Source organism: Hippoglossus hippoglossus, chromosome 14, assembly GCF_009819705.1.
Source record: "Hippoglossus hippoglossus isolate fHipHip1 chromosome 14, fHipHip1.pri, whole genome shotgun sequence".
NCBI classification, from domain to species: domain Eukaryota; kingdom Metazoa; phylum Chordata; class Actinopteri; order Pleuronectiformes; family Pleuronectidae; genus Hippoglossus; species Hippoglossus hippoglossus.
This window is the reverse complement of record NC_047164.1, coordinates 9,398,799-9,542,651: the sequence shown is the minus strand read 5'-3', so window position 1 is coordinate 9,542,651 and position 143,853 is coordinate 9,398,799. Positions and strand designations below refer to the sequence as shown.

The following is a 143,853-nucleotide window of genomic DNA, read 5'->3' as shown; positions in this document are numbered from 1 at the left end:
ATAGAAGAGTCAGAACTGGTAGTGAATTTCCATGGTTTCGAGATGGTTTTGAGATTTAGGACGAAGAACAATAAAAGCACAGTTGCTTCATTATTTCGCAGAAAACGTATTTGTTTTATGACAGTTGAGCACATGACTCCGTGTCCTGCATGAACTAACGCGATGCGTAATTTTCTGCAGAAATTCAATTTAACAAGACTACAAAACAGAATAAAAAACGCTCAACCAACAGAGGTCAGTAAAACAGAGACAAACCTTTAAAGAAAACACACATTTAACAAAATGATATGAACAACAATATGAACAATATACTACGGACACCAAAATTACACTACAATATACAGGACACATACCATGAGGGCATGTATGTTAATTTAAACACTGGCAAGTTGTTCCATGGAAACAGGTCACACTTCACAGACATACACTCACACACACACACACATGCACACAATGTGTTTTCATGTGATGCTGTGTGTGTGTATTAGGCAGTATGTACAACTGATTGTATTTCCTCTGCAACAGCTGATATTGTAGCTCCTGTGACTGCCTGCACCTGTCGCTGTACGTCATGCCTCTTTCTCTCTCTCTCTCTCTCTCTCTCTCTCTCTCTCTCACACACACACACACACACACGTTTGAACTTCTATTTCATAGAATCATTGACATAATACATTCCCTAGCCCCTTATCCAACAAAATGCCTAACACTAACCCAAACTAAACCTAATTCTAACCCTAACCCTAAAACCAAGTCTTAACCCTCAAACAGCCCAATGAAAAAGTGAGGACCGGGCAAAATGTCCTCACTTTCCAAAAATGTCCTCACTCTGTAGGGTTTATGCTGGACCTCACAAAGATATAAGTACAGGAACACACACACACACACACACACACACACATACACATACACATACACGGGGATATCTCCCCCACTTCAGAGGACATTAGACAGACTTACATTCATTTCCTAGAGACTTAATTTTAACCATTACCATATGCTACTTGTCTAACCTTTAGTCTTACCTTTACCTAACCTTACAGCCTCTACTCAATTTAAATCTCCAGTGTGCAGGATGTATGGGAATCCATCAGCAATGAAACATATTATATTAAGTTCTCATTAAACAATTGTTATTTAGTTGTCTTAAAATGACCTCTTCGTATCCACAGTGGGAGCAGGTCCTCTTCCAAGGAGTCCACCATGTTATCCTACCATGTTTCTACTGTAACCCAGAACAAACCAAAGATTGGCTCTAGAGAAAGCCTTCTGTACTATTACGTTACTTGGCGACCACCGTAGCATCTCGTACACACGTGGAAGGGTTATTTAGCTCAGAGTTATGTTCAGTTATGCAACTTCACTGCTAGATGCCACTCAATCTTACACACTTAATATTTAGAATGTTCTAATTCAAGCCAGGTTGGTTAATAATTGGATCTACTGGTAATTTCTAACCAAAGTAATTGTATAATGTTAATATGTAACAAGTCTCAAAGTATGTGGCTTATTACACATCAATGATGTCTAGACAATGAGCATGTTTGTTTGGCCAAATAACAACACAGTTCCTTGAATCATTTGTTATAGAAAGTCAGCTATGAATCGTTTTCTAAGATAGGAGGCTAATTTGTTATGAAAACGTTCTTCTTTACGTTTATATCGTTTTCTCATCTCTTGTGATCACATGAGACATTATGATCTACATTATGGGAACTTGCTTTTTGTTAAGGTCCCCACAAGATGAGTAAAACGCACACACACACAAAGCAACACAATAGATTTGCCAACTTTTATTTTTTTATTTAAAACATGTTCAACAGCTTATGAATAAATATGTACAAAGGTGAGATGACATTCATGTGACTCTGTTGGAGGTAGAAACTGGAATCCTTTCCTTTGCTTCCGAAACGTTCAGTCTCAACAAAGCTTGTTTAAGATCTGTCTAAATGTCCCGAGATAGACCCACAAATCCCTGTCAAATAAACAATGACAAATTGTACGTGTTTCAGTGCTGCTTAAAGTCTAATCTGATGTGACATATATTAACAGACATAATACGAAGAGCAAAGTAAAACAACTCTTAGTTCAACCCTTGTTCTTCCTGTGGAACCAGGTATGTTAGGTTTTTTACACAGGACAGTGCCAGTAAATTCAGACAATCGTCGGAAAGCATTTAAAACTCACATATTCTGCTATTCTACAATCCAAAATCTAATTTAATTTTTCAGGTTATTTGATGATTCTAATATCTTTTACGTTACAGTAAACTACAAATATCCAATGGCATGTTTTCAAGTTTTAAAAGGTACAGTCAACAATCACACAAATCACTTGTTTTTGTGCACAAAACACACAGACAGACACATGCAAATCTTATTTACAGCACACAATCAGCAATAATTGATCCTCATCCCCTTTTTTTTCACAGATTTAATAATTATCTGTACATGTAGAGGCAGAGCTGGAAAGGACACATTTTCATCCCTGTTTGTTTGTTTGTTTTTAAGCAAGATCACGTAAAAACGTCGGAACGGATTCCTACGAAACTTGGTGGTAGGATGTGACATAGGCCGACATTTTTTTTTGACGGGTTCACCAATTTCCTATACCAAAAATAATTTATGGATCGTGAAGAAAAGAATCAGACATATTTAGGGGACTGATAAGTATGAGTAGGTGCAATTGAATGCAGCTTAATTGAATCTATGGCATCTGTCAGGCCTTGGTGGAGGTGTCCTCTCTATTGAGTTAGCCCTTAGTTTCCAAAATGTGTTTGGTCTTGGGCTATAATGTCTTTGGGGTATGATGTTCTTCTCATTACCAAATATTTAATACCAAATGTCCAAATACCTCAGCCTTCAACCAAGTTCCAGTTCCAAATGTAAAAGTAAACCAAAAGTATGTGTCATCTGATTATTATGTCTTTACAGAGAGTGTATCTGATGATGTTATGGAAACAGATACCACTACAAACAAATTATCTCCGGAGCACTGTCTGACAGATAATAAAGTTGTTACTAGAAAAGAGCTACAGCAGATAGGATTAATGAGTCGAAAGATAACGATGAGGTTTGGAGACAGAGAGAGAGACAAATAGACCCAACAGATACACAGAATACAGGGAGAGAAAGAACAGTTATGATAGAGACAGGTTTGGCTCTCAGATGTTTATCTGACACATAGATACACACCAGTAAATGATTTTGGACCGTGCAGCCATGAGGTTTATCAGGAAGGAATGAAAAACAGGCGGACCGTTTTTTGATAGTCAGAGGTTGGTTATTGTACAGTTGTAAGTGAGATTGAACGTGACCCTCTCTTTCAAATAAGACTTTTAGCCACAGGGCAAACACAATGTAGTAGTTTTTCTCCGCTCTGTGGAGGTTCTGTTTGGATGATCAGCTTGCACTTCAGTTGTTGGCCGAGAAAGTTATTAGCATTGTAAATGTTGGGCTGAATTTAAGCTTCCTGCCTTTTATGAGGAAAATAATAATTTTGTGAATTTGGCTTGATATGGCAACAGTGTGTTTGGACTTCAGCGAGGTGGCAGCTTGGCCGCAGGTAGTATATGTATGAGCCATTATACATTTATATAGATTTTTTAATTCATGAACATGTATATTTACTCAACTTAAAGGCCCTGAAACCTTTTTTCTCCATCAGGTTCTTACTGTGAATCATGTGATCCTAAGAAAACTCCATTATATGTGCTATACTAGTACTCTGTGTGTGTGTGTGTTTAATCGGATCAATCGATCGACACCTATTGAAGCAGATCAGCTGAGTTTCTATCTCATAGTAAATCAGTAGTTTAAAAAAAGTCTGTGCCACACTGCCAGGGGGAATAATTTTCCAGATTCCTAAAAATTACCATGATTTCTGTGTTGACATGGTGAAACTATTTTTAATACATGTCTAGTACTTTTCCAGGAAATTTCTCTTATGTTTTTCTTTCATATAAATATGTCAAATTATTCCAAGGGGAACCCCAGAATATGTTTTTTTTTGTAGGCCTTCCTTGGCTGAACAAATTGAGACTCTCTGTCGTAAACAATATATGGTTTCATTAGGATTGTTGCCTTTTTAGTCTATATTAAACTTTGAAGACAGGTTGTCAGGGGCTTTAAGAAAGTGCAGAATAAACATGTTTTCATATGAATCTCAGTTATCCAAACTGACAAAGACTGTTTTCAATAAATGAACATTGTGGAATGCAAGAGCATAAAATGTATTTTCATTCGGGATTTTTGTTATTTTATTATGCAGCAGTTATTAAAGGCTTTCTATTTATTTACCATAATACATGCAACAACTTATGTGTCCTGTATTTCAGGAGCATTTCATATGAAGTCCATTATAACACTGACTTTCTGTTCTCCATTTCCTATAAAGACGGGATGAACCATTTATTGGTGCTTTGACTCTGAACCACTCAGTAAACTACATGTCCTGATCTTTCTGTCTGTTGTCCACCAGTATGTAGGTGTTTTGTGTCTTGTGTGTGTGTGTGTGTGTGTGTGTGTGTGTGTGTGTGTGTGTGTGTCTCTGTGTTTTTACAGTTTGTACGATCCTGGCTGCAAATCAATTTCCCTGAATGGGACAATAAAGATACTCTGAACTTTGAACAAAACAACAGAAACATCTTCCAATGATAAACCTGTTTGGTGAAGCTCCTAATGTTTGGTTTCACATGCACTTTCTTTATGTAAGATGCCTTAAAAGTTTAAGTCTGAGCATTTTTCTGCGTTGTTTACCTGAGTAGTTGCCTTTGCCATCTCAGAGCCCATCATAATATTTTTGGGCTGCCAGTGTAGACAGCTGATATCCAGGCCAAGAGTCCATCCTCTGTTCATTGTACACTGATAACAGTCCAACTAGTTTCTTTCATCAAATGTTTCTCCACAGAAAACACTAACTGCGATAGCTTTTGTAGGTATTTTAGGACATTTTGCCTAATCTCTATTAGATATCGGCATATGAATTCAGATAAATTAAAAAAGTGACAGCGGAAGTGTTTCTGTTAGTTGCTCTTCACACCGACTGTTTACCTGCAGGCAACCAAAGCCGACTCAAACGTAGTTGGTCAAACTAGAAACAGAAACCAGAAGGCTTCCTGCCTCCAAATCTTGTCCCTCTGCATGTGAATATGCAGAATCTCCTTATAGAAATGATTGCCTCTGTAGTTGTGATCTACAATATAATTAGGAAAAGTGAAGCAGCAAAGATGAACACAAGTAAAACCCAGTAACATTGACACAAACAAACTCAACAGGGTATTTCCGAACACAGCTTCATTGACTTGGTGTTTAGTGCTCAATGTGAATTCTAAAATGCTATTTGGTCAAGCAATAGAAGCCAGGCTTTCCTTACAGCTCCCGTTAGCAGAGCCGTTAGCCTGTTGGTTCGTCAGAGAACCTGGAGCGACTTCTAAAACCTGCTCGCAGGAAGACGTCAGAGGAGGCAGAGTGAGCGGGCTGTCTCTGACAGAGCTCTCCAGACTGCCCTCCCATCCTGACCTCTGGTGAACGTCCAGCCCTCCAGCACCATTCAGGTCTGAATCCCCATTCCTCCTATCCGGGGCCTTCGAGAAGCAATCTCTGTCTCTGCTCCATCCCCATCCCCATCCTCTCCTCCCTCCCCTGCCTCCCCACTTGCCCCTTAAACAGAGTATTTCCTGAAAGGCGTATCGGAAGTCCGGGCTTCGGCAGTAGATGAGCGGGTTGAAGGCTGAGTTGGAGTATCCAAGCCAGTTGAGGAGTCTGAAGAGCAGCTTAATGTCGCCCAAGTTGAGGAAGGTCATGAGGATGTTGAGGATGAAGAAGGGTAGCCAACACAGAGTGAATGTTCCCATGATAATCCCAAGAGTTTTTACGGCTTTGTGCTCCTTAAGACAGAACTTTAGACGCTTTGTGGCAGAGTGCTTTGTTTCCATTTTTTCTGTCCGTGCTCTATTCTTTCCTCCCTTTTCTTCTTTCCCAGTGTCCACACCTCCTGGTTTCTGCATGTTTAGGCTGTCCTCTCTTGCTTGTTCCACCACCTCAGTTCCCACCCTGAGTTTATTCATTGCGGGACTGTTGTCGGGATCAGCCAGATGTGCGGTGTAATGCAAGTTGTAGAAGTGCCTTTCCCTCCCCCTGATCTTCTCCAGCTGTTTCTGGGCCTCCTGGAACACCCGGGCGTACAAGAAAATCATCACAACCAGTGGCAGGTAGAATGACACAATTGAGGAAGACACAGCATATGCCACATTGGTGTTGAAGTCACAGCAGTACATGTCGGCTAAGCACTTCCAAGCTTCCGTCTTCTCTGACACCCACAACTCCAGATGGATGGGCAGGAAGGAGATGAGGGAGGCCACTACCCACACCCCGAAGATCGCCGCCAAGGCCCGACCCCTGTCAGAAGGAGACAAGGAAGTCCAATATTACACATTTAGTAAGAAGCATATTGACTCTGTGCAACACAACCACAAAAATATGTCAACTTCTTGGTCATACCTGGTGAGCAGCATTGGGTAACGTAGTGGCAAGGTGATGGCGAGGTAGCGGTCCAGAGCGATCACACACAGTGTTTCGATACTGGCTGTCACGCACAGCACGTCCGTCGCTGTCCAAAACTCACACATGAAGTTTCCAAAGTGCCAGCGCTCCAGCAGGATGTAACTGGAACCAAAGGGCACCACAACCAAGCCCATGATGAGGTCAGCGACAGCCAGAGAGGCAATGAAGAGGTTGGTGACAGTCTGAAGCCGCTGGAACCGCAGGATGGCCGTAATCACCAGGACGTTACCTTAAGAGAAGAAAACAAACATTAAGAGAAATGTTAGTAAAAGAAAAATTTGAATATTGTCTAAATCAGTTGCAATAATAACATTTGTTAACTAACTGAAATGATGAAAGGTTTTGCGACTTACCAAAAACTATGGCCAGAACCAGAATGGCCATTGCAACACCGAGCAGCACGAGCTCTGGATCCGAGGCCAGTGAAGAGTTGTTGGACTGTGATTGGTTGACTGGTGCTGACATAGTGCTCACAGACTCCATGATCTACGTTCACAACACAGAGAACAACATAGCTTCATGCATTCTGCTTAAAACAAAGAAAAAGTAGTGTCACAGCCTCGTACTTGGGCCGTGACAAAGATGGAAGACACACTATGTCTTGTGTTAGAAGTGTTTGCACTATTGAATTGGACTTATACCTTTATAAGGAATATTGGAGGATCACCTTTGAGATGGATGGCTTGTGTTTGTAAATATGTTTAGGCTGTAGTGCATTTAGTACTTTGCACTGTTTGTGGGATTTGCAGTGCTCAGTATCGACTGTGCTGAAGAGCGTTTATACACATTTATACACATACGTAGCACAATCTGAATCTCCTCCATGTTTACTGTTGTTGTTGTGTTGTTCGGTTTTTATGGTCCAGAAGAGACTTTGAGTCTTACCTTCCTCCCTCAGTGTTAATCATTCAAGTGTGATCAGACAGGACAACATTCTCTGTGGAAGGTGTCTGACAGGTAGATTTTTAATTAGTCCTTACACTTACCTACTTTGCACCTTTTGCACTTAAAGTTTAAAGTTGTTCTGCTGTCCTGTTGAATGAAATTAGAAGTCAGCCTTGGATCTGTTCTGCATGTTTCCTATGTAGTCTCACAAACTAAAATCGGCTGCAGTTACATGCAATCTAAAACATATATTTTCATGTTTTCTTAGACCTGGAAATACATCTATATATATTTCTCCCTGAGAAATTAAGCCGCCAATGGGTGGATCCTTCTCGGGCCAATCTATACCAGGATTTATTGCGCTTCGGTGATTAAGAAGTTATACTGCTAGCAAGTGACAAGACTTCCGATTCTTGAATATCACGCTTTAAACAGCTAATTCTACCCATGTTAAAAAACCAAGGGTCTTTTAAGGTTTCTCATCGTGTCCAACTGCATCTCTGTTGCTAGACGACAGCAGTAAGGGTTGGACAAGTAATGTTTGTATGCCAGCTGTAAAGGTAGTTGTAACCCAGCAGCTGAAATAAACTTTGTGACCTGTCTGGACTGGATCACACAAATCAATGCATGAAATAGAAATGTTGACACATGACATTTTTATTACTTTAAATTATTTTCATAATCATGCTTTTTTACAGTGTGCAGAAGAAAAGTAAGTTGAAAGCCATTTGCTTTTATTTAAACAGGGTGTGTTGGTTGAGCATAAAAGGCTTTGACACCTGATGATCCCTGTTCACTGTTCACTGTTCTTTCTGATTGTCTTGTCTTGTGCGGTCGGGGGATGGTAATGTTCGGTGAGTAATGGTCTTACAATGTTACTGTTTGAGCTGCGTCTTACCGGTTCATTCATTTTTGTGTTGTTCTTGTACACGTAGTTAGAGGTGAACAGAGTGTTACAGTTTGTTTTTTTAATGCACCTCCAGAGGTTGTTTGGTTAATTGGCTCTTCTGTGTACACGCACACTTGGCTTTATATGTATCCAGACTTTACGCAATCCCAGCCCTCACAACACATTAATGCCAGTTGTAAATAGACCCATTGATTCACCCATGTTTACCCAGTTCTCCTGTGGTAAATGAGCAGAGTGTTGAATTTTGGGATGCATTTCAAAACGCCAGGGTGGAACATGATGGGATTATTTTTCTATGAAAAATCATCTCACAAGCGGAGCAGTACAGTGTCATAACAGAGCTTTTCCAAGCCAACATATATTAATATTAGTATGTTGTCAGTCATTTTTTCTACAGTCACAACAACAGCGCGTTTGTGTTAAAATGTGTCATCATTAAGTGTCTGGAACATTTGCGTCTAGAGAGAACGTGGATGAGCCAGCGTGCGGAGCAAATGATGGACCTGCTGAAAAATTTTAATCAATTTTTCATTACTGCTTTTAATCATCTGTTTCAATTTGAATGGACGAGGCCCAGCACATGCTACTCCTCAAACATAATGATACCAGGCAATAATTACTTTATTGTATTTTTGAAAAGGTCAGTGAACCTGTTGCTTTCAATCGTGCATCCCAAAGATGAACCACCCTCTACTGTGACAGACCTTTTGTGGTGCCTTATGTCCATTCACTGACCCGAGTGATCAGATCAATAATCTGGGCGTCTACCTGCACCATGACAAATAGTCCTGCTTGCAAATGAGGTTCTGCTCTACTCCCTGTCTGTTTAAACAGCTACACACACAAACACACACCCGCACACACATAAAACTTGGCCATTTCTCTAAAGCCAAGACGTAAACACAAACGGTTCACTGAGACATAAATACCATGATCTTTAAGCAGGGGAAGCTGGGTGGTGGCAGCTACACTGAGCACTTTAACACACACAAAATGCCCACAATAGTACCTGCACAAACACAAATGCACAGGCAAAAGTGAATGCACAAACACAATGATTACACATGCACGCAGAGCAGCTTTTGTAGTGATTAGTAAAATAAACTGACGACAGTAGACAAAACTGTGACGGAGGAGAGACGTCTTTGAGAAAAACACAAATGTTCTGGTTACATCGTCCTGATAAAACAAATGATCCTGGAAAACAGAGCAATCAGTGAACATCTTGTTTATTGACGCTCGCTGATGGTATTACACCCCCCACCCCACCCCCGATCCATATTGATTTCCATTTGTCCTGAAACTGGTCACAACCATCTAATTTGATATTACCCAAGCAGGATGGTATATATTCCAGAAAGAAATACCAAACAACTGCTGCACCTTGAGGTCTGTTGAAAATCTTCTCTAAATTCTGCACTATGTCACATCTACGTTGGCTGTAAAAGAAGAAGTAGCTGATGTTATGTCCCAAGTGCTATCGCAGCTCTGCAGTGTGTTGTGTGCTGCACAAGTTCCAGATACTGAGGGAAGGAGCCTCTTTAAAGTTGTTGGTCACTGCCAAACTGTCACTTCCTGCCAATGCATATGCAAATGTGATGCCACTGCCTTTATTGACAATATTAGCATAACGCAACATCATCATATAGTTTGGCTTTGAACCCAAAGTCAGAGCCAAACTATCAAAATTCACACATTTTATTTTTGCCGTGATTATGAGTAGGACATCAATCAAATTTCATATCTGTAGCCCAGATCCACAAAAAACAATTTCCCTCATAACAATCTGTATAAGGTGCAACACATACATTCAAATTTCATGTCACAAATTTCACATTAACAAGTCACATGCATGAAATCTTAATTATTATCCACCATAAATACTTTGATTGACTAACCAGCTGCTTGACATTAGACATTTTTGCAAATGCAAATTGGTGTGGTGATTCCAGGCTAAAGATAAACCATGTATTGTATGTTAAATAAAAACGTAGTGTAGATTCTGTAAAGGTGAAAAGTTGCTCCTGCCATCACAATAAGTAAAAGAGAATCAAATTAATAATTTCTAAATATTTGAGACATTAGTTTTAACATGTGCAGTGAATGTGTTTTTAAAAGCTTTAACTTTATCATTATGTATATCATATCAAAATATTTAAATAACTGTAATAAACTGATTAAATGAATGAAATCATTTTTACTCACTTTCCTTACTGTGTACAAAAGGTATAATATTAAATATTTATATATATATTGTATGCATGCAGCATATGTCAATCCAGTCACTTTTCCTACCTCCAGGCTCCGTCCTCTTCTTCACAGTCCGGTGATTTTTTAATCCTGAGGCCTTTAAATCCACACAAAGTATCATCATAATGTGATTGTTGGCAGCTTTTAGTCTCCTTCCTGTTTTGCTGTGTTATGAATGTCTGGTTTTGTGTGTGACACTCACACCCACACCCACACACACACTCTGCGTCGCTTTCTCTCTCCCGTACACTCTCATGTATCGACACGCTCCTCAGCTCTAGACCACACTTGCCCTTTGGAAGCAGCTGAGCCTGTCACCCTATATATAAGCAAACCCCCGATGACATCACAGCAGGGCAGCAGCCTATCAGAGGACAAGGACTGGCTTTAGTGTATATCGCATGTCTGCAGTGTAGTTGCAGCTGAACAGCTCTTTCTTAGCACCACACTACTTCAAATTCATACTTCTGAGCTGCCAAAGAAAAACCACAGCCTCTTCTTTTTGCTGGGTAGCTGCATTTTGCATTCAGCTCAGAGGAGTTGTTGTGTAATAAATAGAGTATAATAAGAATGGCTTTGCATTACATTAATTAATTTGCACTTAATACCATACTAGCTTCAGTCAAGAAGAAACCGCTAAACAGAAACTTACCCATTAATGTTGTTTTAATTCACTTAGCTTTAACCAGTTAAACTTTTCCACCTCTTCACTGTTGGTTTCCCATTTGTCAGAAGGTGAAGTGGAGAGAAGCTGGGTTTTAATTTGATTACATTTTCAAAATTGCCAATTTCCCCTGTGGTCTTGTTGGTAATTAAAACCACTGCCTTAGACTACTGCTTGGAGAGAGTTGAAGGGGGTTGAAGAAACACACAGACAGCTTTTCTAACTTCTAATGACAGAATGTGGCCATTAGAATGATTTATAAGATATTCTAAAACAGAACAAGTGCTAGAATGAACTCTTTCTTCTGACCTTTACTCCTGGGCCTGTCTGCTGCATTCAACATGGTGAATCACAGACTGGGGGAGTCCCACAGGGATTAATTCTTGGCCTCCTGCTGACAACCCTGTTATTCTTAAACCTTAATCTTCCGAGCACAAAGTCATCAGTATACGATAAACTCTGGCCTGCACATTTTATTGTACTGCCTCTGCAGCTGACAACCTGAATGCACACAACAAAAGCCTCCCACACACAGAAGATTTCATTCTTCACATTTCCTCCTCCTTTAATCAATGCCCTCCTCTTTTCATGTCCTCTCTCAGAGCCCAGAGCAACATCCATTTGGCCAAAAGGACTTATTAGTGATGATGTGAGTGTGATCATTAAAACACTGTGATCCATCTTGAGAGCCTCTGAGCATCATTATTCTGGCCAGGAAGCATCACAGATGCGCAGATGCAACCTGCCGTCATCAGTGGAACCTGCTGTTCTGTTATAACTCGGAGCTCTGAGCTCGGCCCTCGGACTGATGTCACACCCCAATATCCCGGGTTGATAGCGTTCCAGTTGCACAGGAATAATGCTTACATTAGCCAGCAAGCCATTGTTAGCAAAAACAGTTCATAATAATGCATTACGCGTCATTGGACAGTACTATGTGTGCGACAAATTTAATGACAGAAGTGCTAATAAACAGTAAAACCTTCAGCGTTCACGACTGTTGATATACGGAGAGGCCATTTTGGTTTTCGAAGTCTGGTGTGGTGAGGTTCCTCCGATCTTCCGGCTCGAAATTCCGACTGAGGGGGCGTTAAAGTTGCAACTTCCGGCATTTACTTGAAGGGTCTCACACGCCTGCAGAGTAAAACCACTGCAGATACCACGAAGAGCAAAAACCAAGTGGTGGAGTAACTCGTGACATAATACAAGCAAAAAATCCCATGCATCTCTTTACCTTATATACTCTCAGACGATGTTTGTCTCATTTACACTTTTATATGTTTTTCTTTGGGGAAAGGCTGCGTGGCCGTATCGTCCTGTCAGCCCCAACACATTCCACACCTCTTCCTCTCCATGTCCCATCCCTTCCTCTCTCCCTCCCTCGCTCCACATTCTCCGCTCCAGACCTATGTTCTAACTGTTAAAGTATCCATCCCTTGATACCACAGCTCCTCTCATGGTTCTATAATCTGCGCCTGAGTACATAATCATTTCCTTCCAAGTCATTCCTTCTAGGTGCTTTTTACTTCAGCCAAGGAGGTTATGTGTTCACCCCGGTCTGTTTCTTTGTTTGTTGGTTTGCCAGCAGGATTACGCGGAAACTACTCAACAGATTTCCACGAAACCTGGTGGAGGGATGACGCGTGGGCTAAAATATAACTTTTTTTATCTAAGGGCAGTTACAGGAGTTTCTCTTAATCACTTACCTTATCTTCAGCGATTTCCCAGAATGGGATGGAGCCTAATAAAAAGATATCAGGCCTATTTAGTTGACTGAGTTTGTGAAGCTTAGTGTGACTTGATTGAATTTAACAGGACTTTTAGGCCTTGGCAGAGGTACGCCCTCCACTGAGAGCCATTCTTAAATAGGTAACAGTTCCCTCAAGAGTTGATTTAAAGGGCCCCTAGAAATTACGTTTGCTCTGCCAGCCTGATGACGAACACCTACAGAAATCCCAATGCAGCCTGATTATGTTCACACTTTTTTTTTAATGAATGAAGCTCAGTTTTTGTGTTCTTCACCAGAGCAGCAGAGGCGTGGTCGAAGAGGATGTTGGGTGTGTAATGAAAGTGCTGGACTTAGCCTCCAGAGATCAGAGTTCATCAGAGTTCATTGTGATTTGGATTAATTCTAATAAACACATTTTGTCTCCTGTGACTGCAGATATTTATATAGTACTAATATGCACTAAGTACAAAAATGCCAATTGTAAAATGATTAAATGCATTTGCAAAATCAAATGATGTCCTTAATTGTTTGTTTGTATAATATCACTTATGGTTGTGCACAACATGATCATGGTAGATAATAGTTTTATTTCAGCAAAGGTTAAGGTTAGAGGAGGATTGTAGGTTTGATCAAACATTTCCGTTAAATTCCACTAAACATTATCTATACAGCAAATATGTGTTTGTCAAAACATGACTGGAAAAACTAATTAAGAGTAAATCCAAATACATGAGGACAGAGTTGTTTATGTGTCAGGGGGCCATGGAGATTAACAAAACTGTTTTCTTTTCTTTTCTCTTTTGCTCAAGTCAAGTCCATGTTGTCTTTTGTTGTCAGTCATCTATGGCAACAGCGTTTCTACCTTGGACCTAAACACAATGACTTCAACCACTTAAAATACGACCTTGTGAAGGGGTCATATGACGCAACCCAAGCTACAATATGTTTCCAAGCAATGTGTTTGATTTCCAGTCAGGTATAATTACTCCAAATTGACTGTGAAGAAAAAGAGAGAATGTTTGAGTGGTGTGAGTGACTTGTATCATACTCTCAACTTGCCTGTTTTTGTTATTCTTAAGGCCTTTTTTGGTAGATTTTCTCCTCTAATCTTCTGTGCTACTTTACACCGAGTCCAATAATACACAGGAAAACTGAAAAGCTTTGTTCTCAGAAACAACATAATGGCCGTCTCTGCATTGAGTGGAGGTTCCAATCTATTGTGCGTTTGTGTTGCTGTAGACTGTGTTGAGAGTTTCACCAATAAAGACATATTTTAACATTTTTTTTAATGTTTCTATCACCACACGTTACAGTGAGCAGGATAAACTGTCTGCGAAGCCACGTCTGTGTGTGTTTGAATGCGTCTGACACCACCTCAGTCGAAAACATCTCACACAGACAGTGCATGCATCTGTAGAGCAGTAATCAATCCCTCTTGCAGAGGACGAGTATCCTCACGGGAAAAAAAGAAAACACATTCCCGTCCTCAGCTGGGTTTTTTGTTGGAGCATATTTGTTCAGTATATCCTGTACTTTAATGTGCATGTGGACCACTGAGACACTGTACTGCTTCCTGCTGCTCGTCCGGCTTTTAACACCTCATCCTTCCTGTGCCAAGAAGGGACGGTGGCTATGGACCTCACACAAAAACATTTAAGTTTTTCAAGTAATAATAATCTAATTATATAATATAGTACTCATGTTGTTTTAATACTGTGTATACATTTTCTTGTTTGTATACATATGTTAGTAACATTTCCAGAGCAGGTCTTTTACTTGTAACGGAGTATTATTACAGAGTTCTTTTAGTACTTTTACTGAAGTAAAATGGATCTGAATACTTTGGGAGTGGTCTTGCCATTGAGGCTTGTAGATTGAGTGACTTCTCTAAATCACTTCTTCAAACTCATTTTACAGACTTTCCTTTACTGTATGCAATATTGTATTTTTATCTTTTTATCTTTTATTGCTTATATTCTTTCAATTTATTTACTTTTATGTAATGTTGTCTTCTTATTTTTCATGTTCCTATTCTTTTATTTGTATTAAAGTAGTAAAAAATATTATTTGTAACTCTTATTTATTTGTTATTATTATTATTATTATTATTATTATTAGTAGTAGTAGTAGTAGTAGTATTAGTAGTAGTAGTAGTAGTAGTAGTAGTAATAGTAGTAGTAGTAGTAATCAAGCTAAGCTTTGTCATACATAAAGATGAACTTAGGTGCAACAGTTTTAAAAGTAATGATTTTTTTTACAATCCTGAATACGGTTTTCCTCCCTCTCTTTTCATACACCTCTCTCCTCCTGTACCATGTTTATGTGCTTTCCAGCCACAGCGTCACCTCTGTGTGGCTGAGACAGCTGTTTTGACAGATGTGATGAGGGGTCAAACGAAGAGGCGAGAAATGTTCAGGGTCATGGACACAGATTAGTTTATGTTTTTTTAGAGAAAATTAACCCTTTTCAGCTTTAATGCAAGTACACATGCACCGTTATATCTGCCTGTGTGTGTGTACTCTACTTCTTACAGATCAGGATTGAGGTACAGGAGCGGAAAGATGAACAGTCAGTCAGTCAGCTCTTTCTCTGTCCTTCTCCGTTTTGATCTCTCTCATCATCGTTGCTGTCAGTCTTCCTCTCTTTCCATCACTCACTCCCTCTCGTTTTTTCTGACACTCTGTCTTCTTTCCCTCATCACTCTCTCCTCTCCCTTCTCATTAATGCCTCCTCCTTCATCACTTTCTCTTTTTCCTTTCTTTCACCCCTTACGTGACTCTTGTACCCGTGCACTTATCTTTCATCTATACTCATTTTCCTCTCTCTCTCTCTCTGCACCTTTAACCCTGCCCTTTTACCCCACTTGTCTCATTTGTCACCCACTTTTAAGCACCACTTACAAACAATCTTCTAAAGAAATGCATTAGGTTTTCTTAAATTACACCATTCAGCTTTGGAAGTAGTTATTTTATCCCGATTCTGAAGATGACACCTGATGACAGCGTGGTTGAAGTTTCAAATGAGTTTGATTATGTGTAAAAAATATTGACCATCAGCTTTTAACAGCTTTTGTCCTGACATACATTTTTTCAAATGACTGATGTTGCTGTTTTTCTTAGTGGCCCTTTGACTGAGAAGACACATCTTAACATACAGTTAAGAGAATTACAGTTCAATCAAGAGAGACTTATAAAGAAATGAAGTGACATTTATTGTGACACCAGCGGAAAGTAAACGCTGAAGCAGTTCTATGAGTTAACTACTTCGGATACAAGGACACTTGCCCTGGGAGTCAGTCTGAGTTCATCGCAAAGGGAATTCCATAATGTAGTCGCTCTGTTAGCTAAGGCTCGATCACCCTTTGAAACGACAATGGAGAAGGTGGAACCCGGAGATTTGCTTTTTAAATGACTTAATTACCACAATTTATCAATTACCAAATCAAGTGTAGGATGAAAAACGCATTTAAGATTTACATTAATTGTTTTAAGGCGTATAGTCAAGGGTCAGACATTATTTAATTTGACTTTACCCAACTCAGTTACGGGGTTTGTCTCTCCTGTGGTGGCGAGAGAGAGAAACACACAGAGACGGAGGATAAGAGAGACATCATTTTCAGAACTGTTCTGCTGTTCACTGCAGCCAGAGAATTCCTTGTCCAAACACAGCTGCTCCAGACACATTGGATAAGCACCAAAGCTGAGAAAAGCTGCCTCCACAGAGCGGGAAGTGACACAGATCCAAAAGAGATGTTGAGGATTTTTTCTGTCTAATCTACCGCAACAGTGAACTTCAATGCCACGGAGCCGATATGCTCCAAAAGGGGGATTTTAAGTTGTAAGAAATGTGGCTCTCAGATATTGTACATTGAACAATGTGTCTACGGTGCCTTCAATCCTCTTCACAATGTTATCACAGTTAATAAAAGCTGTTTGAGGTTATCTTTGGTATCTTCCATGTGAAAAATGACCAAATCATGTGGCTGAGAGAAAGGTTGTGAGGAGATTTTGCTATGATGCATTGTGGGTGAGACGGAACTACAAATCTATACTGTAGACACGTCTTGTCATTGTCTATTTGAAAATCTGTAGACGTGATGTGTGGTTTATTTTTACTTCAAGAAAGGGTAAGAATGTGTTTTGATTTATCTGTCGTGCTGTCGTCTCCTGCCCATATAAATCTGAAGATTTAGGGTGTGTAGTGTGACCTTTGAACTCTAAATTCTGAATTATCCAGGGACTGTCAAGAACAGGACCCTGACCTTTTTATCACAGGGGGAGTGGGTCAGTAATTTTATACACAGACACACGCATGCACACACACACACGCTCGCACACACACACACACACACACACACACACACACACACACACACACACACACACACCCATACAAATGCACACACGCACGCGTATCAAACAAACAAACAAACTAACAAACTGGAAACATGTACAGTATCCAGTATTTCATGTCTTTTATCAGTAATCACATGAAAGGGCTTTAATGAAATGGCTTTAATGAAATGGCTTTAATGAAATGGCTTTGATATTGAACATTTTACACAGTTTGTGCTGTTCTCTGAAGGGAGTAGTACACACCGTTGTAGGAAATTTTCAGTTTCTTCGCAATTTCTCGCATGCAATAGCCTTCATTTCTAAGAACAAGAATAGACTGGCGAGTTTCACATGAAAGTTCTCTTTTTCTGGCCATTTTGAGAGTATAATCGAACCCACAAATGTGATGCTCCAGATACTCAACTAGCTCAAAGGAAGGCCAGTTTTATAGCTTCTCTCACCAGCAAAACAGTTTTCAGCTGTGCTAACATAATTGCACAAGGGTTTTCAAGGGTTTTCTAATCATCCATTAGTCTTCTAAGGCGATTAGCAAACACAATGTACCATTAGAACACTGGAGTGATAGTTGCTGGAAATGGGCCTCTATACACCTATGGAGATATTTCATTAAAAACCAGACGTTTCCACCTAGAATAGTCATTTACCACATTAACAATGTATAGAGTGTATTTCTGATTAATTTAATGTTATCTTCATTGAAAAAAACAGTGCTTTTCTTTGAAAAATAAGGACATTTCTAAGTGACCCCAAACTTTTGAATGGTAGTGTATATATGACTGCAGTTTCTTACTCACATCATTTCCTACTGATCATCTTGTGGCTTACCATTGTGAGGAGGAGAAGACTTCAACCAGCAACAAACAGCTGAACAATAACATTGCTCCTGATTCAACCTGATCACCATGGCCTACAACAGAAGAACCACTAGACATGTCAAAGCTCAGGACAACTGCAGGGGTTGCCGGGCACTTCAACGAGATGTCAATTATCTTGAACATTTGTTGGGCAAGGAGAGGGCCCGCGGTCACCAACTTCGAGACTGTGAACACCTGCTTAGCCAAGTGCTGGATGACCTCAACAAACTGTTGGTCGAACTGCAATCCCCGGAAGTACGCTACTGCGTTGGGGCAAAAATGACATGGCAGCCTGAGAACTGGGAGAAGAAGGGTGACTGGAATGAAGAAACCCAGCAGCCTGAGGATTGTGAGGAGGAGAAGCCTCTGGACAAACCTGCAGATAATACTGTACTAAACAACCAGCAGGACTCCCTCTCTGATGCTCTCCCTGCTTCAGAATCTGTGGAAACTGAGGCGTCTGAGGAGACGCCCAAAAATAAGAAGACATTTTCAATCTGAAAAAAGAAATCTGACAGTGTCTGGGACTGAGGAGGAGGAACAAGCAAAAGGACACTGCACCTAACAACTGATTCACACCTTAAAGTTGTTCACCTGTGCTCCTCCTGCATGAAACTATGTCTCAGAGGAACAATTTGAATTGTTATATAATGTTTATATGTGTAAACCTACATTAAAAATGACAATTATCTCATGCATACATTGCTTTATTTAGTAATAGTTCATTAGATTTCAGTAAAGTTTTTAACCTAACCTTACCTTAACATAAACCTGAACCTCAACCCAACCTCAGCTATTACATACCTAAACCTAAAGCTAAATATAACCCTAACTACTAACTACTACTACTTGCTCAATGCTAACCTTTAACTTAACCTTATATAACCCTTAGCCTTAAGCTAACGCCCAACCTTAAAACACATCTTCACATTCAAATATAATGACTCATGTTATATAGGGATTTGCTCTTCTCCCTCATATTGAAGACCCGGTAATGCTGCTGTATAAACAGATCTAGGTCCTCACAAAAGCAGCAATACATGGACTACACACACACACACATACACACACACACACACACACACACACACACACACACACACACACACACACACACACACACACACACACGCACGCACACACACAGGTGACCTTACCTTCAACTTTCTCATTTCCTGACATGCAACTTGCACCAGGACCTTTGACACTTGGACTGAGTCTTTGTCTTCCGATGGGAGGAGGGTCTCCACAGAGTGACTGTTTATAGAGACTTACAAACAATCTAGGTCAGAATTGCAGGTCTGTAATTGTGTAATCGTGCCCACATGATCGATGTCTGCGGATCGTCTTTTTCGGCATCTTATTTTCCTCATTCCTGAAACACCAACCTCTGCACAGAAACCCTTTGTGTTCAGGAGGTATTTTAGGTTCATACTATCTTTAGTAATATCTATGTCAACTTCCCCATTAAGTGTATATCTGGTCTGACCAGCACCGATATCACTTCATCTTTCACAGATGAACAACATCCTCTTCCTCTTTTAGAATACGACCACGATACTTAAACACAAAGACTCGTTCCCGTCCTCTGCTCTGCAAACTTCAAATCCTAATTTAAAACCTCCCTTCATAATAAAATAGTGCTCTAAATGTTCATAGAAATGCAACGGTCACAATACAGTTAAAACAACAGTGCAGTTGCCAGACTTTTAAATAGAGTCTGACTTGACAATGGGTCATTAATCACACCTGATGTCCCCACAGACACACAAAGTGGATTTGTTACTGCAGGTGACCAGGTGACGTTTTGTTTTTCTGACCCGTCGACTTCTGATCGAAGGCAACAGCCAAGACTCACAGCTTCGATGGTGTAATTCAACATAGACAGAAAGGCAGCAAAAAATGATGGGCATTAAAAATAGAGTATCTGAGTGGAAGAAAATATGAAGTGTTTTTCATTAAACGTTTCCTTTCTTGTGCAGAAACATCAGCAGGAGGCTGCAGGAAGTGTTAGCCGTTGGTGTGCTGCCAATTCCAAGAAGTATCCTGCACATTGTTTTTGAAATCACAGGGAAGTGAGACAGGACAGACCGAATGCTAACTGTATAAACATATGTACGGCTGGAAGGAATGTGTCCCATCTAAAACTGCTCAACATCTTAACTGTGAAAATGATGTGAAAGCTAGAACAAAAACCTCATGCATCATATTTTTGATCATCTAAAATATATTGTGACTAAAATGTGTGTAATTTTTCAAATGTATTGTAACAACCTCATATTAAATATGGATATTTTATTATAGTGGTGGTGCATCTAACGCCCTAATTTATAACATTCTGACTTTTCTTATCTAGTTAACATTTTGACGTTTAATTTAAGGGACACAGTATAAAACTTTCACAGCCGGCACAACTATACACTGCTTCCAGGAATATTCTGAACATACACTGCCACCTATTGCTGTTCATTTGTAACCACAGCTGAAGTAGCCATTGTGGCTGTTTTCACCTATTCAATCATTTACATCTATTTATCCATCACATCTACAACTCCAGGATCAATTAGATGAAAATATCTATTAACAAGTGTTTTTCTCAGAATGTGTGTCAATGTCATCATAATAATGTGTGATAATGAAACAAAACAGATTAAAATGGACAACTTTTAAAAGAGCATTGTGTCCATTAAAAGAAATACATTGCAAGGGTGGCTGTGCATCAGGGGGTGAAGCGAGTCGTCCACTAATCAGATGTTTAGGGTTCGATCTCCAGCTCTTCCAGTCAGCAGGTCCAAGTGCCCTTGGGCAAGATACTGAACCCTAAAAGTGGACCATCTAAAAAGTAAAAAAAATCTGTCAATGAAGTGCTGTTTGAATATGTATGTGACTCTTAGTGCAAATTGCTTTGAGTATATAAATTCTATAAACTATATAAATACAGTCCTTACTCCAGTTTGGTTGCAAAGTAAAAACAAGAAACGAAAGCAACGTTTTGAAATCAGTGATGAGTTAACAATGAGTTAATCTCTGCTTTGACTCTTGATAACAGGCTTTTTTCACATTGGATATTTTGAAATGCCACAGTTAGAAAAACACGGTGTAAATAAGAATCTGTTAATCACTCTTTACCCAAAATGTCAAAATCGTGAAAAATGCCGTGAAAGAGCCAAGTTATGAGAATTATTTTACCTACGCACCTCACAATAAAGGCAAAGGAAACATGGTGCCAGGTCTAACACAAAACCACTGTTTGTTTTTTACTGGTTGATGTGACCCATGAAGCAACAAGTTACATACACAATGCACAGAGAGTGGGAGGCAGGTCAACAGGGGCCAGGGAACTAATATTTGACCCCTCAACAGTTTAAATCTGGAATGGAATTTGAGTAATGAAAGAACTGATAAATGACACTTTAATATTAGAGACGACTGGTGTTTGTGTTTTATTTGAAACACCCAAACAATGGAAATAGCACAGTATAAATATAGTTGTAAGGACAGACCTTGCCTCTGTTAACCTCTCTGTGGGATTATAATACGATTATTAAATTGAAATGCTGTGAGATTAAAACAAAAGATAGGATTAAAGTGTCTATTGAGAGCAATTGACAGACTTTTATTTTAATCAAACCACAAAGGACTGAAAAAAATCACAAACAGCCAAAATCACAATGAGCCGTACACATGGCCGTATGATAGTGAGCCAGCTATATCAAGACCCTGCAGCTGAAGCAGCTAAATGGAATTCAGCCATTATTCATTTGATCAGGTTTGTGCTTTTCCCACTGAGACATTTCAACATGTCTGCTGTGAAAGTGGCCCCTGAAGAACCACAGCAATTAACAATCCAGCTTTACATCGAGGTTTATGGAGGCTCATTCCGCCAACAGTCAAAGTTATCAAAATTATGAGATTATATGAGTTAGTCATGTAGTAACTTGAAATTATGGGATAGTATATCGAAATATAAGATAATTAATTGAAATTATGATAAGTCATTAATTTGAGTTAGTAGGTCGTTACTTTGATAAACTCACTCATTATTTACGAGATTGTCAGTCATTGTTTTAAGATTGTAAATCATTATCTTTACATTTGAACTCATTATTGTGAGTTAATACATTATTTTTAGATTTTTAGTAATTATGTTTAGATTTTAATGCCATTATTTTAAGTTATTAGGTCGTCATTTTAAGATTTTAAGGAATTATTTCGAGATTATAAATTGTTGTTTTTACATTTTAATTCATTATTTTGAGAAAGTTACAATGACTGACAGGATTAAACAAAGTGGCGCTAATCGGCTTCCATAGACAGAGGCTTGGACAGTGTTTTTTTTTTTTTTTTAATTGGACACTTCAGAGTTCAGTCGCTAGTCGGCGCACTCGCACCTTGACAAACTTCCGCCCTGGCCGGTGAGAGACGCTCGGGCAGCTTTGACTCTGAAACTCTCCATCCAGCGGCTCAGTCTCCTCACCGGCGCGCACTGGCACGCACGGATCCACCGGAGCGCACAGCCAGAGAACAGCGGAGGAATGGACTCCTCTGCACCCGGACCACAGGACCGCACCGCTGGGGGCATGATGGGATGACAGAAGCAGGAGCTGAGGGCTTGGTGGTGAAGAGGAGGATGCTGAAGGTGGCGGTTTGATTCCTGCCTTTACGCAGGGTGGAGAGGTGGTCCACCGCCTGGCAGCAGCATTTAATCCGCTTGTCGGGAGGAGCAGGGAAAGCCCTGCCCAGACACGGAGAGAGAGAGAGAGGGAGAGAGGGAGGGAGAGAGAGGGAGAGTTAAAGTGGAGAGAGTTGACTGGAGGACTCAGTGACTGCTGCTCCACTTCCCACCATGAGTGGACCGACTAATGGTAAGAAATGGGTGTGTGTGCATGTGTGTGTCTGTGTCTATACATGTGTAGTATGTGTGTGTGTGTGTAGATGATGGTGGGGAATGTGTGAGTGTTTCATATATGTGTGTGTGTGTGTGTGTGTGTGTGTACTTCTGCCTAATCAATACCACAGTGTCCTGGGAGGGTTTAAACTGAAGTAGACATAAACAGCCCTTCACTGAGGTTATTGATCACTGGCTCACTTATTGACACTGTATTTCATCATGTCATTAGCGAGCTCCCTGTCAATGAAGGTTAGAGACACAGGTCGGTTTTGTGTATTGCTCGATGTCAACGTCTGTCAGTTTTGTCGTGCAAGATCTGATGTGTGTAACTAAGCATTGATCGATAAAGATTTCTTTAACGAGGGATTCCTCCCCTCCCCCCCCCGTTACACAAACTGGTCAATCTCATTCTGTTAAAGTAACCAGATATGCAACATTCAGATAAATCAGTTATTGTCATCAATACAAGTCAGAAAAGTGAGAGAGCTGCTCAGATATGTTGGATGAAAGGGAAGAAGCCTGCTGCTCTTTGATAGCCGGACGACAAAGGAGCACATCCTTTGGTTTGACGCTGTGCAGGGGAGATTTTAAAATACTCCAACATCCAATCAGAGAAGGTTTTTATTGATGTGAAACCACTAAATCCCAAAATGTATTTCCCCCAAATCAGAAACCAAGTGGCTGAGCAGACCATGCTTCCATCAAGCTTCTCATCCAAGCAGCCGTTTAGTTTCATACATCCCAACAAAGCAAGATATGTAGGACATTAATATTCATGTGTCAGTGTCGCTGTTCAATCCCAAGCATGTAAAGCGCAGCAGAGGGGCCCCCGCTGAGCCACTGTAACCCCGAGAATCTGCCAGAGAAAAGAAGGGGATTATCGTTCGGCCGACTGGCTTGGGTGACACCAGGGGACAGAGCTTATTGGTTTTTATCCAGGCTGTTTATCCACGAGGTCAAAGGTCAGAATGAATATGCGATGCTGTCAAACGCTGCAGAATAAATGGCTCATTTGACTTTGAGGCTGTTTGAGAGACAAGAGGCGAGATTTAATTAAAAAAAATGTTTCTGTGAAAATCAAATTAGTTGGGTCTGCGACGTGCTCTTCTGCACTCGACAACACAAAGATGTTGATGATGATGATGATGATGATGATGATGATGATGATGATGATGATGATGATGATGATGATGATGATGAAAGGTACATTTCAAAAGTTGGAAGAAAGCAGCAGAGAAAGAAACAATCTCGGAAGAAAAGTAATACAAATATGTGAAAAAAGGACATGACACACACTTCATGCTAATGCTGCATGTTTTTCATCAATTCCATGAACACCAACATAAAACATTTAAGATGACTATTAATAACACCCACTCACATGCGAGCAGCCACACACACACACACACACACAGGTGGCTCAGATTTTTCTCTGTCTGTGGTTCCAGTCTTTGTGCAGCCATCTGGCTACAGGACCAATGCCAGCTTCTGTGGCACGTGTGTGCTTAGACCTAGACACACACACACACATACACACACACACACACACACACACACACACACACACACACACACACACACACACACACACACACACACACACACACACACACACACACACACAGAGATGATACGATCTGTTAGGAAACATCTAAGTCCTAGTTTTACCTTTTTTTTTCTGCTGACGTTTATAGATCCACAACTCTCTGTGTCTCTCCTGCTGCTCTCCCGCAGCTTAACCTCCTGACATGTTAAGTTTGCTATATGATTGAATAATACTCTGGGAAGCTGCAGCATTAAGTGTAAATGTCTTTGAACTGAGCAGAATGCGGCAGAATCATTGCTCAGATTTTTGTGCGTGTAGGGTACAGCCAACTGTTGCAGTAAATCAAATCCATCAGTCAGACAGCGTAAAGAAGTACTTGTTTCACTAAGAGGGATTTGACCAGTTTCACAAGTGAGGATGGAAGAGGTGTAATCCCTGAACGGCCTCGCTGTGCCCTTCTCTGCCCCGTTAGTGTGACTCTGTCTGTCATGTATGAGTCGGTTTCAGGATGCAAAGCTTTATTGACATATACACAGTAAAAAACAGATGTTGCAGCATAAAATAAGCAAACTTAATAATAGAGCACCATCCACCACAATGATGAAACACAACAATATCAAAAACCAATACACATAACCAACACACACACACACACACACACACACACACACACACACACACACACACACACACACACACACACGTATCAAACAAACAAACAAACTAACAAGCTGGAAACATGTACAGTATCCAGTATTTCATGTCTTTTATCAGTAATGACATGAAATGGCTTTAATGAAATGGCTTTAATGAAATGGCTTTAATGAAATGGCTTTAATGAAATGGCTTTAATGAAATGGCTTTGATATTGAACATTTTACACATATATATATATATATGTGCAGTTTCTTACTCACATCATTTCCTACTGATCATCTTGTGGCTTACCATTGTGAGGAGGAGAAGACTTCAACCAGCAACAAACAGCTGAACAATAACATTGCTCCTGATTCAAACTGATCACCATGGCCTACAACAGAAGAACCACTAGACATGTCAAAGCTCAGGACAACTGCAGGGGTTGCCGGGCACTTCAACGAGATGTCAATTATCTTGAACATTTGTTGGGCAAGGCGAGGGCCCGTGGTCACCAACTTCGAGACTGTGAACACCTGCTTAGCCAAGTGCTGGCTCAACAAAGTGCTGGCTCAACAAACTGTTGGTCAAACTGCAATCCCCAGAAGTACGCTACTGCGTTGGTGTGTATGAATATGTAAAGTGTAGTAGTTATAACAGAAGAACTGTGTTACAATGATTCATTGAATACATTTAGATGTGTAATAAAGTACAGGCCTGTATTTCCTACACTGACGGCCGTGAGCAGTTTGATCTGTTACTTGTTTGTCTTTGTGTTTCAATCCGTCGCTCTGGAAACACTTTGCTGTAAGACCTGCTCTCTCCTCGCTGGCACAGTGACAGACTGTCCACGAGCCTCTACTATTCACAAAGTCAATTACTGAGCCGTCTTCATCTCCTCTAAACCTTCAGCAGACAGCGAATGTGATTATTGTGTTTGTGTGTCTTCACCATCATGTTACTTTGTATTTCTTTTCAGTTGTTTCTTGAGGATTAGGAAAACTCATTCAAGTAAAATAATATTTAGTTAACTTGTGGATGTGATTCGTTTCTACTTAATATCTAAGACAAACAAGCAGCTTCTTTTCCACATTCATTATACATTAAAGCGTGTGCGTGGCTGTCACATTTATGTAGCACATGAGGGAAAAGATGCGTCTGATCTCTTTCTCTTTCTGAAGCAGTCGTTCCATGTTTTCCTTTTCATCAGGCTTTGATCAGTTGTTAGGGGAAAGGCCTGAAAAAGACAGCACCTGACATGTTTTTCATCCTCCGCTCCCAACAGTTCAGTACCAGTCTGGTCTTTATGGAGGAAACAACAACAGCAGCTCTCCGCTCTCCAGTCGTGGAAATTCGCCCATTGTGTGTGAGCGCTGCAGGGAGGTGTGTCGCGGGGAGGTCGTGCGCGTCAAGAACACACACTTCCATGTTCAGTGCTTCACGTGCCAAGGTAAAAAGAAAAACTCTCCACACACCTACACACAAAAATACGCTTCCTTATTCACACATATTTCCATCCTCACACACAACGTCAGTCTTGGTCTAATACGCAGGTTTTCATGTGTGGATTCCACCCACTCAATTGTACATGATTGACTATTAAATAATAATCAGTAGTCAAACAAGAAAGAGCCAGCACAACGGGATCAGTGACGATTTCTGTGTTCGCTGAAATAGAAACTGAGTGATGACTTTACCAGGTTCAAAGCCAAGCACAAAGTACAAGAAGAAAAGACTTTCAGTGGCACAGAAGTATCAGTAATTGCTGTCACCAGAAGCACGAGGTGACGTGAAATCTCCACAGTGAAGAGAAGCTGGGAAGATCTTTGATCCTTCAAACATTAGAGGAATTATAGTTTTGTTTAAATATTCCAGCATAAGCAGCATGTATTCACTGGCAACTGGATTTGGACCTTGTACCATTGATACTCGTCAAGTGTCTGCTGCTGTGGTGAAGTGATTTTGGTGGCATCTGATCGACAGGCCAGGCTTATTGCAGCTATCATCTATCATCTTGTTTGGGTAAAGTCACATGTTTAGAAAGGTCTTCAGCGTCCAAGCTGTCGGAGGTGAAGCTAGTTTGATGAACAGTTTAATATCCAGGGACACAAGATATATCTGAAGGGTCGTGAGGTGATTAGAGGAAAGATTTAGGAAGTTGTGATACACAAATCAGTTTTCAGTTTCTGGACTTTTTCTCTAATCTTTGATTCTCTGACGTCTGAAATGTGGCCTCAACTACTCACTGCTTTTTGTAAGATGTCATAAGCCTTCAAGATCGGAAACCACTAGTTTGACATTTAACAATGTTTTGTGTTTTAAAAGCTAATCACATCATCCATTGTGTAAAATCTACGTCGTAAAAGTAACTACACTGAAGTTGTCAAATGTGTCGGAGTAGAAAGTAGAGCCCAACTGAGATGTTTTTTTGGAGTAAGATGCAATTACTGATGTTAGGCTGTAAAAAGCTCATATAAACATATATTTAAAAAGCCCTTATGACAAAGAAAACATATTTTACAGTGTTACCATAATCTTTATTCTAAATAATTCTAAATAAAAGGAAAACACAACCAAATATATACAACTTGAAATAAGTAAACAGAATCAAAGTTTTCATATTGGCAAACATAAACCCAGTGGATGTATAATGTGGCATAATATGGAAAAATTTAAGTTAAGCACAAGTATGTCCAAATTGTACCTAAGTATAGTACTTGAGTACTTTCCACCACTGCTTAAAGTAAAGCAGCCGAATGGAACCTTAGCATTATTGATCTGATTACATTTAACTGATACATGTGGAGATGATATTCAGAGAGAAATGAGTTCCACAGTAACACAAAAATAAAACAACAGCTAAAACATGGGATTTGAAGATCTTTTATTTTCATGCATGTCCATCTGGTTGCATGTGCAAACACAAACACACACACACACACCCACAGTGAGTATTTGTGTCCACCAGTGAGCAGGTGGGACAGAACGCACCAGTCGAGGTCTGGAGTCAGCAGCTAGCGTAGCAGTGCAGTCAGCAGGTTTTTTCTCAGCTCGTAGTCAGACTCCAACCAGCGAATCTCCTTTCACAGGCCGAGACCCCCACAGTCCCAAAGCGCTGCAGGACAACACAGTTTGATCTGCAGGTAACCACGCCTGAATGCGCTCAGCCACATAGCCACAGAGAGAGGAGGGGGATCTGTTTTTCTCTTTTTTCTCTCTGCAGAACTCAAACATAACCTGAGCTGAAACGACTGCTGCCGCTGAATGAGTGACTTTAACCGTTGGCTGAATGGAGTCCCTCCTTCCCTCAGACGGGACACGAGCCAGATTTATTGATGGAAGCGTTCTCTCTTTGATATTAAAGTATTTATTATTATGGACAATTGATCTTGCAGAGTAAGCTTAATGACTTTTAGCTAATGGACTGCAGGGCTGAGTAGACGTCAGCTGATGAAGTGGACAAGAATCAAATCGTCAGCTTTTAGTACACGGGCATCTGTGTGTGTGTGTGTGTGTGTGTGTGTGTGTGTGTGTGTGTGTGTGTGTGTGTGTGTGTGTGTGTGTGTGTGTGTGTGTGTGTGTGTTTTCTCATCTGCTCATTATCATTATCTTTTCCTCTCCCGTTCCTCTCCCTCTTTGTCGTTTCCTTCTCTCACATTTTTCTACTTTGTTTGTGGCTGCGAATGTCAGAGAGTTACAGTGCATCGTTGTTTGGTAAACAGTGTAATCTCCTGCGAAAATGTGGCCATTTTGAAGTAAACATTTTTTGGGGGGATAAGGAGAGAAGAGAGAAGGGAGAAAGAGTAGAAGAGGGTAGATTTGTGATAAATGATGGTGTGGAGCCGCGGTATCAAGGTCCCACCGATACAAGCCAATTAGTCACTCTCATCAGTCAATCGTGATGTTACACCCTGTTGTTGGTGTCAAATAACTAATTAAAACTAAATTTACTGGAAAAATGTAACATTTCATAATGAATTAGTGCTATAAGAACGACCTGAAATGACAGAAACCATCTTTACTGTTTACGTTGACTTTTTAGTTTGGTCCATGTCCCATCCACTAACATGGATGAGGCATGGTTTAGGACCTACACTGCAGCCAGCCAACAGGGGGCGATGTAGATCATTTGGCTTCACTTTTGTGTGACTGTCAGGTCGTCCATCTTTATGTACAGTCTGTGAGGTCGATAAGATGGCAGCTCGACCCGAGCCCATCAGGTCGGGTTTGGATCGGGCTTGATCATGTTGGCTTGGCTGTCTACTTTTACACTGCACATGACTGTAGTTGGGAATTTGGGCACAAAATACAGGATTCCTGTCGGGTTTGGTCTCAGTTTGTTTTTTCTCAGGCTAGGGTTGGGTTCAGAAAAAATGCCTCTCGGTTTCAGGTCAGCCTTGGTTAATTTTCTCTCATGCGCAGAAGCTTCAGACTTCAGACCATGCACTGGACAGAATATTAAGATTAACTTACATATAATGAACATCCTGGGTAGGGTTATGCTTGATACATGAACTTTTCCTCACGATTTTAACGAATTTTGATTCAAAGATATCAGCTTCAGTCCCCAGAGGATGAACCGCACTGACTTTTTAAACTATAGCGTCACCATAAGTTTGACTGTTGTGGTTTTTCATGGAACGTCTCAACAAGTTTGTTTCCTGTCAGAGCAATAAGAATAAAATGCAGAAAAGTGTGGCAATTAAATTTTCAACAAGGCTGATCACTCAGAAGACAAAGAAAAAAGCAACTCTGTAAATAATATCTTTCTGCTCTCATACAAATCTCATAAAAGATGGAAGATCTTTTCTAAATTCGACCTCATTCCAAAGTGAATAATGCCAGTTTTTGGATTATTATTATCTTCATGTATCTGCTCGTACGTAGTCGTTTCTCATCAGTTTGATGGACAAACACTAATGCCTCACAATTAAAAACCCAATTTTCTATCCGTGTTAACATTGTAGCCAAAAATCCATAACGTGTCACAGAATTGTACCAGTGTAATCCCTCAGTTAGAATATTGGCTGGTTACACTTCCCATTCTATCCTCCCCCCCCCCCTCCTCCGCCCTTGATGCCTGCGTCCATCCTGTTCACACTCATGCAAATGCCGAGAAGCTACAGCGCGGAAATCCATCCCATGTTGATGATGCGAATAGATGAGGGAAGACAGTGACAGGACGGCAGACGTGTGCTGGACGGACAGATCGATAGCCTCATTGATACCTCCCCCGGGTCCCCCTGTCTCTCCTTCTCTTCCTCCACATCCTCATCCCCTCACTTTGCTGTCTGCTTCCCTTTCTCCTCACACATGATGCTTTCTCTCTATTCAGCTTCCTCTAATCTGTCCCCTGACTCCCATCTTGCTTTTCTTCTCTTTTCTCCCTGTCTCCACTCAGCCTCGTGTCTAACATAATCCTTCCCCTCTTCTCTCCTCTCCCCTCTTTTTTTTTTTTTCACTCGGAAATTGAGCCATGTACATCATCTATGACCTTACAGTGTCTCTTCTGCAAAATAACCACTTCAGTCACGCCTGGAAAAATAGGACAAACGCTTCAAAACGTCTGATTCGCACCGTGCATCAAAACATTTCACGAGCCATCTTGCAATAAAGTGCTGTGAGTCTATTGTTTTATTTAAAACCTAATTTTTAAGACTGTTTTGGGATAATTTTCTCTCTTAAAGTTAAGTGCACACTAATAAATTTGGATGTATTGTACAACTGATGCTTCACCTTCACCTAAGATAAGATGACTTCGAGGCCTGACCCATTAGGGCCTTAATCGAGGAACATACCTCCACCAAAGCCCAACAGTCCCCTTATGGAACCACATTTAAATTCACTAGATCCCGATATTTATTTGGATATGCACCAAATTTGCACACACTCATAACTATCAGCTTCCTAAACATGTCAGATCCAGATCCGCACCAAAATTGAATGGGTTCTTCCCTGGACCTTGCTCCACCCCTCCACAAACCTTCATGGAAATCGGTTGAGCAGTGTGTGTGTGTGTGTGTGTGTGTGTGTGTGTGTGTGTGTGTTTTATCAGCATTAGCCATACAGGCAGTCACGGATGAACTGGCATTTTCTTCTGAAGAGACTTCAAGGACAAACTGTGCAGCAGCAGCTTCTGCATCAGCTCGGCTGTGGAGCACTTTCCTTTTGTGTGCGTCTTTTCATGAGCATTTGCATCAGTGAGCTGGTGTTCTTCTATGTGCATGTTTGTTTTTCTGTGTCTCTGGAAGCTAAATCAGGAGGATGAGACGGAGACAGCCACCGTGTGTGTGTGTGTGTGTGTGTGTGTGTGTGTGTGTGTGTGTGTGTGTGTGTGTGTGTGTGTGTGTGTGTGTGTGTGTGTGTGTGTGTGTGTGTGTGTGTGTGTGTGTGTGTGTGTGTGTGTGTCAGGCCTCCAGGAGTTCTTGTTTCAACCATCTATCTTCATTTATATCACTCTTTCTTAAATCTGTTTTTCCTTCGCTTATGTCTTTCTTCACCCCCCCTGACCCTTTGCTTCAGCCGCTGGCAGTGAACAAAAGAATCACTAACTGCTGTCTTTCTGCCAACTGTGTGTGTGTTTACGCCTTTGTGTCCAGGCATCAAGCACTTCCATCAAATAGGCTACAAATCAATCTTAACAGTTGAAAAGTATTTAAATACTTCACTTCCTCCGGTGAACCGCGGCTGAACCTGCACCCTGACGTGCAGCAGGAAGGGAAAAGTAGAGAGTCTGGTGGAGAATTAAAGTGGTGGAGCAAAAAGTCAAGAAGAGAGAAAAGACTGGAAGGAAGGGGTTAGATTTGTACATCGAGCTTGGGCTGAAAAAATGCAAAATATCTCCCTGGGAAATTCCGTTGATGATGTGAAAGCTTGCATTGACTTGAAAAATATGAATGGCATGTAAATTATCCTACTAAAAAATCCATGTCTAATGTGCGAAGGCCTTAAATACAAAGAACAAGAAAAGCTCCATCTTATCTTGGATTTGCCTGATGTGTCTTTCTTTTCTTCTCTGTAAAAGCACCACAGCTCTCTTATTTGTTATCGTTTATCAGATTTACAGACTTTATTACAGACATTTTGAGGGCAGGAGCAGCACAGATGGGACTAATAACATTATCAGTGGCTTCTGTAGACTCCAGTTTCCGACTGAGCAGTTTCTCCGTCCTTAAACTTCATATGTGAATGTGAAGTGGCTTGAACTAATTCCCGGGAAATTTTCTTTGAGGTTTCTTATTCTGTCTGGTGAGAATAATAAGTCGTAGAAGTCGGAGGTCCCCTTCAGTTGCCCTGAGGATCCCTGTGTGGTCACTGCAGCCGTCTCGCTGGTGTCTGGCTGAACTGCACAGAAAGACAGCGTGGAGCCTGACTCTCTGAAAGGTCGCACATGGTCATAAAAACAATGTCCACCACCGGATCTACTGTCGACAAGAGGAAATCACCTGTGATTTACATACAGGAGGCTGAATTCACTTTAATACAAGAACATTAAACACATCTTGATAATCGGTAATCACTGTTGATCTTGTTGTGACTGGTTAGACTGTATCTGCTGTGTCTGCACAGGAGCCGTCTGGGTTTCTGCCGTACCAGCAGACAGAGCAGAGACCAAATGTAGAAATTCCTCCGAGTTTGGGACAACAGATGGGGCCAGGGAAGGTCAGGGGGAGGTCACGTGAGGGTGAGAAGGTCACGCTTGAGGTCACAGAAAGTGACAATTCTTTCCTATTTTAACATTAAGCTTAAGACGGTGAGTTCAAGTGGCTGCGGGAAGATTTGTCCCAAGAGGGACCGAGCTGTCATGGGACAGGGAGGAGTAATGGATGTTGGCAGGAGGGCAACTCCTCATTTATATTCTGAGATTCTCTGCGCTGACATTTTCTGCTCCTTCTATTGTAATTACATTGTAAATCCGTGACATGAAATCTTCAGTTTAATGAAATTAATTTAGGGTTGGAGACAAATCTTGTTGACTTTGCATTTAGTGAAGTTCTTGACAGGTCAAATGGTTTTAAGAGCAGTTTTGATCGGATCGTATGACTTCATGTTCTTACATATATTACGGGCAGGTCTATCATTTGTGGAAGTGGATGTGGGAATAACCCCCGACATTTGGGGATAAATCACACTCCATTTACTTCTTGTCCTAAAGAAAAAGACTCTGTACAGTTCTTGATGAGAACTTTATAAGTTTTAAGTTATTATCAATGTCATATAAATGCACTTGTTAATGGACTACATTTATCTAGAGCTTTACTAGTCCACTCAAAATGCTTTACAGTACAAGTCACATTCACCCGCTCACACACACAACGCAATTAAAGTGTTTTTTTATTCACACATTGCCGGCACAGTGGTCACGGGCAATTTCGGGGCTCAGTGTCTTGCTCAAGGACACTTCGACATGCTAACTGGGAATCGTACCACCGACCATCTGGTTGGTGGATGACCTGCTGTACCCCCTGAGCCACAGTCGCCCCCTCATCAGACTCTAAAACCATGCTGTTTGAAGCTGCACTCCAGCATGTTAGTATGCTGTCTAATTTATTTAGATTGTGAGAATGCTTACATGCTAAATTAGATAATTAGAACGTCCTTACTTGTGCAGATGTTTAACCCAAAGCTTTGGACTGTTGATGTCCTTACATCCATCATACCATCCACCCATCCATCCTTCCATCCATCCATCATACCATCCTTCCACCCATCCTTCCATCCTTCCATCCTTCCATCCATCCATCATACCATCCACCCATCCATCCTTCCATCAACGATCACCCATTTATCCTGAGGATCCTGATTGTCTCTATCAAATGTAATAGCCGTCCATTCATCAGTTGAGACATTTCACTTCAAACCACAAATGTGAACTTCATGGTGGCGCCCAACAATTAAAGCTTCATCCTCTGTGGACCATGAATTTCATGGCAATCAAACTGAGATATTTTAATCTGGATGAAAGTGATGGATCAAAAGAACAGCTGACATTGACATCCCTAGAGCCAAGCAGCCATCATGGCTAATAAGACTAGACCAACAAAAAAACACCAGTTTTAAGTACAGAAGCTCACCAGGGAGAAGCAAAGTATAGCAAAACTATATTAAAGATTAGCCGACTTTATGGTCTGTATTATTAAAATCCAAACATTGAAAATGACTCAGACGAAAATTAAAGCATGTAAATACCCATACAAGGATCGTAAGGTCTCTAAGGGACAGTTATTTTAAATTTGGCCTGTGAATTTAAGTCCACATATCCCAGAGGTCCCTCTAGAGAGGCTCCCTCTCTTTCCTGTTCTCCTCCACATCTTAATAGTTTCCCACTCAGAGATGAACGTGTGAACGTTTTCAGCAGGGTGTGAACGTGTTAGTGTGAGCGTGTTAGTTTGAGACAGAGCCACTTAAAAGGAGTTGGTCAACTGTTTGTGGGTTTGCATAGATGATGTCGTCATAGCTGGTTGAAAGACTCACAACACAGACACTGTTATTTGAATCACACTGTACTCAGTAGAGCGTATACCTCCGTTAAGGCCCCTATCAAACTATATTCAGATCCACTAAACCCAGATTTCTATTCAGATCAAACTCCACACAATTACAGATTTCAGTCCCCTAAATATGCCAATTTTTTCCACCAAGATCCAGGAATTACTCCATAGGAAATAAGTTATAATGTCAAAAATATATATTTTTTGGCAATGTTAAAGAAATTGATGAAAAATGTCCCTTGACCAAGTTTTGTGGAAATCTGTTCTGTAGATTTTGTGTATTCCTGCTGACAAACAGCTCAGGCGTGAAAACTTTATCTCCTTTGTAGAGGAAATGAATAGTTGATTTGTTGGATTTTTTTATACCCAAAAGAACATATGATACATGTCAAATATTTATTAGACCCCCTCTGTGGACAGCTTTAGTCTCAGACAGACTGACAATGATTCAAAGATGCACTTTGAAGATCAGAGACAGGAGACAAAAAACTAAAATACTGTCGGTATTTCTCATGTTTCAGATTTTGTCGTATGAACTACGATTAATCTTCTTAAAATCAACTAAATTATGGGAAGATCATTCAACTATAAATATAAGGATGGACATAAGCATTATGTCTGTGTTGGAAAATCACATCAAAACGACGTCTGATCTGAAAAACTACCAGTTCAATTAGGTCAGGATTCTGCAGGAGGTCCGTCCTGTTTGTGTAGTTTTCTGGGTTGAAAACAGAGTAAAATGAAGGTTAAGAGAAAACCAGACCGCCACTCAGGCTTACGTCTAAGCATGATACAGGAAACCTTTCTCATGGATTCATCTCAAGTAGGCTTGACAGCTGCAGCGCTGCCTTCACAGGTCTCTCCAAGAGTCAATCAGACAGTTACTGCTGATTCAGAGCAGCTGCCAGAGTCCTCACAAAGGCCGAGAACGTGAATCCACTCACACCAGTTCTCCGACCTTTACACCGGCTCCCTGGGCAGAGATGTTCTCCAGCTAAACTAAAACCTTTCTGTTTGTCGCTACCTTGTATTTATGTAAATGTAGGCCTGTTTATTCATATATTGCACATCACTGTAGCTCTTCTGTACTTTTTAAAACTTCTTTAATAACAAATTTTGGCTAATTTATTTATTCTTTCAAATCATATTTATGAGTCTTTTTATTTGGTCTTTGCCTTTTATGCCTCATGTAAAACATTTTGATTTGCCACTCTGTTGAAAGGTGCTGTACAAATTAAGTCACCTGGCCTTGGTTCTCTGCCTGTACTGTTAATCACGTACTGTTTATCATGGGGCTTTTGGCAATGGGGGCATTTGTATATTTATCGTTCATCATGTTAATATGGGATGTCGGCGTGCATGGGTACAGCAGCTCTTACTGTAGCTCTCCAGTGTGGTGCCTTATTGGTGTGTGTGTAAGCTACATTTATCTGTGCTGCTGTTTTAGCTTTGCACAATATTCCAGTCTAAGTGCAATAACGGTCTTCACTCTGGTGAAGTGACATCAACACCTTTGCCCTCTAGCATATATCTTAGTGTTATATATATATATTTTACGTTATTTATTGTATTTTCTATTGCTAGATAGCACCTGTGTATTTGTTCAGTTGTCGTATAGGACCTGTGTGTGTGTTTGTCTATTTTTTACTTCCAAATGCACCATCAGGAGCAGGCTTTCTAATATCCACGTAAAATTACAAGAAGATTCCATGGTTCAGATTATTCATGTTTGCCTCCTTGCCTATACCACAGGAGCTTTGAATAGAAATTATGGCTCCTATAGATAAATAAATTAGGCATTTCCACTGCTTGTCTTCTTCTACAGTATCTCTCGCTCTCTTTGTGTGTGTGTGTGTGTGTGTGTCTGAGACACTTAACACACGCACTCGGATCAGATCCATTCACTCCACTGGGTTTAGAGCCATTAGCTTAATTAGGGGCCAGACATTCGGTTCATTGTCAGATATCTTGATCCGTTGGCTGCCTTTCAGACGTCTAACCCACATCACACAAACACACACACACACACACACACACATAGGTTGTATCATGGTACCACTCTGCAGTTTATACCTGCACTGACTGGGCCTGTGCACCGCAGATCACATCCCAGTGCCAGTTATGTTTTGACTGGTGTGGAGCTGAGTGGGTAAAACATGGCACCGACAGCGTCAGTGATTCGATTCATTTCTGGGACTTAACGTGATAGAAATCGTTGCAGTGGTGGCATCATAAGAGGATTTCCCCTTAGTTGTGTTCACCACATGTCGCACGCTGTGGCACATTTTGGAAAACGCGACTGATGGGAGGTAAGAGGAAGCTCCTGCCACCCTGACAGCTGAAGCAAATCATCGCTCATCTCCTTTTAAAGTGCCTATAACCACCCAGCTCAGCAGAGGCCCCCTCACCCTCAGCTCAGCTGGGGCAGAAGCAATCATTTGCCTGAGAGACTTTGAATCTGCAAAATAAAAGCCATCCATCATGCGCTCAGTATATACAGTGTAGTTAACACAGTGTGTGCATCCGTGTGCACTCAGGACTCAGGAGTCTCTTCACCTGGACATGTATCAAACAACAGCCTCCACAGACACACATTAAATTGCATAGTGTGTGTAAACATGCTCAGAAAAAACAGCTGTAATCTATAATCCATATAATACTGTATATGTATATATATTTGTATGCATGGGAACCATAACATAATGTATAAATTAACAGATTAGATGGTTACTGGTCTAATCCCCAAAACCAGATTATAGTATTAACCCTTTAGAGGTCAGACGGGACAACAGATTGCGCTCTCCACAACCCCACAACCCCACCCCTTCCACACACACACACACACACACACACACACACACACACACACACACACACACACACACACGCACACACACGCACGCACGCACACACACACTAACCATGTTTTCTACCTACCCTCAATCCAGAAGGTGAAACCTCATGTTAAGTGGATTAATACTGGTGCTTGTGAGAGGACAGCAGACTGACAACTCAAGTTTTGCAATATATAGCAGAGACTTGAGTTGTAATCATATATATTAGTCAGGAGTGTTTCAGAGGACTTTGGGGGCCCCAGACAAAAGGGCCCCTCAAGTTTACCGGCCCACCCAAGAAACACCTGATACATGATAGTCTTCAACCAAACCTTTAAAATTACAAAGCTTTTTTGCAGAAAGATATATTTGCACAAGGTCTGGAAAGGGGGTTTCTGTCCATGGTTGTCCCAAGTAGTCGATCATAGAATTTAAGGGGATTCTCACGAAACTGTTGGGGCTCTGGATCAGCTGGGGCCCCAGTCAATTTCTTCCTTTCTTGACTACCCCTTTGCCACAGACTGTCAAGGTTTGTGGTAATCATATGTCTCTATTTTGTGCTTGCCACACAGTGACTATATTCTTTTAACTCTCATCATTTAATCTTCCTAGTTCTAAACAATGACATGAACCAACTCATATGTCTTTCTCTCCTTCCCTCCAGTGTGCAGCTGTGACTTGGTGCACTCAGGTTTCTTCCACCACTCCGGAGAGTACATCTGCACCGAGGACTACCAGCGGCTCTACGGGACCCAGTGTGACAGCTGTGACCAGTACATCACTGGAGAGGTGGTGTCTGCTCTGGGGAGGACGTACCACCCGCACTGCTTCGTCTGCAGCGTCTGCAGGTGAGGGATAAGTGTCTGAGTGTGTAGCTGCAACAATTTCACACTTAAAAAGTCATGAAAAAGAAGGGTGGACAAGTCAATTTGGCAGTTCATCACAAACTTACATAAGTGTCCAACCGAACCCATAATGTCATCTTGTAAATTTAAATTTTAAAGATAAATTGGTGAGGGCAATTATGATATTTCTTTCACCACACAGATAACATTTTACCACCATTTAGGTCAATGAAATGTCTGCAGGGATCCAAACAGTTTTCCATCTCTAACTTGTGACCATAAAAACAACAGCAGCATTTGAGATTCTTGTAGAATAACACATATTGTGGATTACAGACTTTGAAAGTCTGTTCACACACAGCACAGGTGGCTCTTTACAATTGAAACTAAATGATGCACGAGAGCTGTCGGCCACAAAATCCCTCTGTCAGTCAATGGAAGTTTATTGAATCTGTGCTTTTAGCGGGTTTATCACAGTGTTTTACTGATATTAAAAACTGAAGGATGGGGAGAAACAGGCAGCAAGTCAAGTCATTTGTTCAGGCCCAGACACCTACTTTAATTACACAGGAAAATACAGTGCTTTATATTGGAAACTTAATTCAGTCTTAACTTAATCAATATACCACTTAAACATCTCGGGGGCTGGTAGGAGACAGATTAAAAAAGAGGAGTAATCAAAAATGAAGCAGCCTTCCTCAGTCTTGTTGCCCTGGATTCTACCCATAATTCAACTTGCCTCTTTCAAACTCCACATCCTCAGACCACCAGTGTTAACTACATGAAGCATTTCCTGCTGAAAATGCAGTGTGAATGTAGAGCTGCTGAAATGCTTTCCTGAATCAAGCTCAAATGCATGTGATGATGTCACCAGGTCCTACTCTCGAAGCACCCGTTATAAAATCCAGGAATTACAGAAAAAGCTGAATATTGATAGTTGGAAAAAGTTAGTGATTGCAGACATGTGCTGAACGAGGGACCGAAACCCCAAAATTGATACCGAAAAACACACGGAAGAAGAAAGATAATAAAGAAACTGTAACTGCTGTGTCTGTATTCACACTAATTAAAATAAAGTAGTCGTTGCCCATTTAGTTACTCATAATGGTAAATGTCTCTGGACCAGGAAGAAGAGATTTAACAATATTTTTTATTGACACACTCAATATAGAAGATATACTTCTCTACTGTTGGCAGCTCCCTCTTTAATCATCATATATCACATAAATCTATATTGGCTTCAGTTCAGTTGACTGCAGCTGACTTGATAAACGTGATTTGTATAAGTCTGTGAAGTCAATCTGTAAACGGCTAACGATCGCTCCGTGTTTTAGATGTAAAGATCATTAGGTTTTCATTTGCTCCCCTCATTTGATCATTTGATCCCCTGTGTGTGCCCACTCCTATGATATCAACACACTCCACTGAGATTGCAAATTAGGCTCATGCATCTCGAAAAAATGGCGGAGTCAGCCCGGTGCAATAAAAATGTGTCCCACAAATGACTTATTGGCTGCATGATAGAGATTTTGGTCAACTGACCCTTTTAACTTGAATTTCTGCACTGCCGTATCTGCATGACCACGCTGAAATGTGCTCTTTGTTCTCAGGAGCCCGTTCCCAATTGGCGACAGGGTGACCTTCTGCGGGAAGAAGTGTGTGTGTCAGCAGTGCTCGCACTCTCTGAGCAGCGACAAGCCCGTCAAGGTCCACGGGCCCAGCTGTAAGAAAACAAACACCCCATCACTGCATGCCTCACAAACATATGCAAAAATGCTAACCGGATTATACTTAAAGGGACAGCCCACCCAGAAATGAATATTCACTCCTCACCACTGTGCCGATGGAGGGGGGGTGAAATGTTTGAGTCCACAAAAGACTTCTGGAGTTTCAGGGGTAAAACAGTGTTGCAGCCAAATCCAATACAATTGAAGTAAATGGTGATCGATTCTTCAAACGGGAAAAAAACTATGGAAAAAAACATAAAATGCCTCCAAACTGCTCCTGTGATGTCATCCAAGTGTCCACAAGCCCCGACATTCGAATTCAACTCGAAACAGCATCATTTACACCGTGTTTTTAGCCTAAATGTCCTCTGATATCCTCCTTTTTATACATTCAGGCTAAGATGAAACAAGAAAATCATTCCTTGATTCTTCTTCATCTGATTTACCCAATAATTAATAATCTGGCCAATTGGTTTCGATGCAGATATTGAAATGACTCACTTCTTTTTGATTCATCTGGCACATATTGATCTGTGCTGTTCCCCCACGGGCGAAACACAACAAAAGACTTGTGCCGTCCACCTGCTGAACTTTGCAAAAACACACCCACACAAACACACACGTATACACACACACCCAGGAGGTGGCCTCCTGCTCCAGGTATTTGTGTGGCCTGGTTCTGTTAGCTCCATCTGGTGAAGACAGTGTGACCATAATGTCAGGAGAGAGGGATTAGGAAGAGACGAAAAGGAGAATTGATGAGAGGAAAACACACAGGAAGGACGATGAATGAACATTTGTGGAAGCTGCTCTTTTCTCTCCTGTTTGTTTTCTCACAGCTGCATTTCTGTTTCTCCTCTCCTCTCCACACCTAACCTCTCCCTTTCGTCCAGACTGCGCCGGCTGTGGCGAGGAGATCAGACAGGGTCAGTCCCTGCTGGCTCTGGAGAGACAGTGGCACGTCAGTTGCTTTAAATGCCGGACATGTGGCTGTGCGCTCACTGGAGAGTACATCAGCAAGTAGGTGGCTTGATCCCCCATCTGTACAGTCTGTGTACAGGTGTTTCCACATGTCCACGTCCTCTGTTTGCATCCCAAAACAAACAAAAGTGGAACAAAGGCAGGAAGTCAGGGGGGAACATTTAACCTGAGAACTGTTTTCTCCGTGTAGGGATGGGATTCCTTACTGTGAGGCGGATTACCACTCACAGTTTGGGATCAGGTGCGAGGGCTGTAACAGGTACATCAGCGGCAGAGTGCTGGAGGTGAGTGTGTTTGTGCATATACTTTATGTACAAGTGTGTGTGTGACAGATGGGAGCATGAGGAAGAATGACTGACTTTTTATATTTGTGTGAAAGATTGTGTGTGTGTGTGTGTGTGTGTGTGTGTGTGTGTGTGTGTGTGTGTGTGTGTGTGTGTGTGTGTGTGTGTGTGTGTGTGTGTGTGTGTGTGTGTGTGTGTGTGTGTGTGTGTGTGTGTGTGTGTGTGTGTGTGTCCATAAAAAGCTACAGAAAACACAGCTGCCCCTCTTCAAATGACTCAAGTGTTGACTGGTGACGAGGCAGCTTTGGAAAACCAGCATGGCAACACTTCCATCTCCCCTCGTCTATTCATTCCATCATTTTCCATTTCTTATCGCCTCTCCCCACATTCTTCACTCCTCATTGTTTTCCTCCATGTCTTATCGCCACTCGGTTCCCACTCCCTCATTTGTGTCACCTGCTTTTGCTTCTCTCTGGCTTATTTATTTCTTCTTTCCTCCCCCTCTCTCTCCTCCAGGCTGGAGGGAAGCACTACCACCCCAGCTGTGCCAGGTGTGCGCGCTGTCACATGATGTTCTTGGAAGGAGAGGAAATGTACCTCACAGGTGAAATGAAACACTATGTGTAAAAGTGATAGGATGTGTTATTAGTTTTTCTGAATAAATATCTGTGCCCATACAAAAGTGCTTCTGCATCTCTACAGCCAACGGGCATAAAAATAGAATTGTAGCATCTATTGAATTAGCTGTTCCCTGCAAGTACCCAGATGGCCTGAGTGTGTGTGTGTGTGTGTGTGTGTGTGTGTGTGTGTGTGTGTGTGTGTGTGTGTGTGTGTGTGTGTGTGTGTGTGTGTGTGTGTGGGACCCAAAGAAAAGGCAAGTCAGACAGAAGTAGGATACAGCCACCTGATAAATGGCTGCTTTTAACAAAGTACCATTATGTAGGTTATTGATCGCACATATAACACTCGTTACTACATTTAGCGACAAAGACACACGTAACACACCACAGACACACACACACACACACACACACACACACACACACACACACACACACACACACACACACACACACACACACACACACACCTTCCCCCAGCCGATGTTTTCTTGAGACACACAAAGGTTGAAGTCAATTACCTCTCGAGCTTGGCCTCGGCTGCTGTGTCCATTATTTTTGCGCCGCCGCTGACAGAATTAATCTGAACGAATGGCCGACTGCCAGAGGTTTAAATTGTTTTCTCTTTTACAAATTAGATTCAAGTAATTAAAGTTAATAAGCTCACTCATGGATTCAAACGCCGGCCGATGTGAGGACACTGCTGAAGCTGCAGGACAAACTTGCGTTCTTATAGATTTTGATTTTGAATCACCCAAGCAAGTGATCATCATGTTCATCGTTATCGACTCTGTATGGTGGCCCTCAAGCGCAAAACACAACAACAACAATCAATAGCAGGCCCCTACTTTTCTGTTACAAGTTGATGCCGTTGTGTTTTCCTACTTTCCATTGCGTTTTGTGATTTAATATTTTTATTTGCATTTCAGGGCCACCTTCATTTTGTGAGAGGAATTTGGTTTCGGAGGAAATGTACTATGATTAAATGGTATTACTGAATCCAATAACGTAATGTGATGGGTAGTAAGATTGGGCGGATGGATGGTGCACAGACATGAAACTCCTATTATTACATCCTGTCTCATACCAAAGTTAAGCACTGAATTTATATTATTTACCCATCATCTTAACTTTACATTTAAATGTATATTTTCGGTATAACCCATAAACTGTATATAAAGTTGGACAGCGTGACAGCTCCCCAAAAGTGAGGCCAAAGAGATTTAATTGCCCCCTGGTGGCTGGCTACAATAGGGTCATAAATCCTGCCTCCTCCGTGTTAGCAGATGGGACATGGCCCAAACTAAAAATGAAAAAATTCCTTCAAAGTTTGGTTTTAATTGGTTATTTGATGATATGAAAACAGGATGTTACATCATGATTGACAGCTGAGACTGACTTATGATTGGTTGACTGTGTGTATCGGCAGGACCTCGCTACCTTCAACCCTTCATCCCCATTGCTACTCTTGCTCCAAAGGTGCAAGATGGCAGCGTTGGTATCCGGCATTACTTCCTCAACGGAATACTTTGAATGCAAATTAGAACATATGAAACACAAGATCATACCTTAGGAGATATGGTAGTGTAGATAGACCTCAACTGAAAGTATAAGCTGTATATTCCTTTAAAACAAAGGTAAAACTGAAGAATAAATTCATAAATTTACCACTAAAGAATTGAAAGTACCAGAAACTTTAGGTGTAAAAATGCATTTTGTTTAACACAGATAACTTGTCCTGACTGAGCTGAATTCAGGTTCAATGTGGAGCTACTGTACCGTTGTGTGTAATTGACACACACATCCTCCCACAGTCGCCACACAGGTCGACACCTCCTGATTCACTTCATTGACATTCTGCTGCTGTGCTCACGGCCACCACATTTGCATATTGTACTTGAAGGTCTCTGTATGTGTACACGCTTGTGTATGCGTTTCTAATCTACGCCTGTAAATACATGCAAGCGTCATTGTCTGTGTATTTGCTGGGATGCATGTTTTCGCATTTGTGTGTCTGCTTATGAATGAAGGTGTGTGTGTGTGTGTGTGTGTGTGTGTGTGTGTGTGTGTGTGTGTGTGTGTGTGTGTGTGTGTGTGTGTGTGTGTGTGTGTGCTGAGCTCCAGTGAGTTGCCCCAAGGTTACATTCCCTCCTTTTGATGACTTCAGACATGTAGGAGGGCTAAGCAATCACCCTCGTGAGACACACTCAATTACGGCTCACACGCACACACATACACACATGTACACAAACGACGCACGCACACACACTCTTGCAATCAATCTCATGATGCATGTCTGGAATACGAAGTGGCGTGCATGTGTGTGCATGTGTCGGTGACGTGAGCGGGAAACTATTTTATGAACTGTTCATGGACGCTTCATCTCAATATCTGTTCTTAAGATGAGCAGATCAATGAAAACGTATGTCTGGAAAGTCTGATAACTTCAGTGTGGAGGTAGTTCATCTCCAGTTCACTCATTTCAAATCAGTCATTTCTGTGGGCTAGCGTAATCAGCCGCTCTCGGGGGGGGGGGGCCCTCTCCACTCAATATATAACTGGCTTTCGTGCTAATGTGCCATGCTAGATATCAATACAGGAAATAGAATCCACAACCAGATGAACACACACCAGGTTCACCACTGCCTCCTCCTTTGCATTAACGTAATTTGATTGGCTTGAGTGTTTGTTTAAACACCATTTGATTGGCTGGTGCCTCTGCTGTCACATGCGTACATGAGTCCTATGTCAGGACTGCAACTTAGATTGTATGCTTTTTTTTGTATTAATCTCCTGTATCTCTTTTTTGCCCAGTACAAGTTACCAGAGCCCAAACTGAAAATCATTAAAAGAAATGAGTCTAGCAAATAAGCAAATATGTATTTTTCTTAAGACATAATTCATGAGGCTCGTTAAGTCTATTCACTCTTGTGTTTATGTAATGTTTTTTTAGATTGACTAATAGTTTAATTAACTGCTGATTTCAGGCATTTTCAGATTTACAAAATGTCTGTTTCATTATTCAGAAGAGCTTTTATTTGGCACTTAATTTGAATTTTTGTTTAATTTACTGGACTGAAAAACTCTCTGTCACGTTGCATTTCTGTCTAATTGCCAAATAGGGTTTTTGTTTTGGTCTGAATCAAATCTCCAAGTAGAAGCAGCATTGCGTTGCATTGACACACTCTTCAATGACTCACTCAACTTGACCTCAGCTCTTACACCCAATACTGAATTTAAAAATCAACAGACTCACTATATCTGAATTGTAAGAATTAAATTGACATTTCTGGTGTTTCACTTGGCAGCATAATTCTGCAAAGATGCCTGAGGCCATTTAAATATCTGCCTCTTTATAACATTAGAATTTCAAATAGCACGAGCACTAATTTCAAAAATTGCTTCGTGTAGATTTACACTGGCGGCCTTCATCCCCTCTTTTGAATATCGATGGTCAAGATAAGGCGTCCGGTTTGAGCAATCCATTAACCCCAGTTTGCACAAAGTGAAGACAAGGAGAAAAAATGAAAGTCTGCTCAGGCTTCTCTCCACAAACAAACTGTTTTTCCTCTGCATGTGCGACTTAAGTGAGATTTAAGTTTTATCACAACTAATCACAGCTCTGTGTTTTCCAACTGAATCCTTGGTTGCTGCACAATTTAGATTCTCCTCAGCCAGGAGATACCGGATCCCAAGTCCAAGGCCGTACATCTGTTCAGCAGCGGAGTGCAGCAGCGTGGGTGGGACGGGGGTGCACTGAATCACCACGCATGGTTTCTGTCCACAGTATCGATTTTGTGTGTGGGAGTGTGTGAGAGAGAGAGTGTGGTTGTTGGGTGGTGCGTGTCCTGCTTCCTTTTGCCTCTGTGCTCGTTTGCTTATGTAGTTTGTGCGTGTGTGCGTGTGGGTGTGTGTGTTTGTTTGTTTTTGTGCAGGTCAGATATATGATGTTGATAGTGGTTGTATATTAGAGTTGTGCTAACTATCAGCTAACTGAGTCCAGCAGTGCCCTGAGGCCGGAGAAAATGATACAGAGTCAGCGCACGTGTGTGTGTGTGTGTGTGTGTGTGTGTGTGTGTGTGTGTGTGTGTGTGTGTGTGTGTGTGTGTGTGTGTGTGTGTGTGTGTGTGTGTGTGTGTGTGTGTGTGTGTGTGTGTGTGTGTGTGTGTGTGTGTGTTGCTGTCATTATCACTATCACATCCACAACAAACATCCTGACATTAGTGCTTTATTGTCATGAATATGATCTACTGTAATAACCGTCATTCATCCCCTCTCCTCTTCTGCTTTATCGAGTACTTAGCTCCTTCCATCCTTCTTTCATTTCCTTTGCTTTGTTCTTTTTCTCTGTTCCTCCTCGTCTTTCTCTCCTCTCAGGACGACTTCTCCTTCATTTATCTTTTGGTCTCTTGCTCTTGTTCTCGTTCAGTTCACTTCAAGTCAGTGAAATTCAGAAATCCTTTTCTGCGGTCACTGTTAAAGTGCATTGTTGCTAAAGCATTGGTTCGGTTTTTCAGATGTTTGTGCACAGACTGTGGTAAAGATGTGCAAAATAGATCTGTAATATTGTACTTTAGAGCCCGACCAATATGGATCATAAACTTTATTATAAATAGCTATCAATAACAACAAAAAACAAATAAACCCAACATAATGATACGAACATAACATAATATAACAAACATAATTTTTGAAACATAAATATAAATGTACATATTTTCTGCATTATTTTACAGCAGAATAAAAGTTTTCGTATAAATGAATATTTCATATGACACTGACATCTGTGAAAATACAATTTCCTTGAATTTAATGGATTGATTTTAATTAAGAATATTGATATTTTCTCAGAAAATTGTACACGAATGCACATCTTTTCTGCATTGTTTATTCTGTACCTTTATTCTCATACCTTTTTGTCCTCCCTGTCTCTTTGTCTCTCTAAATCATGATGACCCATGATCTGGAGCAGATTTTTCATTTGAGTCATTATTATTATCATTTGGCATAAAAAGAGGAAGAAGTCATTAGTTCTCTTGGCACTGGATGAAAAGTTTGGGGATCATAAAAGTCAGTCGGATTTATTCTTCAGTGACCGTGAGTGTCTGAACAAAATGTCATGGCAATGTATCCAATAGTTGCTGGAGACATTTCAGTGTCGACTTTAATGCTGGACTCACCGATATTAACCTAAGCAGAGCCACGCTGCAGCTAAATATTCCTCCTTTTTTGTTTATGTGTGAGGAGACCAGGAGACTTTGATCCACTGTTCTCAGACCAGACAAACCTCCTCCACAGAGCTTCAGCTGTGTGTGTGTGTTTGTGTGTGTGAGTGGTGTTGATTGATGATGATGCACTGGAGAAAGGCCATTTTACTCTCCTAGGATCACATGAAACTGTATGGCTGCAGCCCACATACACAAAACAAATTTAACTGAGCTAAACTTGTGTATTTGTGTGTGTGTGTGTGTGTGTGTGTGTGTGTGTGTGTGTGTGTGTGTGTGTGTGTGTGTGTGTGTGTGTGTGTGTGTGTGTGTGTGTGTGTGTGTGTGTGTGTGTGTGTGTGTGTGTGTGTGTGTGTGTGTGTGCAGGTTCAGAGGTTTGGCACCCCATGTGTAAAGAAGCAGCTCGGCTGGAGAGAAAACTGAGGGTGAGCGATACTCAAAATACCTGCAGCCTCCTGCTCCCTCTCTCTGTTTCCTTCCTGTGTGATTCTCCTCTTCTCTCTCTCTGCCTCATATTTATCGTCCTCGTTTTACAACCTACACCACATTGTTCTTTATAAGAAACTAATTCCCAATAAATGTAGTAATGTTTTAAAAAATGTGTTTTCTATGAAGTGCTTTCGAGTTTAACAAAACCTTTCAATTTCTATCAAAAAAGGATTTTATTTGATTCCCTGACATTAAAATGCATGTGGGTTAAAAAAATGTACGCTCTTTGCTTTCATTATCAAAAGTGTTCACCTCAACTAATGCAAAACCTTATCTGAAGCCAGTTTGAGTTATCGAAATACCTGGAGAAGCATGTATAAGTAATAAGTATAATTAAAGCAAGTTGTGTTAGTCATTTATTTTTATTTAACACACGCATACTAGTAGAAGTGGTTTAACACCATAAATTCACAAGTCAACAGAACTTTCTGACTTTTTAATGAACAAAAACTAAATTGTATTAGTGTTCAGGCCTCAATCACATGTAATTTTATTTAATTAATACAGTGTAATATGTATAGATATGTGTAACATTGTGGATAATGATATTATTACCATTATCATTTCTGTACCTTTTAATTACATGTTGTAAATTTACCTGTTGTGTCTAATCTAACTTTACTTCGACCTCAGGCTCGTTTTGACTCTTGTTTTTGTCCGATAGCTGAGACGCACGTCTGAGACGGCCTCCATTTCTCCTACGGCCTCCTCCCCTCTGCTCGGATCTCCTCACCGCCTTATCTGCGTGAGTAACTGCAGCTGTGGTGATAAAAAAAATAAATAATACAAATTTATTTATACAGCACTTTTTCAAAAACAAGTGATGCCCTCCGCTGTCACTGTCAGGGCCGTCAGTCACATATGACCGACGGAGACAGACGCTCGGAGTCCCTGGAAGTTCCGTCTGTCTCTGAATAGACTTTCTTGATTGTCTGTCACTTCACACTGAGGTGTTTACTGCTCTTTAAAGCCGATGAAATGTTTTTTCATTGTGTACGACTTAAAGTAGATTGGTCTTGAATTGTATTTTCTAATTCTATACATCTGTACGCCTGCCTCTGTGTGATTCTTCATTCTTTTATTGTTCTTTCTGAATTGCTATTTATGTCCACTTTACTATTTATGACTCAGTTTCCATTTACTGCCTCTCTCTCTCTCTCTCTCTCTCTCTCTCTCTCTCTCTCTCTCTCTCTCTCTCTCTCTCTCTCTCTCACTCACACACACACACACACACACACACACACACACACACACACACAGTCAAAAGCTGACAGTGATGTTGTGGACTATAAGCAGCTGGCGGCTCTGCCCAGGGTCAAAGCCATGTATGACATCCAGCGGCCTGACATCATCCCTTATCAGTCCGACCAGACACACCTCTCTGACGACACTCTGGAGCGATATAGCTGTGGACAGGTACACACACACACACAGACACACACACACACACACACACACACACACACACACACACACACACACACACACACACACACACACACACACACACACACACACACATAACCTCACAATCAATACTGAAGTTGAGCATAACTCTCACCTACTCTTTTATTCTCCCTCTGATCCAGTCATTGGGCTCCTTGTCACCATACTCTCATGTAAGTATTCCCCCCAGTAGTTTTACTGCTTTGACTAATGACTCAGGTATATTTTACATGAATTAGAGCAGAAGGTAAATGTAGCTGCATGGAAAACATGGGACATGTCACATGTCACACAAAGAGCAGGTAAGGGTGTTGGTGTATCCTGGGAACGTGGGACTTCCAGATCAGTAATGTAACATGAAATTCTACAGTGAATCGATTATTTAATTGTTTGATTGATTTTACAGTTCTCTTCATTTACAAACAGAGACATTTATATAACCAAATGTATAGAACTGAAGAAAATAAGATGAATATTTCTGTGAAATACTCATGTCGGACAATTTTATTAGCCTATACATTTAGAAGGAATTGTGTGAATTGACTTTCTTTGTCAATGTCATTACAAAAATATAAAGTTTAACTTTTTTTAAATATAGTTTCGACTTTGTTCTTAATCAGTATTGCATGTTGAGATGACATCTGTGTAATTTAAGTGTTTAATGACATCTGTGCGGTCTGGTCGCAGTTAGGGAAATCAAAATTCTTCATCACGTTTTTTCGTTATCAAAAACTATACTGCATAATGCTGCTCTCAAAGAGATTACAGTTGTGTTTTTAATGGAGCTTTGTGTAGTTTAATTAACTCCATTGAGTAAATGGAAATACCCTGAGATGGCGTCGCTCTCTCCCTCTCTCTCCAGGATGTTTTGGACGGCGTGGACTTGAGAACGAGGCGTTCCTCCAGCTCTGCGTTCACTGACTCTCCTGCACACAGTCGCCAAGGAGGGTCCCCTCTGCATTATTATCTCCCCGGTAATGCGCCCACTCAACCGAAGATGCACACTTACACGTACATGAATAGAAAATATGAGGCCTGGCAAGAAGCACTCGCTCTACAAGGCTCAGCAGGGAGTTATGTCCATGTTTGGAGTCCCAGAACACTCAAACATACATGCTCACGTATATATGTACGTATTTCATCAGCTTACGAGTCGGTCTGTCTGTCGTTTCTGTTTGGGGGACGTGGGCCATTCTGTGCCTCATGCTTTGGTTTCTCTCACTGTGATTGGCTGCGATGACGGCAGGCAGTGAGAGTGGCAGGAGTTCACCATATTACTCTCAGCCAGAGCCCAGGTGTGCCACCCCCACCACCACCACCCTCCAAGCCCCCAAGCATTTCCATGTGCCAGGTAGGCCGTCATCCGTCACGCTGGTACTAACCTGAGTTTCCCCATTTAACAGCAAAACGAACCCACCCACCGAATACTTATATATACTTATATCATCCAAATCCTTTGTATTGCTATAATTTGACTTCCTGCCTAACCAAGAGCTGATCCCAGATCCACACTTGCTTCTTAAACCAAATAACCACAGTGAACCTGACCTGTTTGTCATTAATTGCAAGAAAAATAACTGACTAATAAGTTCATTGTCATTTTTCGGAATTTCAAAATTTTTTGTTGATTCCAGGTTATTAAATATGACGGTTTTCTGCTTCTCCTCGTATTATATCATTACAATTTGAATATCTTTACCTTTTTAAACTGAATATATATGTGGTATGTTACCTGTGAGATTCATATCAGCCTGATTGTGATAGATCTAAGGTTTTTGACTTATTTTAATGAGGTCTGAACATCTATAAAGTAGTTATCCTCTCTTCCTGAGTCTCTTCCTGGAGCTTTTGTAACATATGAGCTTTAATCTAATATCTAATTCTGTTTCGTGTTAACGTCCCAACAACCTTCCACCTCATCAGGTCGACGCTCCTCCGCTCCCTGAATGTTTCGCTCTGTCTCTGTTGCCTTCGCTTTACGTTTGCCTTCCCTCCTCATCATTCCTTCCTCTGGCCCTCGCTCCATTTCTCACTGCATGTTCCCTTCTTCCTCCTGACTGTTTTTTTTTTCTTTCCGAGGCTGTTAATCTTTGCCAGCCCTGCGACAGCACTCCCCTAACGTTTTTACAACGAGGAACAGAATGTATTTGGTGGAGGCTTTTATCCAGAGTGCCTCACGGTATCATGAGTGTGTTCAAATTTAGCGTGGTCGGCCCGCTGGGAGTCAAACCTCCAACGCTGGGAGGATTGGTGGCATGCTCTGCTGTGTTTGGAAGTATTTCAATGTCTTTGGCTTCATGTTGTTGCTGTTTTATTACGGGTTGTAACTTTTTTTAAATGTTATTTCACGTAATTTGGTGTTCTGACACCCAAAGCTGAATGATTATATAGAATATTCTTCCAAACGAGAGCTGCAAGGCGCCACATGCTCCTGTCGTTTCTATTTTTTTTTCTTTCCCGTCCCTTTATCTTTTCCTCTGCCTCTCCATCCAGTCCTCTCTCAACCCTTTAACTCCTCTCCTTCCTCTGCTTTGTTCCTGAGCCATCTGCTGCTCCTTCCAGCAATAAGCCAGTGAATGAGTATTAATCATCCGCTCTGCACGTCGATCAGGTTCTCTGGATGCACGGCACCGCCTCTGCTACAACAGTTTATTACCTGTGCTGTCAGCTTTATGGTCAAGAAGACTATAAATGTATGCAACTAATTTGTTGGGACGGGATGAATAAGGAAATCCAATTTACCTCTCCTCTCCTCTCCTCTCATCTCCTCTCCTCTCCTCTCCTCTCCTCTCCTCTCCTCTCCTCTCATCTCCCCTCCCCTCCCCTGCCCTCCTCTCCTCTCCTCTCCTCTACTCTCCTCTCCTCTCCTCTCGTTCCCTATTTCTTTTATCTTGATGCCACTAATGCTCTGTGTTTCTGTTTTCAGCTTCTGAAGAATCCAACATCTACAGGAAACCCCCCAACTATAAGAGACTAGGTTAGTCCATTCGGCACGTACAGCTGTTGACGGGCGTGCTGTGTACACCGTCAATGCATCATTAGTATGAAACATTCTTCTGCTTGTTTGACTGAACCAATCCGTTACAGAAAGATCTGAGTTGAAGCTGAATAAATTCTTTCTGTCCAACATCCGGCATTTCTGACGACATTCATTCATTCCTCTCCACCTTCTAAGCAGTCCGAGAATCAGAAGCAATTTTTCTCTATAAACCTGCAGAGGTTTGATTACAGGTTCTGTTGCAGAGTTTAAGGAGGGCCACAGATTAACTAATAACGTAAACTAGAATAGCGCAGAAGGGCGCTTACCTCCGCCAGTCCCCTTGAATTCAATGAAGCTGCACCAAATTGGACACACTCATAGATATCACACACTCACAGATTTTTTTTTTCATCGATATCCAGCAATTATTTTCCTAGAAATCTATGAAAATGTCAAAAAACGCTGTATCTCAAAATGTAAAAAAAAAAAATCCTGGATGTCCATACCAATATTTGATGGGTTCCTCCCACTACATCCTTTCGCTGTCATGGTAATCCACAGTGTCGTTTTTGTGCAATACTGCAAAGTAACACAAACAAACAGCAATGAAAACATGACCTCCTTTTCGGAGCTAGTTACTGTACATAACTTTTATCCCTAAACTCTTTTTACAATCGACTTCTCCCTTTAAAACTATTATATCTGGATCGTCTTAATCAATGCGTCAGGTAGCGGCCATAACCCGATTAATCCACATTAATACAGTTTCTTTGTCAGTGTCATAATAAAATCCAGTGTTTGTGCTCCTGAATCAGTTCTGTTCATTCAGTCACTGTGGGCCACCTACTCACTTTTCCACATGGAGATATTTAAAATTTGGTAAAACAAGTCATTGAATCACACAGGGGAGAAAAAAAGTAGACCCTCGTATCCCCAATTAAGATTATGACATTCACCAGGCACCACATTCCTCATGATGGGTTTCAAACGTGTGAATAATCAAGTTACTGTCAGCTGACTGGGCTGAAACTAAACTACAGAGGTACGGATGAGCCGCTTGATGGTTAGGGCCACATCAGAGGTGAGATTACAGACAGTTTGGTGATTCAAGAGGCGAAGTAAAACTGAGAGCAGCGGGGCCAAATACTGTGAATGTGTAGGCAATCCATCAGCGCTCAGACGGCAGGTCCGACAGAGTTACAGTTCCTCAGAAACACCTCTGGATGATTTAGCCCGTGCTGCAAAGTGCTGACAAACCTCTCTTTGTCAGCGTGAGGAGGCAATCTATGATCTGGACGGATTCAAATTCACAGCGGTAAATCACTTTCAGAGCAGTTTTCATTTTAAGGCAAAGTACCATATTAAGGCGTATTTATATTGTCTATTTATTGCCATAATGTATATCATAGTCAAACATGGCTGCCCCTTTAAAAAAACACCAGATTCTTACTGAAACTGCCAGAAGAAGTTAATAAGAAACAGAAAAAATGTACAAATGATTTGAAATTAATGGTCCCTGCTGTATTTTAACAGCCCCTCTTGTATGATTATCTGATGCTGGACTGAAGTATGTGTTTTGTGTTTCTCCTTCGTTGCATTTCTTCATTATGTGTATAACGTTGTCCTGGCGGGAAACATTTATGCATTGTGTCTTATCTTATCGTGTCGCACATGACGCAAAGATGATAAATGCGTTTTCTCCCTGTTCAATAAATATGCAGCTTTGTATTATATCCCCTCAAATAAATCACAGAGAGAGGATATATGTTACCTGGCATCTTGAAGATATATATTTTTTTACTTTTACATATTTCACACCACTATCTTCCTAGTTTTATTGCGGTCCACCCTTGATAACCTCATCCCTTTGTAGAAGCTGTGTATCATATCCCATCATATTTCCTCTGACCTCCTTTCTCCTCTTTGTTTCCCTGTGTTTGATGCATCTCCTCTCCTCCCATCCTCACCCCTGCTGTGTCCTACCCTCTCTGTAAGTAAACGCATTTCTTTGTCCACAAAAAACACACAAAACCTCACACTGTGATGTTGGTTGTACCATGAAATATTATAGTTTTTATTACCCTCCCCCTTTGTGGACGTTCCCCTTCTCCAAGCATGAAAACCAGCCGAAAAAACATTGGATACGCTTTTGTTTTCATTAATCAACTGTTCAAATGTGTGTTGAATAAAAGGCATTATATTTCTCTGTCTCTGATTGTCTTTCCGTCAGACGCCTCTGCCTCTCCGACAGCCAGTAAGAGCAAAACCAATGAGAATCTCAACAATTCCAGTTGCCTTTCTTCCTCCAACTGTAACAGCATGTATCACCCAGGCTCCAACTACTACCCATACACTGGCTCTCCTAAAGGTACCACTCCCTCTCTTTCTCGAACACACACGATGCTTAGAAACCTGCGCTCACACCAACAGAGCTTAACAGTGTCCAGAAGTACTTGCCGCAAACTACAGTTATGTGAAATGATGCGATGTGCTCCTATAGAAGCTACAAGTCAGAATTAAATCAACTAGGAAATTAGGAAAAACCTGTTATATTCTCATGTCAACGAGAAGTACACTACCCACAATCCTCAGGTGTGATCGTGATGCCTCTGATTGGCGGATCTCACTGTTACCATGGAATTGTTTTCCTTAACTGCTAAATTATGTCGGCTACGCTAGGATGGTTCAGCGTTGCGTTCACAACAGAGCAAAGGTGAAAATCCCTACAGGTTAAATTCAAGAAGAGGTGCTGGAAGTCATTGCTCAGGGATAATTTGCAATGGTTTATGGGATGCATAGTTTAGTCACTCACTCGCTTATTATGTACCTTTACCTTTTTTCAGTTTTCCTATATGGTTTTTTTGTTGCTCCAAATCAAATGTTTTTATTCATCTCTTCCTCTAGTCTCCAGAGTGAGGAGGTTTTCGTCCGGAGGGGAGGAAGACGGCTGGAATCACAATATCAACAGGGTAAGAAAGACGAAGTCCCCCTGCTTCCCACGTTTACATTTTGTCCATTCGTTAATATTTAATGTGCCACTTAATTAAACATGTTTTTTAACGATCTTGCACACTGCACAAAGGATGCTGCTATGCTCCTCTCTCCTCCTTTGTTCTCTACATATACATCCCTCTATTTCTGGTCAAACAACAACCATCACAAAGTTTTCATATCTCTTCGCCATCACCATATATTCACCTATGCATCCACGCCACTTCTACATCTATCCGTACATTGATACTTTAAACCATCCTTGTTTTCTTCCCCTCTGCTTCTCTTTCCTCTCCTCTTCCCTTCCTCTCTTCCTCTCTTCCTCTCTGCAGAGCATTGGCAGGATGATCCTGAAGGAGGAGATGAAGGCGCGGTCAGGTTGTCACGACAATGACCAGTGGGGGAGCAGACGCAGTTCCCGTTGCAGCAGCAAGGAGGCACTGAACAATCTGGGATATGGCTCCCTCAATGGCTGTAAGTGTGTGTGTGTGTGTGTGTGTGTGTGTGTGTGTGTGTGTGTGTGTGTGTGTGTGTGTGTGTGTGTGTGTGTGTGTGTGTGTGTGTGTGTGTGTGTGTGTGTGAACACTTGAACAGTGTGATAAGAACCAGCTATCTAAAATGACACTTGAGAAAATCATCTTTGAGGCAAAAATGTATTTGACGTGTACTTTTACTTTTTTGTTTAATCTGTGTTCCATTCTCTAACATGGAAGAGGTGGGCTTTTATGACCTATACTGCAGCCTGCCACCAGGGGGCAATCAAGACACTTTGGCTTCACTTTTGGAGTGCAGTCATGTCCTCCACCTTTATATACAGTCAATGGTGCAGACAATAAAAATAGTCTGTGGCTGATCTCTGAGAACTAGTTTTCAAACTTTACGGAAGTGAACTTAAATCAATGTTCTTGGAAAGTTAGAATTTGTTCACAGAACTACAGTTAATTCACCTTTGAAATGAGTCGTAGTAATGTCAAGTTCATGATTTATAAACACTAACACAGTCCTGGTTGTGTTCCGTTTGTGACTTGTACTTTAGATCCAAGGCTGAAAAGGGATTAGATTTCATTTTGGGTCGTGGTGATGAGTGGTCTGTGGTGGCGGAGGTTAGAGGTCAGGAGATTAATATAGTCACCTTTATGGGAAGAGGGCTGTGTGTGTGTGTGTGTGTGTGTGTGTGTGTGTGTGTGTGTGTGTGTGTGTGTGTGTGTGTGTGTGTGTGGTGTGTGTCTAGTTGCGATGCTGACCAAGCCTAAGCGTGAGAGTTTGCCACTTCTATATTAACTCTTCCATTGATCCCAGTCCTCATTGCATTCAGCACGGGTAAGGGGCGAGACAAAGATGGAGAGACTCGGAGATAGAGAAAGAGAGAGAGTGTGTTTAGGTGGAGGTCAAGCGGGAGGGTGTTCAAACAGAGAACGAGAGAGACCGAGATAAAAAGTGAATTGAAAATAAAAGAGAGAGAGGGAGTAAGAAGCTAAAGCAATTTGCAGCCGCTCAGAGAAGATGTATGACACGAAGTCGAGAGGTAAATCAGGGTCAGAGAGTGGAGGAGAGAGCGGGAGATGAGCTGTGTGAACAGGGCGCTCACACACACACAGTGTGTGTATGATGTGGGAATTCAGTGCTGCGTAATCACTGTGGGTTTATAGTGTCTGCTGTTATTATACTGATTAGAAAAGTCCTGAGTGGTGTGTCTGTATCGGTTCCTGTCCTGAGAGGCTCATTTCAAAATGGAATGTCCTCAACACACACAAAAAAAACTGACTATATGTATTTTTAATTACATATTAAAGTAACTTTATTACATAAGTTCAATGTAAAGGGTCACATTTATCAAAGTATTTTCTATTGTGTTGAGTCAGTGTGAATAAATCAATCAATCCTGACACAGGATGAACCCTCTGACGCCGCTATCAGACCAAAATTGTGGTTTGTTAGACATTGTGTTGACTGTAAATAAGCAAATGTTAAACGCTAAACTAATTTCTAAAGTAAGATGTAGAACACCATAGGCTGTATATAAAAATGGACGACCATACAGCTCCCAAAAGTGAAGCCAGCTATCTGTATCGCCCCCTGGAGGCTGGCTGCAGGATAGGTGATAAACCCTGCCTCCACCATGTTGGCAGATGGGACATGGGCCAAATTAAAAAGTTAAAAAAAACAACCCTATATGTCAAACAAAGTTTTTCCAAGATGGTTGCTGTCAATTTAGAACCCTAACCCTTATCATGCTAATGTTCAAGAGTTAATTTTCCCAGAATTTGTTGTTTTAGTTATTTAACGTGATAAACACGTGTGGGACACACAGTGGGAGGAAGCGGAGATGTGTCATCCATTTTTACATACAGTCTCTGGTGAACACAGTAAACAGTCAACCTGCTCAACACGAACAAGTTACGTTGCTGATGTTAGAATTTGAATTCAGTCGGCTGCAGCCTCATAGTGTTGCTAGCATCGCTGTAGATTTTTATTCTTGTTGTTCTTCATCTATGAAGACAATATAATGATACATATAAAATGTAATGTTTATATCCTTATCTTCTGTGCTGGATTTTAGCACCGACTAAGTGTGTGATTATGTTTCATCATATTATGTTGCCAAGAAAGAATAACCAAGGGAATTTCAAGATGCAGCACAGTCCATTAAAATTACACAGTGCAGTGGGTGGGTGCCATAAACATATACATTTTTAACATGGATGGCCCAAGTATAAACCCTGATGCTGTGTGGCTGTACCCGTGCTGCTTCATATTTTATACGATGTGTAAGTCTTGATAGTGATTATGTTTGCATATTGATGCTGTTAGGGGCACACCCCCACACAACTGATGTTTTATAGATGTCCCACAACAGCAGGCTTCCTTTATTTCCCTTCCAATGAAAACCGACTCTCTCCTGTCATTTCAGTTTACTGTTTGTTCTCTTACTTTTACCATATGGCAGGTTTATGGACTCTACTTAACACAGTTTTGCTTATTGTTCATGTTTGCACAACGAAACAGACATTGACCTGCTTGTATCAATTTGTACTCACAGATAAGGGGATCAAGAATCCAGGAGATTTAAAGTGGATTATGTATCTGAGGAAAAATGTTTGAACGGGTTTCTGGTAATAATAAACCTACAGAGAATTATCCCCTGACTCTGCAGCTCCATCACAGAGTTTTATAGCCAGTTGTAACTCAGTGAGTAGATGTCCAGCCGAACGCTGCCCTGGTTCATCTTCACTGCTTTCATATAGAGCCTGACTGATTTATTGTTTGGCCAGAAGAAATTTGCAAATATGAGCCTTTCGCAGACAAAAGATTAAGTATTTGTGTTTTCTTTTCATTTAGTTATCTACAATTAAGTTTATGATAACGGCATATTAGGAATCATTGCCAAATTATTATATTTTGTAATGTACATATAGGCTGATATATTGTATAGGAAATTTCTCCCTAATATCAGCATCGGCCCCCAAAATCCATATTGGTTGGGTTCTAATCGATAGCATTGTTTGTGACTGAGACAGTGAAAGACTGACTGGTGAACTTTGTTGAACATTTAGCAGCTGAGAGCCAGATGTTTCCCTCAGGAACTGGTAGAGACCAAAAATAGAGCTAAAAGCTAAAAGAGTGAAATGTGCCTCAGATCCACCAGGGGGCCTGATTGATGACTTGATTAACGAATGATTATGTTGCTCCGGAAATGCAGAATATGTATTAAAAATAAGCAACTGTTTGTTATCAGGTCTTTCATATATCAATTTAATTTAATGTGGATCTTGTTTCTGCTGCCCCCAAGTGGCCAGAAGAAATGATCAGTTGTTGTAGACCTTCCATCTTTAAAACAATATTCAAGAAAGGTTCATATCTGCTAATGATAAGTGACTTTTTAAGAAGTTGGATGACCTAATATTTTTTTAAGTCAGTTTCAAGTCATTTATGAATATTATCCAAGGATTAATGTCTTTTAGTTTGCTCAGGATGTAGAGTCTGATTAGGTTAAATGTAAAATGTGCAATTTAAATTGGCCCTTGTGAACAACATTTCAGCGTCAAAATACTTAATCTTAAATTTATATTCACTTGACGTATTCGGTTACATTTTTAAGACTTTTTTGGTTTTCTTCTCATGTTTTCCAGTAAATCAGATGGATGCTTATTTACAGACAGCTGTTCCTCTTGATGTTTTTCCACACATAATTTTCTTTTTAAAATTTAAAGGCGATTGGGGCTCATTTCATTCATTACAGAGTTTTTGCTCTTGAGACATAATGATATATTGTCCTGTCTGTCTTATTTCTGTCTCACCCCTCTCTGTCTGTCTCTCTCTCCTCAGCTCCCAGGTCTGTCTGCAGCGCTGACAGCGGTGAGTGGTTCATCAGTGTGTTTTGATCTGTGAGGTCACCTCGACACAGCGAGCCGCCGCCTTCACTCTGATCCTCCTCACTCTGCAGGTTCTGCTGTGACGGAGGCAGAGCTTTGAAACGGGAGATTGTTATCAGCTCATACACACACAGACGTGCGCACACACACACACCTACACACACATCTTTCTTTTTGGGTTACTTGTGGGAAAGATGAATAGCACTGGAGTTTCATCCAGGCCCCAGGTCTGTGTTTATCAGCTTTAGTTTTAGCAGCAGCACAGATCCAGGATCACCGACCTGAACCCCTCAGCCATCTGTTCCACAACCCACAGTAACACTTTTTAGATTGTAAAAATAGATAAATTTTATGCAGTGACATTATCCACACTTGGCCTTAAAATCCTTGTGGCTTACAAGTTCAAGCACCATGATCTCTTTATTGATCTTGAGAGTATTTCAGCCCAATGGCCTCCCAGCTTCCAAATGTGTTTTGAATGTCCTGAAATTACGTTCTTGTGCAAATAAAATAAAACCGATTAATATCTAGAATAGCACTCAGGCCGAATAGTCCCCTGAGATTCAAACAAGCTGCACTAAATTTCACTCACTCAAAAATATGAGTCCCTTAAATGCACCGGATTTTTTTTCATCCAGATCCAAGAATTATCCCTGAGAAATTGGTGAAAACGTCAACAAACTCCCTCTCTCACAATGTTGAAGAAATAGAAAAATAAATGTTGGATCGGCCCCCTGATCCGCATCCTCTGGGTTCATCCTTACGTCATGTACCACCCTCCATCAAAATTTAATGGAAATCTGGTTGGGTGTCTGCTATTTTTTGATGAAATAAAGCCGTAGTTGGTTGTGTATATTACTGTAATTGGAAGGAGGCTTCGCTTGTGTTTTGAGGACATGGTGTTTATTAGTTATTGATCCGTAAAGTCAAAATCTGTGAATATCTTTCCAACTCTTTCCAACTCTCCGTCAACTACCTCCTTTGCTGTCATTTCCACACAGACACATAACAAGTCGAAATGCCCTGTGGTCTGACAGATGTCACGTGTCCATGCAGAAACTTTCACGTGAAACAAAAACGTTTATTTTGCCCGTGTCACCTTGGGAGCTCCGTACATTGCTGTGTTTCTAACACACGCATTCCTAATCTACGGGGCCTGTATCTCATTTCTTGTTGGAAGACAAAGCGCTGCAAGATGACAAACTCATTATTGTTCAGCAGATTACAAACCGTGTGCCGTAGCTCACACCGGCCAATATTCTGCTGCATCATGCTGTTTGACTGTGTTATTTAAATCCTTTTAACACCACAGTGAACAAGAGAGAGACTGAATGAGAAGATAGACGGAGCGAGAAGGCAGAAGAAAGGGAGAGGAGGTGGAAAAAAAAGGAGAGGGAGGTGCAGAATGATTGATGAAGCGAAGGAATGAGAAGCAAGAAACAGATAATGAAGAGGAGGCAAGTTAAAGTAGAAGAGAGGAAGACAGGAGGGACAGTTGAATGACGGGAGGGAGTTGGTGTGACTCCACTGCCCTCTGCTGCTTCACTTGCAGCAGTGCACACCACAGATAAAGATGCTGCTGGTTGCCAATGGTTACAAGAGAGATGCAAACATGCAGAGTGATAACATCAGTTGAATGTAGTATGTTTCTGTGGGTACATGTGCTGGAGTTTGTGTTTGATCAGAGTGAAACTGTCAGCTTGAGGTTGATATAGCTTCAGGTTAAAAGTTGAAGTTGAAGTGTGGTGTTTTGTGGAGACAGCGATTCTATGATCCTAAATGTTTTGATATCGCAGCGTCCTCAGAGCCACGTTTCTGCCTGAGGAGCGTTTGGTCAGCAGTGATATTCTCTAGATTTAAAAAGGAGGTACAGTACTTGTAAGGAGAGCTGTTGCTGTGTATTCTTTTTGTACAATTCCCCCCAGGGCAATATTCTCAGAGACTGGATGACAAAGTATTAACATAGAATTTGAAAACCCTAAAAAATGTACCTAACTGTCAGTAGGAAGGAGTCGAACCCTTGAAAAAGATGTTGCTAAGAATATTCTAGATCTGCTTAACAGTGTGTTCAGTCACAGAATACATATGAAAACGCTTTACTTCATTTTATTTGTTTATTTTTGTGACCAAGTTTTTATTTCTCCGAAACAGCCAGTGGCCGGAGGATGTTTTTTGGGTCGTCCATCCGTCTGTACGTTGCATTTTGTGAACATGATATCTCAAGAACGCCTTGAGGGATTTTCCTCAAATTTGGTTCAAACATTCAGTTGGACTCAACGATGAACTGATTAGATTTTGGTTGTCAAAGGTTATGGTCACTGTGACCTCACAAAGAAGTTTTTTTTGGGCCTTTATGAACTCAATACCTCATGAACACCTTCAGGAAATGCTTCTAATATTTGCAGTTATGTTCACTTAGACTCACAGATGGACTGATTAGATTTTGATGGTGTAAGATCGTCAAATGCAAAAAATCTAAACTGTATCCTCCTACTTACAGACTGTGTGTGTGTTTGTATCAGTTTGCACAACCTCTGTTTGTTCATGTAAATGTGTTCATATTTGTCCCTGCAGATTCATTTGTTGCCAAATCTGCCTCGTTGCCAGGGTATGGCAAGAACGCACTGAACAGGGTGAGCAATCCTGATTTCTGTTGTGAAAGAGTGTGTGTGTCTGTGTCTGTGTGTCTGTGTGTCTGTGTGTCTGTGTGTCTGTGTGAGTGTGAGTGTGAGAGAGGGAGGCAGGGCCATTCACTACATTATAATAAGCCACAGCAATGTCCTTCATTTCCTACTGAACCTTCGAAACTCATTTTTATCAGTTTAGCTCCTGAGGTCAACTGAGACGCTAACTGACAACTGGAAAGATTTCAGTATTACATTTCCCAGTGTGATTGACAGTGAGACGCAACATTTAATAGATACATATAAGATTATTAGATTTCTGTCTTTTTCACGGGATACTTTCCCTCCATCATAATGATCAAATGCATCTTCCTGTCCCACGTTTGCTAAACTGGCCGCGTTGTGTTCCAGCAGCCTGGGAGTGCCGGTGCAGATTATTACCAGTATGACAGTGGTAATGCAGTTAATTGGCAGATCAGAGGTAAGTCTATTGTTCAGCTGAAATGTGCTTATCCCCAGTTGATTACTTCCCCTCATGATGCTATTCAGCCATAGACTGTGTACGGTGATGGAATCAACGCTGGTGAATGTAGCAGTTGACTCATCGCTGTGTCTGTCTTCTCTTTTCTTTCAGAATACAAGGTAAGATGCTCTTCTTGGCAAAGCTGGTGAACTGTTACTCAGCCAGGGATGAATGGTCTGGATGTGTGTATAAAAGATAAGGATGATGTGTTTCCCATTTAAAGTTCATACTGAGATGTGTATCCATCCAACTCAGTCGCGCCCACTTGGCTCAGGGAAATTGACTCATTTTATTGACACAAGACAAGAACAAGACAAAGGGTAATTGTACACACAGGGTTGGTGTGATGGGTCAGGGATATTCAATATCCTTTCACCGTTATGACAATAGAAAGTCTTATGTGTGTTATTCTTTTCGGGGAAACTTCAATATCTCCAGTTTCAAAATCTACTGTATAACTGTGCTCATTCAGGAATAATGATCATAAGAATAATATGCTTTTTTAAATCCAACTTTATTAGGCTTTATGTTTTGGCGTTGTCCGTCTGTCCGTCCCATTCATTCTCTTTCACACAATATTTCAAAAATGCCTTGAGAGAGTTAGTTCTGAACTGATAAGCTTTTGGTGGTCAAAGGTCAAAGGACAAGCTCGCTGTGACATCAAAAATAACATTTATGGCCTTATGAACGCGATGTATCAGAAACACCGACAGGGAATCTTTTCAGATTCTGTGCATACGTTTGGTTCGACTCAGGAATTAACTGACTAGAGTTTGGTGGTAAAGGTCAAAGGTCACAGTGGCCAAAACATGGTATCTCAAGTCTTCTGGAATTTTGAGCAGTCATCATTTGGTCTCAAAAAGAAACTGATTACATTACAGTGGTCGAAAGTCAAAGGTCAGGGTGACCTCTAATGAGTCTGGGAAACAAATGTTTTTGATTGAAATTACACCGGTTGGTGGAGGTATAAAACCACAGGGCAGTATTTGTAGTTTTTCTCATTTTAATTGTTTGGAAAGTTTTGGAAACAATTTTCAAGCCGACTCTTTATATGTAGTCGTATACGATCAAAGTCTTTATTAAAAAATAATAAGAAAACTGTTTTTTTTTAGTGGAATATTATTTGTATTTGTATTAACAATGAAAGACAGAGGCTTCGTCTGTTTTAGGTTTCTCTGCTGTTGTAATAAAAGCATTTTGCCACTAGAGGGTGACAAACAACTTCTGTCTATCATAATGTTGCAAAAATAGTTGAGCCCAAATTGATATTTAGAGATTTTTTAATGATGCAGTTTGAATCATGTTACAACATGAAGCAACACTTCCTCAGCAAAAAAATGATTGCCTTTAAATTTGATTCAATGTCTCAGTTATACTGTTTCTCCCTTTGTTAGATCTACCCCTATGAAGCCCTAGTGGTGTCAGTCAGAGGGCAGCAGCGTCTCCCCAGTGACGTCGACCGAGCCAGACTGGAGGTGAACTACTGAACACAACTGTTGTAAAAATCTGCTTCACTCACTGCTCGACCTGAACATATCAAGACCCTGGAATATAATGAAAACACAGATAGAAACAGCAAGAATAAAAGCAACATTCAGTGCAGTCAGTCCACAGTGTTAAAATATGAGACACCGTGAACATTCAGAGAGCCTCACCAGTACTGGAGCTTAAACAGGTGAAGAAATTGAACCAAAACATGGAGGAATCATACTGAGCAAAAGAATATTCAGAGTCAATTTTATCTCCAGTAGCTGATAAGATGTATGAATATAACAAATCAATATTTCCTGACTCTCTGCGTCTCTGTCTCCTCTGTCCTCACAGCGTCACCTCTCACCAGAGGAGTTCCACAGAGTCTTTGGCATGTCCATGTCGGCCTTTGACCACCTCGCTCAGTGGAAAAAGAAAGAACTTAAGAAACAGGTCAGACTCTTTTGAGAAAATGAAGTCATTGGGGACTGTCTGACTGAGTGCAGGTTTACTGCACTGACTGTGGGTCTCAGTGGAACAGGCTGAAATGAAAAGAACTGACTTTCCTTAAAGAGGCCAGAGCAGAACTTGGAGCAGAAGTATGAAGTCAGCCAAGCGGCAAAATTAGATGAAGAAGTGTGAGGAGAGAACAAAGACGTCCAGAGACACCAGAGAAACCACAACGGGACTATGATGAGAAGGAGGAATTGGCTGCTTTTCCTTGTTCTACCAGCAGATGTCAGTGGGTTAACATGATCTACAGGGAGGCATCTGATATCACCATGTTAACTGTAGACTCAGGTTCAGCCTCACTGAGCCAAACTGCCCAACAAGAAGGAGGCGATTTAGGGAATCGGCCGCCATGAAGACAGACAGGCATATTGTTTAAAAGATTCAGTTTAAGCCACAAACACAAACACTGTCCACTGTGGTTCATAAGCTGACACGCCAGGTAAATGAGCCCAGTGTGAAGGTTACTGAGCCTGATGTATACGTGGTGTTTTTATAATCTGCTAATACTGAAAACCAAAGGTTTTCTTTTTTTTTATTACTGGCATGTGTTTGATTTTAATATTTGAAGCCATATCAGTGTTTAGACTTAATTCCAATAACATGAGCGGACTGTACAGGACACGGAATTGTGTTTTCAGACATGATGTGATTGTAAAGTTCAATGAGAATAAGCTGAACTATGTCAATGCCATGAGCTCAGAGATGTTATTTAAGTTCCCAAATCAGGTTTAAGTACAATACACACTTTAAAATAAGATATTTGCCTTTAGTTTGATTTAAAGAAATAAATGTTTGCCGGTTCATACTTGCAGCTGGACTCATGGAACAGGTCAGAATTCTTTCTGCTGGGTTACGATTAAATCCTGTGTTGGGGGGTGGGGGTGGGGGGGTCAAGTTAGTTTTCATGTTTTGGGGGTTAAATCTGTTGACACAATCACAAAATGGGAATTTGTCTTCCTAAGGAGTCATTAGGCCATGTTTTAAGGTTAGGGTAAGGTGCAGGGTTGTGTGTGTGAGTGTGTGTTTGTGTGTGTGAGTGTTTGTATAGAGGACTTCTATGGATAGTGAGAAACCCCCTTAATAAAGAGAAAAAAATCAATTGTCAAGAGTCGGAAGGAAATAGGAAAAGGAGAATGTAGAAAGGAAGGATGGTGACAAGGAGAAACAAGAGGGGTAACAAAAAAGAGCGTTTGTGTGTGTTTAACATGTCTGACACTACCCATGTACCAAGGAACTTTAATTCTCAAGTCTAAAATTATTGGACTAGCAAGAATAATTTACAACATTGTGTCTGTCACTAAAACTTCTGAATAAATTATTCAAACATCACTATTGCATTATTCATTGTGCTTATTATTAAGGTGCGTGATGGTGGTTGTGATGGTGAACAGGCATCTCTTCTATCCCACAGTTTTTTTTCCTTTCCTGTTGATTATCTCATGCGACCTTATTAGGATCCTGACCTCTACGTTAGGATCCACATCCACTGTATATCTGACTGTATACCTATATCCACTTTTTAAATTGTACTTATTGTTGGTATAAGTATTCTATGTTTTACTCAAGTAAATGTACCACATTGTTATAAAAAAAACACCTCCATTAGAAGTACATTTCCCACACAACATCAGCAAAGGTACTTTAAGACACAAGTATTCAGGGCAGAATAATGGAATCCATTCATCCATCCAAGAATCTTAATTTGTAATAGATAAATAGTTTGTATTCATATTATTATTCATCAATGTCAAATAAGTTTAGTGGAATAAAACATATAATATTCCCCAGTGTTTGTAGTGGACAGGAAACAAAGTAACATGAAATGGAAATATTCCCAACCAATTCAAGTTTATTTTGTATATATACACTTGTGTGTGTTACCAAGTTGTTTTTTAGAGTTGGTCTAACCATTTTCTTTTTTCAGTCTATAATATATAATTATATTAACTGTGTGTAAATACAACAACACAAATAAACACGTTAGATCATCGCTCCTCAGATGGACTGGTATGCTTGGATGAAACTTGGACGAGCACTAGGACCCAGCGGCTCCTCCCCTGGACGAAGAACCGGGCGGTAGCCGAGTCCAACTCCTAAACTGAAGCGGCCACTCGGACCCGTTTCCCCGCAGAGAGTCTGACGGAGCCCCGCTGCGTCCGTGGTGGTTCCTCCTCACACGTTCACAACTTTTTTAAATGAAACCACCGAAGGAGCGTTAGTGGAAACTCGCTGGTGGAGCCGCGGTCGAGCATCGGACATGGAGCCCAAACCCCAGAGCGGTGAGTAGCAGCCGCTGCGTCTCATCATATACGTTCGTCTGTGGAATAAGTTTGAGGAGAAGCAGCACTTCCGCTTCTCGAATAAACAGGAGAAACACAACAATACGTCCGTTAATACACTTCACACCTGAAACTCAGTGAGAAACGAGAGCGTGTGACGGTTAAAAAACCAAACAGACACAGAAGTAAGTGTGTTTTATTTGAATTCTCAGTCAACTTAAAGCGTCATCACCGGGTTTATGCGACTCCACGTTTTTGGAACAAGTCAGGTTTGTTTGGAGGTAACGGGCGCGGTGACGTCACGCACCTACTACACGGGACGGTGCGCTGTGATTGGCTGCGAGGGGGAGGTGTCCTCGTTCAGGTGGTGATGCAACCGGATGCCAACCAAGGGAAAGTGGTGTGTTGGAAGTGGAGGTGCAGGAGGAGAAGCTGCAGGAGGAGGAGGAGAAGCTGCTGCTGCAGGAGGAGAGAAAGCTGTAGCAGCAGCAGCTGGTGAATGGACGCTCTGTTTCATCCGTCGCCCTCAGGCCACTCACTGCGAACAGGAAGCTGCGTTATGTGACACCAGGTGACACCAAGCAGAGGCTTAAAACTGCCACTGTGCATCACAAGGGATCATGTTGAGGTAAACAATGGCAGGAGGTTACAGCAGGACATCACTTTGCCCGCAGGTATTTGTGCTAAGAAATATCAGAATCTAGAATAGCAGCTGCCTAAAAGGTCCTATTGTCCCCTTATGAAACCACATGGTTGTATTTGGATGCACACACTCATAAACATTAGTCCCTTAAACATGACAGTTTTTTCCCCCATCGAGATCCATGAATTACTCAGATTTTTCAGTGTTGAAAAATGCAATGTTAAAGAAAGTTGAAAAAAATAAATACTGGATCCACCCCCTGATCTGGATCCCTACCAGAATTTAATGTCTTCTCCCTGGGGTAATGCCGCACCCCTCCACAAAATATCATGGTAATCGGTTGAGTCGTTTCTGCGTAATTGTGCTACCTTAACAAACAAACAATTACAGAAGAAAACTGAGGTTAGTAGAGTCCAAGGCCCAGCAGTTTTCTTAAATTCAATCAAATTGCATTACATTGCATATATATATAGATAGATAGATATATCTATCTATATATATATTCCTGGATTACTCCATATCTGGATCCGCCCAGAAATTTGTCCCATCCCTCCACCAAATTTCCTGGGAACTCAAAACGTGTGTGATCCTGCAGACAAACAAACCAACAAAAGGACAGGGGGGTAAAAACCTTTTCTCCTTGGCTGAAGTAACAAAGTTCACTTAAAATCAATGTCTTATCAAATCCTGAGTATAACTCCACTCCGAGGGCAGCTATGTGATGATAATCATAATGTCATGATGTTGAAAATAATAATACTTGTAGTATTTTAAGTGCTTACTACTAAGCGGCTGCACAGTGGGTGGACTGCCATATCATCACAAAATCACAGATGTTAGTAATACCATTAACAAGGGCTGTTTTATTCAAGTGTCCCAGGATGCATTGACAAAAGGAAACACAAGGAGCTCCTAGAGTTTAACTCAAGTGTTTTATGGTCAGACACTGTGCAGCTGTGTTGTGTAGAAGAAAAGGAGTAACTGATAATGGACGTCTGTGAGAAAACACAGTTTTCATTCAGTCTTCAGTGAAATTTTAATTCCTTATACTATAGCTGCATGCGGTTCATACAATTGATAATTCTACTGTTGGGTGATTTAATTAAGTGAATTCATACGTCTGCACACAGACACATAAGTCCTCTGTGTTTGACAACTGGGACAAGCTTTGACCTCGATCATGGTTCCCTCACATTTCCTCTTCCCTTTTCCTTCTCCTCTACCAGTGACTCCCCCCTTTTTCCTTTCTCTGTCAGTCACAAAGTTTATTTATTATCACGTTTTTTTATTTGATTTTAAGTAATAGGCCCATTTTACACATATAATCGTTTCCTAGAAGTCAGATTGAGTTGTTCTGCAGTGGAACTTTCTGGTGCAGAAATATCCGAAGCAGCAGGTCTGTGCATGCCACGCCTGTGGCTCTGCCGTATGTGGAAACAAAGCTGATGTGGTGATAACAGTTTTGTACAAAACAGGAAAAAGCAGTGCCTGTTGTTTTGTCCATAAGGTTTTATTATCATCGTCCCAACTATATCACTCTGGAATAGAATAATTATGTTTTTGTGCAGGGCATGTGTCAGTGACAGAGGCGCTGTGTCTGTGGTTCTCCAACTGGGCAACGGGACAAATTCATCTGTCAACAACGCACCTGAAATTTTATTGGTCGGGGACAAAAGAATCGAAGCGCAGGTGAAAAAATCTGAGAGCACAGGAGAAATCTGAGCAGCGCGAGCGTAAGGAGAAGAACTGAAGCTGGAGCGCAGTAAATCTGTCTAAGCAACAAAATATCTGAGTGCAAGCAACAGTTTGAGCACCAGCAGAGCAAATCAAAGCGCAAGCAGGGGCTGTTTGATTGTGAGTGCATGGTTTAGATTGAAAGCATTACAAAATCTGAATGTGAAATCAATAGGTCCTGCTCTCAAATTGAAAGACAGGAAAAAACACCCATAGGAAACATCATGAAGAGCAGCTGAGAGCAGGTGTATTGTCCCATAACATCCCCTGATCGCTACTCAGACTCCAAATGCCATAATCAGTGCAAGATGGCGCCGTTGGTATGCAGGATATTTTGGCTTCATTTCTGGATAGTGGGAGAAAGTGTAGACGTGATGTCTACCTCTGATTCCTGAATGGTGGCGTGCTACCTAAAATCACACACAGGCTTTTTTTTGGTTCAGTGTAAAACAAGTCGAGGCAGCATAATGAGGGGATTTCTTAACGGAAATATGACAGTGTCTCTCGTTTAATGGAGGCTTCTGTTTCCTCTGTCTCTTCACTATTTACTATCGGAGGAAAGTGAGAAGATATAGAAAGAATGTGAAGAAGAGAACTTTTTCCCCTCAGCTGTTTCTTTTTAAAGCCCTTGCCAGCCTGCTTAGCATGGAAGGGACTTTTTAAATTGTCTGACTGATGGCGACCACTGACACCATCTACTGTTGTCACGAAAAATATGAATCAGGGGATGGTGCATCTCTTGAAGCAGGCTTTTGTCTTAGAGGGAGCTGCTGGGGCCGCCAAGACTTGACCTCTGACCTTCTGTCTGAAGAGAATGGGTGTCTGGAGAGGGGATGGAGAGAAGCAGACTAGGGGAAAAGGAGTTAAAAGGAAAAGATCAGACAGGGAGAACGAGGGCGGGAGAGAGCGAGAGGAGTGGAGGGGAGAATGTGGGATCTGGAGGGACGTCAGCCTCTGGGAGTGTGGGGGAGGCAGGAAGACGATGCCTGCTGGAGTGCAAAATACTAGTTTAAACACTTTGGAGATCTTGGAATCATCTCAATTTGAAAAAAAGGCATGAAAAGCTTGTTTTTGTGTGAAAGGGAATCTTGTATGTTCCTCTGATGGATGAACAGAATTCATGGAAACAACAAGTATATGACTTCAATGCAGTCACACAGTCCTGGGAAAGATCATTACTGGGAGGGTTCTTCTGGATGGGTGAGGCAAGTCAAGGAGGAGGTTACCCTTGGATGTTTGTGAGTTACGGGTGAGATATATAATGGGTGGGAGTGACAGCCTCAGATGAGCAAGAGTTGACTGTCTTTTTCGGTGTCACCCTGAGCTGCCCATAAGCATGTGTTGAGATAAACAGCGGCGGCGGTGGCAGCAGTGAGCAGCAGTTGTTTTGCTGCAACCAAACACGATAAATCAGTACAAATGAGAGTCGCATGGCTCAGGTCTCATGACTGACCTTCTCCTGGAAGTCTGCCGGCAAAAACACACACAAATGTATGTAACAGCACAAACACACACACACACACACACACACACACACACACACACACACACACACACACACACACACACTTTCCGAAGTAGTCTTGTGAACGTACATCTGCAGTGTTGGAAAAGTGAGCATAAAGTCATAGTTTCTGTGTGTGAAGGAATGTCTGTGTCCATCATTGGAAAAAAAAAAGCATTCAAAGAGAAAATTTGTGCCCTGTGTGTGTGTGTGTGTGTTTGTGCATGTGTTTGTGCGTGTGTGTGTTTGTGTGGAATGGGGGTTACAAAGATCCCTCTGTGGGTGAGACCGACCACAAGCCTCCAGAACAGCTGATTCTCAGCCTCCGAACCCTCATGGTCCCCCGAGAGAATGAGAGAGAGTGAGAATGAAAGAGGGAGAGAGAGAGACGGCAAATACGTTGATGGCCTTGACTGTGTAAAGTTAAACCTCAAGAAACAGAAAATAGACCAAAGGCCCAGCTCTACCGTCTCATTACTGGCCTTGTTTACACTGATTGACAGAACTGAGTCTTTGTTGTTGGTTTCCATTGTGGGAAATGAGAAGTGAAGTACAACAGATCTTGTGATTTGAGCCTTTTCAAGAGATTGTGAAAAAACTGAGGATATAGTGCGGGGGGGGGAGTTTATAAGATGACAGAGGATGTTGGCACAAAGGGAGAAACAGCAGGATGGTGAAAGGTGGAAAACGAGAGAGGTCAAAGACGGAGGAAGAGGGAAAGCAGAGGTGGATGTGGGAGAGAGTTATGATCGGGAAGAAGTGGAGAGAAGCTTCTGTCGACAGCTAGGACAGGAAACCACAGCTGCTGCTGGCCGAGAAGTGGTGTGCTATCAAACACACACACACACACACACACACAGAATCACAGTGACACACACACACATCATCACACAGCTGCTGGAGATATCCTTTAACCCTGAATACCCACGGATGGAGACGTTGCAGCTGTGTTGCACCACGCCCCTCGCAGGCCGTACGTGTGTTGGTTCCTGTTTTGTTTTTCTGTTGGAGTCTCTGACATTGTGTTGTTTGCTCTGGTCTTGCAGGACCATTGTGGTCGTCTAATTTTGGCCTCGGTCGAGACAATGAAGTATTGTCGGGCAGGCAGGGCGGCGGAAGACGCTTAGAGTGAGGGCTTCTTTCTGTGTGAAAGAAAGCGAGACTGTGTTTGGTGCTTTTTAGTTTTTGAACTTAGCCCTTGTAACCAGTTCTTTGTCAGAAATTGTAATATATTATAATATATTCAATTATAATGTATTCATTCAGTCATATTCTTGCAACGTTGTTATTATAAACCTTTTGTATTGTATCAAAATCTAACTAGGTATGGTACGCTTTTTTTATCAGTATACAACAAAAATTTAAATTAAAGACAATGCGTCTACCGCAGCTGTGCCATGTTAGTTGTTATTCACACAGATCAACAAGTATGTTTTTTGTTAATCTAGTGTTGGTGTCAGGTCCAGTGGTTTTTTTAGTGGTCTGGAGCACTTTTTTTTTTATTTCACTCTTATTGTATTGCAGTATTTATAATGTTTTATTGTCATGTATTATTACATTTCATCCTGTCCTGTCTTTAAGACGTATGTCTTTCTTTGACTGAAAACCAAATCTACCTACAAATAAAGTTACCAGGACCCAAACTAATGTGTGAGATGAAAAGCTTTTTTAATTTATTCAGGATTATTAAAGAAGGGAAATGCATTACTCATTGGAAAAGCTCAACTTTGTGATGATTTGTAGGTTCCAGCCGTGTCCTTGAACTTCCAATCAACTTCAGTTTTTTTGTCTTTTGAATTTTAATGCCTGAAATGATGAGCACAAAGCCTCTTTGAGTGGAAACAGCCACTCAAAGAGGCTTTGTAAGGCATCATGGGATGATAGAATTTTCCACCGAAACTAAATTGAACTCAAACTGAAATGAAATCATTTTAGGGTCATTGAATATTTTCAATGGCCTCAATAAAACTGCACTTTACAGATGGTGATGGCCTATATTCAGTATTTAAGGTAATTATTAGAGAAAAGCTTGTTTATAACTACTTGTCTGTAGAAGACTCTAATGTCTCTCAAACTTCTCTTATGAATGAGCTGAACAATAGAATGAACCCACCCTGTGCTATAGGCAGTTTTGTTACCATATCCTTATATCTCTACTAGAAGATTTCCTACAGATTTCCTTCTTTACTTTGGCTCCACTTCCTTTAGAGAAGGAAGCGTGCTCCCCTCTCCTCCTCCTCCTCCACCTCCTCACCCTCTTTTCTCTCTTTTCTCTGCTTCCCCCCGTCCTGACTTTGTCATCTCTGAGCAGGCAGGATGTGCGAGAAGAGTGTGTCAGGGCATTTGGAACAATGTCAAGGTCAACAAAACACACACACTTTGACACACGCAGACTCACAGGATGTCAGCATCGGACATGGAAACCATTATTTCTCAAAGAAATCTTGAAATGTCCAAAGTGAGGGTAGGATTTGATTTGCGGTGATGCAGGAACAAAAGGACAGAAAACACGATCCACTAAAAGGCTGACTCTGAGGCGGACACGTTGAGTAGACCGATATGTTAACATGTTGAACATCTCTTTCCTCTCAGCTGTTGCGACAGCCGGACGCCCAAACTGACTCAAGCTGCCAGTTTTGGTCTCACATGCACGTGTTCAATTGATGCCGTTTTGTATGCAGTCTGTGTAATAGCATAGGCATTTTAAGCATGTTTACGAGTCTTCACTGTGCACGTTCCTATGATGACCGGGTGTTTCATTGTCGTTCTGCGGGAACAAATGGTAAATTATCTATTTGTCTTATTTTTTTACCCAGTGGTGGTGGAGCGACTCGTGAATGAGCTGGGTTCTCTGCTGAAGATGTTGGACCACGAGACGGTCAGTCCTGCCACTGCTGACAAGATGGCCTCCATACGCAACACCCTGGACTCACTGCAGCTTTCTGGTACCACAGTGTTAGGATTCATATTGTTACTTTATTTTGAATTTGTGTTTCTACAGTTGTCGTAGCCTCCGTTAATTCTCAACAGCCTCCTCATGAAACCACACCAAAATACACAATCTCATAAATATCAGTCTCCCAAACATGCCTGAGTTTTTTTCATCAAGATCCATGAATTATTCCAAACCGCATCCTTCCAACAAGTTTTGCGGGAATCCGTCCAGTAGTTTTTGTGCAATCCTGAAAACAAACAAACAAATGCAGACAAAAACAAAACCTCCTTTAATGTAATTTCATCAGACCCAAAACATTAAATTACTGACTTTTTTACAGTCGTTTTTTGGACATTCACTTTAATTGATAGGACAGTATTGAGAGATCGGGGAAGACATATAGCATTTTATTTTTATTCACCTGACTCTGACTTTGGATCTCCTAACATCCGTATTTAACATAATTTAACATAAATAAGAATAACTCATCTTATCAATACTGGGAAATACAAAATACTAATGGACTTTCATTCATCTGGGGGAATTTAACTGATCATCTTTACAGTTTTTCAGCTGCATCCCGCTTCACATCTATTCAGTTTGACTCTTGCAGCAGTTCCGTTAAAGCTATTTACGCTTGAGTCACTAAAATACAGATTATTTCCTTTTTTTTACTTGGTTCATATCTTTTTGCAGTGGAGCAACCTTCCTGTACTTAGCTGACCAGACGGCTGCTGCACAACACTGCATCACACACCACAAAGTAATTATAGTTAGGGACATGCAACAAAAGTACATGCAGTCTCCATGACATCAAATCTTCCTGAGGTCTTTACAGTAGGTCCTGGTTTATCCGAGAGAACACAGGATGTCACAGAGGATAAAGGGATTTATGTAAGAGGATAATGAAATGTAAAGTTTTAAGAGGATAATGAGAGGAGGTCAAAGAAAGGAGAAAAGCAAAACATCCTGATGGCTCACAGCAAATGTCGAAATGGACTTCAGGCTGCTCAGCCCATTTTACACAATGCAATAGTATAATCCACGTTAATACAGATAAAAACCTCAGCGACTGATTTCTCTCAACACTTCCAGAAAGTCTGGGAGTTTTGGAAAACATTCAAACGTACGTTACGACTTCCTTTGTCGTATTTCATCTGGTGCACAGATTTACAATCTGCACTCCCTTATTGTCTGGTGTTGGTTTCCTTACAATCTGTTGGCTTAAAAATGCAGATACATCAGTACTGACAATTAATGAGCAGTCACTTTCTTCCTGTTTGGTAATTCTATCTATAACTAACCTTTAATTTATCCCTTCCACAGTCAATGGATCAGATGTCTACATGAACAGCTGTCTCTATGGCAACGGCACAAGCTTTGTGGAGTCTCTGTTTGAGGATTTTGGTGAGTCGACCCCCAAAGTGCTCGCAAGCCAGTTCAGTGTCGTGTTATGTGGAGATGATGTTTATTAGTATACAGTATTTACAATCATCATAACCAAGATCTAGATATTGACACAATAAACATCTGTTATGAGATGGATATATAAGATATGTTTCACTGATAACCATGCTATAGGCGTGGCTCTAGGTTATGTCGGCACCATCCAGTCTAGTATTTAATCTGTCCATTTTTAATCTGTCAGGAGATTAAGATGGAATAGAAATTAAATATTTTCTGTGATGTGCACTTATCTCCACTGACATTGTGAAAGAATGAGGCCTATGGTGGAATAAAAAGCTCTACATTAAGGTACAATACATATTTTTGTAGGTGGGAAGCATCAAACTGCAAAAGGGACCTGCTCATTCAGTCAAGCCTAGGAAACTTTTATCAGCTTCATTTTCAACCACATTTACGCTACTTCGGTTGTACAATTTGTTCGATAATTCAGTTTTTGTTTTTAGATGTGAATCCTGAAATGTGTCAAAGCTACTCTTGGTAAACCAAAAAGAAAATCAAGAAAAACAAAAACCCCATACAGGACCTATTTTTTATAATAATGAACAATAATAATTCCTGCCTGAAAGAAAAATACAGTTTTTATTATATTTACACGTCTGATAACACAAATCCTTTGTCGTTCCACCAGACTGTGATTTGCACATGCTCAGTGTGTCTCCAGTGGAGCAGAAAGAGGAAGTGGAGAAGACTGATCCCAATAAATCTGTGAGTCACTGACAGCATCTACCTGACTGTCCACCTGCCTTCATTTACCTCCTCACTAAAAATGATGGTTTAACCTTCATTCCTAGGTTCCTCAGACACCCACCGACACGCCCCCTCCTGTGCCCACCACCCCACTTCCTGATGACTACTATGAGGAAGCTGTTCCCCTGGATCCTGGATCCACCCCTCAGTACTTCACCACCAATATGAACCGTCAGTGCTGTGCTCACACACTCACATGCACATACTCAAAAAAACACAATTGAATTATTAGAAGTTTCTCTTTCTCAAATCTTACTCTTTTCTCCTGCAGCTTCCAGGGACTCAGTGGAGGATGCTTATTATGAAGATGCGGACGATAACTACCCCATCACCTTGATCAACGGTCCTCCCAAAAACTCCTGTGAGTCCACCCTGATGGTGAAGCACACGTGGAATACACAAAACTGTCTGTGGATGTTTTGTGAATGTATCACGCATTATTTTTGTTGTTCAGACAATGACTCAGACGCTCTGAGCAGTTCCTATGAGTCTTACGAGGAAGAGGACGATGAGGCAAAGGGGCGGGACCGGCCTCAGAGATGGACGGCCGAGGAGAGCCCAGACGGACCAATTAGAGACTGCCGCATCTGCGCCTTCCTGCTACGGAAGAAGCGCTTCGGCCAATGGACTAAACAGCTTGTCGTCGTGCGAGACAATAAACTACAGGTAAATAGATTCGTTTTTTGATTTTAGTTGATTTAGTTTTCAAACATAATGAAAGCTATTGTTAGTCTGTACTGTTGGATATCTGCTTTTACATTAAGTGCAATTATTAGAAATGCTCCATCGAGGTTATCATGGCGCACCTTTCATTTAGTTTCAGGTAAACAGATGTCTCAGATAGGTTTGCAACCTCAAAACAATATTGCTCACTAGTACCCCTACATACTTTATATATACTTTACTATACCTCTGTATCACCTTCTCTCGTTTACAGTGTTATAAGAGCATCAAAGAGAGCACTCCCCACACAGAGCTCCCGCTGAATCTGTGCAACGTCATCTACGTCCCGAAGGAGGGCAAGAAAAAGAGACACGAGCTGCGCTTCTCGTTGCCTGGAGGCGAGGCTCTGGTCCTGGCTGTGCAGAGTAAGGAGCAGGCCCAGCGGTGGCTCAAGGTACCTGTGTTCACTGTACCTGAGGGGGATTGTGGCTGAGAGGAGAACGCAGGATTGTGTATGGAAGTGAAGGTTTTCCTTTTCTGTGTCCAGGTGGTGCAAGAAGTTGGCAGCCAATGTAGCAACACCGAAGGACCAGATGTTTCCACTTCTCCCATTATACAGAGGAAGCTGGAGCTTGACAAGGTGTGTGAGTGTTAGTCTACACTACTGTCTTTGCCCGTGTATGTCATAGGATTTGACCCTTAAACAATCTGTCACCTTTAGTTTACTTTAATGTCTAAGTCTTCATTTCTCAAAGTGTATTTCCAAATCCATGTAAATTTAGACACTGCTGACATCATTTTTTTTTCATCCCACGCATGACAAAACTGTTCCGTTGGCTTCTAGTTTACGAGCAGTGAATGTGGTGACATTATTGTGGTTGCTTTGCTGGCAGCTGCAGAGCCAACCAGCTGGGTGCACTGTGACACGGCCGTTACAGCCCCATGTTGGGAGAATAGTTATATATTATTATAACTGGTCAGTAGTAAAGACGCTGTTTTCTTTTCCTTCTCCAGGTGCTGCAGTCCGATCGGCCAGCATCAGACTCAGACAGCGGACCAACAGTGGACACTCAGTCCATTGCACATGTGCCAGGACGGGACACAACCGACTCACTAAGTAGGTTTAACTTCAATCAATAACCAGTGATTGATTGGGTCTTAATTATTTTCTCTTTCTTAATTAACTAACTTTACTCAACATATAAAGCCAATAATAAAACTCATTAAATTGAACAATAAAACAATAAATGCATTGATACAAACCCTCCCCACCAAGTTTAATATCAGTCATTAAAAATAATAAATATATAAAAAGATACTAAAAGATAGTAAAATATGTTTTGTACTTTTTATACATAAAATACAGGGATATTATCATAAAACTGTCATTTTCATTATTTCTTTTGGACACATTTTAGCATGCAACAATTAAAACAGATTATCAATTTAATTTTCCTTTCTTGGACACATCATTTGTTACATTAAAACATAGAATATATATATTTAACCACGAAAAATGTGTTTAAAAAGTCATTTAGTTGACCGTCACTGATGCTAGAAATTTCTTCAAAAAACAGAAGTGTCCTCACTTCTAAGCTTTTGAACTAAAATTAGTCAACACAAACATAGAAAGACGTGTATATATACAAACACACACGCACCCTTTCAAGAGTGCGATCAAACACTATTTTTGTTTATCTGGCCACAAAATCAGGAAGGATAAAGCAGTGGATCCATGTTGCTGGGTCAGAGTTCGGCTCACACACACACTCGTATTGTTTCAGTCGCGATACAAACTGTTTACAGACCGAGGGGCTCTGAACCTAAAGAGACATGAGAGAGAGGGAGAGACAGGAAATGAGGCTCAGAGCAGATATGACATCCTTCCCATCCTCTTCCTGCGATTGTCCCCCTCTGACATCATAGGAAGTACGCCGGGCCGAGCGCCGCAGCACCTGGTGCATTCAGCGCGAGCACGCAAGCACACTTTAGGGTTTGGCTAAATAAATAAAAGATATCTATGAAATAAAATAGAATGTATTATTTTTGAATCCCAAAAGTAAAGAGTCAGCTTTATTTTGACAAGAATGTTCCTCTGTGATAACCTCTTATTTTCCTCCAGTTTTCATTATATTTTTATTGTGTTTTTAAAATCAGAAAATGTTGAAATTATTATTATTATACACTTCAGTGATGACCCAGCATTATCACTCTTTATTGGTTGCACACCATGTACAGTAAGCCTCTCCTCACAGCTGATGTATATGAAGCGCTCCCCTGCTCTATGTCAGCTACGGCAGAAATCTGACCGAGGTGCGTTTGATTTCAGACCGAGGGAAGCGCGGAGCCTTCTCTGAGCTGACGGGGTCGATGAGCCGAGCAGCAGGGAAGAAAATCAATCGCATCATCACTTTCTCCAAACGGAAACCTCCTCTACCGGGAGAGGTCGCCTCCTCTGCTGGTCACCATGACAACCCGCGCTGTGGTGAGAACACATCAATCAGTTGATTATTAGAAGTTTTACGTTAATGTTAAGAAGTGAGGGAGTCTGATCTACATTTCAAAATGTTGAGGAAAGACACAAACTTATTACCATATAACGGATATATATCATGCTGTGAAATTAATCCTTGTGTCATGGTTAGTATATAGTAAGACATTTAACCAACTTTTTCTCTTTTCATCACTTTTATATTCCTCCTCTCTCTCGTCAGGTTACCTGAGTGTGTCTCTTAGTGGCTCATGGAAGGAGCGCTGGTGTGTGGTGCGAGAAGGAAGCCTGTACCTGCAGAAGGAACCTGGGGAGCAGCGGCCCCCAGTCACCGTGGTGCCGCTCAAAGGGGCAGAGGTGGTGCCAGGCGGCCCCGGCCCCAAACACCCCTTCTCCTTCCGCATCCTGCAGGGAAGCAATGAACTGGCAGTTCTAGAGGTAAAGTGTTGTCGTAACAATAAAGATCTCCAACAGTTTAAACTGCTAGAGAGAATTTAATGAAGGCAAGATAAAGTTAACACCCCCTTATTTTCTGGAAACCATGTAGCTGAACTGTCAGAGGTTTATGTGTGTGTCCGTCAGGCCAGCTGCTCGGAGGACCTTGGCCGCTGGCTCGGTGTGTTGTTTGCAGAGACCGGCAGCTCCACTCTCCCTGAAGAGCTGCACTACGACTACATCGACGTGGACACGCTCACCGACATACGGCACGCTGCCAGAAACTCCTTCATGTGAGTCACCTCCTCGAGTGTGTGTGTTTCTGCTTGTAGTCTTCTGTCTCTTGTTATTTTATCCTGAACTACATCTGCCTGTTCCTCCTGTCAGGTGGGCCACTACCACTGCTACTTCCTCCAGCAGCACCTCGACAGACTCCAGAACTTATGATGAGGTCTATGAAAGTGTTGAGGTGAGGAAACATCATGTGAAACTCACGACTTCCAAACACGGGGATGGTTTAGGTTTCATAGGGCCTCTCTATTCTTTCTTCTTCCTCTCTTTTCTATGTCCATAGAGAATTTCATTACATCTGGCACAAACATTCACTTGGACCTTGGATTAGAGTTTGGAGGTGAAAGATCAAGTTCATTGTTACCACACAGAGCTCTTTTGCCTTGTGAGCACATTTTAAGAACGCCTCAAGAGAATCCTTTTAAATTTGGTGCAAACATTCACTTAAATTCACAAATTAATTGATTACATTTCAGTTGTCAAAGGTCACAGTGACATCATATGAGTCTGGAGAAAACTGTATGTAGACTGAAACTGCATTGGTTAGCAGAGGCGCACAACCACAGAGCAGGATTTATAGTCTAAATATTTAACAACTCAACTATTTAGTTGCATGCTTTGTTGAGCTTCATCAGATATTGGAGGAAACAAAACAATTAAATCCCTGGAATAACAATTTTTTATAAAATGAACTTGCTGTGCCGGTTGTGTTGAAAAAAATAATAAATGTATAATTTGTAAATAATAAATATGTAATTGAATTGTCCATATCCTGTAGGACAGAGATGTTGAGAGCAGCAGGGCTGGCCAGGTGAGACGCCACGCCTCCTTCTCCAGCAGAGACTCTGAAAAGACTGAACAGCAGGCCGCCATCAAGAGACACGTCTCCAGTAGGTGTCATGTCCCAATTTATTAGAATGGTTAAATGAAGTTACATTCATCATCGTCTATCTGGCTCTCTCTCTCTCTCTCTATATATATATATATATATATATAAACTCTGTGTGTGTTTTCTGATAGATGTAAATCAGTATGGACGCTATGGAAAGACGCGAGCAGAGGAGGACGCCAGGCGGTACCTGACGCAGAAAGAGGAGCTGGAGAAGCAAAAAGAGGAGCTGAGAAATGCACTGATTTCCCTCCGCAGGGAGAAGAAGGAGTTGAAGGAGGAGATGAAGCGTGGCACAGGTCAGACACAAATCACACACACAGACACACACACACACACACACAGAAGTACTGTTAAGCCTTCAGCTTCACAGCAGTACTAACTATCAGTGTGTTTGTGTATGTGCAGGTCAAGCTCTGGAGCAGCGGTTAGCCGTGCTGGAGACGCTGTGTAAACAGAAAGAGGAGGAGCGGGTGGAGCTGGAGCTCCGTCTGACAGAAGTCAAAGAAAACCTGAAGAAATCATTGGCTAGAGGAGCACTGGGTCCGCCCACTGACACCAAGTTCAGTGTGAAGGTAGGAAACTGAAGCACAGACTGAAATTCTCACACAATTTCTACATCTGGAGGAGTTTATGAATTACATGGCAGAAATGTGTCAGAGAGATCACAGGATTTCATTTCCACATCATTACCTCCGCCAAGGAGGTTATGATTTCACCCCTGTCCGTGTGTTTGTTGTTCGTTTGAATGAATAAACTTGGCGGGAGGATGAAGTATGAGTCGGGGAAAAACCCAATCATTTTTGGTGCAGATCTGAAACATGGAGCAAATCCAGGAGAGTTTTTCAACATTTTCATTGATTTCTCAGACTATTTCATTGATCTTAATGAAAAAAAGACATGTTTAGGGAACTGATATTCCTAATTGTGTGCAACTTGGTGCAGATCCAAATAGATATCTGGATCTCGTGAATTTTAATGTGGTTGGGCCTTAGCGGATGCATGAGCTCTACTGAGTGCCATTTTAGTTTCAGCTGTAATTGCTTTACCTTAATGAAACCTTTTGTGTTTGTGTGTGTGTGTGTGTTGCTACGTGTGTATGTGTTTGTGTGTGTGTTGCCACGTGTGTATGTGTTTGTGTGTGTGTTGCTACGTGGGTATGTGTTTGTGTGTACAGGCACAGGGCAGTAAAGTTGAAAAGGTTTACAATGAGACTGTCCCAGTGAACTCAGCATCTGAGCTTCGTAAAAGGCCTCCATCTCTTTACGCCTCCTCCAAGGGGAATGTCATGCAGAGGAAGAAGGTAAAATGTGTGTGTGTGTGTGTGCATGTGTGTGTGACGAGCACATGGAGAAACATGTTCCTCAATTTTTGCTGTGTCGTGGTTTTCCAGGAGTGGGAGTCAAAGAAGACGACCTAGACTGAACATGAATGGATCGACAGGGGGAAAAAAGAACTGAGCCGTAACGTGAGGATGTGTAAAGGAAGGAAAGAGCAGATGAAGGAGAAGAACAAGTGGCATTGGAGAGGAAGAGGAAGAAGAGAACGAGGGGAGGACAGACTGACACATTCTTCCCTTCTCTTATCTAAAAACGTGCAGGAATCTTTGCAAGTACAGGCAGCGCGGTGCCGTCTCAACCACTGTAAATACGAGTGACTCGACGGATGCACCAGTTCAGTATTAGTGTGGATCACAAAGAACGTGAAGTGTTTATGTTTGTGTGAGTTTGCATGTGTGTACACATTTGCACAGAGAGTGACGATGTGATTGTTTCATAGACGTAACAGCAGAGGGAGAGTGTGGTTCATCAACGCTGTGAGGTTCAGAGTCACGGACAAGACTTCCTGTAAACATCCACTGATTTTATTCCTTTTTACATGATGTGTGTCATGGAAAATGAACAACTAAAGTAAAGAAATTCTTTAATTACCTTAAATTATCATTAGTGAGAGAAGTGTCTCACATGTTGTGAAGTTATATTGAGTATGACACTGTTCCTGAAACCAGTGAGTAAATGTTAATTATTACAATGTGAAACTATTGGGTTTTTTAACCAATATGTGTATATTTTTCATATTTGCCTTTTGCACTTTATCTTGTTGTATTCTGTGTTAACACAAATGTTTTGGAAATCCGCCTCCGTTTTCATCTCAGCAGAATCGTGACCAAGTGTCTGCTTTCCCTGCTCGTCACAGAGATATGAACAAACACACATGTTGGAGTAAATGGTAACTTTATCAAACAACTTCGTCTACTGTGCTGTTTGATTGGTGAATGGTCTGTGTTTGTGTTTGTTCGTCGAGCAGTACATGCTACTTTCACCCAGTCGCACACACAAAATCATCCAGTACTTCTATATGCTGTGTTTTTCCTATCACGCAGTTCAGTATCATGCACACAACATACAGACAGGAGAAGCCGGAGATCGAACCCCTGACCTTCTGGTCACAATTCTGAACCTTTGTCCCCCTCTAGTGGCGAAATTAATTCTAGCACTTGGTACAGTTGAAACAAAATGCCTAAGAAAGTAGTTTTAACAGGGAATTATTTATTTTTTCAAATCATGCATTGCACACTGGCTTTGTATAGTGTAAATACATTCTCATACTTCGTTGGATTATAAATAATAATGTAAAAAAGGAGATAAATACTATAGATTTCACATATGCATAATGATACATTGGCAAAGAGATAAAACACAGGAGTAAACGCATTTTCAATGGGACTCAATTTCCAATCCACCTGTTCTTGAAACAATGGTCCCTGCATACGATGAGTATTAACTTGTGTTTCTTGTCATTTGGATGATGTAACCCTTTTTATAATACTTTTATAGACACCAACATAACAAGATTAAACTAGTTAAATGCTGCACCAACCTTCAGGCTACATACATTTGCTCCCCAGACTCATATGAGGTCACCATGACCTTTGACCAATGAAATCTAATCAGTTCATCTTTGAGTCCAAGTGACAGCTGGTCAGAATTTGACGTAAGGCAGATTTGAGAAATCACGTTCAAGAGGCCAAATACAAGCTTTGTGAGGTCACCGTGACCTTTGACCCTCAGATTCAGTTGAGTCCAAACGAATGCTTGTGCTCCAAGAAATCAAATTTCCTATGGGTGTTCTTGATATATAACATTCCCAAGAACATGGTGTCACTGTCTCTTTGACCTTCTACAACCAAAATCTGATCAGTTCATCTCTGAATCAAACTGAATGTTTGCCCCAAATTTGAAAAAATCCCCCCCGAGGCGTTCTTGAGATATTGTGAATACAAACTAGGAATCAGGAAAAGATAACCTGTGAATAAAAAGAGATAAAAACATAAACAGAATAAGAAGAGACAGTGGCTTCACTTCTTTAGAAATAGTTTATTTAGTGCATTTCTAGTTTGTCCGAAGCAGGAACCAAAATATTACGTAAGTCTGTGCTCCTATTGGTTCACCAAAGTTCTGTTCCAACACCATTGGTCCAATCATGTTCTGGTGCAATACTATTGGTCCAGTAGTGTTCTAACACCCTCACATTGGTTCACTAGTGTTGTGGTATGACACTATTGGCTCACTAGTGTTCTCTCTTGGTCAGGAACACGTAAGACCAGAAAAAAAAGGACCTTCAGCATGCTGCTACTGAGCAGAGGTCAACAAGCTTCCATGCAACAACAAACAAACAAACAAACAAACAGCAAGGGACAACGACAACGAACGGAAAGATAAACAACAGCATTGCTTGTAAGAAGTAAGCATGGAAGCATATACAGTAAAACCTTATTTTAACCTGCTAAAGCCCTCAGGAGTTTTGTCTGATATACAACAGATCTTAAAAAGGTAAAATCCCACCCCCCCAGACACATGCGTGCACACACACACACACTCTCAATTGCCCACACACACACACACAAACGCACACCCACTGCAAGAGCAGAGCATGGCACGCTAACCCTGACCACTCACACACACACACACACACACGCACACACAGGCGCACCTGCATGCAAACAAATGATCAGTCCTTGTAAGTGTACGAGGAATACGATTGCCATTTTTAAAAATATGACTTAACCCCATGAACTCTGTGTAAACATAGCGTACGGTAGAGTAGATAAAGACCTTCCTCCTCCCCTTTGTGGCTCTTTCTTGTCACTTGCCTTATTTTTCGTAGCGATAACTTTGTTAGCTAATACTTGGACTCTTTGGTTCTCTGTAACAGTCTGTTTATAGGACTGTGTGACTGACTGACTGAGTCTCTCCATCCCTCCTCCTCTCCCTCCCTCGTTCTGTCTGGGTGCCGCACACCGGCGGGAGGAGTCGTCAAGGGAACAGATTCACAGGTCCTGTCCGTCTGCAGACCAGAGCAGCAGAGTCAGACGGCTTGATTGTCCTTGATTTATTTACATCACAGTCAGTCACAGTGGGCTCCGTGAAAGTGGAAGAACACCTTCCTGTCCTCCTCCATTTTCCTCGTCTCCTGACCCTCACCAGCCTGATGTGTGGGCATATCGGCCTGAGATCTGTGTGTGACTGCACATGTGTGTGTGTGTGTGCTTGGATGTGTATTCATGTGTATGTGTGTGTCTGTGTGGGGTATAAGGGGGCTAGAATAAGGTATTGTTGCTGGGCGTCTTCCCTCCGCCTGAGATTTGTGTGTGCGCATGTGTCTGTGTGCATTAATGTGTGTGTGTGTGTGTGAGGGGTGTGGGGCTAGGATAAGTCATTGTTGCTCGGTGATTTCCCTCCGCCGTTAAGTAGGGCCGAAGCACTTCGACTCTTGGTCGGCGTGCCACTGCCGGACCGAGAGAGTTCTGTCAGGTCATGGAGGGAGGGCTCCCTGTACATGGCCACTGCAAAAACACACACAAACACACACACACACACAGAGACACGAAGACAAGATTCATTAATTCATCTAATGGTATCAGTCTGGTTTGGTATGCACAGTCTTGCTCTGTAAGCTCGGTACATTTTGTTCTCCTGCATGCAGATAACTGGTTGTTTTTTTGCTTCATGTCAACAGTTTAATTAATTCTGGTTTAAAGTCCTGATTTTACCGTCAGACAGGAGTTTGCAGTTTTACCATAATGCTCCATAAAATATTGAAAGATGATGATATTTTAATGAACAATGATAAACAGATCATGTTTTTTTTTACCTCCGCCGAGGAGTTTATGTTTTCATCACCATTTGTGATTGTCCGTCTGTTTTTGTCTGACCTTCAGGAGGATTACACGAGAACTACGGAACTGATTTTTTAAAACGGAATATTTTATCACTTTCTTTAATATTGCCTTTTTTTTTACATTTTTAATGATTTACAAGGGAATGATGTCGTGGCTCCGAGCTTAAGAGTTCTTGGATTTTTGTTGGACACTTTTGATCATGAACTCTTTTGGTCTATTGACTTTTACCTGTGTTTCCTTGTGTTTAGGTTTGTGTTCAGTTCCCCCTGAGTTCTCCGCTTCCTGTTTATTTATTACTATTCTGATCTCCCTCATGTGCTTCTGTTCTGTTTACTTCCTGTCTCTGTGTGTTTCCCTCCAGTATTGACCGTTGCCTGGATTTGTTTCACCTGTTTGTCCCGAGCCACCTGACTCTAGTTTGTCATCAGTTCAGTTTGTATTTAAGTCCTCAGTTCTGTTTAGTCTCAGTCATCACAAGTTCCTTATCCTGCCTTGTTTTTCCTGGACAGTTTCAGTTTGCTTGTTTGTTTCCTGTCGGGCCTTCTCCTTATTTTGTGTTTTCAACTAATTCAGTTTTTCTTTTTATTGGACCTGCCTCCTGCCTCGCTCCTGCATTTGGGTCCAGCTGCTCTCTACAATTGTGACAAATAATTCAATCAATCAATCAGACTTAATTTGATAGCCCATATTCTCGAATCACAATTTGTCTCATAGGGCTTAACAGGGTGCGACATCTTCTGTCCCTAACCCTCAACAAGAGTAATGAAAAACTACCCAAAAAATCTCCATTAACAGGGGAAATAAAACATCGAACCTCAGAGACAGCCACATAGATATTGCATGTAGCTGAACACATCAACACGATTTCAATTCATGGATCTTAATGAAAAAATAGGCATTTTCAGGCGACTGACATGAGTGTGTGCAATTTGGTTTGAATTTAAGGGGCTTGTCGGGCCTTGGTGCCTTTCTAGGCAAAGTATCAATTTGTTCCTTCTTTCTTTTTAATGGCTACTTGGAGGCAGCGGAAATGAGATGTCACAAAACACGGACATATGAGGAGTTTCCCATTGACGCACAGCTGCAGTTACAGCATTAGCATTCATTTGGAGTTGTGAGCAATTGATGAATGTAAGTCCAATATCCAATCTCCCTTTTAGCTTTGTTTTTCTCTCCACTAATTCCTGAGGAGATATTCAGCTCTTAAGCTGCTGAAAGCTTCACTAAGTTCACCAGTTCACTGGAAACTGTGGTTTTATAGGGCTTTTTCATGGAAAACAGTTGGAAGTGGTGAGAATAAATTAAGATCCAGTCAAGTTTCAGGGTCATAAAACCAAAGCAATAAGCTGAAAGGATTAATTACTGTGAGCGACTGAATGACCCTGGTTCACACTGAATAGGGAAGAAGTTACTCTATTTACACTTCATCAAATCGGAGATATCTGTATTTATTGCCTTCCACCAATCAGATATCAGGGATTTACTTGTTGCCAGGATGAAGCACCTATGTATTTCTGATTAGGTCATTAATAATCCATGTTTTTCCTGCAGTTGACTTTGATTGTTAGTCATGAATATTTAAAGATCCCCTACACACATATTTGAAGACAATGAAAACCTCTGACTCAGATAAAATAAATCTTGGGATGACGACATAAGAATTGAGAAATATTTTTGTCTGATTTTCAATAGAAAAAAGTCAATAACCTGGAACAAGTTGGATGTTTGATGCAAACTGAAAGTTCCTTCTCTGTATTTCTGTCCTGAAAGTTTCAGGTTTCCACACACACCTGTAAGTTGCAGACTGGACAATGATTGGCTGCAAAGTAGCTGTGATGTCACAAAATCCTGCTCGTAATCATACACTATACGAACTGAGATTTAAAGTGAGCACAAAGAAACTTTCTCTTTTCTTAGGATGAATATGAAAATTCGCCATTAACGTTACAGAGAAATTATTCAAGTTGGTCAATTTTTGGAATGTGTGAACTTTGTCAGAAAAAAAAGTAGATTTGAACTTTAACCTGCTGATCCTCGCATAATGTTTTAATACCAAGCCGTGAAGTGTGCTTCCTTCATCTGCCACACTCCTACCTTTGAGCGGTTTCGGTATGAAGTGTGCGGCGGCCTTGTTCTTCTTCACGTGGTTCCCCTTCATGATTCCTCCCTCCTTGTTGAGTCCCAGGTACCAGGCCCGGCCCGAGGCCTGCTGCCGGTACAGCATGGAGGAGTAGGTGACGTAGTAGTTCTCGAACACGGACTCCTTGAACTTACACTCCGGGGTAAAATGTTCCTGCGCAGAAAATGTGAAGGATATTAGAACATACATAGAAGAAAGAAGACAAGAAGGTGATTAGGTAGACATGGAGCGGGGCGACGTAAGTGTGTGTGTGTGTGTGTGTGTGTGTGTGTGTGTGTGTGTGTGTGTGTGTGTGTGTGTGTGTGTGTGTGTGTGTGTGTGGGTGGGTGTTAGCTGCAGAGACGGAGCAGAGTCTCAGACGGTATGAGTCTGTAAAGGCGACTCCATTAAAAAGTCTTCAATCATTTCTTAATATCGCCCTCAGTGTTTTCATCCATCAGCCGGTTCGGCTCTTTGAATCATTATCTCGGCCGGGCTGTGGTCTCCAAGAACAAACTGCACCGACTTAGGACAGCTGACATTTGCATTTCCTTATTCCTGCATCTCCATGGCAACCAGCTACTCCCTTGAATACCAACCAGCCCACTGAGAGAAAGATGATGCCCAGGTTGCCGGGGGAAACGGAGAGATACAGAAAGAGCGATTTTTTTCTCTCTTTGTCATCCATTAATCTTGTGCGAGTTGTGATTGGATTTAGCGTGAATGGTTTTATGTATGATTTTTATTAGCTTCGGGGAGAGCAAAGAAGCACATGTGGTGTGTGTGTGTATAAATCTATAAATAATGTGTGTGTTTCTCTCTGTGTTTAATATCTAGTGAAAAGATGAAACAGTTGATATCAGCGCTATGACTGAAGCCTGAAGCAGGACTGAGCAATGATTGGCCAGATACTGTGGCTGCATGTACGTGCCTTCATAGGCCGAACAACATGGCTGTGTCCATTTTCTATTCACTCTTTGTCTGTTTCATCTTCTCCCGCAGCCTTTGTGTACATGGAGGTGAGTGTTATTTTTGTTGATTCTTTTTTGTTATTGCATCTCGACCACCCACAAATCGTGGCTCAAGAGCTTACGTGAGCCACTAAACACGCTGCACTGCAGCCAACGCTGCCTTCTGACCTGTGTGAGGAAATCTATGCTCAGGGACGAATGTGTATACCGAGTTGTGAAACAAATTTCAGGAGCTTTGCTTAAATGGACACAAAGTAATGTCTGAGGGGAAATAAACAAAAGGAGGGCAGAGGATGATCTGAAATCAATCCTGAGGAGCCACAATATCAGGAGACAGATAAGAGAGGCACACCGGAGTATAACACCTAATGATAAGTGACTCACAAGGCACCACTGTGGTTAAAGTACTGATGTAATGATAGGATGATAATGAGAGCAGCCACACTGAAAACTGCTGTTTCATTACTCACCTTAAAAGAAAATGATTCCAAAAGGCAAAAGAAGAAAGTTTGGTCTCTAATGTTCTATAATTATGATGATGGTGCATGTGCGTGTGTGTGTGTGTGTGTGTGTGTGTGTGTGTGTGTGTGTGTGTGTGTGTGTGTGTGTGTGTGTGTGTGTGTGTGTGTGTGTGTGTGTGTGTGTGTGTGGGGTGACCTACAGAGGTGTAGAGAAAGCCTTCGTTGTTCATTGCCAAGTAGAGTTTGGTCTGGACGCCCTGGATTGCCACCACACGAAGCCCCACTGGAATCAGGTTGAACACAGCTACGTGCGCACACACACATCCCCACACACACACACACACACACACACACACACACACACACACACACACACAATAAACACACAAACACATCCAGCAAACAAACAAGCATTCACACAGTGAACACAGAGAAAAATCCTCATCAATATCAATGTTGTGTCTCACATGATGACATCTCCTTTTTGCTACAGCAAAGCTATTTCACAAGGTCAGTGTGGCGCTGAGGCGACTGGTTCAGACTAATGATTCAGTGCAGTACAGTCCAGTGATCATGGGATGAGAAGGTGGAGAGTTATCAGAGGGCACGCAGCAATGCAAGGTTCGGTAAATATTTAAAGTTTGAACAGAAAAGACACAGAGAGTCTGAGTTTACAGATATTTCTCCCATACAAATGAAAATACCACCACTACTACTACTCAGGCTAAAACTTAGAGTTACAACCATTATCAACAAATTGATCAACCTTTTCTTTCAATCAACAGATGAATTATTTAGTCTAGAAAGTCTCGAACAATGTCTTTGTTTGAAAACCCAACGAAATGTGGTTTACAGGGATATGACCACATGTTGCTTGGTAAATGACGATGACCATGATCAAAATGGTTCTTGATTCATTTCCTGTCAGTCAAATTACAAACAAACTGATGAACTGGCTTCACATCTTAGCAGTAAATCTTACTTTTGAACGTGTACAGTATAGAGGACATTCCTGTAGCGTTCAATGGTCTTTGTTCTTCAATATTTATCGATGGTCATACTGACCGGTTGCCGATATGAAAACTTTTATTTTACAGGATAAACAGTGCATTTATATTTGCATTTTACTTGAAACATATTTTCTCCTAAGTTCTATACATTTTGTTACATTTGTGTTTTTCTTTTTATTCCTGGTTATTTATAATTTATGGTTAAACTTTAAAATACCAAGCCACAATTACATTTGTTTCTGATAACGACATCTTATCAGTCTCTAGAAGTAGATGGTGGCACAAATTCCTAAAAAAAGCATTTATCAATAAACTAGCTTTACTGAAAATCGTATGTGACAGATGAACACGTTACAGTCTTTTATTGTCTTGTCTAATAAATAATATTTGATGCTCACTTAATGCACATTTTGAATGAAAAAATGCTTAGAATAAATGATCCCCCAGTGGAAATAGTGCACATGTTTGATTCCAGCGAGTCTTTCAGATTGAATTCAAGGAATTTTTCCAGGCCTGATGGATTTGCAGATCCATGGCTGCAAAACCATATGGTGCAGAGAATTGTTGTTCACATAAACAAAGATTGTTGTTTATCCCTGGTGGTTTGCATTCAGCAGGCACAAGCTAATGTTTATGTTTTTACAGTAAAAGCTCTGTAATAGGGTTTATCAGTAGTCATTATAACAGGGAGAGAATTATACTCATTCAGCCGTCCATGTTCTATATAATACTCTAGTTATATGGAGACGTGGATTAACCATTCAAACCCAGTCTTCATTTGGTTATTCATGTGGGTAGGCGTTTACATGATGTACACATCATGCAATTGTCTAATAAAAGAGCACGCTTCCCTTTGTGCCCACGTCTTTCCCTCTGTGCACAACAGTGGGCCTGAGAAGTAGCAGAAATAAACGTGTGATGCTGACAACACGGACCGTGCACCAGAAAGAGAGTGATTGCCATCTGAGCCACAACAACAGGATTGAATTAGCCGCATCAATCACACATCGAGGCCCGTGTGTGTTTGTGTGTCTGCGGGTGTGTGTGAGACAGAGAGCGAGATGGAGCGGGCAATAGAGAATCTGTTCACTGGTGCGAAGCAGCCTATTTCGGTGATTTGAACATTGCACTGAACATCCTGTGGATGTTTAATTGATTTTTTTATTGAGGAAAGATTAGATGGAGAAAGGCAGCTGGGGGGGGGGAAACATGCATAATTTTTCTAATGAAATTAACACTTCACGTGTTGGTGTGTGGGGGGGGGGGGGGTTAGGTCCAGATTCCCACGGGGTGAAGCTTATCAATATATTGGATTTAACTGGTTGTGGATCAATCCAAAATTTGGTATAAGGGGATTAACTTTAAACTAAATATTGATATTGAACCTTCAATGTTTGGTACAATAATACAATGCTTTTATACTTATACATTGTATTACAACTTCAAAAGTAATATGAAAATCAACAGAAAGCAGGTTTCAGTCTCGCGTTATAAATGTTTATCTTCAAGATTTTAGTTGCCTTCGTACCTTAACTGAGATTTTTTAAATAATTCAACATGTTGAAATGCTGCTACACACACAGGTTTCAGCTTCCTTTACAAGAAACACTCGATTCACGCTGTTGTTTACAAACAGAACATCTCAGGTAAATTGCATTTTAAAGCTGTATCTGTGATTGTTAGGGGATTGTTAAGATCTTTGAAGCTTTAGAGTTGAAGTGATTCAATGTTTGTTCAGGTTAATGGACTTAAAAGGCACTGTGATTGTTTCAGTCATTTTTCCAAACAAAAATACCAAACAGTCCTATTTACTCAAATACAATCATTTTATGGTTTTCTTCGTGATATGTAACCGTTGACTGAATATCTTTGGGTTTTGGTCGACTAGTAAATACATTTAAAGATTTGACCTCTACAGCATTTTCCCACAATTTTAATAGATTTTCTAGTAAAAACAATTAATGAAGAAAAGAAACGCCAGAATAATCAGTGAATGACTATTAAGCCCATGTTGACTTTTGAAAGATGCTAAATGAAGACAATGGAATCGATGAATGACCTGTAGTCTTTTCTGTAAAGGTCCAAACAGAGGTCTTACCATATGTGCTGTCCTCATCCTTGGTTCCATCAATGGTGCCATCGGGCTGCATCTGCAGCTGGAAGCCCTGGCTACTGGAAAGCCTGGTCACAATGCCCTTTAACTGGGGCTCTGAAAGGAGGAGAGGAGGAGAGGCGTCACATTAACTGCACTCGTTCCATATTTGTGATCACATGTTTCAAATCCAGTTGTCTGCAGGAAGCCAGAGGAGGAGAAGCCTCCAGGGCCCAGTATCGATCCCTGACCCCTGTACACGGTGGAACACGTCAAAATCAATACAACTATTGACAGATGGTTGGAGCAGCTCAATTTCAAATCTTTTTTTTTTGTGGAGATCTGCATCAGGCCCCACACATACACGCTGTGACAGCACTTTGCTGCGGGACAACACAAAGTTATTCACATGCACCTTTGTGGTGTCATGCAACAGGATTTATCCCCGAGCCACTGAGCCTGTCCGGAGGGTGATGACTGATGAAGTGATGAGGGAGCAGAGAAAATGATGGTGTTAGGTGGTGGAGGTGATGACGACGGTGAAGATGGTTGAGGTGGTGGCTCTCACACTTCCCCTCGCCCCAACCCACAGACCTGGTGGTCGCCTTCGCTTCCGTTTCTTCCTCGATCCAAACAGTTTGACACGCGAGAACACGTTCAGCTTGCTCGGTTTCTCATTTGCGCCCTTGCTGTTGCTCGGGCTGCTGCTGCCGCGACATGCGTTCGCCTTCTCCCGCTCCCTCGCCTGCCGCTTCTGGCGGATCAGGGAGCTGGCGATAGCCGCTGCCCGGGACATGTTCCCCCGGTGGAGTGAAACCAGGCTGTGCGTCCCGCTCGCAGGAAGAGTTCGCTGATAAGGCGGTGGGGGTGTGTGTGGTGCTGGGAGGGGGGGGGGGGTCTACACCACCCACGGCTCAGTTCGCATCACACACCGGCCGCTGCAGTCCCGCAGATGTCCGTGGTTTCAAAAACCGTCCAGAATCCTCCATCGGTGCGTCCTGGCGCGTCATGGAAGTGGTTGAAACAAATCCAGTGATGATCCAGTGAGTGCGCGTTAACGACGCCGCCTCACACCCCCCAAGGGCTCCGAGGGACTGAGGCTGTGGATCCCAGCTCAGGTGCTTCTTCTTCTGACTGTGCCCGAGAGGGTGCCTGGAGGAAGAGGAGGAGGAAGAGGAGGAGGAGGAGGAGGGCGTGCGTGAAGGTCCAGTCCGGGTCCAAAGTGGCGAATCAACAGCTTAGTGTGTATGAGCTGGTGCGACTCACACCGGCGGTTGTTGTTGATGAAGACTGCAGCTGCTTCTTCCTCCTCTGCTGCTGCTGCTGCTGCTGCTGCTCTGCACCGCTCCCCCCGGCGATGCTCCGCTCCTCGACAACGTCCGTGACAGAAATGCAGCAGCCGGGATGTTTGTCAATGAAACTGCTCGGAGCTGCTCCAGTGGAGAAGGGATCATGATGCAGCCGTGCCGTTCATAAAACTGCTGCAGCCCTGCCCGCCCCGAGGAAGACGAAGGAGGGGTGGTGGGGTTGAGGTTGTGTGTGTGTGTGTGTGTGTGTGTGTGTGTGTGTGTGTGTGTGCGTGTGCGTGTGTGTGTGTGTGAGGAGGATGGAGTGGGGTGAGGGTGATGATGAAGAAAGGGGGGATCTTTGTCGGTCACCTGTAGCCCTGAACCCCCACGTGGCATGATATGTACATGTTCCACTAAACACTGCTGTGGGATAGGAGGGGAGAGTGACAGTGGGGGGAGGAGAGGGAGAAAGTGAAGGTAGGGCGGAGGGTAATAAAGCAGAGGAGTGATGAAAATAAACTGAGAACAAGAGAAGAGACAGACAGCTGAATGAATGAGAGGAGGGATAATGGGAAAAGGGGGTTGGAGGGGTGCAGGGCAGAAAATGAGATAGGGAGAGGGCGAGAGTGTGTGTGGGTGTGTGTGTGAGAGAGAGAGAGAGAGAGAGAGAGAGAGAGAGAGAGAGAGAGAGAGAGAGAGAGAGAGAGAGAGAGAGAGAGAGAGAGAGAGCTGCACACATTCGTGAGGACTAATTTAAGTATGGGATGAGGACATTGATTAACTAGTCCTAGAGATAGAAGTACTAGTTTGTGTGTGTCTGTGTGTGTGAGTGAGAGAGAGAGAGAGAGAGAGAGAGACAGAGCGAGAAAGAGAGAGAGAAAGACAATCAACAAATGAGTGATGATTGACGGAATGAAGGAAAGGAGGAAAAAATGAACTGAAAGAATGAGAAAAAGGTCTGAAATGAGAGAAAGAGCGAGGACTGCAGAGGAAGATGAATACAAACAGAAAGGCGATAAGAAATATTTAATATATGAGGAGGGATGAGAGAAAAAAGATGGGCGAAATAAGAATATAATATAATGAATATTGGAAAAGAGAGAGAGACCTGGTGAGCGTGTGTGTGTGTGTGTGTGTGTGTGTGTGTGTGTGTGTGTGTGTGTGTGAGTCGAGAACGAAAGGGAGGGAGGAAGGAGGGGCTCTCATCTTCTTTTGGTGCAGAGGTTCACCACAGCTGAAAGGCTGCAGCGTGCAGAGGAGGAGGTGAATAACGGAGACACCACTTCAGTCAGGATGAGCTGCGTCGTTTTCTAGATGTTCCCCTTTGCATTACAGAGACACACACACACACACACACAGAGGCAATCAGCCAACCAATGCATGCTGTCTGGCCACAGGCAGCCCCAACAGGGAAACAGATGCACAGCTGTCAAATGCAGCTGCAATGGCGCATGGCAACTGCAACTTCCGACCGGCGCGGAGGACGAGGTGGGTGGACAAACAGCCGACTGTCTCACAGCTGAGGTCGACCTGTGGCACCTGGCGCCGAGCAGCAGGCAGAGGCAGTGCATGCTGTTTGCCAGTGGAAAAGGTATAAGGAGAATCGATAGCTGGAGAGCAAGAGGATGTGGTGAGCAGTAAATTAGAGCACATGACAGAAGAGGAGGCAAAGTCAGTAAGCTGTAGCCCACTGTAAGAATAAGCCAGTGGGTGGAGGAGAAAGTGATGGACTGTGGACACAAACCGAGGTCAGGACCTGGTCACTGAAGTGGAGCCTTTAGCCTCGTCCTTGGCTGCAGGAGTTGAAGTTACACCTATGGCCTTCTGGTTAGGTAAGAGCCTTGTGAATGTACAGATAAATATAGTTTAGTTGCATCGGCACGGCTCAACCCACATGCCACACATTCCCTGAGAAAGACCGCACATAAAAGAAGCTTTCATAACCAATCAGGGATGTCCTTCAGAACATCTCAATATGAAAGCAGCACACATGTAACCGACGTGATGAAAAGGCTGGAAGTTTGGTCTTGTCCTTCATCTTTTATTCATGAGATCCCCGCTTTCAAACCCACACACCACAGGTCCCATAAAATCAAAAACCACACAAACAAGAGCTGACAAATATATAACGTATAACAAGGCAAGCTGCAGGGTAAACAAACCGTGACAAACATACATGCCGCCACAGTTTTCACCTTCAGTAATAAATCGCCATGATAACCAATGGCAACGTTAGAGGAAGAGGAATAAATCAATGAGTTACATCCACAGGAAGACTGTTGAACAAATAAGTAGTTTAACAATACAGCAGAGAATGGGGTTGTGTCCTAGATTTAAAAAATGCATCCTCAATAAACAAAGATTAAACTCTAAAATTACAAAGCAGTAATAATTAGTCTGGTCTGTCTTCAGAAACAAATCAAAATAAATTATTTAAAAAGAAATCTGAGCATACTGTGTTTAAAATAAGATTTTCTTATGAGTTGTGTGGCGCCCCCTACAGGCACATGGTAATCTGACAACAGATGTTGGAGAAGAGGGAGTAAATATGGACAGAGATAACTACACTATATTAACAGCAAATACCCAGAGAGAGATTTATGTGTGTGTGTGTGTGTGTGTGTGATTCTCAGTCTGACCAGGAATGCCAGTTAAGAGTATAACCTGCCTCGCACAATAGAAACCCAGCAGAGTTCATAATGGAGTTTTTGCAACAAAGCAGTGAGGCCATGAAAGCAACAGTGAACAATGAGAAAATCTATGAATTTTTATACCCATTAAAAAATTCTGAAATTCACAAGTTTTTCCCAAATAACATTTGAGTAAAAAAGTAACATTGGCTCATCTTATTTTGAAAAGTTAATATAGTAAGAAATCATGGAATTTAACATTAAACATATTGTTGCAAAGTGCTGAGGCTTTGATTCAAAGTCTTTGGGGTTCTTTGTGTTAATGTAATTAATCAAACGTGTTATTTTTGCTTTCAAAATGACGCTGGTGTGTTTTTCTCTGTTAAAGGCATTTGACTTTTAAAAAATTAGGCCTGTGTCCATCGGTGCTGTGCCCTGAGGATGTGGAGGAATGCATGTACAGCTCAGGATCAGGATTAAGTGGCTCCTGAAGTCTGAATCACACGGACATTAGTTGAAAATCACCTGTTATTGAAGGTGAATTGTTAAACTTTTGGAAATAATCAGATAAAGCTGTGTTTGGTTTGGGCCCATCAGCTCAGCCAGCGCGTGATGTTTTCAGCACCACGGACAGCGCTTCAAGTTTGAAATGCGATAAAACGCGTTTTACTCAAATTCTAACAAATAAAAATCTGTTATTTAAAAGACGTCTTTACAAAATAAGGAGATTCAATATTTTTGACGATAATGTCGAAAACTAATTTATCCATTAAATAAAAGAACAACAAGTCCCTTTAGAGACCGTAAAGATTGTCGGTTGACCTCAGTGTAACTTCACTATATGTTTATCCCTGATTCCCTCTAACTAAACTATCTGTTTCCATGAAGCACCTTGCACACACAGTGCCGAGTTGTGCTGATGTCTATACGTATATACGCATTGCCTCTTTAAAAAGAATGATAACAGCATTACCACACAGGCCCAGTCACATCTCGTTTCCTCGGGCCCCTACCTGAGGTGCATCGGCGGAGAGGGAAACTCATCCTGCGCCCGTGGAGCTCCGGAGCCGTGTGCTCATGGCTCTTACCCACTTCCTCGTTGCGTGCTGCCCCGACGAAAAGAGGAGGAATTACCGAAGTTCAAACCAGCCAATTCTCCACGGCATTGGATCCATTAGGGCCGCGCGCACATGGCGTTGACGGGAGATCATTACAGAACATTAGAGGCCATTAAGCCGTTGGAACCGGTCATTAATGATTCATCTCGAGGCCCCGCTGATCTGGCACAATAAGAGCAAGAGGGAGCCAGCAGGCCGTTCCCAAATCCAGGGATATGTGGAGGAAGTAGAGTGTGTTTGTGTCTGTGTGTGTGTGTAAGAGAGAGTTTAGAGTGAAACAGATCTGTAATTATGATACTACAGGAACACACACTCACTCTATTCAAATCTATACTTATATGAGCTCTCTCCTCTCCTCAGCAACCCCTGACTGGAGCCATTCATTTTATCCAAAAACCTAGACATTACAGACATATATTTCCGCTTGCCAGAATTTATATTAATAATCACCTTTGTAACTATATCTTTATGATCTTTTGACTGATGTTGTCTAGAAAACTATGTAACAACGATTCTTCTTCATTATCAGATAAACCGAAATAGTGAAAAAAGGATCTCAATCTACTAACGTCCAAGATGTTATTAAATTACATGTTTTCAGGCACCTGAAAAAACCTTTACTTCAGCCAACTTCAATTCTACACACAAAAAAATACAAACATAAACTAACTTAATGTGACCTTCTTATGTAAAGCTGCATTTTGTGATTGTGATTCACTGCACTCACTGCCTCAGGCACAGAAACAGAAAAAATACAAGAAACACAGGAAATATATATAAATATGAAGCTCATGTAAGTCCCCAGAAACAATGACTGACAGAGATCAGGTTATAAAACAACCTCAAGAATAAGCTATTTTAATGTTTATCCAAATTTACAAGGTCATCACAAACCCCCCAAAAGTTTTGGGAAAAATCCTCATTTGCTGTTTCCTTTTCCCACTGTTCTAATTAAACATTCATTATAAAATTCATTCTGTGCAGCCAAGCACTGTTCAACCCCACAAAACTCTGAAAAACAAGTATCAAGTGGTCGAGAAGCAAGACAAGAAACAAGAATCACACATTGGAAAACGTTAAAACCAAATGTCCTTGATGCAAAATATCTTTAGAGACAAACAAAAAAATATACATATCAGATGGCTTTTTTCTCTCAGTTGGTCTGACTCAGGGCAATGCTGCTTGTCCTCGACCCAACACAAGACTCTGCACAGACACAATTAACCTTATATTATCAGCCCATTATTGCCTACTTCCTGTGAAGCAGCCCGTTAAATCACAAGTACAAATGCAGCAGAGGAGCCTATAAAAGCAGAGGAAGGATGTAGCTTGCGAGTGTACACACTCAGCAACTTGAATGTAAAGTTAATAAAGGAACAAATGGCAAAGTTAGCGGAGAAAGGATTCTTTTATATGAATCGGCTTCACCTTCTCATTTCCCAGATTTCTGAGCGACAATGTCATTGTTGTTGTTACTCATGCACCTAATTGTATTATTGTGTTGTGGCTTCCTAGGATCGGGAAACAACTCTATTAGATCAAGCTGATGGAGTGGTCACTGTGTCTTCTTCCTTTCCTTCTTCTTTCCTTCTTTCCCTTCTTCGGACCTTCCTTCCTTCCTTCCTCCATCCCTCCCTCCCTCCATTTGTCTCAACGGATCTGAAGCACAATTTTAGCTTTGAACAAACACCTTGTACATCTACCAAAATACTTTTGTATCCTTGGCTTGAAATAGCAAACCAGAAAGCAGGCGGCAGGTACGTTCTGGCAGAGGGTCCCAGGACAGCAGCCTGGGCAGGTCGCCAGGGTCCAATCCTTACAGAAAAAACATCTGAAGCCGTTTCCCCTTCAGGTTTTTAGAGCATGAGCTCTCATTCAATAGCTGTGATTCGAATAATCAGCCACTAGATGGCGTCATACTATCAGATAGCATAGTGTAGAAGAGGGGAGGTGGTGGTGTTTGGGTGTGCGTGTTCTCGTTTCTTTTATCTTTATAGGACCTTTTCCTGTCCGGTCCTAAAGAGGCAAAACCTTATTTCTGAGGTCCTGGTTAGGGTTATGTGAGTATAGTTAAGTTAAAGTTAATGTTAGGCATTAAATGGTCATAATTAAAGTTAAGTGATGGTTTCTAAAATAATGGAAGTCAATGCAAAGTCATTAGAATGATAGCTGTGCAAACCTGTCAGTGTGTGCGTGTATAATTGATGGGTAACTCAAACTCCCCAAAATAAAATCTGCCCCTGTATCTGTGAGATGAAAGTTTCCTCTCTCTTGAAATCACCAGTTTTTCAGCCTGACACCTTTCACATCACTGACAACAATATCCAAACACGTAATGCATCTGCCTTGCAAACCAATCACCTCACAGACTCACACCTTCAGCCTGTTCACTTTTAGTCTTGCAACCGGTTTCTTCAGACTCCCACGAAATGAAAAAGAAGGATGCAAAACGTTTATATGTCTCTCACATTCACCATTAACCCTGCAGTCTTTATTTATCAACATACATACAGTACATAGTACCATCTCATTAAAGAGCCCTATCACTGCTTACAGCTCTTTTTCATTCTGTCACTTTACAGTTTAGCATAAGCTTTATTACAATTAACTAAAAATAAAAATAAAACATAAAAACTATATAAAACTTGACCTCAAAAAAACATTTTGTGATTTTGTTTCCATTAACAAGGACCAGCTGACAAGTGAAACTGCTTCGAATGTAATGGTATAAATTTCCAGTGGAAACAAAAATACAACAAATATTCTGGAAAGTTATGCTGTCTTGAAAAACATCATCTTGCCTTTTTAGGATCTAAAAATAAATCATAAAAAAACCCTCTATGAATAGCTATAACGCTAAACATGCTACTAACATAGAAACTAAGTGTAAGAAGTAGGCTTTCATATACTTTATAGGTATTGAATAAATGTAAAACTAATCAGATCTGTAAGTATCATGTTTGTTGTGCGTCGTAGCTTTAACAACATTACATCAGATGTGGTTCAGATGGAACGGGCTTTAATTTCTGTGCAGCGCGGAACTCTGCTGTGACATAATCAGGGTTAATTAGCAATAGTCTCTCTGCTCGTCTCCTGCTACTTATTATGAGTGTGCACGTGCACACACACACACACACACACACACACAGGAATTAACACTTCTCATAATCCGCATTCATAAGCCTCACCTCTATAAGAACAAGATGTTAATGAGTTCTTGTTCTCGTCAAACTTAATCCTTACAACCATTATTGTGTTAAATGGGACAGAACAAGATGATGATGATATATAACCCTGCTGATCCGTCCACCTGAGAGAGAGAGAGAGAGAGAGAGAGAGAGAGAGAGAGAGAGAGAGAGAGAGAGAGAGAGAGAGAGAGACTCATTGCTAAAGATATTTTAGTCCAAGAGAACACGAGAAAAAATAGCTGAGGCCGAATGGGGTTGTGTTACTTCTTTGTGTGTCAATAAACAAGTTAATGACTCGCTCAGTCAATTCAGTTGATGGATGAGGCCTCAGTAATTGCTCAATAACAGGTTTTATTTCCTTTAAGTATCTTTATTTTGGAAAGTGCTGACCTGTGGTTTGCTGTTACTTTCATCCTTAGAATCTAAATTCAGAGTTATATTCTAGTCCGGCCTTTTGGGAGTAATGTCCCTACATATTAACACTTATTATTATATTACAAAGAAATGCAAACCAGTCCGACAGTGAATACTACCTTATTCTAAGTGTTTAGTTTATTGAGACGTGTTTGGAGCGGCTCTATGTGGTGAGGTTGTGCTGGGCTGTATTTGCCTATGGTTCTAATATATGGTTAACCTCATTTCAGTGGTGGATACTGTGGACACCACGAACTATCTCCTCAGAAATATTGTCCAATCAACACCCGTGCCACAGTTTTAGCCTCAGTAACAAATTCTACGTTTGTGTTTATTACAGGGAAGCGGTACTGGACTCCATTACACTGTACAGGGGTTAATATTGTTGTGGTCTCTCTGTGGATTTATCCTCCCATAAATCACCCCCTCTCGTTTATTGGCCCGGTTTTATTGCTTTTACTGTTTATTGATGTGTTTGCTTTGTATCCTTTAAGGGAGTTCTATGAGTAAAGGCTCCCATAAATAAGGTTTCTGACTGTTCTGCTATATCAGCATTTTGCTCTCCGTTGCACCACTACTGGCACAGCTTTGTTAACCAAGCCGTGAGGGATAATATCCGACAAGGAGTGCAAAATGAATCGGAGGTGGTTGAACAAGATAAATAGCTGGAGGTGCTATTTCTCCGAATCCAAATCTTATAAAACTGGAAAATGCTGTTGGAAAGCACTTCCGAAAAAGCTAAATCATGTATCGATATCTTCTTTTCAAGAATTGGTCAGGGTGCAAAGCTCAAATTTTGTCACCTACAGAACATCGTACTGCTGTGATATGCATCGCAAATCATAAAAACAAGGAATCTGATGTCGTATTTTTATATCTTCACTCTAACAGCTGCTCAGCCACTGAAAAAATCCATGAATAGTTCAAATCTGGAGGGATATCTCATTATAGGCTAGAGAACAGCTAACGTTATATCGTTAGTTATCGTTAGCCTCCCACCCTGAGTGTGACATAAGAGAAAAGGGGCTGTTAGTGAATATGGAGGGAGGAAACATTGGGGCCCTGGGGCTATACTGCTAAACTCCCATTTTACTGGCTCAGCATTCAGAGGTTAGTGTCTTGCTAACACAGCATTTTGACTGCAGTTATGAATAATTCACTACTATTACGTTTACTGTTGTAGACCAGATTCATTCTCTCAGTTAGGCTGGGCTACTTCCAATATGAACATAACTACACTAAACTACATTAAGTTAGGCCACGATAGGAAGCAGCTGAACTCAACACTGGTGATACTGGTTTTTCCCGGCATCAGACATTCATTTTTTATACAATAACGTTGCTTTTGTCCAATTCATTTTGATGGAATCATCATTTTTTTCCAGAGCAAAGTTTAAAACCCAAACTGAACTTTATTGAAAGACTGTTTGTGGGACGGATGAACTTCAGCACTGTTGTCTACCATAAAAAAAAGATTGACTGAATAATCTGAAACCTCCACTTGACCTCATTATAAGTGAACTGCCAAAGAAGAAAGACAGAAGACTATTATATATATTTATCTTTATTTTAGGTGGGAAATCAGTGTTGATTATGTAGAGGAGCAGATCATTTGTCTTTTATGGATCACACTTCATTCTATAGAATAGATCTTGATGATTTTTCATTCAGTGGCTTTAACCTTAAACAAAAGCTTATCATCATATGCTTTTGTTATAATCCACTGCGCGGTTTCATCTCAATGCAATTACACACAAATCCACTGCTTTTTTTGTGAATGAACACATGGCCTCGTGCAGGCTACACACACACACTATTTATGCGTGATCGCGCTCAGCTCGCGGGCAACACCCTTTTTTTTTTGGTCTCCATGGCAATGCTAGTTTCAGTTTCATTATACGGTGCCACGCGTCGATTTTAATGCTGTCCAGGGGGGACACAATAAATATGTGCGTGTGTATGTGTGCAGCTGAAATTAGATCAGGGAACCGGAAACCCCTTCCTGTGTTCATAATAATAATAATAATAATAATAATAATAATAATAATAATAATAACATCTTTAAATGGTTTTACACATATCGGGTGTTTCCTTTTGAACAGCCTGCAGGGTTTGTGGATCTCCAACATTTGTATTGAAGCTTCAAGACCTCACAGAGACATGCTATCTATAAATGCAATCTCGTGCATGGAGTCTTTATCGCATGTGTTTAGACAAATGAATTTAGAAAATGAAATATATATAGTAGGCTAAAATAAGGTTTCTGTGCCATATTCTGAACCAGCATGCCAATGGGAGTAAGTGTTCATGCTGACGTCAGCAGCGCAATAAGCTTCAGCAGATATTCTCACCTCTTTGCTTGTGATAATAAAAACAACATATGGGATGGCACCTTCCATCCTCTCACACTCTGTTCTCATCACTCACCTTTGGCGCCATGGTCTTTATCCTCTTTGCTCTTCGTTTTTCCGCTCATGGAGCCCCGACGACTCTGCTGCTGCTGGTTGGAATCAAAGTTCAGCTCAAAGATGCTGCTTCAGGTTATTTTTCACTTTTTCATCCTCCTCGGGTGTGTTTCCTTGTCTCCAGTCTCCACACGCACTCACACACACGCACACACACACACTCACACACTCGGTAGTATAGTAGAAACAGTCCAACTCTGTGCAGCCTTCCTTCCTCTCTCTCTCTCTCTCTCTCTGGGTCTCTCTGCCTCTCTCTATCTGAGAGCCCGTTGTTACATGTCACCACGAAGGCGACATGCACGAGCGCTCCTGAGCGTGCACGAGCAAAAAAAAAAGAAGGAAATACTGCAAATTGAGACACAAAGAAAGATGAACCCATCATAAAAAATGTGCAAGCTAAGCAATAACCCTCTTTTACTCTGCACGGTTAGGTAACAAGCAAACCATGAAGAGGGATCCCTCATGAAGCTTCACAAGCAATTTATGGTAAATAAATAATATACAGATGGTTGATTTATTACTTATGAGCCATTGAGCAACTTTTGAATGAAATTAAATTGCTTAACTAATTTATTAAGAAACGAAATGCCTTTGATATAAGCCTTTACGGTAACACATTCACATTTAATGGCCTATTGGAGAGTGAGTGAGCATTGACTTGCCAGTTTTTATCAATGGCAAACTAAAACATGATGGATTATCAGAAAATAAACAGTAGAAAGTGATAACAAATTTGACCTCCATGTTTGCAGTTAAGACATAAATGCTATAGGTCATTAATAAAGAGAAATAGCTCTGATTTGTTACTGCATGTTTTAATTAATACAATCATATGCAATTACAACTGTTAATTAATAGTTGTAAATATTAAGAAGTTGTTAGTAACCGGCTCATATTGCAGATGCCACGCCTTCTTTAAGAGCCTAAAGAAAGACATGTGAATTAAAAGAATTTTCCTCAACCTAAAGCAACAGAAAAGTTTATATTATTAACCTCTATCACAGATTTATACAGCATCATTAAATCAACCATTGGTAAAGCCACTATCACAGCTTTTATAAATGGAGATGATCACATTTTAGACTTTAAGAAGGTCACTATATTCACAAGGTAGTCTTCTGCTCAATAAATGCAGATGCACCTGCAAACTCAGCGGTTTAACAATATGCAAATGAGTCACTTGATTGATCCTTCAATCAATTTGTGCTGTAAAACGTTTTTTTCACCGAGGCAGAAGTAGGATACACTCACACTGTGTCCTCTGACGGTCTCGGCTTTACTGTGTTGCTTCCCTCGTGTGTGTCGGTTCAGATTATCTGACGTCCTTTTCAACTTTTAGATGAGATAACATAATGCTTGTTGTTTTTCTGGTTGGGATCTTGCATCTTTCAAAAAGACGGACTCTCTATTACACTTCTCTTTCTTTAAAGGCTCAATCATCAGTTCATTTAACATATAATTTGGACAGTGATGCCTCTCCTCTCCTCTCCTCTCCTCTCATCAGATTGACCACACCATCCCTAAAGGCTTCGGTTTGTCAGTGCTTGAGTCAGAGATAAATTTAGCTTCATCTGTTAACCTACATTGGCCGGCCATCTGGAAGTAGTTCTGATTTTGTTTATTTCTGTCTCAGACTTTCAGTAATTTATTTCAGGAGACCTACTTTTAACTGACTTTTTAAAGCAGCAATGGAGGTTCAAGATATTTTCTGTAAATCACTGTGTTATTTCATCAAGTATAAGGTCAGAAGAGTTTTCCCACAGATTCTCTTCTCTAACGCTAACATTTGTGACTGCATTCTGTTGAAGATTAATTTGTCCTAAGTGATGCTTAGTCAGTGTGGCATACATATTCATGCTGTTTGTAAATCCCACTCTCAGCATCTTTTATGTGGCCTCATATGATTGAGTTTATTGTGTAACAGGTTTGTGACGTCAAGTCGAAGAGGCTTTTTGACTCCAGCTAAATGAGCTAAACGCTGGCCTTCAGCCATCCTCTCCTCTGGAGGATTACTGATCTGGGACCAGCTGCTCTCTTAGAACAAAAAGTGCCACATGGAACTTAACTGCTCCTGTTCCCAGCCACAGAACCAGCTCTGAGGAAAAGCTTACAGAAGTGCAGGATTAATGCAAACAGATACGGCCCGCACTGGCAACTCCACTGTAAAAGGTACACAGTAGCATATTATATATTTACCTCCGCCAAGGAGATTATGTTGTCAAATTGTTGTCAATTTGTGTTTGTTTGCATGATTATGCAAAAAACTACTAAACCAAATTGCAGCCATGGAGAGATGGGGCTTTGGCTTATAGGAAGGATCCAAAAATGTTATTGCAGATGTAGATTAAGGGAGGCATCAAGGATTTTGTATACCTTTGGAGGTATGCGCTCTACTGAGGGTGATTCTCCAGTTCGGGGTTCTGAGTCAAGCTTCAGTGAACTTTGAATAAACAGGTGAACAGCTCTTTGTGTGGCAGCGGTGGCTCAGATTCAGGGTTCCACTGCCAGTGATCAAATACTGCAGGTCGCTTTTACAGCTTCAGAAAGAAGGATTCAAACCAGCATCACCACGGGCCAAAAAAAACAGCCCATTCCAAACATTCATGTTGACAACGAGTGCTGCACGAGAGTCAGATAACGACTGAACAGATAAGGTGTCAAGCATGTAGGGGTTTAACTAAACTGCCCCCTGGAAAATGCCATCATCTTTTATTACATTTTCATATAAGCCACGATTGTAACCAAACATTATTGGAGACATTGTAACTGGAACTAATTTAGAAAAACCTGACGATAATAATAATTCCTCTGCACTGTGCGCTGGTCTGAGGTCAGCTGTGGTTCTCAGCGTTGTTGAGGGAACATTAACAGCAGAGACATTGACCTCATGAGTCACTCACTGTTGGCAAAACATCTGTGTGATTATACTGTGAAGGAAGGACATTTGTGTACTGATTGATGAGAAGGTGACGTGAAAAACTAGGTTATCGAATTGATCTCAGGGCTGCAACCAGAGTCTTCATCAATTGTTTTGGATCAGTCAATTATACAAATGCTCTGATAATCAATTTGAAGGCAAAAATACACAAGATGCTTTAATTTAATAACCAGTCGCATGACAGTGCAGTCAGGACAGTTTTCTCACCTACATGCTTTAACCTGCTGCCTCTACTCATGTGACGTCAGTGCCCCCCCTCCTCTACCGCTGAGCCATAGTTCACAGGGCTGAGAGAGATGTGGTCCCAGAACACTAATCAGCAGAAAGTGATTTAATCATAACAGCGGCAGAGAACATCTTAATTGTTTTCTTCCCTGTTTTTTTTTTTTCCTGCTGGAGAATCTATAGTTTTCGAGGTGGGATGAGCTTAATGGCTTGCATAATTTTCACTAAAAAGAGAAATGCAACCTTCCCTCACCCGTTTTAAATCATCCTCGCCAATAAGTCTCCACAGGGCTGTGGTTGCCAAGACTCAAGGCCAGCTGACTCGGCTGTCAATCACAGAGATTTGTCCACAGCCACTCCCTGTGTAACTCACACTCTAATCACGCAGCCTTCAATACTCAGGATCCAGCTCAGAGTTTGGCTGATCTTTAACTTGCAGGACCAATGACGGGTCTTGATTATATTGTCGTTATGTTTGATTCTCCTCTGCTGTATCTAAGTGGCTTGAGGCTGATTATGTAAAATTCTAAGATTATATTAAATAATATTTCTCCTTTGAAACGATAATAGAGTTTAAAATCTTGACATATTTGTCTGAATTGATCTAAGGACTAAATCATTCCATTATAAATTGTGCTGACAAGCAGCCAATGTTCCCATAAGTGATATTATGGCATGATGGGAAATTCTAAATCATAACTGTTGTACAAATAAATAAAACAGTCAGAAAGTCAGCAAACCAACTCAGCAATATCTGTGTAAAGTTTGCTAAAATGAGGTAGCATTTATGATTATACCAGACCCAAAATACTGCGTGCATTGACTGAAGAATTAAAGTATCTTATAGATACATTTATGTTTGTATGATGAAGAATATTCATCTATCGATTCTCTGACACTCAGATCAGAGTTTGGTTGAGGTGAAGCTTAAGAAGGGTCCATTTTTGGCCAGTTGTGACGGTTAGGATTAGGTTTAAGACTTATGTCTTACTATCCAGAATCTCCAAATTAGCCCCTGACAGTGTATGAATGGTGGGAGTCATGATTGGCGTGTGAATGGGAAAATCCAACTTGTCCTGTAAAGTGCTTAGAGTGGTCGATAAGATTGGAAGAGCGCTACATGAATAAGTTTGCCATTTATCATGTATGACGTGAAGGAGGGTCCTCACAAATATAGAAGTACAAACGTGGGTGTGTGCGTGCGTGCAAGTTCACCCCATTTGAAACTGTCACGTAAGCCATGCTGAAAAAAGCTGCTTATCAGACAAGACTCATCATGGTAAACAACATGATTAACAGCTGGTAATGTCAACACACACACACCAACACACACACACACACACCAACACACACACACACACGCACACACACACACACTTACCAGAACTGCTCCTCTCACACGTCAACAGACAATATTTGCAGTTGCTCAATTTCCATCGAACAGGACTGAATAAAATCATCTGCTTTCAAACTAAAGCTCTCTCCGTCTTTTCTGTATTCACACACTCAGTATCTGTCACACACTTTGTCCCTGTCCTTATTCTTTCTCTGTCTCTCTCTCTCTCTCTCCTTCTCTCTCTCTCTCACGAATGCAACACATACAGATGTGAACACACACCGACACATACAAACGCACACACTCTGTGGCCTCTCCGGTGGGTAAACAGTGAGTTGTACTTTGGTTCCATCGCCGAGTTCAGGCTTTGGCGCTTCTGTCGAACGCAGACGGATAAGTGACGGCAACGAGATGGCTAGTTTTTTTTTACTGGCCCTTACCGCTGCTTTATTGCTGGAGGGACTGGCAGCTGAAATCACGGAGGAGAACACAGGTAAACTGCTGTATGGATGAAGGGGGTGGGCGGCAGGCAAAGGTCAGAGGCGCAAAAACATATTGGAAGAAGTGGGTGTTTAGGCAGTTTTCATCAGGCCTGCACTCTGACCCAAAGACTTAACGTAATACGCCACTAAAAACCGTAAACAATTATCTAGCCTACACAGATTTGTCTTTGCTGTTTACAAAGTTGTTCAAATAACTTTTCTTTTGGTCCTCTTTTATGTTTGTAGAAGCTGTTTTCGTGTCTCAGCAGGCGGCACACGCGGTGCTGCATCGTCAGCGCAGGTACAACAGCGGCCTTTTTGAAGAAGTAAAGCAAGCCAATCTGGAGCGGGAGTGTAAGGAGGAGACCTGCTCATATGAGGAGGCAAGGGAGGTGTTTGAGAACAATGAGAAAACTGTAGGTTGCACGCACGCGCACACACACACACACACACACACACACACACATACACACACATAATCTATTCTAATACTATAATAAACTCTGATGTTTGTGTTTCTCTTTCAGGATGAATTCTGGGCCGTATACATTGGTACGTCAAGAGAAAGACAAGTTTCTCATTGTTACGCAGAATTCAGAGCGTACAATTAACTCTAAACATCTGTGTCTGTGTGTGTGTGTGTTTCATATTTGTGTGCAGATGGTGACCAGTGTAATCCAAATCCCTGCCATAATGAAGCTACGTGTCAAGATGGAATCGGTTCTTATGTCTGCTGGTGCCAATCAACCTTCGGTGGCAAGAACTGTGAGATTGGTGAGTGGGAAATACTCGAACACGCTTCTTAACCGTATTCTTATACCTGCAATGTAAACTTTTATTCAAAATTTTTTTTTTAAAAACAACCTCAAAAAGGAGATTCATTCTATTTTTCTGCCTGTTTCCAGAGTTGACCAAGCAGTGTTCGGTCAACAATGGTGGATGCTCCCATTTCTGTGGGATGCAGGGGGAGATACCTGTGTGTCGGTGTACAGCTGGTTACAGCCTTGGTCCAGACAGGAGGACCTGTAGACCAACCGGTAAAATTAACATGATAAAACACACACACACACACACACACACGCACACACACACACACACACACACACACACACACACACACACACACACAGCACAGTACTGGTACAGGTGATGTTTAAAAGGTATAACATGATATCTATAACATATATTGCACACTTCACTTATTTTATGTAGCGCAGTGACTAAACAAAAAAAACACATATGTAGCACATCTGTCCATCCATCATCTACACCACTCGGCAGGGGGTCACCAGTCCATCACAGAGCTGATATATAAAACAATACAACCATTCATATTTTACATTTACACCTTCGGGCAATTTTGTCTCTAATTAACTGAAGCTACATGTCTCTGGACTGTGGGACTCCACACTGCACCACTGTGCCGCCCCTATAGCACATTTGCACAAATTAAACCAATCCCAGATGATTGAACAAACTGTAACTACATATTTACACGTGCTTCATCCACTGCAGTCCCACATGGGTTCGACAAGTAAATGAAAACTCTGGTGACATAAACTTCCTCACCCACCGTTAACCAGACCTCAATAGTGATACACAACACAGCAATAAGACAGAAAGCTGGAATCATCTTTCATCCCTCTGGTTGGCCATTAAGGCCGAACCATAAACATTGTGCTGCTGTTTACAGCTGTCACATAAAGTATAGAAATTTACGGTTATTGCTGACAGCTAGAACACTTATCGAGAGCCACACAGAAAACCAGCAGATAACTCAAGAGATAGTTGAGCGGAAGCTTGACTCAAAACAGTGGCAACCTACTGCTGATTGCAGTTAATACATATCTACCTGCACTTCACATGCACAGCTCAAATACTGACAAAATACATCACGGTAAAACCTACCCATCCTCTGAATATCTAAGTCAGGGGGTCTTTTACCCATCTGATATCAAAAAATCCTTTCATTTGTGCGAAAAACACTAGAACTACAGGATTCAAGTGTGGGTAAATCTGCATTTAGTGTAAAACTAGTCATTCAGCATGAGACAAAAACATGACGACTAATCCTTTCTTTTGTCATTTTCTGCACAGGACCCTTCAGCTGTGGTCAAGTGAACTTGTCCCCCAAACCAAACCCCAGGTCCTATGTGAACCCACGGTCATCAAATGGTACAATATCCACTGAACGAAGCCTTAATATCAGTGACCTGCTGCAGGACGACGACTACAATGACGGAAACATGACGGAGTTGTACGAGAGCGACGAGCTCCCTGTGGACGAGTCTGAGCCATCAGACATTCCCGTGGCCTCATTAGTGCACGTGCGTTCGGCGAGGTCCGTCTCCATCCCTGACCCTGACTCCGGTGTACCAAATGTCACTTGCAATCCATTGCTGTCCTGGGGCCTTCCCACACTCCCCACCATCACAGCGAAAGAGAACACTGACCAGAGGATTGTGGGAGGTGAAGAGGCCAAACCTGGAGAGATACCATGGCAGGTAGCTTCGAATGCGAAACCTTTATTTATTTAATATCTGCAACAGATTTATGGAATTTAAATAAGAAAATTTAAGGATTTTACCTTAAAGGGATAGTTCACTGAAAAATAAACTTGCACTTTTTATCTACTCACCACTATGCTGATGGAGGGGTGGGTGAAGTGTTTGAGTCCACAAAACCCTTCTGGAGTTTTCACGGGTAAACTTCGTTGAAGCAGAATACAGCTGAAGTCAATAGTGAGTCCCTTTTCAGACGTCATAAATCAACTGAGCCACTTCCAGTGAATTTTAGGCTAAAAACATGGTGTAAATGATCTCGTTTCGAGACGTATATGAATGTCGGGGCTTGCGGACACTTGGATGACACCAAACAAGCAGTATGGAGGCATTTTATGTTTTTTCTGTTGTTTTATTACATCTGAAGAAGGACTCACCATTGACTTTAGTTGTATTGGAGTCTGCTGCAACAAAGGTTTTTGGTGAACTGAAACACTTCACGTTTTGGTGAACTGAAACACTTCACCCACCTCTCCATCGGTATATTGGTGAGTAGATACTGAGTGAATTTAGTTTTTTCGTTGAACTATCCCTTAGGGGGCCAATAAAAAGATGGAAAGATTGACTGCTGTAGTAATGAGAGAGGACAGAGGGATAGAAAAGGTCAGAAAAGAGGGAAATCCCATTCAAGTTCAGAATTGGGAAGAATGAGGCAGCACGTGTAATAACTAAACACCGAAGCATTTGTGTCTCTGCAGGTGACCCTGATGACTAACCCAGATGCCTCAGGGAAAGTGATGCCCTTCTGTGGAGGATCTCTGCTCAGTGAATCATGGGTGATCACTGCTGCCCACTGTCTGGTGCTGAATGATATCCCTAAAAAAGGTTTCTTCGTCAGAGTGGGTAGGAAAAACTAAATGATATCTGCACACACCCAGGATTTGTGATTTGTATCTCTGGAAAACACTAAACCATAATCTGAAAGGACCCTGTCAGTTATTTGCATGTTTTGTCCCAGTAACTACAAATACTGGGATGTGAGGTATTGTTACTTATAGTTCATGTGTTGAGATAGGTAATCCAACACTGAACATTTACTCTGCGGTTATCAAAGCTTTTTATCTTCCTGTTGTAATGCAGGTGCCAGCAGGGGCTGTTTGTAAACCGCCTTTTTGTTGGAGCATAGTGGGGAGTTCTGACACAGAGAGACTTGAGGGTCGTAATCCTAAAGTCATTACATTCATCAGTAACAGCAGACGACAACTGATAAATAAACCTGCGGGAAATTGAAAAATTGTAAAATGTCCCGAGTTTAGTGCATGTCTGAAAGCAGCTTTAGAGAATTCGAGAAACAGATGCAATAATGCAAAGTAATATCACATAAACAAAAAGGTTCACTGGATGTTGATTGATTTCATTTATCCAACAGGTACTACAGATATTTTTTTTAGCAAATTGTTAGTGAGATTATCGAAGCATATTTTCCCTATTTACAGCGTCATAGCTAATAAAATGGCTTTGTTGTATCTGTTTCTTTCTCAATGTTATTTTGCTTGTTACTTCAGAGGCTGTTAGACCAATCACACACATTACATTACAACATTACATGATTGTGTTATTGTATATAAATGAATGTGTTCTTCTAGGTGAACATGATGTGGATATTAATGAGGGTCCGGAGCGAGACCACAAGGTGGCAGAGAAGCACATCCAGCCTAATTACAACCTTGAGAAGTCGTCATATAACCATGACATTGCGCTGCTGAAGCTCGCCACTCCAGTGGAACTGTCCAACCAGCGACTTCCCATCTGCCTGGGCCCCAAAGACTTTACAGAGGGCTTGTTGAGGGACACCCCCAGCTCCATGGTGAGCGGCTGGGGGAAGAAGGCGTTCAATGGTGTTTTGGCGCGTAAGCTCCAGAGGCTGGAGGTCCCCTACGTGGAACGCACTGAGTGTAAACTGAGCAGCCGGTTCCAAATCACACGCTTTATGTTCTGTGCTGGCTACAAAGATGAGAATATGGATTCGTGCCAGGGGGACAGCGGGGGCCCGCATACCACCAATTACAACGGCACCTGGTTCCTGACAGGCATAGTCAGCTGGGGGGAGGAGTGCGCCAAGTCCGGGAAGTACGGCATCTACACCCGAGTGTCACGGTACTATGGCTGGATCAGTCAGACAACAGGGATTCGAACTACCAACTGAGGAATAGAAACATGCTGCCAGTCAAGAAAGCTAACTATATACCTATAGTTGTTTAAGTAATAATGTAAATTTTTACTTTTCAATAAAATTCAATTAGAAGATCTGAGTATTTTTCATGTTTATATATTATATAAATATAATAATAGAAACCTTGAAGCTTGTCATACTTTGTTTGATCTTGTCCGGTTCAAGCTGGGCAGAGCTGTGGCGACACTTCCATGATGTTAGAAAACTCCAGTGAGGTCAAATCAACATTAGCGAGGCAAACAGTTACACACTGTGACTTTGCTTTCCTTTCAGGAAAGAAGGAATAACTCTTGTTGTGCGTCCTTTGTTCTTTGTCGCAATTTAAACCAACGATCCATCCATCAAACATTCGGCACTGACACCAGCTGACTCACTTATATACTCAGGCATCTGCACAACCATGAGCTGGCACATTCCATTTACAACATATTATTCTGACAACTCACATTCCAATATTTATTGCAACAATAGAACAGGTTAGTGTTTGGCGTCTATGCTCTTATCAAGTCACTCCCCCCGATATGATTACATAGATACGATGGGAGTGATAAGCAAATACTTGTAACCCCCGTCGGAGCCTACAGGTGGATGCTGGGTCGGTGGAGGGGCTGAAGCAACTGGCAGCAATACTGACGCAGCAGCGGGGCAAGCAAAGGGAGTGATGGGAAATGTTCTCTGCTTAAATAGACCGCCTTACAAGGTGGGTGTGTATTATAGATGATCGTGGAGAGTGAGGTCTGTCATGTGATGTATGTCACATGATTGGAGCAGCGCAGCTCGAGTTGCCAGCCTGAACTAGCTCGCAGGCGTCGCTCCATTTAAAATTGAGATTCATATTGACAAACACGATCAAATGTTTACATAAACCGGTAACCAACACCTCACATGTCAATAAAAATATATACACACTCTAAACACATCCATAATAAACAGTTCACACAAATATAATCAGTTAACTGGACAAACCACACACCCCTCCGCGTACTTCCCACTTGTTCTGACCCTCCCGAGCAAAGTTTTAACCCAAACTCCCTGAGAGGACAGAGGTAAAGTTAGTTTGTTTGTTTGATTCTGAATAACAAAAGAATAAAAAAGGGGAAAATCTGCAGACCTGCAAGCTCCCGTTAAAGGATTTTAGGAGTGAGTGACCAAACTATTATTGTCCTGATTCTGCCCTGACCCCACGGAGACTAAAAGACTACTTTGGTTCTGTTTTATGGACTCTTTGGTTCATTGACTGTTACCTGGGTTTCCTTGTTTAGGTTTGTGGTCAGTTGTTTTCCCCTGAGTTCTCTGCTTCCTGTTTTGTTTTTAAATGATGTTCCTTGTGTGTCTGTAGCTCTGTTTCCTGCCTTTGTCCTGTTTCCTGCCCTTGTGATCGTCTGCACATGTTCCTCATGTGTTTCACCTGTGTTCAATCAACCCGGCCTCCCTTGTGTATATAAGTCACTGTGCTTCTCTTTGTCAGTCTGTCCTCTTTCGCTTGTCATCTTGCTCGTATGCGTTGTGCTTTGCTGCTTTGTCCTGTTTCCCTAGTGTTTCCTTGCATGTTGAGTTTTGATCTTTGTTTTTTTGGAACACTGTTTTACAATAAAGGACTTGTTAGTTTTTTCACCTGAATCTGTGGCTCCTGCACTTGGGTCCTCCTGCTCTCCGCCTCCGAGAATTAATCACATCAGTCAGGTTGATTCAAATCCAATAATCCTGTGCTTTAATTTTGGAAAATAATCATATACATTGTGCATTATCATACAGGCTTTCACAATGATTCAAAATATCAAAAAAGTGCAAAATGAGCAGAAGCAGCAAACGCCAGTTTCAGGTACTGTGGACATTTTACAGTCTGACTGATCAAACCCAATAACATGATGTTACAGTGTAAGGTGTGTTTGGTGGATTTCAACGTTTTACATGAAGGAGTGTTACTAATTACTGAGTATCCTTAAGCACACCTTATTTAGATAGTGTGGCATTATGTGTGGCGTTACTTTAATTCTCCAACTGTGGAAATGAATCAGTGTTAGGATTAATGTATGTTACTCCAGGAGGATTAGATTTAAATTGTGCAGAGATGCAGCAAATTCTGCAGAAATCATCTGTCCGTCCAAACAAGATGAGTAATGAACAAAGTGTCTAAAATTTTGCTTTCTTTGTAATTGCAGTCACAAGCTGTCAGTAACGTAAGTAACTACACTATAATCCACAATGTAAGGATAATAGTTCAGTGGGCATTTACAATTCTACACTATAGTTACAGTAACTACCCAAACACTGAGTCCAGATTCCCTGTTGGTGTTAAACAGCAGTATAAATAGCAGTGGGCATTAGCAGTGATTTGTACGTGCAGAGCAGCAAACAAAGAACTGGCCTCATCTCATGGCGACAGTGGAAACTACAACTGCAGCAGAGGAGGACCAGATTTAGGCACAAATCAAAATTCTGCAAATAATACTTCATCAACAGCAGCAAAAGTAAAGAGAAACATGGCAAATGAATCTTTAAAATTCCTGCAAAGTTCATTAACTACTGAACATCACCAGGCAGCTGTGATGGCAGTCACTGTAGATGTCTCCATTTCTTTTCTTTGAGACCCTGATAGCTCAAAGATCTACTACAGCACAGTGCATCTCTGTTTTATTTGTGCAGCTAAAAACATTAACTATGACTCTGCTCCAATGACACCTTCCAGGTGTTCCTGACCTATTGCACTCATTCAAATACCAGGTCGCAGTGACCTTTGACCACTTAAATGTAATCAGTTCATCTTTGAATCCAAGTGACAACTTATTATTGAGAAATTCCCCAGAGGTTGATTTGGGATTTTAAGTTCATGAGGTCAAAAACTTGTTTTATGATGCCAGCATGACCTTGACCTTTGCCCACCTAAGTCTAATCAGTTAATCCGTGGGTCCAAGTGAACATTTGTGCCAAATTTAAAAAGTTTCTATCGAGGCATTCTTAAGATAACGCCTTCAGGAGGCAATAAATAGGTTTGGTGGGATCACTGTTACTTTTGACCTCCAAATTCGAATCAGGTCGTCCTCGAGTCCAACCGAATGTTTGTGCCAAATGGATGGACAATCCGAAACCATAATACCTCACTCCAGTGATGTAGCCAGCTGTTGTAGAACAGATACGCAAAAATAAATTCATTCAAAACAATGATATCATGAGTTAAAGCTATTTTCCACAAAGGAGATTGTTGCTTTGTACAAAATTAAGCCACAATGATCAGCTGAGCTGTTTGGCACATGATCAGTAATGATATGTCGTTAGGCATATGCATGGTTTCTGATATTTCATAAGAAAATAGAAATGATAAATCGATAAATAAAAGTCCACTCAGTATGTATGAATAAAAGCTCCCTGTTTAGCATCTTCAGTCCAGATCATCTTCTGCGTTAATGCTGGAAAATAGTGTGAGGTCCCATTTATGTTGTTTGTTGTGATACAGTCTTACGAGGCCATTTCTGTCATTTACATCCTTCTGACTGTCACAGTAGTTTGAAGTGTAAAGTTTATGGCTGATGTTGTGCTTTGAGGAGAGAGGGAGCCAAATAAGTGACAAAATTGGAAGGAGAATGGACACAGACGTCATCTATCCTCTGTTCTGATTGGCTCTCAGCAGGTCTCTCCCAGAATCCTGTGCAGGTCTTCAGGGAGAACACGGCCCTCCTCACAACGACTTATATTCCTCACCATCCTGTAATCAACACAACAAACCAGTTTCAACATATCTATTCATTCTCTTCATTTCTTCATCCCTGTGATTGTTTGCAAATTGTTTTTAAAGTGGCTGTAATCATAATTTCGGACACATTACCACATTCCTGACGAGTCCTCACGGAGCAGCTGGATGACGTCACCGCAGTTAAAGATGATGTCATCAGTGCTGGCCATGCTGCTCTCCACCATGACCCTGTACCTGCCCGCCACCTGAAACACAAGAGAACATGGACACTTGTCCTTTCAGTTTTCTACATGCACAACAATGCATATCTTTAAATAGATTTATATGGAGTACCAGCCCCTTGAGATGAAAGTCGGAACCCAAGCAAAGTAAGTTTATTTTCCTCTAAATCTAAGGTGTCATTACGTTATGATTTTACCCCTGTTTGTTTGTTTTAAACCAGATCATGCAAAAACTACTGATTGGATTACCACAAAACTTGGTTAAAGGATGTGGTATGAGTCAGGGAACAAGACATTACATTTAGGTGTGAATCCCTATCCGGGGCCGGATCCAGGATTTTTTATCACTTATGGAAAAAATCAGGCATAATAAGGGGACAGATATCTATGAGTGTGTGTAATTTGGTGCAGCTTGATTGAGTTTAAGGGGGAGTATTAGGCCTTGGGCGGGGGTATGTGATCTAAGTGCCATAGTTTAATATGAGCCCACTAAGGGAGGAGGGCAAGAGAGAGGAGGAAGGAATCACAAAATGGAAGAAAGCTGGAGGAGGATATTGTGAAAATCCTTTGTTGAAAAGGTCGACATCGACTAATAGCCCTCATCACTGGAGTGCTTTTGTTTAGTTTCTGTTTTACTCCCCGTGCCGTCATAGTGCTGGTGACCTTCAGATGTCGAGAGCATCAAGTATGTGTAAGGTTTGTAGAAGCTGGTATCATGGCAACACTTCAGGAATTTGCCTCGACAGACCAACAAATCTGTTCTCCAGCAATACCTGGAACTAACTGACAGTAAAACCATCTCACCAGCGGAGAAGGCTGATCCTCTGAGTCTGAGTCTGAGAGGTTGGAGAGGTCAGTGGCGCCCCAGTCCTCCAGGCCTTCGCAGATCGCCACAGAGTGGGCCGGAACAGGCCAACCTGTAGGTGACAGACAACTGAGACAACTGAAAACTACAGACAAGAGCCTGACAGATATGGATATTTGGGAGCTGAAGAGAATACTAATATTTCTGAGTAAAAAATTCCCTATACAAATATGTCTGTATGCTAAAACAATTGTCAATGATTCCTAAGATGTCGCTATCATACCTTTATCATACCCTCCAATCCCTTATTCTTACAAAGAACGTAGCAAATGACACAAAGACAAAAGTAATGCGAAAGCTAAATGTGTGTATTTTCCACGAAGTCTCGATGACTCACTGCGTCGGGGCGAGTTAACCACAGGCTCTGAGTGGGCAGGACTACTGTGTACTGACTCCTCCCCCTGGGGCCTGTAGGAGTGGCTTGTTGCCGAGGAGCTGTGAGGAACAGGGAGACACGCTGAGCAGCCTCCCACCGTCGCTCCGCCCCACGACACACACATCTCTGATGCACTAAACAGCATCACAATGACCACAACGAACAAAACGAACGACAACAACAACATCCACGGTGTCACAAAACGAGCTCATCCACATTCTGTCGGTTGATACGACGTTCCATTGAATACACAGTCACATATATTTCAGCGTCTGATTTCAAAGGATGTTTGAATTTAAAACACAAATATCAGTTTTATCAGATCACTGCAATATATGGAAATGTTACTTTGAGGTTAGAGTAATTTTCACACATACCAGGGTTTATATAAAGAGCATTAGCAATTCATACAGTTTAGTTTAACCTGCTTTAAGTAGCAGATGGGTTTGACTTTAGTCAAGATGCAGACAGAGAATTGATATGAGAGTCAATTTGAATACATTAAAGCTTGTACCCATCTGCTAAATAAAGTAGAAACTCTTTCATTAATTATAAATGCTGTATGACCACCAAAACTACACAGACCAAACACAAATTAATTTTCCATTATAGTCACTATCCCTGAGAACCAGCACTTCCAATGACTGACAAACATCTGAGCAACAACTGAAGGATGTTGAGCCAAACCGACTCGATCGCCCCCTGGTGGCTGGCTGCAATATAGGTCATAAACCCTGCCTCCTCCATGTTAGTGGATGGGACATGCTATTGAACCAAGGTGTGACATCATGATTGACTGACATGTGATTGGTCGAGCATGTGTAGATTCCAAATGACGCAGAAAGGGCAACATGGCGGCACCTGTATCTGAGATATTTTAGCTTCATTTTTGTAAAACTGAAAAAGTGAGAACACGTCATCCAACTTTATTTACAGTCCGCGGTTTCAACTGTTTTAACTGAAAATAATGTTAAGAAAATTGCTTAAAGGTTCAGTGTCTAGAATTTAGTGACATCTAGTGGTGAAGTTGCATGTTGCTGCTGAATACACCTCACCTCATCCTCCCCTTTGGAACATGAAAGAGAACTTGTGTAAACCTTCAGTCAAAGTCCACCAATAGATCCCTTTCAGCTGAATCTTACATACTGAATCTTTAACACAAGGATCAATAACATTACTGCTGACACACTTAAGAACTGTTAAAGCAGCTTGATACGTCAATGCAGTGGCTCTCAATGGTCAACAGCTCTTTAAAACATCTAATCACAGATTATTAAACAGGGGTGGAAACCAGGGGGATGTAGACGACAGCGAGTTGAATTAAAAAGCAGCAGTCGTCATAATAACTGAGAACAAGTGCAAAAGGCTTTTGCAGTAGCTTCAGTGTGAGTCACTCTCCATGGTGCTGAAATTCAGCATGAACAGTGTTAAAACCATCTGCACGACACAACGTCGTCATGAATTCCAGTTCTCAAGGGTAATGACAAAGATAAAAGATAACACATGGCCACACACACAAGCTGCACTCATAGAAATTCAATTAATAGCTTTTACATCCTGTGCACAGATAATCATGATGCTTCGTCATAACAATAATAAGACAGGGTGGCATGTGGGTGAGATTGAGGAGTTATTGGATCATTAAATTATTTCAGAAATAGAAATTTGTATCATAAACACCATAGCTTAGAGGAACCTTTCCCCTTCATTCATCTAACTTTACATACATTTTTGTATTGAGACTGGATTATAAGTGAGTCTGCCCATTGTCACCATCACACGCCAGGATAGAAAGAGATCATGCAGAGAGAGTCACCTGTCAGAAACTGTGTTGCCTGAAAGTGGTAGAGAACGAGGCTCATCTGAGGAAAACAGAAGGGACAGATGACGCAGAGGCAGATTTAAATTAAAGACATAAAAAAAAATGTTTATTCAAACCCATGTGCTGTTTCCAAAATAAAAAAGGCTTCTCTGCTGGAGAGCATCAACAGTAAAGAAGATAAGCTCACAAGTAAAGTTTCTACAGTTCTGTATTTCCTCTTCACATGGGAACTGAACCCAAGTTTAAAGAAAACTAGAATTAACCCACTGCCGTTGTATACCTCTGCCGACCAATACAGTTTCAGTCTACATGTTATTCTTTCTAGACTCAAATGAGGTCCCCATGACCTTTGACCACTGAAATCAAATCAGTTCATCTTCAAGTGACTTTTCAAAATTAGGGGGAAATTCTCTAAAGGCAGACTTGAGATATTATGTTCCAGGGACCAAAAACGTGTTTTATGAGCCCATCGTGACCTTGAACTTTGACCTTTGGCCACCAAAATCAAATTTGAGAAGATTCCCTCATGGCTGTTTTTAAGATAACACGTTCAGGAGGCAAAAAAGGGATTATTTATGAGGTCACCGTGACTTTGACGATCGGCCACCAAAATCGAATCAGTTCATCTTTAAGTCCAACTGAACGTTTGTAACAAATTTGAAGAAATTCCCTCAGGGCGTTCTTGAGATATGTTTAACAGAATGGGACTGAGGGACGGACGAGCTGAAAATGTAATACCTCCGGCCACTGGGTGTCACCGGCACAGAGGCAAAATGAAATCAGGTAATTTAAAGAAAGACGGAAACATAGAGAGAGCAAACGGTTCATAACAGCAATAGAAACCTTGACACAGTCTCAGCTGGTTGGTGAGAATCTTTCGAATCTCTGTCAGCCAGGCAACTTTGACCTCCACTGTGGGAGCCTAGACACACACACACACACACACACACACACACACACACACACACACACACACACACACACACACACACACACACACACACACACACACACACACACACACACACGCACACACACACGCACACACACACACAGAGAGAGAGAGAGAGAGAGACAGCTCAAGACTGAAGTTTTCACCCACATACAATAAAAAACTGGACGGAACAGAAAGAAGAGAAAATACCTGAACGATATAAACTACTTCTCTTCCACTGTACCAGATCTCAAATTTCTTCACATCTCCTTTCACATTTTCTGTGATTCCCACAGCACTCATCTACAGAGAGAGGTAAAAATTCATTCATTTCACCATAACCTGAAATATTGACTGATTCTACACCGTTATTTTGATTAGAAGCTGCATCCAAGCCTCCAAAATGACCACTTAAAGGTTCAGTGTGTAGAATTTAGTGGCATCTAGTGGTGAAGTTGCATGTTGCAGCTGAACACCCCTCACCTCACCCCTCCCCTTCCAAACATGAAAGAGAACCTGTGGTAGCCTTCAGTTGTCATAAAAACTCAAAAGTGGTTTAGTTTGTCCAGCCTGGTTTATTTTAAAAAAAACATGGCGGCCTCCGTAGAGAGGACCCGCTCCTGATGTAAATATAAAGTACTTAAATATAAAGGGCTCATTCTACGGTAAATAAAACAACAATTCATATATTTTAGATGAAACACACTAGTGAAAACATCACTAGGATTATTTTATATTTAAAGGGTTAGGCCCTTTCACCTAAATCTTACACACTGAACCTTCAAGTCTGTGAAAAGCATCACAAAGGGAGCATTTATTGTAGGGCTGTTGTGTTGAGTTGCACTGGGTGTAGCTCCTAATAACGTGGGTGTATTATGTATTTGTTACTCTGAGGCAGGATTTGAAGCTGTAGAAGGGCGTCCTGTCGTGGTTGTCCTCGTCTCTGCGCTTGCAGAAGAGCAGGGCGTGGTCGTAGAGGAAGAGGTGTCGCTGCATGGGTTTGAACCGGGCCAGCTCCTTCATCCTCACTGCTGCCCTCTTATGGCTGATCCACACGCTAAAGCCTCCCTGCATCACCACCCGGCCCAGCTGGCTGAGGTCACCCTGGGAGAGGCAGAGAAGACAGTGACATATAGACGACACTTCAACCAACAACATGAGTGGGAAGCTATTTGTGATTCAAAACGCAACAGTATTGATTTCCAATGAAATGTAACAATGTGATTCAAGACTGCAGCTCAGTCTATGAGGAATCACACCAGGTTGTGGTTATTAGCAGCTCGAGAAGCTTTTATTTAAATGTCATGATGTGGTTTGTGAATTATAATGTGTTTATGCAAAAAATGGTAACTGATACACAGAGATATTTTTTATTTGTGACTCAATTCAAATCTGAAATCTATTTTTAAATTGCATTGTAGTTCGTGCTAACAAACACTGTTAAAAAACTATAACTGCACTTTTTTGCTCTATTTGTTGCTTCAGGTTCGATGATAAATTGTAATTCATTGTTTCATGTCTCAGTTCTTTCACTTTGCGAAATGTCAATAAAGTTGAATCTAATCCAATTTAAAGAGAGAATAATTTTTTGGAATAGTAATATTTTAAACATTCTCTGACGGTAAATATTTTGTGACAATTTCAGAATAGACAAAACCAAAAATTAATTGTTTAACTAAATGTAGAGGTTCATTTTATTACTTGTCAAAATCTGCCTGGGGTAACAGACAACAAAAGTAAATAGGAAATATAATATTGCAGATTACATGAGAAAATCAAATCGTGACTTCCACGCTGCATTTATTACACGGCAGTCGCTACGTTGTTCTCAGAGCAAAGTGACGAGAGCTTCGATCGGACCATTTTTAATGAAAGCATAATGGCATAAAGATGTGGCATCCATCATGTATATCGATTGGAGCAGCTGTCACCTGATATCCAGTGATGGCGATCTGATGCATGGAGTCGTTGACAGACTTGAGCAGCTCCAGCATGGAGTCCAGGGCCTCCTGCAGCTCACAGCGGTATCTCTCCTCCGTACAGTGCTTCAGCAGCTCCTGAACGACGACAGAGACACAGGTTGACAGGTCCGATCTGATCTAATCTACTGTCGTCTGTCTTCATGTCTTCCTGCATGAACGTCCACACATAAGTTTGATTTATTGTCTGCCTGTCTACACCTCAACAAATCAGTTTTGTCTAAGAAGATGGCGTCGATTTGTGTTTGTTGCTGTTTAAAACATCTACTCCTCATACGGGGGCTTATTTTTCTGTATCTCAGTGCCTCTTGTCCTCGTTGTTGCTGTTTGGCTCCGTGTCAATTGTCTCTGTATTTCTTTTTTTAAAGAAAACCAATTTCTGAACAGACTCACTGACCTCATGGCTTCTTTTGCTTTCAAAGCTGTGTTAAACTAATCATCACAGCCCTGACAGAGGCCAGACCAAGAAATGCAGGCACAGTGAGCTTCATGATTATTCCCCCTTGCATCTTAAGTCAAAAACTCAAGTCACTTTTTGGTCTCTACTTGCAAACATTTTCTTCGATCAAACTTATTTTATCCCTCAATTTGTACGATCAAGAGAAGTTCAACAAAAGTGAGAAAGTGATAGACTAATTGCCTTTTCCACCAAAACCTTTAAATTGTTCCTTACTTCATGGATTTTTAATGTTTTCCTCCCGGTGTTGATGGTGGTGAAAAATGTGTCAATATTTTCTGAAATGATGGACGTGTGAACTCAAAACACTTCAGAACATTCACGTCATTGAGTGAGATGTATTTCTGTGGGACCCTGCATCACCGACTGGCTCAGATGTACAAAACCTTGAGGAGCAGCTGGTACTTGGTGAGACGCTGGACTGGTTTCAGGAGATAAGAGTCCAAACCCAGCTTGTGGTCCAGCTTCTTCTGGCACTCCTGCCAAGAGACAGCGAGAGCCAGAGAGAGCCAGAGAGATTTGTTATTGAATGATTTTTGCTGCCTAGAAACGCAAAGGGCTTCATTGTAAAATCTGAGGAAACCATTTGTAGATGATATGAAATATAAGCACCTGAAAAAAGGGGGAATCGGAGCACTGTCTCCATAGCGACTCAGAGCGAGACTTGTTTTGGCAGTAACGCTCGTACACCTGGAACTTCTCTTTCTGCTCACAAACACAAAACACACACACACACACACACACACACACACACACACACACACACACACACACACACACACACACAATATGTACTTAAATGTGTTGTGTGTCATATCACTTCCCATTAAGTCCTAATGTTTCCTGTCATGTTTCCTCACCCGCTGCAGGAAGCAAGCCCCCACTCGCTCCGGTGTCTCCAGGCAACACTGAAGATCTTGAAGGAAAATCCTGAAGAAGAGGGAAGTGAAAGGAAATGGGATTATTGTGAAAAAAGAGGGAGAAAAGGACAACTCTGCCACACCTTGTGAGCTTTGTGTGTGTGTGTGTGTGTGTGTGTGTGTGTGTGTGTGCGTCTGTGTGTGTGCGTCTGTGTGTGTGTGTGTGTGTGTGGCTCGCCTGCTGTGGAACTGGTAAATCTCTGGCATGTTGCCAAACAGAACGTCCTTCTGGCTGCACAGAGCAAAGGGAAGAAGATAAGACACAGACGGGTCCTCCATTTCTGCCCTGTAGCCCTGATTAGAGGAGAGGAGAGGAGAGGAGAGGAGAGGAGAGGAGAGGAGAGGAGAGGAGAAAAGAAGTCATGAAAAAAGAGCTGGATAGAACAGGGACATTTTGGGAAAATCAGCATGTCTAGACTATGTTTAAATGGACACCAATAATCTGACTACAAGACATTATTCCCATTATGGTGTTTATATTAGTTGCTAATAAAATAATCCAGTTTACATGTTACAGAGCATAGTCTGATTATGACTCACACCAATATTACATCCACTACGTCATACGTCCGATGTTCCTGCCAGAATTTAAAAACCCCAACTAATAGTTTAATGTACGATACCATTAAACCCTTTTGAGTTTTTTTTATCTAAATCTGCAAAAGCTTTAACTCCTGTTATTTTTCCATCTTGTTAACTTGAACCCAGGACACGTGTCTTCAAGCAATTAACTGCCGTATGTCTGTGTCGCAAATTGCTATGAAAACTCCAATATGACGTTATACTGCAATCAAGACGTAAAGGTGTCTACGTAATGTGACTAAGGTTTGTGGTAGTAGTAGTATAGGAGCAGTTTTAGCTTTTTAGGAGCATTATTGTTTTGTTATTACTATAAACCCACCAGCAGGGTGACTTTTTCCCAACAAACTCTGATGCTCTGCACTGTAAACTTACAAAACCAATAGTAACACAATCGAAAACACACTCACCAGAAGTACAGAGAGCAGCTCGTCCACATAGATCCTCTCTGTAGCGATCAGTTCCTTCATAACGTGGCTACAAACCGTGAGAATGATAGAAGAATTAACAAACATTCAATCCAAAGCTTTAAAAAAAGCCACGACGTGCACTGTGGCATGACACACATACACATACAGCTGCACGTTAACAGTCAGGTGAGACGTACCGTGTCAACTGCTCTGGATTGTCCTCCACCTCGGAATCCGTCTCGGGATTCGAGCCATACAAACAGCTCCGGTTGCCTTGGTAATCGTGCATCACCTCGATCTGACAAAACACAAAAGACACACACAACTCTCTCAGCATGGACGTGTTTAAAAGTCGTTTTCTGGCACATTTCAAAAGCCCATCACATTACACTGTAGATATTTTAAAACAATTTACAGTCTTTAGCTGGCATGATTCTAGGGATGGCAATTCTGAAAATATCTGAAATATCCTGATTGTGATAAAAGTTAACACTCGTGTGCCCCAGACGATGAATCCTACTGACATTTGGCCGACGGGTTGGCAGAACAGCTACAGTATTTAAAGCACTTTTTTACATTTTAGTACTTTAAAAGCAACACAATAAATCCAAATGTCCTCCCCTCACAAATAGAAATCCCACACGCACCTTGCGCTGGCTGTTGTTCCTCCTCGCAGCTCTCTTTCCAGGAAGAAGGTCAAAGGAAAACTTGGAGTTCAGGACGTTTAAGTCGACACCTGCAGAGAGTTTGACGGAGCAAAGAGAAAAAGCAGAAAAAAGATGGCTCATGGGTTAAATCCCATGTGATCACATCTAATTTGTATGACTTACACTCCAGCTGATGGGGGAAATGGGATGAGACAGTTTTGCAAGTTTTCAACAAAAAAAGGTCAGTAACCAGTTGAAAGATTCTGAAAACAAGCAAAACTGGACTGAAACTTGTTCCTGACTTATTTTCATGAGAGAACTCAAGAGGAAAAGAGGCTTGTACCATGTTTCGGGGAGAAGAGCGGGGACTTGCAGCGTTGTGAGGTCTGGTCAGGTTCCGGCCTCGGGGCCACCAGCTGGATGGGTCTGACCTGCACTTCCGCCAGCCTCCTCAGACACTGCTCTCTGTTTCTGATCATGGACTGCACCGAGGTCAGCTTCTCCGTTACCATGGATATCTGGGACTAGAGAGGTGTAAGAAGTGTAAGTCGAGGTGAGATTGTGGCTCTTCTGTGTGTTGGTGTCAGTAGCTGTGGTTCACCTGCAGCTGTGGAGTCAGTATGGCTTCAAACTCCAGGCTCAGGGTGTCCTGGCTGTTAGTCAGAACGGACGGCGCCCTCTCCTGGTGAAAGCTCAGGTACTGCAGCGCGTCCTGGGCTCCCTCTTTAGTTTGGAACTTGTCCACCATCTGACTCGCCAGCAGATAGGCTCCCTCATCACACCAACGCAGCGCCTGCACAGAAACAAACAACACAACACTAGAAAAGACACATGAAGGAATCGCTGAGATGTTTTTTAAAGGAATCAAAACAAAGAAGAAAGAAAAGATTCACCGGATGAACTTTGCAAATTGTCTTTGGAAGGTTTTGGATCGGTAGTTTTCTTTGAGTGTGTGGCCTTTTGCATTTGTGAAACTTTGACTTTGTCTCTAACATTCTGATACTAACATACAGCTTACAGTACCTGTGGTTCATGCTGAACCTGCATGAACAACGACGCACAGAAGAAAACACCAGTGAAAACGGGATTGCAAAACAATTCATGATGCTTTGATTTTTATTTCACATGTAAATCTGTGAGCAAGTGCGTCACAGAGCATTTCTCACGTCCTCAAGCCGGTGCAGCAGGTCTCTCGCTCGGGTGAGCGAGGCCCGCTTGGTGCGCATGGCGGTGGTGATGATATCACAGTGATGTCGCAGCTCGTTGCAGTGCTGGACGATGAGCGCCAGGGCGTAGTGGTGACTGGCAGCCAACTGGTGACCGTGCAGGATCACCACGTGGGCACGAGCCATCTCCTCCTGATAACACACACACACACACAAACACACACAGACACACAAACATCAAGGTTTCCGTTTCAAAATCAACTAAAAATCCACTAAACTAAACATTTTTGAATGATTAAGTGAAATTTTGCAACTTTTAAATCTATAAAAAAATTTTTTTTCTCTTATTAAAACAAAAGGTAGATTTCCAAGCAATGAAAACAGTGCACCAAACCCATTTTGGCCACTTTGTGTGTGTGTGTGTGTGTGTGTGTGTGTGTGTGTGTGTGTGTGTGTGTGTGTGTGTGTGTGTGTGTGTGTGTGTGTGTGTGAGACCTGCCTGAGCATGCTTGTCCAGCGTCTCCAGGTCTTTCAGTAGTTGTTCTGTTTGAACCAACGTGGTTGCCACAGAGGAGATCTCCTTCTCCTGGGCAGAGAGTCGCTCTAGCACATCCTCCATCTACGCACACAGACACACACACACACACAGACACACAGTTTATCATCACAGCAGCGTAACACTGAGAAAACGCCGATGTGATTCATCAAAGACGGAGACAGGCCCCAGTCATCGTACCTGCTGGAAACTGATTTCATATTGCAGCAGCTGGAGGTACTGCTGCAGCTTCAGGTGATGTTTCTCAAAGAAGCCATCAAACGCCTCCTCCATGTCGCTGAGCTGAGCCAGGAGCCTAAAACAAACACACACAAAGTGGCAAGCAAGCTGTCTACATGCTCTCATCTACTGTATATACCTTTCTTTCAATACCACGTGTATTCACTGACACTGAAAATATATCTAACAATGACCTGAGCTCTTGTTGTGATGTTGTGACGTTGTGCAGTGTTCACGTTAATCCACTGTACCTCTGAACAGTCTTCATATCTCCCTGTATTTCCCTCTCCTCCTCTGCGTCTCTGTTGGAGGCCTTGAGAGTTTCCAGGTTGGACAGCAGCAGGCGTCCTTCTTTCAGCACATTGCGGATATCATCCTGAATCAACGACAGACGGAAAATCAAAACAGGCCGCCGCACAAAGCTAGAGCAAATGCAGAAAACTGAAAAATTGCCAGAGGTAGAGAGAGAGAGAGAGAGGTAGAGAGAGGTAAAGAGAGAGAGAGAGAGAGAGAGTAACCTTCATCTGTCGGTATCGGTGTGTGTGTGAGTGCAGCAGGAACTCGATGGTGTTCGCTTCATCCGGAAGTTCGGTCTCAGACAGCTCCGATCCAAAGCCCTGCAGCAGCTGAGCAATCTCCTTCACTGTCACCGCAAAGGTCTCAATGGACTGCGCGCACACACACACACACACACACACACACACACACACACACACACACACACACACACACACACACACACACACACACACACACACACACACACACACACACACACACACACACACACAAACACACACACACACACACAACATACATGAAGACATCCTCTCCCTTTACATCAAGACGGAATTCTCTCACTGACATAACATTGATCACAGTTCTTTAGAAGATGTTGTGCTTCCACAGCAGTTCGATGAATCTAGTAATTCAGAAGCACGGACTCTCGTTAAGTTGTTTGTTTGATTTCTTGCATTTCACCTCTTTAGTCCAGAGTGGGCACCTCGTGCTAACACAGCTTTAACCTACAGTATAGAGCAGCATTAGAAGTTTGTACCGTGCGAAGGACGATCCAGTCACTTTGGCAATATTCCACTTTTGCAGTAAAGTCTGAGGTCAGGTGGTTTTCATCGATGTAGCGCAGAAGTTCGCCAACTGAACGCAGCATCACCACCTGGAGACAGAGAGAAACAAGGCATCACGCAGCCAAACATACGGTAATGTGTTCGACATTATAACCTCTGTAGTCGGCCTCTTCACACATTACTAACATAACTATATTTCTATGTGATGTAGAGAGAAGTGTTGATGTAAAGGTTGTGTCTGTCATTCATGCCTGTTGCGATCAAAGAAAAGTACTTAGTTTAAAACAAATTCATTAAAATGGACTTCCAATACAAAATTATAGAAAAAAGACATGTAATAAAATGATATATGTAAATAAACTGTATCATAGTTTTATTGCTTGCATTTATTTGTTGCACTCGTGTGTATAAATATATTTTTTTTAAATGTTACATTCTTGAACTGTAGTAATATGGTGAGTAATTATTTCTTGCAAAGATTTGTAATTTTTGTAGGGATGTCGTTTTTCTTGTATATTTTGTTACATGTAAATCGATAAAATGAGACGTCAGACTTATAGCTGGGTTTGATAAGATAAGACAAGATCAGATAAGACTTTATTAATCCTGAAGGACAGTCTTGTGCCAGCTTGGTTCAAGATTACACTACAGGAAAATATATAGTAGAATAGAATACAGTAATAAAAAAACACACACACAGAATAAAGAGAAGAGAAGAGAAGAGAAGAGAAGAGAAGTCTTACCGGCATCTTTAACAGGAAGTCATCCTGGCTGAAGCGAAAGCCCAGGTCAGTGCTTGAGGACGGACTGGGGGCAGAGCCTAACAAGCTGCTGGGGTGGAGCACCAAGACCAAATGCAGGTTGCCTGGAAATGAGGTCTGAAATGGAAAGTGTGATGTTGTAATATTATTAGATGCTGTAAAGACAAAGGAGCAGAGGAGGAGGAGTATTTAAAGCTCCCCTCTAGACATGTTTTTACAGACATGTACTAGAACATTTTTATGAACTGCTTCTTGAGTTCGGTTAAGATTGAATGAATGACATTCATAGCCACTAGATGTCGCACTTGCACCAGCATCTCAGACCAAAACAAATGCAGACTGTATATAAAGATGGACGACAGCACCAAAGTGAAGCCAAATTATCTTCATCACCCCCTGGTGGCCGGCTGGAGTACAGGTCGTAAACCCTGCAACCTCAATGGTAAAAGATGGGACACCGGACAAAAAGCAAAAAGCTTAAACTACACTTGAAATGTTTTATTTAAAGTTATTTTATCACAATAATGGATACATATCCAAATAAACAAAAAATCTGTTGACTAAATGTGTGATTTCTACTTATTTCGGGGCTTTGCTAACGCTTGAACCATTCATATATATATATATACATGTAAAATGGCATTAATGAAGTCAACCTTACATTGTGGATCCATCCCCCAGCACATCTCTGTACTCTAAGTGAAGAGAGTGAGGAAATAAGAGGAGTCCGTCGGATGTGATGTCGACAGCTGACTGACTGTTAGTCGTGGTGTCTAGCAAAGCTCAACATAGCATCAGCATCTCTCTGTGTCAATCTGGGAAGTGTTTGGGTCTCTGCAGCACTTGAGCAGGTCAGGCAGTCGCCCCCCCCACTGACTGACTCAGCCCTTCTGTGACTCTCTTCATTATCAACTGTCCTGCCTCGTGTTTGCTTGCTTGTACCACAGAATCTACTCTTCTTCCTCAGTGAACACAAAGCTGACATTACTTCGTCAGTGTCAGTCAATGTGTGAATTATTCAAAATGTGTGTTTGTAGCTCTGTTTTTATTTATTATTGCAGCACCTAAGTTTCTGGCCGTGCTAGAGATCGATTCCAATATTTATTCTGTTTATCCTTTAAGTTGCGGAGGGGCTCCAATACTCCACGAGACATTGGGAAAGAGGCAGGGTCCACTTCCATTCCATCACAGGGCTTATGGACAGCGACAAACAAATATCTACGGGCAATGCAGAGTCTTCAGTTGAAATAACCTGCATGTCTTTGGACTGTGGAGGGAGGCCGGACAACCCGGAGAAAACCCACTCAGACACAGGAAGAAACATGCAAACTCAGCACTGTATCACTGTGCCATCCTCAACTTAGAGTTGCAGCCCATATTTGTTGGAATACACTGCAAAATCCAAATCTGTGCACTCTTGGAGCACAGTGGCACAAATATTACTGTGTTCTTATTATGACTTTGGACAAGTGACTACCTCAAGCCTCTTAGATGTGAGATGAAATGTCTATAGTCAAGATGTCTATATGTACAAAACGTGAAGGTACCAAGGCCTGGACGACACTGAGCAGATCACCAAGCATCACTCTTTCATCACCTGCTGGACACATTTTCCAGGCATCTCTCTCTCCTCTCTTCCAAAAACTGCCCACACTGTAGTTTCTCACAAGTTTGTTTGCACAGATCTTATAGCTCGAGGGGGTTTTAACCACGAGGGCGAGTTTTAAACTTCATCTCGCACTTCTCCCGCTACACCAACTGATGGACCTGAGAGGGAAAGCGCACTGATTTCCAGCAGTGTGGCTTTCACCTTGTCCCCAGCTATAATGGCTGGGAGGCTTAATATTCACCTGCAGAAACAATGTATTTCAGCACAAATTGACTTCTAACTCCAACAGCTGTCTGTACAATCACAATACACTGACTTCCAGACTCTGTCGCTCTGAAGAACACTCTCTCCCCCAGTCACCTTCATTTCAACAGTAGCCATTAGCACAATACTAAGGTGCACGATACATATTTGTCACAATGCACCTTTACGTTGACTCATATAGCAGCCATGATGGATGCAGTTAGGTGATTGCAGTCTGTTCAGGTCAGATCCGCATTGGATGTGTGAGTATTAGACACATATTCCCAAAGCAGTTACATAAAACTGCACAACTTGAACACATAGTTACACACACACACACACACACACACACACACACACACACACACACACACACACACACACACACACACACACACACACACTTGTCATTGGCCCGTCCTGGTCCCCTTCCCAGACTTTTAACACTGAATCTGAACCGGACCAGACTCTTGCAGCCATGTTAAATATCTGCAGCACTGAGATCACAGCCCAGCCTCTGTGTCTGTGTCTGTGTGTGTGTGTGTGTGTGTGTGTGTGTGTGTGTGTGTGTGTGTGTGTGTGTCGCAGCACTGACAGAACCAGCTCTCTCCTCCTCTCTCCTCCTCTCTCCTCCTCTCTCTCTGCTGCAGTATCCTCGCTGCGCTGTTTGGAGCCTCCCTCCTCCCACCTCCCCTCCTCCCGGCGGAGCTTACCGCGGCCCGGCGCAGACGGGGGAACCCCCGCAGCGGGTTGGACTCGGCCATGGCTTCCTCGGCTGTTCTCCCTCCGGTTCCTTGGGAGTCTGCGGCGGGACGCGGTGCGTGTCGGGAGCGAGCAGCGGTGGCACGGTCCCCTCCACTGCAGTGTCCGGGCGGGCCGAGCGGCGCGCTGGCTGCGCGCTGAGCCTCTTCTCCTCCGGAGCAGGATGATGGGGTGTGTTCCTCTCACCTGACGTCAAAGACAAACTGAGTCCTCCGCTCCGAAGCACCCAATCTCCGTGTTGTGATTAGTGAAGTTACCAGAATAAACTATGAATCCATTCTTAAATCCAATCTGTCCACAGAAGAATTAAGAACTATGAAGATCTGATGTGAAGTGACTTGTCCTAGCCTCTGTGGATTTAAACGTGTGTTTCTGCCTCTTCTTGATTCATTTAAAGATTGAGACTGCACCACGCTTCACTTTAAACTGAGAGATAGACTGAAGCGTTCAGTGGATCCGCTAGATGGCGCTCGGAACTCAGGAGCTGCTGAGGAGCCGACTCCGGCTTCACCTTGAGAAGGGGGCAGATTAAAGGGATGGTTCACCGAAAAAATGAAAATTCACTCATTATCCACTCACCACTATGCTGATGGAGGGGTGGGTGAAGTGTCACTTTTGGAGTTTCAGGGATAAACTTTGTTGCAGTCAAATGCAATACAATTGAAGTAACTGTGGATAGATTCTTTAAAAAAAACAACAGATAAAAACAAAAAATGCCTCCAATTCTGCTGCTGTGGTGTCACCCAAGTGTCCCTAAGCCCCGACATTCAGATTGGACTCGAATTGGCTTCACCCTTATAAGCAGGACGTCTCTCAGTGTTTTTGTCAGCCTCAGTTTCAGTGAAATCAAATGAATAATACCATTGCATATTTTATATTGAGATTGTTATTTAGATTTGATTCTGTATGTTTGTATCAAATACTTTGATTGAGATGAACACCCCACTAAGACTTTCGGATAAAGCTTGATCAGACCAGTGTTCGCAGTCTTTTCCTCTCTCCCTCCCTTATTATTCATGCGCAAATAAACATGACCTTTTCTCACTCGCCAAGAGCCGGAGAAGACGCACAACTTCTTGGAAACAAACTGTGCTGCAGACAAAGCAGTGATTAGAATGGAGGCAACATCAGGTGTTTCTACAAAACAGGAACTGACTTTTAATGTTTTATTTTAACTTCCCCGGAACACAAATAGACGTGATTAGACGTTTCTTCCCCTTATGGAATCAGTTGTTACACAATGCTTCATGCACAGCTTCTACATTTTGATTTGAGTTAACTAATACCTCAGTTAAGCCGAGGTCATTACAAGTCAGTGATCTTTGCCATGTGCAGCATCCCTGCGTCCAAGAGGTCCATCTGCTGACCTTGATTCCAGCTGAGGCCTTTAGTCACATCACGTTAACTGTTGAATTAAATTAAATTAAATTAAATTAATAATAATATTAAATCTATCTGCCCTCAGTGGTCACTTCCTGTATAGTATTACATAATTCAGTTTAAGCCACATTTACCTGGTCCTTTTACCATCACTGTAACAAATATGGATCCAGTCTCTGTAACCAACCTCACCTCTGATATAAAAATAATCAACTTTCTGCAAGAGAGATCTTAAAGGTCAAAGGGCGTTCTGCCTAATCTCCAGCATGCTACTGAAAAACAGTTGGATAAGTCAGCTTACTTTGACGTTGCCGGCGGTGCTCCCATCATCCGCACCGTAAGAAGACGGGGAATCCTAATCTGCCCAGATCAGACAAGCTGAGAAGGTCCAACATTGCATCACGATGAGCTGAGAAGATGCAGCTGTTGATTTACACTCCATCACCCAATAAAAATAATAATAATAATAATGGCTTTTGTGGATCATTTATACAATAGCAAAGAATTCTCTCATTTGCTGGCAGGGGAAATGTGATTTATGTATTGATGAATGATCAATAATAACAATGACAACAACAACAACAACAATAATAATAATAATATTATTGTTATTATTATTATTAATAATAATAATAACAATAAACTATTTACATAACTTTTTAAAAAGTTACAAGTTACAATGTGCTTAATAAAAAATGGGATTTCGAAGAACAGTTATTTACACAAGAGAAATAAAACGATCATAAAACAGAAGGGGGATACAATTAAGTAACACAAAGTAAGACTAAACACATGTGTCAAACATTAATAAAAGCTTTCTGATAAAATATATGTTTTAAGAAGAGGAAATAAAGATGTTGCCTGTCTCATCTTAACCGCTCCACAGTTTGGGCCCTGTTACCCCTCAGCCCCCGGCCGCCATCAGAGCTCTATCCAAAGCCTATTGAACACCCGGCACATATGGAGGCTTAATAAGTCCTTAATATAGTTTGTAGTGAGGCTATTTATTGTTTTAAAAATTATGCAAAGAATTTGGCAAGGATGTGTTAACACCGAGGCACCAGTGTTCCCCACCAGTTGGAGTCAGGGAAGTGAGAATGAGAGATTGTTCTCAATTAAGTACGAGCTCACAGATAGATCAGGCTAATAATAACAATTCCAAAGGCTAATATTAAACAACACAATAACCCCTGTGTCACGACACGTCCAAACAAAATCACAACAATCCCTCTCGAAGAAATGATGTTAACATACAAAGACCCAGATTTATTTTCCACTCACACTAGTTACTTAAAGGTAACTTCTTTGGATTGTTTGGCTTGAGGAGATGCGGATGGGGATTATCAGCCTTCTACTACAGCGGCCACATGTCACCGTGCGGTTGTATAGTCTGTCTCTGTGATTTAGCTGGCTGGTATTTTTAAACCCTTTGTAGTCCAAAAAGGACACCAGCTGATTCCTTAACTAGATTATGAGGCAGTAACAACCAGGTTAAATCCGAATGATGCACAGAGTGAGGCTGCACGTATAAAAAGGGAGATCAACTGTTGCGGAGAGCACTCTCAACTCACCCTGCACTCCACCAAGATCCCAGACCACTGAGGAGAGGTAAGGATGGATCGATGGATGGATGGATGGATGGATAGATGGATAAACGGATAGATGGAAAGATGGATAGATGGATGGATAGATGGATAGATGGATAGATGGATAGATGGATAGATGGATAGACGGATAGATGGATAGATGGATGGATGAGTAGACGGATAGATGGATAGACGGATAGACGGATAGATGGATAGATGGATAGATGGATAGATGGATAGATGGATAGATGGATAGATGGATGGATGAGTAGACGGATAGATGGATAGACGGATATACGGATAGATGGATAGATGGAAAGATGGATAGATGGACGGTGCCAAAACAGAGGAAAGCTGCTGCCTAACTTTTCACTTGGCGTCTGAAATGCATGATTTTACTTTTTCATCAGATTACGCAGATTAGGAAAAACTATAGGATGATATTCATTAGATTAGATTAAAGATGATGATGGGTCAGATTCATAGATTTTAATAACTGAGCTGAAATCACTGAGTTATTTTACACCTTCACCTTCAATGGGTATGTGGGCAGTCACCCTAATTATATATTTTGTATTTATTTAGAGTCTTTCAAAGGGCTTCTACAGTCACATTCTGCTCCAGATAAATGTATCGGAGAAAGAAATGAGATGCACATTATGGGTAAATCGTTATACCAGCCAGGCAACAAGAGTTAATAGGCCTTTGATGTTCGACCGTAGATTAAAGCCGCATTAAATATTCATGGCAGTTTGACAGTTAAATGTTTTTGCTGCTCTGATCAAGTGAAACCCTGAGTCAGAAGTCTAAGTGCAGACAGAGAATAGATCAGTAAGATACACAAACCAACACTTATAGGTGGTTTGTTTGAAGATACACTGGTTTAAGGAGAGAATCGAAATTACGTTTCTAAAGTTCCAACAGCCATTTTTGTTGCTGCTAAACCTATGATATAAATGTTAAAATTTATTTGATATTTTTTATATTTTTCATTTAGTTTTTTAATATTCAGCCATGATATTAAAACAGGATATAGGTTTAATCATTCAGATTCAGATTTAGCTTTATTTGTCAGGTGCAGTACACAAAATACAAAATGCCGTACTGCACAGATTAGAATGCCGTCACATTTAAAAACAACAGAAGACATGATGTATTCTCTGACTTAACCAAACTCTGAAGCCATGGAAAACAACCGAAGCTACAAAATGCCCACGTTGCTGTTTGAACTGCAGGTTCCTGCTTCTCCAAACAAGTCACCTTTCTCCTCCACATGCAGTTACACACCACACTAGTCTCTGTGCATAACACCGGAACTTTTAAGTTTAAAAACAGGAGAATGCAGTAGAAAAAACAAAGGAAAATGCTGGATATATCTCTTTATTTACCCTCTTAATCTTTTTCCAGCATATAGAAAATCGAGTGACTCTTTCATTAAGTAATCACCAATAAGTGATCAACATCAGTGTTGAACCTGGGTGTGTTACGCCTCAAGTTGAGGCTGAAGACTGTTAGTGTGTGTAAATCAAATAAAAAAAGTTTTTAATTGATGTATGAAGTTATCCAGGTAAATATTGTGCAGATTCACACATAAATGAGACCAAACAGTCGCTGGACAGTCGATGTTGTAAATAAAGAAGCACATTAACACGATCGATGGCACGTCAGTTAATTTTTTAATCTGTAATGAACAACCGAAGAATCAAACGCTCGCAGCTCTTTAAACCTTCCACGTATAATCCACATTACATAGTCACTGTATTGTGGGGCTGCTGTCAGGACTTAATGTCTCCTATCTATTTAACTGTCCTTGAATAGTCCACTCAGGCACCAGCTTTGGCAGCGCTGAGGAAAACACTCTGTGACATAATCATGAGTGCCATGTAAATCTGGCCCAAGAGTTTGGAGTGAGGCCCGGCCTGTTGAAAGGTGGGGGGGGGCAGGTAGCAAACACAGGGTAACGGATAACGGCTTTGGCTCAGCAGCCTTTACACTGATGTTGTAATCTTATCCCAACGGATTAACCTACCATACCCTCCTAAACAAAACATCGCTCCGGCTGCCAGCGAGCTGACAGCTAGTGAGGGATCAATGACTTAATCACAACGTTTGATTGATGCTGACCGAAAGTTCATCACCTTTTTTTCTCATCCCACAGCAAAACACTTCCAGAGATCCTCCAGAGATGGCGAAGTAAGTGTTGAAATCCTCTTCTTGGATTGTTTCTGTCCCAAAAGCAGTTTTCCAGGAGTAGTGCCTCAACCGTCACCTGAAAAACTGAGATGTCGGCCCGTTTTTGTTGTTATTGTGCCGCCATTGTCATAGCAACTTCCCTCATATAGCATCCAAGTGTACGCTGATGGGGAGATTGCTCTGTTGTGATGAAAAAGAGTTGAAACCTGATTTACACCTTGTAGTTGAGTGTCACAGATTTCGATTTCGGGGTCAGCCAACTCCACTGAAAGTGACAAGCAGTTATAAAGTGTTTATTTAAGGTTTTGTAAAGGCTTAGTCAACCGATTTGTCTCGATAAATGTGGTCTCAGACAGTAGAACAGGTAATGAGCTATTTAGGAACCCTGTTATTCCATTTGTGGCTGTGTCACCTGGGGCAGCCTCTCAATCCGGGCATGATGAGCTAAAGCTGCTCCACACTTAGGGTTTCCTAACTGGATAAAAGGGAATAAGGGATTAGAGGCCCTTCTGTTGCTCACCAACCTTCTTTGCCTTCAGGAGAACAAATCATTATTTCATCTGGTTAATCCAGGCAGTGATTCACTCACAGGCCATCTACTGCCTTTGCTTTAGTTAAACAAGAAGTTATGCAACTAAATTCAACTTCTTATTCATAAATATTACAGCGATCACTCCTGATAGCTAAAGTATAGAAATAATCATCATCATCATCATCACACATTGAAAGATACATATCATAAACAGATCAACTAGCAGAGTAAAGCCAGTGGAGAGAAACTGTGTATTTATATTTTAGCCTTTTCAAGTCTCATCTCCTCTTTGAGACAATCAAGCTGCACCAAATTGCACACACTCATATATGTCAGTCGTCTAAATATGTCAGATGTTTTTGTGATGTGAATCATTCTGTGGGATATAAGTGAAAATTTCACAATGTTGAACAAAGTGATTCAAAAAAATTCCAAAATTTGCAAAATAATTTCTGGATCGGCCCATTCGTCCGGATCTGTGCCTTAATCTAACTAAGATTCATGGAGTTTGGTAGTTTTTGTGTAATCTTGCTGAAAGTACAAACGAATGGACAGGGGTGAAAACATATGAGATAATATGTAATCCTAAACGTTGATAGATTATCACAAATACTATTATCGTGTTTCTTTCCTTGCAGAGTTTTCAAGAAGACGAGTGGAAACGGAGGAGTAAGTCTACATTTCATTATTTGTACTGAATTTTTCCCTTGTTTTCATTCTGTGTTTGATTTGCCATAACTGGAAAATGAGTGAAAACATCATCTGGGTTCAGACTCACTCAGCCGGTTTTCCTTCCTCCTGTCTCACAGCTGACCCTCTACCTGGGGAAGAGAGACTATGTGGACCATTTTAACAAAGTGGACATAGTTGGTACGTTCCTTCTACAATGTGTGTGTGTGTGTGTGTGTGTGTGTGTGTGTGTGTGTGTGTGTGTGTGTGTGTGTGTGTGTGTGTGTGTGTGTGTGTGTGTGTGTGTGTGTGTGTGTGTGTGTGTGCGTGTGTGCAGCGGCTTGAGGGTGATACATTTCACTTCATCTGTAATATTATTACCCAAACAGATGGTGTTGTGAAGCTGAACCCAGCAGATTTTAAAGATAGAAAAGGTAACATCAGCAAAGATTTAACTTTTAACGCCTTAAAAAAAACTACAAATATCTTCCCAAGTCAACTCGATTGGCGATGCAGTATAAAATAATAAGAGATTAAATCTATAAACATGTGTTGACAGTGTACGTGCAGCTGGCGTGTGCCTTCCGTTATGGCAGCGACGATCTGGATGTGATGGGCCTGTGCTTCAGGAAAGACATCTGGATCCAGCACGTCCAGATCCACCCGGAGAACCACAAGCCCGCACTGAGCGCCATGCACGAGACGCTGCTGAAGAAGGCCGGGGACGACGCGGCCCCCTTCTCGTTTGAGGTACGTCTCAGGCTACAAAGAGTCCACAGCCTGTGCGATCACCTCTTTTCATGGCCACAACACTATCAACTGTTAAAGAGCTTAAAATAATAATTCAAACTTGAGGTTGTGACAATGCCACCATGGCATATTTCTTGAACCACTTGTTTAAATATAGGTATATTCTTAATTAATAATGAATTGATTAAATTAGAGAGAGATCATATATTCTACATAATCCTATAAAATTCACATGATAACATGAATTCAAGGGTCTAAAAATTGTTAAAAAAAAAGGTTGATAAACTAATCTGATCTCGTATATATCTTTATTTCCATTCACCTGTTTGAATTTAATCTCTAAAAATATGCTTTATTTTGTAAGTAATCAAATATAATAACTCATACGTTGACTCATAAATGTTCATCTTTGTCTCCAGATTCCCAACAACCTGCCGTGCTCAGTTTCTCTGCAGCCCGGGCCTGATGACAAGGGGAAGGTATATTTCTCGTTGATTTTTGACCACCATTCCCCTTTACAATAAAATAGTTAGCATCCCATAATGTTAGTGCATAGGCAGGTTTATTAACGGATAAGTTTTGCTCTCCAGGCTTGTGGCGTCGACTTTGAGGTGAAAACTTACCTCGCCAAGGACAGGACCAACCCTGACGAGAAGATTGAAAAGAAGTGAGTGCACTGTCGTTCCCTGTCATTTTCACGATGTCTTTGTGTTCATTCATCTTTTCAGCGTCAGTGTTATTTTTCAGAAAAACTAACATGATCTCTACTCTATCCTCTCTTCCCCCCCTCTGTGCCCCACTTTTTCTGACAGGGACACTGCTCGCCTCATCATTCGTAAAGTCCAGTTTGCTCCCTCTCAGGTGGGCGACGGGCCCAAAGCCGAGATCTGCAAAAGCTTCATGATGTCCGACAAGCCTGTTTATCTAGAGATTTCCTTGGAGAAAGATGTACAGTAGCAAAACTTCACGTTTAAAAAAAAACTGAACACTTTTAAATAGGGGTTGCACACCTTTGTATTTTTTAAAGTCACCAGCTATGTGATGAACACCAAGTCAATGTCAACTAATTGCTGATGAGGTCATTAACAAATCCACAGGAGGAGCGAATGCTTTTCAACAATTGACAATTATATAAGTAGTAACAACAAAAATCAGGCAATAAATACCCAGTGCAACTTTTTTAAATATTGTAATAGCTATTGATTGTCAATGTAGCCCTGTCATTCGCTGAGATACCTTGAAAATAGGTGTTTTGACCATATTTTTGTTGACCTTGACCTTTGACATTTGACAGATAAGCTCCAAAAAGTCAATCCTCTGGAGATTCCCTCCCAAGTAATATTCCCACCAAGTTTGATGAAAATCCATCCAGGAATTGTGGAATTATTTTGTACACACCCACATACAGACACACATACATGTAGCTTGGCTGTGCAGCCCCTAGAATAGACAGGGAGCAGGTTATGCTAACCTTATCGCCCTTCTCCATTATTAACGGGTTGTCGTCTTGTTTTGACCACAGCTCTACTTCCACGGCGAAGCGATCCCAATCAAAATCAAAATCAACAACGAGAGCAACAAAACGGTCAAGAATATCAAAATTATTGGTGGGTACCTGTTTGTAGAAATAACATGGCTGATACCAAGAGAAACAAAGCTAATATTTTGTCTCACTCTGTCCTCCTGTCTTCGTCCAGTGGACCAAACCACAGACATCGTCCTCTACTCAGCAGACAAATACACCAAGGCTGTTCTCACCAACGATTTTGGGTGCGTGGACAGAACTGAATTCACAGCATGCATCAAACAGCCCGTATCACAGGGGCACTGAGAGGAGAAGTGTTCATGTGTGGGTTTGCTTATGTTTCTTCAGAGAGACCGTGGAGCCCAGCAGCACCTACGAGAACACGCTGACCATCACCCCCCTGCTGACTGAGAACAAGGAGAAACGAGGTCTGGCGCTGGACGGACGACTGAAGGACGAGGACACTAACTTGGCCTCCTCCACCATGTAGGTGCACAAACACAGCAGGGACGACTGGAGCAGGATTTATGTGTAACTCGCTCAATTAATGCTGGACAGTGTGGGAATTCATGGACGTTGACCAAAGCAATTATCTCCTCTGTGACCAACAACTGTACACACACGATCTCACTTTTCAGTTTTAGATTTAGGATATTTTTTTATAGCATGTTGCTCAGTGTCCGTGATGTTTTGTCGTCTTTGGTACACGCAACTATATTAAACCTTGTAATCCCTCAAATCCTTTTAATTGGTCTTTACCACAGGCTGACAAAGACTGTCGAAAAAGATGTGCTGGGAATCCTGGTTTCCTACAAGATCAAAGTTAACCTCATGGTGGCTGGAGGAGGGTACGTTTAACACATGGAAACTCAATCATTGATTTAATGGTGTGAAATTAACTTAAACAAACTTTTGTCCCTCTTGTCTTCGTGTAGCCTGCTGGGTGGCCTCACTTCCAGGTGGGTACTCTCCATTAACAATTATGTCACAGCCATTTGACACTGATTTTACCAAGGAACTCAGTGATTCTGATTGGTTGATTTGTTTCTCCCGCAGTGATGTCACAGCAGAGCTGCCACTGCTGCTCATGCACCCTATGCCTGAAGGTATTTTTAATATAAATAACTGGACAGTGTATTACTGCCTCCGGTGTGTCTCACAGTTTGTAAAGATTTCGCTTTCTCATCCCTCACATCACATCACTTTCTGTGTTAACACGATCACCTACAAATCACATTTATGAGATTCATTGTACATGTTACTCAGTTAAAAAAAACAATATTCAGCTTTTTTTTTTATTAATTCTTTATTTTCTTCCTTCTACAGAGTCTTGAAAGAAAACTCCCCCATAGTCAAGGTGAGAGTAAAGCCCTTTCTGATGTTTTATTCAAAATGTATCAGTAGTAAAAAGTAACTTACTCAAGATAAATACTGTAGTATGATTTTGAGGTACTTTTACTTGACTTGAGTATTTCTAGTTCATGCCTTAACTATCAGGGCTTTAAGAAAAGAATAAAAGTTTATACCATTTAAAGAGGTTTTTCATTTTATAGAAGGCAATGGTAAATAAAGTTCAGGGATCATTCATGTAACAATTTAATATGTTATAGTGTGTTTTAGTGTGTTTGTAACATAGCATCAATTTGGAAATTTCAGATAATTGTGTTGATTTTCGACATGTGCAGAAAACCTCTCTGTGTGTTTACTTCTTTTCAGAGTTTCCCCGGAGGTTGAGAAGGAAGCCACATACAGACAGGAAGACAACTAGGTCAAGCAACAAGACAGAAAGAAGCCGAGGACTCTGACATAAACAACCAAATAACAGAAACCAAGAAACTGAAGACAATGACCTTAAGGATACTCGTACAGATGTGACATCTGCCTCCTCACATATTGTTTTTGATGTTTAATTGAAGTAATTTAGCTGTATAGAAAGTACTTGGATATCAAATTAGTATCCCACACTTTGTGACCAAAGAATGTGTTTCTGTGTATAGAAACACACACCTACATGTTCAGAATAAATGTCCTTTTTGCCTCACTGTAGAATATGAGTGAAGGAAGGTGGGAAATCAGATTGAAGCGAATAATAAACATCAGTGTGCTTTGGATTAAAGTGGTAAACACCTCTCTTGTTTTGAATGTTACTTTCACTTTCTGTGAAATGTACCAGTTTCTGTTTTCAGTCAAATGACCCAAAATACAATAAAGTTATTTTAAAAACAGAATGTTTTGGTGCAAGTTTTTTTTTTCTGTCGCGTGAATATGTTGCTGGTGACGTGTGACAGGGGCCCTAAAAACCCTGGAATGTATTTTTTATGTTTTCATCCCTTAGGCCTAATATTTGTGATTTATTCCTAAAAGGCTACTTCCTCACTTGTTCTAATGGAAAATGTACTCATCCTGTTTGGAAAAACAAGTTTGAACCATTGAGAAAAAGTTATTATGGATTTACAGTATACTATACTATTACTCGCATTTTTTC

General features: G+C 41.5%; 7 protein-coding genes across 16 annotated transcripts; 4 read left to right on the top strand and 3 right to left on the bottom strand.

Moving 5' to 3' along the window:
- Positions 1–4,718: 4,718 nt before the first annotated feature.
- LOC117774861 (beta-2 adrenergic receptor-like) lies at positions 4,719–10,890 on the bottom strand. 2 transcript variants are annotated; one of them, XM_034607527.1, is made up of 5 exons: positions 10,654–10,890; positions 7,041–7,049; positions 6,917–6,974; positions 6,501–6,792; positions 4,719–6,398 (listed from the first exon to the last, which is right to left on the bottom strand). In XM_034607527.1, exons 2-5 carry the CDS (start codon positions 7,044–7,046, stop codon positions 5,345–5,347), a joined length of 1,410 nt encoding a protein of 469 aa, XP_034463418.1. In that variant the 5' UTR covers positions 7,047–7,049; positions 10,654–10,890; the 3' UTR covers positions 4,719–5,344. The 2 variants fall into 2 exon arrangements, with proteins under 2 accessions (XP_034463418.1, XP_034463417.1); XM_034607526.1 differs by having other exon boundaries at positions 6,917–7,049; positions 10,654–10,889.
- Positions 10,891–22,648: 11,758 nt separating this feature from the next.
- Positions 22,649–66,031, top strand: LOC117774014 (actin-binding LIM protein 3-like). Of its 4 annotated transcripts, none has more exons than XM_034606012.1 (23): positions 22,649–23,075; positions 26,569–26,733; positions 38,273–38,456; positions 40,064–40,176; positions 41,074–41,200; positions 41,352–41,445; positions 41,962–42,049; positions 47,657–47,715; positions 48,444–48,524; positions 49,040–49,195; positions 49,369–49,398; positions 50,088–50,199; positions 50,472–50,576; positions 52,152–52,202; positions 54,436–54,573; positions 55,110–55,174; positions 55,529–55,670; positions 59,523–59,552; positions 62,144–62,202; positions 62,608–62,674; positions 62,828–62,835; positions 64,111–64,191; positions 64,541–66,031. In XM_034606012.1, exons 1-23 carry the CDS (start codon positions 23,057–23,059, stop codon positions 64,652–64,654), a joined length of 2,088 nt encoding a protein of 695 aa, XP_034461903.1. In that variant the 5' UTR covers positions 22,649–23,056; the 3' UTR covers positions 64,655–66,031. The 4 variants fall into 4 exon arrangements, with proteins under 4 accessions (XP_034461903.1, XP_034461904.1, XP_034461905.1 ...); XM_034606013.1 differs by having other exon boundaries at positions 22,650–23,075; positions 54,457–54,573; XM_034606014.1 differs by lacking the exon at positions 50,472–50,576 and having other exon boundaries at positions 22,651–23,075.
- Positions 66,032–66,764: 733 nt separating this feature from the next.
- afap1l1b (actin filament associated protein 1-like 1b) lies at positions 66,765–83,023 on the top strand. Of its 2 annotated transcripts, none has more exons than XM_034606009.1 (19): positions 66,765–66,978; positions 73,676–73,804; positions 75,121–75,201; positions 75,890–75,966; positions 76,053–76,179; positions 76,280–76,369; positions 76,463–76,674; positions 76,946–77,125; positions 77,219–77,311; positions 77,686–77,788; positions 79,001–79,156; positions 79,386–79,600; positions 79,745–79,890; positions 79,985–80,066; positions 80,667–80,778; positions 80,909–81,076; positions 81,186–81,352; positions 81,955–82,080; positions 82,171–83,023. In XM_034606009.1, exons 1-19 carry the CDS (start codon positions 66,957–66,959, stop codon positions 82,195–82,197), a joined length of 2,313 nt encoding a protein of 770 aa, XP_034461900.1. In that variant the 5' UTR covers positions 66,765–66,956; the 3' UTR covers positions 82,198–83,023. The 2 variants fall into 2 exon arrangements, with proteins under 2 accessions (XP_034461900.1, XP_034461901.1); XM_034606010.1 differs by having other exon boundaries at positions 66,777–66,978; positions 76,062–76,179.
- Positions 83,024–84,134: 1,111 nt separating this feature from the next.
- On the bottom strand, positions 84,135–103,965 carry fgf13b (fibroblast growth factor 13b). Of its 4 annotated transcripts, none has more exons than XM_034606017.1 (5): positions 103,679–103,965; positions 92,619–92,729; positions 89,711–89,814; positions 88,054–88,252; positions 84,135–85,623 (listed from the first exon to the last, which is right to left on the bottom strand). In XM_034606017.1, the coding sequence occupies exons 1-5, from the start codon at positions 103,725–103,727 to the stop codon at positions 85,484–85,486; spliced, it is 603 nt and encodes a 200-aa protein (XP_034461908.1). In that variant the 5' UTR covers positions 103,728–103,965; the 3' UTR covers positions 84,135–85,483. The 4 variants fall into 4 exon arrangements, with proteins under 4 accessions (XP_034461908.1, XP_034461909.1, XP_034461907.1 ...); XM_034606018.1 differs by lacking the exon at positions 103,679–103,965 and adding an exon at positions 97,545–97,634; XM_034606016.1 differs by lacking the exon at positions 103,679–103,965 and adding an exon at positions 93,207–94,206.
- Positions 103,966–108,396: 4,431 nt separating this feature from the next.
- On the top strand, positions 108,397–140,509 carry f9b (coagulation factor IXb). The gene is made up of 10 exons (XM_034606735.1): positions 108,397–108,708; positions 108,944–109,113; positions 109,225–109,249; positions 109,358–109,471; positions 109,603–109,734; positions 110,795–111,201; positions 111,957–112,101; positions 112,845–113,460; positions 138,117–138,120; positions 140,497–140,509. The coding sequence occupies exons 1-8, from the start codon at positions 108,627–108,629 to the stop codon at positions 113,402–113,404; spliced, it is 1,635 nt and encodes a 544-aa protein (XP_034462626.1). The 5' UTR covers positions 108,397–108,626; the 3' UTR covers positions 113,405–113,460; positions 138,117–138,120; positions 140,497–140,509.
- On the bottom strand, positions 116,532–133,334 carry LOC117774355 (proto-oncogene DBL). Of its 2 annotated transcripts, none has more exons than XM_034606732.1 (26): positions 132,685–133,334; positions 130,102–130,236; positions 129,331–129,447; positions 128,792–128,941; positions 128,525–128,649; positions 128,235–128,349; positions 127,998–128,117; positions 127,499–127,690; positions 126,934–127,125; positions 126,676–126,856; positions 126,333–126,421; positions 125,883–125,983; positions 125,686–125,752; positions 124,875–124,990; positions 124,637–124,706; positions 124,389–124,481; positions 124,163–124,255; positions 123,272–123,397; positions 122,229–122,444; positions 121,551–121,643; positions 121,250–121,328; positions 120,401–120,446; positions 118,546–118,718; positions 118,148–118,260; positions 117,255–117,367; positions 116,532–117,134 (listed from the first exon to the last, which is right to left on the bottom strand). In XM_034606732.1, exons 1-26 carry the CDS (start codon positions 132,733–132,735, stop codon positions 117,053–117,055), a joined length of 3,048 nt encoding a protein of 1,015 aa, XP_034462623.1. In that variant the 5' UTR covers positions 132,736–133,334; the 3' UTR covers positions 116,532–117,052. The 2 variants fall into 2 exon arrangements, with proteins under 2 accessions (XP_034462623.1, XP_034462624.1); XM_034606733.1 differs by having other exon boundaries at positions 118,546–118,643.
- arr3a (arrestin 3a, retinal (X-arrestin)) lies at positions 137,693–143,559 on the top strand. The gene is made up of 17 exons (XM_034606736.1): positions 137,693–137,779; positions 137,858–137,892; positions 139,063–139,093; positions 139,234–139,294; positions 139,483–139,527; positions 139,653–139,843; positions 140,263–140,322; positions 140,434–140,510; positions 140,656–140,791; positions 141,366–141,450; positions 141,541–141,613; positions 141,717–141,854; positions 142,133–142,216; positions 142,304–142,327; positions 142,425–142,474; positions 142,695–142,725; positions 143,085–143,559. The coding sequence occupies exons 2-16, from the start codon at positions 137,885–137,887 to the stop codon at positions 142,700–142,702; spliced, it is 1,071 nt and encodes a 356-aa protein (XP_034462627.1). The 5' UTR covers positions 137,693–137,779; positions 137,858–137,884; the 3' UTR covers positions 142,703–142,725; positions 143,085–143,559.
- Positions 143,560–143,853: the final 294 nt, after the last annotated feature.

Coding starts and splice junctions, on each gene's coding strand:
- f9b (XM_034606735.1), top strand. CDS start 108,627: ATGGCTAGTTTTTTTTTACTGGCCCTTACCGCTGCTTTATTGCTGGAG. Junction 109,114..109,224: donor TTGAGAACAATGAGAAAACT/GTAGGTTGCACG, acceptor TTTCTCTTTCAG/GATGAATTCTGGGCCGTATA. Junction 109,472..109,602: donor TGGCAAGAACTGTGAGATTG/GTGAGTGGGAAA, acceptor GCCTGTTTCCAG/AGTTGACCAAGCAGTGTTCG.
- afap1l1b (XM_034606009.1), top strand. CDS start 66,957: ATGGAGCCCAAACCCCAGAGCG. Junction 76,180..76,279: donor CTTCACCACCAATATGAACC/GTCAGTGCTGTG, acceptor TTTCTCCTGCAG/CTTCCAGGGACTCAGTGGAG. Junction 77,126..77,218: donor AGGCCCAGCGGTGGCTCAAG/GTACCTGTGTTC, acceptor TTCTGTGTCCAG/GTGGTGCAAGAAGTTGGCAG.
- LOC117774014 (XM_034606012.1), top strand. Junction 41,201..41,351: donor ACTGGAGAGTACATCAGCAA/GTAGGTGGCTTG, acceptor TTCTCCGTGTAG/GGATGGGATTCCTTACTGTG. Junction 50,577..52,151: donor CAAGCATTTCCATGTGCCAG/GTAGGCCGTCAT, acceptor TTCTGTTTTCAG/CTTCTGAAGAATCCAACATC.
- arr3a (XM_034606736.1), top strand. Junction 139,528..139,652: donor AGATTTTAAAGATAGAAAAG/GTAACATCAGCA, acceptor ATGTGTTGACAG/TGTACGTGCAGCTGGCGTGT. Junction 139,844..140,262: donor CGGCCCCCTTCTCGTTTGAG/GTACGTCTCAGG, acceptor CTTTGTCTCCAG/ATTCCCAACAACCTGCCGTG.
- LOC117774861 (XM_034607526.1), bottom strand. CDS start 7,046: ATGGAGTCTGTGAGCACTATGTCAGCACCAGTCAACCAATCACAGTCC. Junction 6,793..6,916: donor GGTTCTGGCCATAGTTTTTG/GTAAGTCGCAAA, acceptor TCTTCTCTTAAG/GTAACGTCCTGGTGATTACG. Junction 6,399..6,500: donor TACCCAATGCTGCTCACCAG/GTATGACCAAGA, acceptor TCCTTCTGACAG/GGGTCGGGCCTTGGCGGCGA.
- fgf13b (XM_034606016.1), bottom strand. CDS start 93,408: ATGTCCCGGGCAGCGGCTATCGCCAGCTCCCTGATCCGCCAGAAGCGG. Junction 89,815..92,618: donor GGATGAGGACAGCACATATG/GTAAGACCTCTG, acceptor GTGCGCACGTAG/CTGTGTTCAACCTGATTCCA. Junction 85,624..88,053: donor CATACCGAAACCGCTCAAAG/GTAGGAGTGTGG, acceptor GTGTTTTTGCAG/TGGCCATGTACAGGGAGCCC.
- LOC117774355 (XM_034606732.1), bottom strand. CDS start 132,735: ATGGCCGAGTCCAACCCGCTGCGGGGGTTCCCCCGTCTGCGCCGGGCC. Junction 128,350..128,524: donor GATATGAAGACTGTTCAGAG/GTACAGTGGATT, acceptor TGTTTGTTTTAG/GCTCCTGGCTCAGCTCAGCG. Junction 117,368..118,147: donor AGGATCAGCCTTCTCCGCTG/GTGAGATGGTTT, acceptor CTTGTGTTTCAG/GTGGCGGGCAGGTACAGGGT.